General features: G+C 41.1%; 7 protein-coding genes, 1 long non-coding RNA gene and 4 other non-coding genes across 41 annotated transcripts in view; 9 read left to right on the forward strand and 3 right to left on the reverse strand.

Moving 5' to 3' along the window:
• Window positions 1-11,879: 11,879 nt before the first annotated feature.
• Window positions 11,880-18,512, reverse strand: LOC117400907 (probable E3 ubiquitin-protein ligase DTX3). The gene is made up of 3 exons (XM_034001263.3): window positions 17,672-18,512; window positions 13,801-14,018; window positions 11,880-12,926 (listed from the first exon to the last, which is right to left on the reverse strand). The coding sequence occupies exons 1-3, from the start codon at window positions 18,137-18,139 to the stop codon at window positions 12,821-12,823; spliced, it is 792 nt and encodes a 263-aa protein (XP_033857154.2). The 5' UTR covers window positions 18,140-18,512; the 3' UTR covers window positions 11,880-12,820.
• Window positions 18,513-19,413: 901 nt separating this feature from the next.
• LOC117401099 (probable E3 ubiquitin-protein ligase DTX3) lies at window positions 19,414-29,909 on the reverse strand. 3 transcript variants are annotated; one of them, XM_034001571.3, is made up of 5 exons: window positions 29,771-29,909; window positions 29,144-29,191; window positions 25,996-26,708; window positions 24,663-24,880; window positions 19,414-23,584 (listed from the first exon to the last, which is right to left on the reverse strand). In XM_034001571.3, the coding sequence occupies exons 2-5, from the start codon at window positions 29,154-29,156 to the stop codon at window positions 23,509-23,511; spliced, it is 1,020 nt and encodes a 339-aa protein (XP_033857462.2). In that variant the 5' UTR covers window positions 29,157-29,191; window positions 29,771-29,909; the 3' UTR covers window positions 19,414-23,508. The 3 variants fall into 3 exon arrangements, with proteins under 3 accessions (XP_033857462.2, XP_033857461.2, XP_033857460.2); XM_034001570.3 differs by having other exon boundaries at window positions 29,437-29,908; XM_034001569.3 differs by lacking the exons at window positions 29,144-29,191; window positions 29,771-29,909 and adding an exon at window positions 28,837-28,910.
• Window positions 29,910-32,826: 2,917 nt separating this feature from the next.
• Window positions 32,827-39,452, forward strand: LOC117401002 (DNA primase small subunit). The gene is made up of 13 exons (XM_034001385.3): window positions 32,827-33,106; window positions 33,381-33,538; window positions 34,381-34,487; window positions 34,604-34,677; window positions 34,808-34,944; window positions 35,343-35,401; window positions 35,503-35,612; window positions 36,163-36,254; window positions 36,338-36,470; window positions 37,043-37,112; window positions 37,587-37,684; window positions 37,878-37,976; window positions 38,764-39,452. The coding sequence occupies exons 1-13, from the start codon at window positions 33,001-33,003 to the stop codon at window positions 38,781-38,783; spliced, it is 1,263 nt and encodes a 420-aa protein (XP_033857276.3). The 5' UTR covers window positions 32,827-33,000; the 3' UTR covers window positions 38,784-39,452.
• A 1,329-nt stretch (window positions 39,453-40,781) lies between these two features.
• Window positions 40,782-54,380, forward strand: LOC117966910 (nascent polypeptide-associated complex subunit alpha). 17 transcript variants are annotated; one of them, XM_059011412.1, is made up of 12 exons: window positions 40,782-40,913; window positions 42,214-42,285; window positions 44,228-44,404; window positions 45,469-45,645; window positions 47,509-47,589; window positions 49,697-49,966; window positions 51,128-51,207; window positions 51,702-51,779; window positions 52,134-52,280; window positions 52,886-53,014; window positions 53,381-53,503; window positions 54,246-54,380. In XM_059011412.1, exons 2-12 carry the CDS (start codon window positions 42,216-42,218, stop codon window positions 54,258-54,260), a joined length of 1,347 nt encoding a protein of 448 aa, XP_058867395.1. In that variant the 5' UTR covers window positions 40,782-40,913; window positions 42,214-42,215; the 3' UTR covers window positions 54,261-54,380. The 17 variants fall into 17 exon arrangements, with proteins under 17 accessions (XP_058867395.1, XP_058867396.1, XP_058867402.1 ...); XM_059011413.1 differs by having other exon boundaries at window positions 49,727-49,966; XM_059011419.1 differs by lacking the exon at window positions 49,697-49,966.
• Window positions 51,887-51,962, forward strand: LOC117401161 (small nucleolar RNA SNORD59). The gene has a single exon (XR_004544315.1). It is a non-coding gene; the product is annotated as a small nucleolar RNA SNORD59 (small nucleolar RNA).
• Window positions 52,315-52,390, forward strand: LOC117401163 (small nucleolar RNA SNORD59). Its single transcript, XR_004544317.3, has one exon. It is a non-coding gene; the product is annotated as a small nucleolar RNA SNORD59 (small nucleolar RNA).
• Window positions 53,201-53,275, forward strand: LOC117401162 (small nucleolar RNA SNORD59). The gene has a single exon (XR_004544316.3). It is a non-coding gene; the product is annotated as a small nucleolar RNA SNORD59 (small nucleolar RNA).
• LOC117401164 (small nucleolar RNA SNORD59) lies at window positions 54,038-54,109 on the forward strand. Its single transcript, XR_004544318.2, has one exon. It is a non-coding gene; the product is annotated as a small nucleolar RNA SNORD59 (small nucleolar RNA).
• A 3,152-nt stretch (window positions 54,381-57,532) lies between the features above and the next one.
• Window positions 57,533-63,680, forward strand: LOC117401102 (prostaglandin E synthase 3-like). The gene is made up of 8 exons (XM_059011550.1): window positions 57,533-57,732; window positions 60,710-60,823; window positions 61,248-61,317; window positions 61,526-61,624; window positions 61,958-62,047; window positions 62,478-62,537; window positions 63,100-63,127; window positions 63,316-63,680. Coding segments are annotated over exons 1-8 (483 nt in total). The 5' UTR covers window positions 57,533-57,730; the 3' UTR covers window positions 63,336-63,680.
• Window positions 63,681-66,453: 2,773 nt separating this feature from the next.
• LOC117400990 (bromodomain adjacent to zinc finger domain protein 2A) lies at window positions 66,454-96,320 on the forward strand. Of its 8 annotated transcripts, XM_059011717.1 has the most exons (31): window positions 69,833-70,247; window positions 71,869-71,923; window positions 72,052-72,123; window positions 73,320-74,051; window positions 75,206-75,409; window positions 75,821-76,228; window positions 76,890-77,288; window positions 77,743-77,803; window positions 78,826-78,934; window positions 79,240-79,341; window positions 79,695-79,911; window positions 80,385-80,446; window positions 81,131-81,196; window positions 81,879-82,193; window positions 83,030-83,284; window positions 83,590-83,804; window positions 84,041-84,115; window positions 84,697-84,868; window positions 85,342-85,404; window positions 85,638-85,782; window positions 86,127-86,695; window positions 86,793-87,042; window positions 87,201-87,356; window positions 87,697-87,857; window positions 88,214-88,279; window positions 89,288-89,586; window positions 90,173-90,308; window positions 90,904-91,050; window positions 91,667-91,926; window positions 92,415-92,558; window positions 93,708-96,320. In XM_059011717.1, the coding sequence occupies exons 3-31, from the start codon at window positions 72,099-72,101 to the stop codon at window positions 93,862-93,864; spliced, it is 5,970 nt and encodes a 1,989-aa protein (XP_058867700.1). In that variant the 5' UTR covers window positions 69,833-70,247; window positions 71,869-71,923; window positions 72,052-72,098; the 3' UTR covers window positions 93,865-96,320. The 8 variants fall into 8 exon arrangements, with proteins under 8 accessions (XP_058867697.1, XP_058867700.1, XP_058867695.1 ...); XM_059011714.1 differs by lacking the exons at window positions 69,833-70,247; window positions 71,869-71,923 and adding an exon at window positions 66,454-66,600 and having other exon boundaries at window positions 71,992-72,123; XM_059011712.1 differs by lacking the exon at window positions 71,869-71,923 and having other exon boundaries at window positions 71,992-72,123.
• Window positions 96,321-97,498: 1,178 nt separating this feature from the next.
• Window positions 97,499-141,933, reverse strand: part of LOC117962588 (RNA-binding motif, single-stranded-interacting protein 2-like) — a 47,285-nt gene continuing 2,850 nt past the window's right edge. The window contains exons 1-14 of one of the 5 annotated variants that reach the window (XM_059011776.1): window positions 138,600-138,763; window positions 124,397-124,563; window positions 115,967-116,025; window positions 115,433-115,536; window positions 109,061-109,218; window positions 108,291-108,370; window positions 107,428-107,537; window positions 106,244-106,290; window positions 105,937-106,030; window positions 105,435-105,485; window positions 105,214-105,324; window positions 104,402-104,482; window positions 103,436-103,536; window positions 97,499-102,560 (exon numbers count right to left, since the gene is read on the reverse strand). In XM_059011776.1, the coding sequence (XP_058867759.1) occupies window positions 103,453-103,536; window positions 104,402-104,482; window positions 105,214-105,324; window positions 105,435-105,485; window positions 105,937-106,030; window positions 106,244-106,290; window positions 107,428-107,537; window positions 108,291-108,370; window positions 109,061-109,218; window positions 115,433-115,536; window positions 115,967-116,025; window positions 124,397-124,563; window positions 138,600-138,644 (1,191 nt within the window). In that variant the 5' untranslated portion in view covers window positions 138,645-138,763 and the 3' untranslated portion in view covers window positions 97,499-102,560; window positions 103,436-103,452. Of the gene's footprint in view, window positions 102,561-103,435; window positions 103,537-104,401; window positions 104,483-105,213; window positions 105,325-105,434; window positions 105,486-105,936; window positions 106,031-106,243; window positions 106,291-107,427; window positions 107,538-108,290; window positions 108,371-109,060; window positions 109,219-115,432; window positions 115,537-115,966; window positions 116,026-124,396; window positions 124,564-138,599; window positions 138,764-141,933 lie in introns of those variants that run through there. The other 4 variants (XM_059011777.1, XM_059011773.1, XM_059011772.1 and 1 more) reach the window with 4 other exon arrangements.
• Window positions 138,780-141,933, forward strand: part of LOC117401153 (uncharacterized) — a 9,897-nt gene continuing 6,743 nt past the window's right edge. Inside the window, exon 1 of the long non-coding RNA XR_009311483.1 lies at window positions 138,780-138,973. This is a non-coding gene — a long non-coding RNA (uncharacterized LOC117401153). The remainder of the gene's footprint in view (window positions 138,974-141,933) is intronic.

A 141,933-nucleotide genomic window follows, 5' to 3' on the forward strand; every position in this document is an offset into this window, starting at 1 on the left:
ATATGTATTCGATCTATTTCAGATCATGTGGGTACAGACTGCTATAGTCTTGTCATTTCTTTCTCTTTATCTGGGTTGGCACCTCACTGGTAATATGTTATGCAGTGGTGAAGTATTACTGGATTTCTCTGGGTTTCCAGTAAACGAATGGAATTTCTCTTGCTCAGACACCCAAACAGCCCTCTGCTGTACCGGAGATTTCAAGAGTTCCTGTTACAAGCTTAGCTCCTGTTACAGCAAGTTGAGTAGCTCACTCTGTATTACTGTTTGTGTTTGCACTGTGGAAACACAACTGTTGCTACCATTCTACCAATGGCAGGCTCGTACCATATTAGCTGCACTTGTGCTGCCACTGTCCCTTAATATGTAACTACTGAGCTGTGATTTGTTAGGGAAAACATATGGGGAGCAAGCTTATATAGCACAGGGGAGCAGGGTACAGCACAGGGGAGCAGGGTACAGCACAGGGGAGCAGGGTACAGTGTAGGGGAGCAGGGTGCAGCACAGGGGAGCAGGGTACAGCACGGGGGAACAGGGTGTACAAAGTTCCCAAGGTAAATTTTAAGAATGCTTTCTGCAGCTACCTGTCATGAGGTGACGAACCCCAGGCTAAAGAAATCAGCATGTGCCGCCTCCCTGAAACTCGAGCAAAAGATCCCGGGACACCTGCTCTCTCCCCAGGGTGTCTGCAGGAGCAGGAGCTGCAGTCTCCTGGACCTGGCTCCCCTGGACAGCGGTGTGATAGGAGGAGGGGCGAGGGTGTGAAAGCCTGTATGAAGTGTTAGTGAGAGGAGCAGATGGGAGGGTGAAGAAAGACCCTGAACATTAACCAACAGCTTGCGAATATCCTTCTTCACTGACTAGATCACAACAAGACTTTATACAACATCAACTCCAGTTAAAACTATGTATCTGAGTAGGACAGCATATAAGAAGATGCACATGTAAGATGCATGCACTGTGTAGATTGGGTGCCAGTCGAGTACAGTCATGCCCTGTCTTGGAAAAGTGGTTCCTGCCTCTTGCAATCTCCAATACATGTCTTTGTATTGCTCTCTTTCTTTAAAACATTTAATTGAGTCCTAGTCATATAAAAACTTTACTTTTGCCTTTTTTACTCACAGTCACTGCCACCAATGTATCTCTTAATATAATAAGAATTAAAATAAAAACAATTAATTTTACAAAACTGCAACCAACAATTTTGCTTCCGAAAGTGGTTTTCAGTTTTGATTAAACAGCCCCACATACCTTCCACAGAATTCTAAAAAGAGAACATTAAACAAACACGACAACATTTGGCTTCGATAAACCTGTCTAACCCTCAAACATAACAGCCAAGCAGCCTGAATTATGAGCTAGGCTACATATGTTTACTTCCAAAGTGGCTCCAAATGGCCCTCACTTTGGGTAAAGCCAGCGCTCCGAGGCCAGGTGTGAGGCCTGTTTGAGGTTGCGGTGTTGAGAGCCAGCTGGGAGAGTGGAGAGATCCCTGTACTTTAGAAAAACGTCTTCTGAATTTCCTCTGTGCTGAACCCAGCAGCCGCTGTAAACACGTGGGTGTCACTGACTAAACAAGCAGGCTGACAGCCACCTCGCAATATGTTTTCAGAAACTGTTACCTGAGCCAAATTAGCATTAGAGAAGCTGTGTGGCTTCTTAGGTAGGTGGGAAGATCTTATATAATCATCACCGGCTTCCCTTAGCATGTCTACTCTACACTCTTTCATAATGGCTCCACGCTGTCCTTAGCAACACTGGTAGGGTCATTGATAGAATAGTACCAGTGTAGTAATTTTGACAAATCAATATTATTTCTCCTAGAAGCTCATCTGGCTACTGCTGGGTCGTGACTGCGTGAACGCTCATGAGACTGTGTAATGAATTCATGCGCACAGCTCGCAAGGCAAGCCAAGTCAAGGGTTTTAATGCTGATTAGTCCCACTGACCTGTAAGCGAGCGGTTATCCCAGCAGGCATAACTCTTCAGCGCTCCCGTCACGTTGCTGCATGTCCTTTTGTGCAGAGATATACAGCAAATATAGCAAAGTCTGAGTAAAACAGAACAAGCCCATTCGGATACCTTGACGATATCAGTTCATTACCTTAAACAGGCATTAACAGCAATAAAAACACAATGGATTTAGAAGAGGTAGTGCACAAACAATGGTCATGATTCTGTAGGCACTATTGCAGTTAGTCCAACATCTACTATGCCATATCTATCTACAGATAGATAGCTAGATAGATAGATAGATAGATAGATAGATAGATAGATAGATAGATAGATATTGTTAATTTGTTTAAAGTAATATCTAATTATATCATAGAAATAGATTTATTTTATAGTAAATCTGTAATTAGAAATCTTATTTCTAATGACCTATTCTTGAATAAAGTAAAATAAAAATGTACACATGCCCTGTGAGCGAAGGTGCAGTATATCAGTCCTGGAGCAGTTAGCTACAATTCAGAAGCAATCAGTTACAACTAAAGTGACACATATAGTTTTTTTCCTAATAATAATAATAATAATATTAATAATAATAATAATAATAATAATAATAATAATAATAATAATAATAATTCAGTTTCCTTGCTTTGAATTATCAGTTATTTTATTGATGCAAAACAATGTGTTCCTATAATCATAGGAACTGATCCGATAACGGCATTCATTTTCATAAGAATCCATATAAAAAGAAAATAAGATTCATACCGAGATCAAACATTCAGCACACAGATTCCTGAATAATAACCCATATGTGTTCCTTTGTGTTCCTTTGTGTTCAATTACTTAACGAGACATCTTGCAGTAACCTTATACAACCCCACCACACACAAGCACGCACGCACGCACGCACACACACATACACTCAAGTCATTTGTCTCAGTCGTTATGTATTCTGTGTGTCTTCACAAGGCTGTCATTCCTGCTTTGACACTCTGCCTGTGTATATCAAACACTTAGCCAGAGTCGTTTCCTACATCACACGATCTGTTCAAGCTCAAAACGTGCCAATTATGTAACAGCTGCACCAGTCAATGATCTGGCTGGAGAAAAGAGAGCTCTCAAGAAGAAGGCTTGCCAGGAGATGCCACATAATCAATAGGGCGTCTGTGAGTGCCGGGAGGCAGACAGAGACATTGGCTCTCTCGCTGTCTTACTCCGGCAGGACCACTTTTTCATTTTTAAAGGAATCAGGGCTTTAGTGCTAATGAAACGAAGAAATGAACTGCAGTACAGTGAGAGAGAGAGAGAGAGAGAGAGAGAGAGAGAGAGAGAGAGAGAGAGAGAGAGAGAGAGAGAGAGAGAGAGAGAGAGAGAGAGCCTCAGTCCTGCTGTTCAGTTCCGGGACTTTCTGAAGCATTATCGTTTTTCGCAATGCAGTTTGTAGTTTTGTTGTTGTTGTTTATTTGGTGATGTCGTATACAGTACACTTAACTACTGATTTGACAGTCGAATAGTTGAGTCACAAATAGTCTACAGCCTTGGTATGGCAGCAGTAAAAATAACAGCGCCCCGGATGAGAGGAAAATAATCTTCCAGTCGGCTTTTAAAACATTCAGAGCAGAAGTTATAATTGCCATTGATTGACACTCAATTGTAAAGGTGAGGGAAGGACACCTTTTCTTGTTTTGAAATCAAACACATTAATGAATGGATTTATTGAATACCTGCTGATTAATACTAATTAAAACCAATTCTAAGTTTGAGTGCAGGTATCAGCACACCCCTATAACATCTGAAAAAATATGGTGACTGTAATTGTGATAATGAACACAAAAAAAGCTAGAATTCATCTCAATGCGCACAGACAGAGCTCTATAGAACTCCAGACTTATAACTGCAATTAAAATTATACCAGAAAAAAAAAAAAAACGCAGTGCCTCTGTCAGTGCCAGGGCTAGACCGCTGGGCAGTAGCCTGCTTTGGCTGTCATGCCCTATATACTGCAGCATAACGCACGCAGGTGCCTTCATTAGTGGGTTTGGCTAACTCTCCCCTCCCCGCGGGGCAGCGTGATTGTATCATGAGCCTACCCCCTTGAGTTTGAACAAAAAAAAAGTAACAAATACAGATGCAGTGCAGTATTTTCCATCATGCCTGTGCACGGTAACCACTCATTTTCCAGTTTCAAACCAAAATTAGGCACTTTTATGTTTTGCAGACTTGAGAATTGCATTTAAAAAATAAAAAATAAAAACTTTTATTGTCTGTGATTGGTGTTGCAATTTATAATTCAATATGGAGGGGAAAATATATATTCTCCTGATTGTGGAGCTGCCATATGAAAATGTGAGAATCACCATCAGTGTGTCCATCTGTCTGCGGTTATTACATAGATTATATTTTTATACAGTTCTACGGTTATGCCCCCAATACAGTGCTGTGAACACGGGTTATATTTTCTGCACTCTTAAGGATAGTTCATACACTACAGGATGGTCTGTCAGCCCTGTTGAGACTCACTCATATGTGTTTGTGGGTTGCTTTGATCTCCCTATGAGATATTCAGATACAAACAAGTCCAGCATAAAGCTAATTTGATACGAATCATATGCAAAGTTTGAAATATGTGAGCACACCGTACAAAACATCTTAGGGACCTGTTAATTGCAAGATGATATTGTCTTTTACTTTATTTTCAATGTACGCATTTTTTCAGTACCAATCAATAATGAGGAAGCGTCTTCGAATTGAATTAGATAACTTATCTGAACACTTTGTCTGCTTTTTTCTTTGATAATCATAGCTGGGCATGAGGCTTGTGAAACTGTGTATGCTTTTATTAAACTGTTGTTAATGATCATGGACCTGGATAAGGGCGTCTGCTAAGAAATAAATAATAATAATAATAATTAACATTCAAACATCCATGAGAACACAACATGATGCAATACGGATGACATCAGGCTTTTAAAATCATTTTGCAACCTAGTTCTTATTTTGCCAAGGCGTGGGGCATTTGGTATTGTACATTAGCAGGAAGCTGCTTGCGTGAAAGTCTCAGAGACCAGGTATGCTGTAATCGAGAAAGAAATGCATTAGCCGTCATAAAAGAACAAAATTAACCAAAAGCAAGCTTCTGTGCGCCTCTCTTCCTGTGTGTGTGTGTGGGCCCGTCCACTCGCATGCAGGTTTTGTAAAATGTCCCAAACAAACGGCGACCTCGTGGGGACGCACCAAGAGAACGAGGGTTGGTGTTATGGCATTTTATAAAAGCAGTATAACCAAATAGCACAGTTTTAGTGGCAATACATTTTTGTCCTAAACTGGAAACGGTATGAGGTTGCCATTAATCGATTTTGACATTATGGTATGGGCGCCGAGGTGCGAGGTGTGAACATAACCAATACACGCTGCTACTGGTAATTCAATTGCAGAACCAGGCACATAGGAGACAGTATGCTACTATATATATATATATATATATATATATATATATATATATATATATATATATATATATATATATATATATATATTTTCCAAAGTTCATAGCACAGGTAGTGAAGCGTTTTTATAATACTCCTGAACATGTCTGAATTACACACGAGTGCTTGTAGTACTTCAGTCATAATAAGCGCTGAACTGTTTCACCTAACAATACTGGTAAATATAGATAGCAAATGAACACAGCCCCTTGCTCCACATTCTTGTAAGAGAAAAAAATCTAAAAATATATTCATCAATTTCGAGGACTCGAGAGCTACTCCCGGCAGCTGCAGCACCGGAGCACCGCCAGCCCGTCGCCATAGCAATGTTTGTGTAGACTCGATTGTAATAATAATAATAATAATAATGTGGGTAAGTGATTGAAACACAGACATGAATGTAGCTTGCGGCGATGGCTGTTTTTACACACATGAATTCATTATCTGGGCTGCCTGCCGCTGATAAGCATAACACGTGTCGTGTTTATTTGCTGCGTGGCACTGAAGGTCAGTGCCGACTCCAGCAGCAAATACCTCGGCTGCCATTCCTGCCCGGCTACACCAGAACCCACTGCTGGCCAAATGATAACGCATAAGGGGAAATAAGCGTATGATTTATAGCATTACAAATACATAGAAAACATGCCATAATCAATGGTCGGCCTAAAGGGATGCCACTTGATAGCCTACAATATCTGCAACATGAAGTAAATGGGTGGTTTTGATATGTTTTAGTGGCCTTATACTGAACACATTGGGGGTGCCCCTATTTAAACTGTAAAAAATGCAGCAGCAGCAGCAGCAGCAGCAGAGGTTTTGAAAAGACTTAATAAACCATTTGAATATGATGATGATGAGTTAGCAAGTTACAAAACAGTGCGGTATCAGTTGTGAATCAGTCAGCGACGAATCGCTAGCGGTGCCAAAAAAGTGTTGTTTTAAGCGAAGTTCCTGTTCCTTTTACAACGCGACCATATATAAAAGCTGCATCTCCCAGGTGCGTGACAGACTAGCGGACCCCAGTGTGCTTCATTACAATACGATTGATTGCCCCCTTAATAAACCTTGATTCCCTGGCAATGCCTTGTCACCCGAGGAATAAGGACAGGGGTTTTTATCTGATCATTTATATGCAAAATAACGAGCGTTGCATAAATGAGGCAGGCCGAGGCGGACTTAACCCTTTGTGTACCCCCAGTCTGCATTGAACACTGCCTATGTTTTCTACTGTTGCTGCTTCAATTCCATGTATTATGCTACTATCATGTATTATGCACCTTTCACTGTATTTAATGCATTCCCTGTATTTTAATTTTCTTGTTGTTACTGCATCTAGTAAAGTGCTTTGTGATCGTGGTCCACTATGAAAGGCGCTATAAAAAATAAAGATGGATTGATAGATAAAGAGCAATTAGCTTCACATTGTATTTTAATGGCTTTTTATTGACCATGGTGTGCTGTTTGCAATCATTTGGAGTTGCTCCCATATCGAGCTATTAGCCTTTGGCTCTAAATCTGCCTTTGTCCAGAGAATCCAAAGTGCCAGGACTGAACAGCTTTCCTCATTCCCTTTAAATCATGTGACAATGTGACTTGTCACAGCGACTTACTCTACATGTATATAGACAGGGCTTTCTCTCAGCCCCAACTACTCTCTGCGGTTATGGTACAGAGGGTTATATCACGTATCATTTTACCCCATGGCCAGGTTACTGCTATAAAGGAGCATCAGTAATGTGCGTTTAATCCTCTCAGCCCTAGTTTTGATAAGATTTGATTTTCAGAATGGGTCACCTGCTGTACAGTCTTTTAAAAATGACGTAAATCCACAATAACACAAATTATATTTAGCATCGTAAATCTGTATCTTGGAAAGTCACCAAACAGGCAAGAAATAATCTAGCATATAATTTGGATAGAAAACAGCTGTTATATAAAAGCACATGAGATCCTGAGATTCCTGTTATAGTTTAATATGCAGACCATACTAATAATGTTCCATATACAAATAGGTGTGGGATCATATTGATATGTATAGGCATAATATAAGTGAGGTCTTAAAACTACACAGCACTGAAAAACCCCATTGACACCTAGCAGTTTATATAACCCTAGCTAGCAGAACCATTAGCGGATCATTAGCATTATCAACAATTGCAACACAATGGATATTGCACACACAGGCCAGCAATAATACTGTAGGTCTGTCCAGTAATGATATGGTACTGCAATCTTGTCATTGCACTGAAATCTTTAGTACAGCAACAGGCTGCCTGATCAATGGAAAACAGGAAAAAATCTTCTTTCTACCTCTCCTCCATTAAAATAACCTGCTGGACCTGGCTTGATTGCTCATGCCGTTCTTAAGTTGAGCCAACGCTGACAAAAAGTGCATGTCTCACTCATTACAATTACTCTGCTCTTTATCACCATGTGCAGCTCGTTAGAACACTGGGAATGCTTGAACTCAAGGACAGAGTACTAACAAGGGGAGAGTTTAATAGGTGCTTTCAACGCTCTGCAGCTAACTGATCATACCAGCACAGAACAATGCGTGCCTTTAATGTGATTAGTTTGCAGGTAGTGAGTTAACCCCTTTACCTCCGGTTCTGCACGCCGGTTTCTAAAACCACTGCAATGCTTACATTTATGTGTACTAGATATTAAAATCCAAATTAATCCACAATACTACAATTCAGCACAATTGGCACACCCCACATTTGCTGATAGGCTCAGGAAGAGGCTAAGATGAATATGGAGATTGAACTGCTCCCTCACCCCCTTAGAGAAAGAGCTGACCCTCCTAGGAAATAAAAGTGTATGGAAACGTATCATAACCAGTATTGTAGTAAATTGCATATACGGTAACGTAGTGCTTAAATCAAGCTGTTTATTGCAGAACACATAAAGCAAAGCAAGTACCATTCAGTGAACACCTCTTGAGAGCTCAGAGCTGTTAACAGCAGTAAATGTAATTCTTATTATCTCAAGGGCACTCGGGAAAGGGTAGGCAATGGTTTGTCCTCGCTTGAATGCAGTGGAGTGGATCAACTACAGAGCTGCCTGGAATAAGTTGCTCATTTTAATATTCGCATTTACATTTTTTTTTTATGTTTTAATTTGGTGCTTGAGAATGTAGTCTTCCACAAAAGGTTGGAGTTAATTGCAAAAGTCAGGGTTACTGGATTAAACGACACTGCACAGCACGCAATTTGTTTTTATTTATATTATAATTTCATTTTAAATAACAGACCTGCAATCTTATAACACAAATATCCCCTTCAGTCACTGCGTGCATGACTGTACCTCATTAAGTTTCCTAACTTTGTGTATATATTTTAGAATGCAAAGATGTTTTTTTTGTAGGGCAAATTCTCAAACTCCATAGAGTTCCTACAAACTGTTTTAAAATGTCTAAAAATGTAATGAAAAAACTGTGAGCGAAGGGGAGACTTTAACTTTCAAACATGTAAAAATCTCAACCCACAGCCCATAAAAATGGTAAAAGTCACTGTAGTAAGCCAACAGTAATATATATCATTATATTACTGTATAATTCATTATACTGTACATGTCTGTCCTAGACTCTGCTATACTATGTAACTCAAACCAAGCCCTCCTAAGGCTGCCCACTCAGTCACCAATTGGGCTTGCTATCCATACAACTAACTGTGAGAAAGCATTAAATTCAATTGCAATATTGTTTTTTTTTTTAGGCTAGAGGCAACTGTAATGAAGGTGCTTTCCATATTGCAGTTCCAGTTCTGAGATATTAAAAACCGCTATCGTGTTGCTTCACTGGTGACGTCAATCTGGGATGTTTTTATTAAAGGGTGGGAAAATTCTGTATCAAATAATCACTCCAGTATTCTGTAGATAATCAAACTGTCAGTGTTAATGCATTAAGAGTAACAAACAGGCTTGAGGCATGGAGACTGAACTGCTCCCTCACCTCCCTAAGAGAAAGGGTGCTCCCTCCAGTCCAGGGCAGGCTTGAGGCATGGAGACTGAACTGCTCCCTCACCCCCCTAAGAGAAAGGGTGCTCCCTCCAGTCCAGGGCAGGCTTGAGGCATGGAGACTGAACTGCTCCCTCACCCCCTAAGAGAAAGGGTGCTCCCTCCAGTCCAGGGCAGGCTTGAGGTATGGAGACTGAACTGCTCCCTCACCCCCTAAGAGAAAGGGTGCTCCCTCCAGTCCAGGGCAGGCTTGAGGTATGGAGACTGAACTGCTCCCTCACTCCCCTAAGAGAAAGAGCTGTCAGTGTTGATGCATGAAAAGTAACAAACAGCACAGGCTTTAACTGGTTATTGACATACAGTAACACTATTATTATTATTATTTATTTCTTAGCAGACGCCCTTATCCAGGGCGACTTACAATCGTAAGCAAAAACATTTCAAGCGTAGCAAAAACATACAGAAGGGAGTGACCCAGAATGGAAATGTTCAGATCCACCACCGGGGACATCATTCAAACAGAACCACAGCCTTGTGAGTCACAAACCAGACCAATCGGACGAGAAACAGCAGCTCAGAATCATTAGGACCTCTTTATTTTTCAGAAAGGAGATATAACACATGCAGTAAAGTTACCAGACCGAAGATCAACCATTGAAGAAATGTAATTGAGGTGTAGGATGTATTCTCAGTAAGGGGTGTGTTGTTTCTTATTCGTTTTAGGAATTGCGCTGGCGTTTTAACCATTTGGAAAAAAAACTTGGTTCTAAGATTTTCGAAGCTGCGCTTCTTGCAGCTTTCTCTCTCATTTTTTAATTTTATTTTAGGAATGGTTTGGGCCGTACTATACAAATAATCACAATAAAAACCAGTCAGATGGGGGTCCAGTGGTTTAAGAAAAGGGCTTCAGATTCCACCTCAGCCACTGACTCCCTGTGTGTGACCCTGAGCAAGTCACTTCACCTCCTTGTGCTCCGTCCTTCAGACGTAAAACAAACAAGGTCCTATTGCAAGTGACGCTGCAGCAGCAGCAGTTGTGATGCATAGTTCACCCCCTAGTCTCTGTAAGTCACTTTGGATAAAAGCGTCTGCTAAATAAATAATAATAATAATAATAATAATAATAATACTAATAATAATAATAATAATAATAATAAGCAGTCAGTATCGGGTTACATGATATTCCGCAGCATTCATACAATTTGTCGGAGACTGTGCTTCCAGTTTCAAGGTGTGGCTCTTTGTTGAACAGGGTCTCTTTCCCTGAATGCTTCCCCTGTCGCCAGACTCCCCTTTGTTGCTTTGAATGGGTTTTCATTTCTGCGTTCATCAGGCTGAATTGTGCTGTGCCCGTGGCATGCTGGAAAACAATACTGTGTGGAGCCAGAACAGCTGTGCAGTTGTTTAAAAGCGTATTATCGCTTGGAGAAAAAGCACCTTTCTGTTATATCTGTGCTAAAAAAATTCTTAAAAGGTGATAGGATTTGATTGGATTTTCAGAATGGAACACCTGATAGCTTCTGTACAGTTAGGTATGAGGTAGACTATTCTAGACTATAGTGTTTTAGAGTATACTGTATTAGACTATACTATTCTAGACTATACTGTATTAGACTATACTATTATAGACTGTACAGTTCTAGACTACACTGTTCTAGACTATACTATTCTAGACTATACTGTTCTAGACTATATCTATTATTCAACATTAAGTTGGTGAATTAGCTGTTGGAACTGCAGATGAACCAAAGACTGTGATGTTTCTCCACTGTGTTAAAACATGTGGGCTGCACTGATACCCAAGAGAATAACACTGACATCAACTGAAGGCAGGGATTTTATTAAATGTCACAGAATCTAATGGATTCCATGTAATGTAAAGAAAGACAACTGTTCCACTGAAAATTGTATTTTTAAACAGCTTTAATACGGAAAAAAAGTAAGACACCTTTGTACAAGACCAAGCATAATTTCAATAAACATCTTTTGCACTTTATATCAGTAACTTATTATTATTATTATTATTATTATTATTATTATTATTATTATTGTGCTTGTATTTCAGGAAGGTAAAGAAAATGCATCTTGGTTGAAAAATAAAACTGACCTGTATTATCGATGGTCCCTAGGAAGGTGAATTGGAAATTCAATCAATTTGAAAGGTGCAGGTCTTCAATATTAATACAATAGCAAGCCAAGGACAGTGATCAGAACATGAGCAGCATCTTTGGGAAATAATGACGCGTGTGTGTAGGGCGCCATCTGCTGGCTGACTGGAAGAAGTTCTCTTGCTTCTCCAAAACAAAAGCATAGCCTGTTAAAAAGGCTCCGAAGGAAAAACTTTACACGTCAAAAAAAACAACACAACTCGAGTTCTCTATAAATGTAGTGCTAACGAATATATATATATATATATATATATATATATATATATATATATATATATATATATATATATATATATATATATGCATTGGGGTGCGAATATATATATATATATATATGCATTGGGGTGCGTGTTGAAAAGCCTGAACTGTCCCATTCTGTCCTAGTGTACACAGAGTCACAGGGTCACCCTCAATGTGCAATACATAGGCACCTCAAAAACAACCCTTCCCGTTGCTTCCTTCACGTGTCGTAGTTCAAACTGACTAACAGTCTGCAATCCGACCTGCGGGAGCACCAGCGGTTCAATCTATAGCGCGGTACTGTGACTCTTAAAGTGACAAAGCAACTGAAGAACCAAAAGACATTAATACTGTTACTAAAGCACGTAAAGGCAATGGGGTTTAAAGCATTGGTTATCAATTATACATGAACTAGGATGAACACATCCACCTCCAGAGCTAGAGTTTAGTTCTGTAGACTGCAGACTGTCAAAGTGTGATACGAAAACAGAAGAGATTCAATAATGAAATGATTATTGATCAACATGAGCCTCAATAAAACATTGATCGATCAATCCTGTATATATATGAGAAAGATATGTACAATATATATGACATGATATGATATTACCAGCCTATATCTTTGAAGGTTCTCACAGTTTTTAATAGTAAAGTTTTCTTAATGCATATATTCAGGGATGGAAATTGCATAGCAGTTTGATCCTATCCTGGTTGTTTTGCTAGACTGGTTGTTTAATAAGACACACCAGAGCTTGTTACCTATACACTGGAGCTAATCCAGCTTCTAGTGAAACCTGGAATGGGTGAAACTGCTATTTATCATATATTGTATTACTATGTATAAGAATCTGCACATGCATTTTGCACAGGATTTGATGAACAGTTTTTTCTTTCTGGTTCTTGCTTGTGAATAATGTGTTGTCAATGCATGTGGTGATTGTCGTGATTGAGTTTGGTTGCTGATTACATGAAATAGCCCTTGGCTCTCTCCTCAGGCTCCATTCTCTGAGTCCAGACTCAGTGCACTCTCCCTGCAGGCTCACTCACACCCTCCTCAGTGATCCCCTTCACTCTGAGCTCCTCCTGCACTCGGAGCAGGTAGCCAGGGTCTGGATACCCGAAGCTAGAGGGAAGGGAGAGACGACAGTGAACAGCAAGCACAGCTGGTACAGCCCCCATTTCAGAGATCTTAATAGTTTAGAGATTCAACACATTGAACACAAAAAAGTGTGGCTGTGTTTAGAATTGAGTTCTGTGCACGGGATGACACCTGTACACTGGATCAGATGTGCTGAAATTCTGACAAGTCTGAAACAGTGATCGGTATACATACCTCTCTGTGCTTTACAATGCTTCCCTATGCTTTACCAGACCTCTTTGTGCTTTACAATGCTTCCCTATGCTTTACCAGACCTCTTTGTGCTTTATAATGCTTCCCTATGCTTTACCAGACCTCTCTGTGCTTTACAATGCTTCCCTATGCTTTACCATACCTCTCTGTGCTTTACAATGCTTCCCTATGCTTTACCATACCTCTCTGTGCTTTACAATGCTTCCCTATGCTTTACCATTCCTCTCTGTGCTTTATAATGCTTGCCTATGCTTTACCATACCTCTCTGTGCTTTACAATGCTTCCCTATGCTTTACAATGCTTCCCTAAGCTTTACCAGACCTCTCTGTGCTTTACAATGCTTCCCTATGCTTTACCAGACCTCTCTGTGCTTTACAATGCTTCCCTATGCTTTACCAGACCTCTATGTGCTTTACAATGCTTACCAATGCTTTACCAGACCTCTCTGTGCTTTACAATGCTTTACCATGATTACACTTTGCTATGGGACACTTTAATAAGGGAAGGTTTTACAGGTAAAAAAAAAAAACCTCAATAGAATGTAAAAGTCGTCCAATAGGATAATAGCAATCTTAAAGGAACACACTCTATTAAATGCAAGAGGATTTTAAAGGAGTCTGTTTGCATGACACAGGCCCGGGTTACCATTGCGAGCCGCCATGGCTGCTGGTCTTGTGGTGGATGTCGTTCCAGATGACCGTGTTGGATCTGCCCGTGGTGGCAGACGTGCCCACGGTGAAGACCAGCCTTTGCTGGAACGCTCTCTGCAGCAGACGCAGCACCTTGTTCCCCTCCGCGCTGTCGGGCAGGTACGCCTCTCGAAAGGTCCCTGTGTAGCTAACTCCAGGACTGGGATGCTCGGGCTGAAACATTCAGACCAACGACAAAATAACAGTACATTATATCATGGCCTAGAGTCGAGGCTGGTTCCCTTAAAAGGAAAGGACATAGGGGAAGGGCGAGGGTGTGGTTTCAACTGAGGGACTGCTGTGATTGGATAACATTTCAGATTTTGGAATCCTTGGCTTGTCGTTTAAAGCCCCAAGGTGGACCAGAGATAAAGTAAATGTCGTGTCGGAGTTGGTTATATTAAGTCTGGTATCACAGCAGTCCCTCGGTGGAAGCCACACCCTTTTCCCTAGGTCCTTTCCTCTTATGGGAACTAGCCTACACCTTTGCTATAGGCCTCAAATGTGCAGTTTCGAAAGAAACACATTACCAAAAAAAAAATGTTTTCAATTTTTTTTCAATTGCTTTATAAAACAAAATGCAACAGAAGAAAATAAAAACAAATAAATATATATATACAGTACTGTGCAAAAGTTCTAGGCAGGTGTGAAAAAATGCTGTAAAGTAAGAATGCTTTCAAAAATAGACATGTTAATAGATTATATTTATCAATTAACTAAATGCAAAGTGAGTGAACAGAAGAAAAATCTAAATCAAATCCCTTTGCCTTCAAAACAGCATCAATTCTTCTAGGTACACTTGCACAAAGTCAGGGATTTTGTAGGCATATAGTCAGGTGTATGATTAAACAATTATACCAAACAGGTGCTAATGATCATCAATTCAATATGTAGGTTGAAACACAATCATTAACTGAAACAGAAACAGCTTTGTAGGAGGAATAAAACTGGGTGAGGAACAGCCAAACTCAGCTAACAAGGTGAGGTTGCTGAAGACAGTTTACTGTCAAAAGTCATACACCATGGCAAGACTGAGCACAGCAACAAGACACAAGGTATTTATACTGCATCAGCAAGGTCTCTCCCAGGCAGAAATTTCAAGGCAGACAGGGGTTTCCAGATGTGCTGTCCAAGCTCTTTTGAAGAAGCACAAAGAAACGGGCAACGTTGAGGACCGCAGACGCAGTGGTCGGCCAAGGAAACTTACTGCAGCAGATGAAAGACACATCATGCTTACTTCCCTTCGCAATCGGAAGATGTCCAGCAGTGCCATCAGCTCAGAATTGGCAGAAAACAGTGGGACCCTGGTACATCCATCTACTGTCCGGAGAAGACTGGTCAGAAGTGGCCTTCATGGAAGACTTGCGGCCAAAAAGCCATACCTCCGACGTGGAAACAAGGCCAAGCGACTCAACTATGCACGAAAACACAGGAACTGGGGTGCAGAAAAATGGCAGCAGGTGCTCTGGACTGATGAGTCAAAATTTGAAATATTTGGCTGTAGCAGAAGGCAGTTTGTTCGCCGAAGGGCTGGAGAGCGGTACACGAATGAGTGTCTGCAGGCAACAGTGAAGCATGGTGGAGGTTCCTTGCAAGTTTGGGGCTGCATTTCTGCAAATGGAGTTGGGGATTTGGTCAGAATTAATGGTCTCCTCAATGCTGAGAAGTACAGGCAGATACTTATCCATCATGCAATACCATCAGGGAGGCATCTGATTGGCCCCAAATTTATTCTGCAGCATGACAACTACCCCAAACATACAGCGAAAGTCATTAAGAACTATCTTCAGCGTAAAGAAGAACAAGGAGTCCTGGAAGTGATGGTATGGCCCCCACAGAGCCCTGATCTCAACATCATCGAGTCTGTCTGGGATTACATGAAGAGAGAGAAGCAACTGAGGCTGCCTAAATCCACAGAAGAACTGTGGTTAGTTCTCCAAGATGTTTGGGCCAACCTACCTGCCGAGTTCCTTCAAAAACTGTGTGCAAGTGTACCTAGAAGAATTGATGCTGTTTTGAAGGCAAAGGGTGGTCACACCAAATATTGATTTGATGTAGATTTTTCTTCTGTTCACTCACTTTGCATTTTGTTAATTGATACATATAAACTATTAACATGTCTAAACTATTAGCATTCTTACTTTACAGCATTTTTTCACACCTGCCTAAAACTTTTGCACAGTACTGTAGTTTTAAAACATATGGTACTGCACTAGAAAGGGAGTTTCAGAAAGTATGGCACACTTCCTGGGTCATTTCGATTCAGAAGGATCTTCAAGGTCATAGTTTATTGCTGGTTCAATTGCGTGGCATTCAATGGAGGGAAGCAGCGGGCTGGTTAATGACAGGAAAGAAGGTGTTGAAGGGGTGGGGACAATTTCACTCTCCAGTTGAAATGACCACGAAAGTGCAAGACTGTCCGAAAACACAGTCTGCAAATAGAGATTTGTATATCCTAGTGTACATAAGAACATAAGAACATAAGAAAGTTTACAAACGAGAGGAGGCCATTCAGCCCATCTTGCTCGTTTGGTTGTTTGTATCTTATTAATCCCAGAATCTCATCAAGCAGCTTCTTGAAGGATTCTAGGGTGTCAGCTTCAACAACATTACTGGGGAGTTGGTTGCAGACCCTCACAATTCTCTGTGTAAAAAAGTGCCTCCTATTTTCTGCTCTGAATGCCCCTTTATCTAATCTCCATTTGTGACCCCTGGTCCTTGTTTCTTTTTTCAGGTCAAAAAAGTCCCCTGGGTCAACATTGTCTATACCTTTTAGGATTTTGAATGTTTGAATCAGATTGCCGTGTAGTCTTCTTTGTTCAAGACTGAATAGATTCAATTATTTTAGCCTGTCTGCATACGACATGCCTTTTAAACCCGGGATAATTCTGGTTGCTCTTCTTTGCACTCTTTCTAGAGCAGCAATGTCCTTTTTGTAACGAGGTGACCAGAACTGAACACAATATTCTAGGTGAGGTCTTACTAATGCACTGTAAAGTTTTAACATTACTTCCCCTGATTTAAATTCAACACTTCTCACAATATATCCGAGCATCTTGTTGGCCTTTTTTTATAGCTTCCCCACATTGTCTAGATGAAGACATTTCTGAGTCAACATAAACTCCTAGGTATTTTTCATAGATCCCTTCTTCAATTTCAGTATCTCCCATATGATATTTATAATGCACATTTTTATTGCCTGCGTGCAATACTTTACACTTTTCTCTATTAAATTTCATTTGCCATGTGTCTGCCCAGTTCTGAATGCTGTCTAGATCATTTTGAATGACCTTTGCTGCTTCAACAGTGTTTGCCACTCCAGTATCAGATATCATGTTTTAAAATGAAAATACATTTTTGCTAAAACGTGTTTTTCTTTCAAAACTGCGCGTGTCACCTTCACTTTGCACTGCAGTATGAATCCTTCTTGGTTACACTAGTTGACTGTCAGGTTTGTTTATATTATCCAAAGTTGCCTTGAGCTGTACAGGGTTTCCTGCGTCGATTCAAATAATATGTTCAGAAAATGAACCGCAGGTTTTAGCGGTGTGTGTGTGATTTTTTATTTTTGTAAAATCAAACAGTAATGCTATTTATAATCTACGGTAGTGATAAATCAGACTCTTAAGCAACATACAGGACGTTTCTAAATGTGGGTAATTTATGAACGTGGAATTTTTTGTGCATTTTACAACACCTGCACTGTCAACCACTTATTAAAAAAAATACAAAACACGTGTCTCAGCTTTACCAAAATAAACCCCAAATGGAAACTTTTTTTTGTGTGCACCTTATGCCACTCGTTAAAACCAAAAACTGTATCTCACCCCTTGTATGCCATCGGAAAAACTGTAGTTTATTATGATGGTCCCGTGGTCCTCGTAGCCCGGTAACCCGAACGGTTGCCTGGTCACTGTCATTTGTCCATTTCGGGGCTGACTGCCGGTCAGTTCCCCGTAAAACGTCATGCACACTGGACAGCAGCTCTTGACCTGGAACGCGCTGTCGATGCATTCCCGACAGAACGAATGCTGACATTTGTCCAGAGTTTTTTTCCAATGGATTTTGTCCATGCAAATGCAACAGTAGTCTTCCTGATCACATGGGTCCGGTCCAAAAACACCCGCTGACTCAGCACCAGAGCCACGGCCTTGCCCGTTTACAAAGGCATTTAACGGGGCAGAACTTTTGCCACCGCTCGCCCCGGTGGAAGTTAAGTTTCTGTAGTTCATCGTACGTGTTGATGTCGTTTCTGTTTCCCGTACCTGGCTTCTAAAATACACCGCTTTTGTCATTCGGGAGCATTTGCAAATTCGCTCCGGCGAGCTCTGAATCTGACTCCTCAGTTTAGCTCTCTCTCTCGTTTCCCGTCATTGTTTGTTTTGGTCGAAATAGGAAGTCGTTCCCACTTTGAAAAGATCTTTACAAAAAATATGAAAATACCCGACTGCTGAATAAAGCTGTCTCTTACAGTCAAGCCTAGGTTACAACGTACTGGTGAAAAGGGGGGAAAAAAATAAATAAAGATTATTTTGCCTTGTGGGTTACTTACTGTACTACTATGACGGCTAAAAATGCGACCTTATTAATTCCTGCTCACGACTAGTTTTGTTTTGTGGAGCATGCTCAATCCGTCATGACGAGGGTTGTCTCTTTCTGTTTCAGAGCTGCCTGCAGTCTCCCACAACCGTTGGCCTTTTTGCACTGCAGTATGAATCCTAGTTTATCACACTAGCTGTTGACTGTCCAGTTTGTTTATATTACCCGCGGTTCGTTTGAGCCATGCAAGGCTTCACACATCGATTAAAATAATATGTTCATAAAATTAAGCACAGGTTTGAGTGGTGTGTGTGTGATTTATTTTTATTTATTTATTTTTATCAACCTGGAATAGTATTTTTAATTTATGGTACTTATTAAATCAGGGAGTTAACCCCTTAAGGCACATAAGGAATTGAGCAGTAGTTCAAAACGTTTCCTCTTCAAATACATTCGAGAGAGAATCAAGTGTCGCGAGAAGGAAACTGACCATTTGGATGAGATCGAACCTGTCAGTACATTCTTTGTGCAAAAATAAGAACGTTAGCATCATTGTATTTGTGGGACACTCCTTTGTACCATAAAGGAAGGGTTTCATATAGGAAGTGTATAAATGAGGGAAACTAATGTAGGTTGTTTAGAGCATTTTACAGTACTGGGGAATCCAGCTGCAGTTCATCAACCGCTTAGGAGAACCATCAATTAATGCAGGGCTGCAAAATGCTCTTAAATGTCTTATTAAGATTCAATACAGATCAAAAGACTGTGGGAAGAGAGAAGTTAATTTCTGTGAACATTCCTTAAGGTCGTGCCATTAACCCATTAAGTACCAAATATGTTTTCTTTGAAAAAAAATTCAGAACACAAGCTGTATTGAAGTCATTTGATACATTTCGATGTAACTTTTGCGGTTAACAGAATTACAGAATAAGTTACCATAACAATATAGTTCCAGGGGAGGTTAAAATAACAGGTAGACGCCAGTTAAAAACAATTCAGTTACAAAGCAGAAGAAAAAAAACCCAACACATTTCAAAACAGAAATACTTTATTGTCAGTATCGACGGCGAGTACAACAAAGCAAAGTAGTATTTTCATTTATTTTTTTGTATAAAGAAGTTTGAAAATAGAAATTAACAAAACTATTTAAAAAAAGCAGGATTGCACCCAATTTAAGAGACAACAATGTGCAATTTGTTTGCTAGTGCATAGAAAGTAGAGAGCTGAAGGTGTAGCATTTGCTTTTTCTTTTTTTAAACACAGCCATTCAACGCACTATAATCTCTATAGTGAAGCTGGTCCCTGGACCTTAATGTTTTATGACTGTCATTGCATAGTCTGGTTTCAATGACAATGCTAGACAACCATCACATGGTTATCCACTGTTGAATGCATGATAGCTATCTAGGAGTAAATCTTGACTGTAAAAAAAGTGGTTTTAATTGGGGGGTGGGCTATAAAGCTAACCGGATATATTTAGCTCCATTAGAAACATCTCCTGTATACCCATACTGTGCAAACTGCATGGAGGGTTTGTGAAATTGACCACGGTGCCATTTGGTTTGCAAGCCTGATTCAAACCTTTCAGAGCAGTCTCGATGTTAAAACTCCAGCCGCCACTGTTCAGGATTGAATTCTGATAGGTAGGTTTTTTTTGTTTTCCAATTTGCAAGGCAAAAGCGATACTTCATCTTTCAAACTGCACAGAGCAAGTAAGGCACTGAACTATATAAACCCGTGTGTGGGGACCCACAAACACGACAGAAAACAACTCTAGTGTGCACACGAACTGACAGCAACAAGTACAGAAATAAAGATTACAATCTTATTCGAATGCATACGTACTGCATCTCAATTATTATTATGTTTTACTAAAACAAATATGCCTGCAAAACTTATTACTCCACATTGTTTCATGAGTTCAGTGGCATAGTGCAACATCACTGAAAGAAAGGACGATTTCAGCTGTATCCATAATAATAATTTTAACAATAAATTAAGATGAAGTGCTGCTGGAAGGTGCTGGATTAACGATGGAGACTGAAGCCTTTTTGGATTTCAAGATTAAATTAAAAGGTCACCGGTTTTATTTCCTCTTACTAGCTTTATTAGTGTTATTACTGTCCCCTTACTGCTCTGGGAATGAGTTGGCTCTGTGCTTGCTTTTATATGTAGATAAACTGCTGCATCCTGGTACCTGTGCTGTAGGTCACATCGATTACGACTAACATGTGAAGTGAAGCCAAGGGGTCAATTCCTGTTCTTTAGTTACTCCTTTGTAAATTCAGTTCCTAATTCCCATTCCCTTTTAATCAGTTCCATAATCAATTGCAAAATTGCAACTGGCAGCATTCTGTTAAAACGAGCTTCTCACAGTGGCAACAAATTACTTCAATTGACGTCACTGTCTGTTAGTCATTTAAATTGGCTTCAAATTCAGTTGAACAATTATGATGTCTCTAAAAACATCAATTCCTTTGAAGGAATCTAGAGCGTTGTCTTTGAAATCATATTCCGAAATCAAGCACAAAATCCATGAACCAAAAGATCTCCTAACAAAAGAGAATGGGGGGCCAGTGATAGTCTAGCTAGTTCTAGTAAGAGGTAAGAAACTCACAGCAGTTTAATCTCACAGTAAAACCAGGGATGTGCCGAAGTGCTCTGCAAAGGGAGTCTTCGTTTCACAACCCTTCTTTAAAAGGCGAGAGGGTAGCAGTCTCCGTTACCATGCAACCCAGGCCTTCCAGCAAATGAAAAGTGCCCGTTTGTGCTAGAATTGCAACAGATATAGTGGTTATTTATAAGCTAAAAGAGAATATATTGGGAGGGCTTACATTCTAAATCAAGAACCATACAAAAAAAAAAAAAAAGATTATACTTCCTGGTAGATTTATTTCAACCTTTCATATATAGCCACAAGTTTTGCATCACCTACAATTTTATGATTGAGACAATAAAAAACTATATGAACATTATTTAGATATTTTATTTAACATCATGTTGATATCGCAAATGTCTACCGGAAGCCATAATAGTAGTACAGTATTTTATCTTTAAGTATATGGAGAACTACAAAGTGGCATGTAATTCAATATGTTACATAAACATTATTCATCAGGTTTCACTCGACTGTGTGAAACAAAATTAGTTAATTCTATAGGGTGATACAAAACCTGTAGCCATAGCTGTAGGTAGCAGCCCATGATTGCTGCTTTTGATGGTCCTACAAAGCCAGCCATGAAGGCTAGGACAAAATATAACACATAGAAACTGGTAAGTACGTTCCCTTTTTTTATGACCTATTTACACAGCACAGTTTGTCTCAGTATTATTATTTTTAAAGACAGCATCTTTTAATCCGGAGAGGGCTGTGAAACGTAACCAGACCGAGTAGCTCAAACAAGCAAAACGATGAAGAAATGATTCACGGACGTGAAGGAGAGCGATCTACTGAAAAGCAGATTTGGGGATTTTTAGAAAATCGACTCTTTACCTTTGTATGAGGTTTGCAGCCCCTCCGAGGGGTTCTGACTCCAGTAAAGTGTGTCGGATTTTTCATTGTTAAGGTGCTTTGACATTCAAGAGCTGTTCTGTACTTCTAGTCTGCCATGGACATATTTAATTTAGGCTAGCCAGAGTGTCTTTATATTAGTGGTGGACTGCCTGCAAATCACGTTTTGAAAGTGTCAGATCCCTAGATGGCACTGACTTATACTTCTATAAAGACACTAGCCTGGATTAAATATATTTAAGACGCCAGAAGAGTAGAGCAGCTCTTAAACTAATCCTAACAGACAAAAAATAAGCATGCATTGCAATTAGAAACACTCACAATAACCACACAGGTCAACAGGTAAAGCAGGAATTACACAAAGAGATTGAAATATGAAGTTACCTAATCTTTAAGAATGAAAATGGGAGTTCAAAACCCCCACCTAGATTCTGTACAACTGTAGATAGGAATTGGAAGTGATGCACGCTTCGGATCAGAATGGAGTTTCTGAAAGCTGACCCTGTCTCTTATAATGTCCAGCGTTAGGGGCTCTGCTGAGCTTCAATCCGCTCTTGAACAGTGGTTTAGATCCGAGCTCTGGGATTGCATGCTGTCAGTCCCGTTGCGATTGTTTGAAGTATACTCAGCCTGGTTATTTTTTTTCTGTGCCCTCGTCTCCTTAATCTCCCTCTCAGAGAAAAAACACAGGTAGGCAGTTCTGAGCAGAAGAAGAACGTCTCTGCTTTGCTGCTAAAATGACCCGTTTGCAAACATACAGTACCGTCGTGTGTGTGTGTGGGGGGGGGGGGGCTGATTCACTTGCCCCGCAATCGGATCCATGCTAAATCTGAACTTGTGACATGCAATATCCTTTAAAATGTCCTAATATTGAATTTCTTACCTGTTAGTCTGCTCTGAATAATTCACACTTCGAGTGTCAAACAGGCTTCAGTGCACAAGGATTCACTTGTGGGCTACAGTGCACTGACCCACCTGAATAGAGCAGTCTTTTTAGAAGCATTTTTGACAATGATCTAAGAGAGTTATACGGAACACACACAATAGAAAATATTAAAGTAAGAAATTAAATATTAAGAAAACACTGATGATCCCTTTAAGGTCCAACAGTTAATCAATAAACCTCCTACAAACAGGGCAGAATGTTTACTGCTGGGATAATTCCTGCAATAACTGCAGTCAGATTTAGAAGAGTGCATTTTAAGAACAATACAACATACATATAAAAACACACACACATAAAAACACAAAACAGGATTGGGGTGCAGGGCAAGTGAACATCCCCACTCGTACAGGTTTTACAAAGATATTTTCCTGCACAAATAAAATACTCACCCCCTATCTAACAAAAAAAAAAAAAGAGATTACAATTTCAACAAATGTGCACACTCACAAGTGCAATGGGTTGGAGCTAGTGTGCGCCGAAACAAAACAGGTACATCTGCAAGACTGGACCCCGGCTCCACAGGAATGGGTCACACGGACCGAGGGTCCGGACCAGGGCCTCAAGAGAGGCTGGGGACTGTCGGGAGTCCCGTGCTGGTCACAGAAGCATCAGGAAGTGGAAGGGGCAGGCTAGGAGGGACAGGTTAGGAGGGGCAGCATCCCCTGCCCTCAATCGGCAGTGACTCCCTTCTCTCGAAGCTCCTCCATCACTCTCACGAGATAGGTAGGGTCCGGATAACCGAAGCTGAGTGGACAGAAGAAAGGAAGGCACACACACATCACCAGGTTTGAATATTCTGACTGCAGTTAAGCGAGGGCATGTTGGTGTTTTGGAAGTAGCTGCTGTATATACAGTAACATCCCTTAAAAAAGTTTACCCCCCATTAAATCTGCACTGTGCTTTTTCAATGATTATACCATGCATTTGCTATAGTTTACCATGTGGAGTAAACTATAGCAAACTATAGCAGTGTGGAGTAGTGGTTAGGGCTCTGGACTCTTGACCAGAGGGTCGTGGGTTCAATCCCCGGTGGAGACACTGCTGCTGTACCCTTGATCAAGGTACTTTATCTAGATTGCTCCAGTAAAAACCCAGCTGTATAAAATGGGTAATTATATGTAAAAATAATGTGATATCTGTATAATGTGAAATAATGTATAATGTGATATCTTGTAACAATTGTAAGTCGCCCTGGATAAGGGCGTCTGCTAAGAAATAAATAATAATAATAATAATAATAATAATAATAATGTTTTAAATAAGCTTTACCATATCACTATGGGCTTTACAATGCTTAACCATTTTTTGCTATGCTTTGTTATGCTTTTCACATTATTAATTAAGTCATTAAATCTAAAAATTATATTAATGTATTTAATCTGTTTACACAGAATTACCTTTGTCATTGACAAGAGATCCACAATCTCAGCAAAATGACAAAGTGTAGTAGCGACTAATACTAGAGCTGCACGATCATTTGATAACTGATTGAACTCTCCACAGATATCAGGTGCTGACAATCAGAGGCGGGGCATTCAACGTGAAACAAGTGAAGAAACAGCTGCTTGGATCTGTGATGATCGCTGCTTTTCTTAGACTGTGCAGAACAGCGATCCACACAAACCCAAGCAGCTGCTTATTCACGTGTTACACTCTGAATAGTACAACGAGCCCAGTTAGCACCAATGACCCTCACCTGACTGTCCGCACCTGCTTTCTGTGGAGAGCTCAATCTCTGAATAACCGTTTGTGGTTGGTGCTGCTCTAACGGATGTGTTCCAAAGAGTTATAAAGCAGCTTCCCGTGTAGGAGCCCCTCGTACCAGCGCGGGCCGCCCCAGATGCATGTCTTGTGGTGGATGTCATTCCAGGTGATGACGTTGTTCATGCCCGTGGTCATGGAGGTGCCGATGGTGAAGATAAGCCTCTGATCGAAGGCCTTCCTCAGCATGGCCAGGGCGCGGTTCCCCTCGGGGCTGTCCGGCAGGTACGCCACTCTGTCTGTGCCCGGGTAACACACCCCCGGATTGGGGTGCTCTTCCTAGAAAAGAGAGGGGACGAAATAAGAAATAGACTACATGAAAACATTTTTTATTGCGATATATTTGTAATTGATACATACAAGTATTATGGGTCCTAGCTAGAGCTGCAAGAGCCACATCGTTGGTGACCAGGGAGTTTGTAAAGAGCCGGAGGAAACAGAATAAGAAAAAAACACAAAGAAATGTTTCCATCAAACATGTGTAACTGCACCACCCCACCTCTTCAGTAGATTTTTGCGTCCGTTAGAACACGTACACAACATTTGCTGTTGCACTACGATTTCCTTTAAAAACGACTGGGAGTCCAGCCTTTCAGGGTTGGGGTCAATTCCTGCTTTTCAATTCCTGGGAGAAGCTTATTAACAGAATACAGCAATCAGTCGTGTATCTGCCCTGACCATTTCTCTGCCATGATCAATCTCTACAGCAACGCTAGTTTATTATTGAACACAGAAGATTAGTTCAGAGAGTGTCAATCCTACCAAAAGTTTTTATACACTGTGTTCTATGTGCTCCATGCACTGCCATTGCTGGTAGTGTCACGTGAGCTGTTCAGTGTGTTGATATGTAAATAAAGCCTTTTCGCCTGCAGGGGGCGTATCAACTTCAACCTCCGTCTCGATCTCCTGCCCGTCACTCAGCAGCGAATGCACGCACCCACACGGCAGACGGCTACCCTGTCACAAGCATTAATACCCTGTATCTTTCTAAACAAGGGATTTAGGGGAGCTCCCTTAAGCTGCCTCCCAATTGCGTGAATATAGTAATTGTTATAGCTGTGTATAATGGTATTTAGAACAAGATTCATTTATCTGCCTTTTTACATATCCGCCCTTACTCTGGTCCCACTGCAGTCGGATACGCGACAGGCTACTGTACTGCTAATTGCAACTTTGATCAAAAGTGTGTTGGAATTGATTAAAAGGGAATTGGAATTGATTTTAAAAAGGAATTTGAATTGAAAAACAGGAATTGCCCCCAACCCCGCAGCCTTTACCTCTAAATCAAGAAAGACACAATATGGGACGCAAGAGCCATACTTTGGGCAGCCCTGCAGGTCTGAGTTACAGGTGTGCTGATGCTCCAGGACGGTTTGTGCTGCACTCATGCTCACCCCTTGAATCCCGGGCAGGAAGCTGTAAATGATGCAGATGCAGCCGTAGCCCTCGTGTCCCGGCAGCTCCAAGTCGGGCTCCCTCTCCACAATCATCCTGCCGTTATGAGGCTGGTTCCCGACGAGCTGCCCGTAGACCAGCCGACACACCGGGCAGGCCCTCTTCACCTGGAAAGCCCGCTCCAGGCAGCTCTTGCAGAAGGAATGGCCGCACTTGTCCAGAGTCTTTTTCTCCACCATCTCGCCCATGCAAATGGAGCAGCTGGGCTCCTCCTCCCCTTCGATTTTCACGCTGGGGCTCTCCTGGCTCGGCGGCTGCTCCTCAAACTCTGTGGCTTGCTCCTTCCTCAGCTTCTGCCTCTGGGACCTGCGTGGGCCGTCCTCGTCCCTCCCGCTCACGCGCCTCAGGGCCTCCCGGAGAGAACGCTTTCTCTTGGGCGTCACTTGTTTGGTCATTTCCTTGTGGACGGCCCTGCACAGGGAAATAAAGGCCTTGCGGGTCGCCGTGGAGACGGGGCCCTCGCCCTCGCTGGGCCGCAGCCTGACTGTACAGCAGCCCGGGCTCTCGCTCTGCCTCACCACACACAGACCGTGCTTCGCCTGGAATTCCGCCACGTGCTGCTGGCCCGCGGTTAAATAGTCCCAGAGGGGCTGAGAAAGGACCACCTCGTCGCTGTTCCTCCCCGCTCGCGCACTCATCGTGGCTGAAGATACTGGGGGGGGGGGGAGCAAAGTTACATCAGCTTTTAATCTGTGAACTATGCAGATTCAATTAGTGGATTCGATCTGCACTGGCTTTTATTTTGCCTCGATTCTTTTTGCTTTCTAATACTAAACTTCAGTGTATATACACAGGATAATGAATGATCGTTTCTAATATGTGTTTTTAATTCGCCATAAGAAGATAAACCACAAACCCCGATAGGGACGAGAGGTTTATGCAAGGACATCCTCCTAAGGTGAATAAAAACTGTATACCATGAATGATCATTCAATATTCTGTTTAAAATAAATAGCAATACAATGCGTACTCTTTTATAATAAATCAATTAATTCAGGGATTATTTTACGCTAGATATACCCACGTTTGTTACAAATTATATTACTAATGTATAATAATATACACAAACATGCTTTCTGATGTATTTGAAGGCTATGGTGAAATCACCACATTTCTTTAGATTCTTGCTTTTGAATACTACAGTGTTCTCAATGTGTTGCGTGTCAATTGCTATCTGTCAGAGCTATATATATAAATAAATGTGTGTGTTTGATTGTTTGCCAAATGCATGTTCTTGGTGTCTGTTCACTTATTTCTATTGTTAGGCCAATAGAAAGCAGGCAGGTGTTTGTTATGGTCCAGTTTGTTTACATTCCCGAAAGACAAGCTTTAAACCAGAACCCCATGAAACAGGCACGTGCCTGCGATACAAAATGCAGCAGCAAGAGGTTATACTGCAAATCCAAGCTCGATTATAGATCATGAAGATTATCATTATAAACATGACAGTAGTACTAGACTATCAGGTTTTCCCCAGTGTGTGGTTGCTAGGTAACAGCTAGCCTAACAGCAGGTGGGGGGAAGGTAACACAATCCTCACACCTGTGCCTCAGGCACACAGGAATAAATGTTGCAATTATTTTTTTTGCAACAAATACCCCCCACAGTGGTAATTTATCTGAAAATCGCCAGCCACACAGCAATGCAGCGATGGAAATAAGACTCCTGTTGCATTGCAGCGTGATCCATTCCTGGTTTTACTAAGAGTTTAAAAAGACACACCTGAGCTCGTCACCAATCAGCTGGGGCTAATCAAGCTGGTAGTAAAACCTGGAACAGGTGAAGGTGCTATGCAGTAGGAGTCTTGTTTACCTGACTGCATGCGAGGCAGAGGGGTGTCACAGCCTCTACTATTGTAGGGTGTTTGTACTCGTTCCGAGTCGTTTTCTCCACTAATGTTTCTCTTGTCTGGTCACTGACCATCCTTCCTATTTCCAAACCATGTGACAATGTGACCTTTCAACTCTGCCTGCCAGTACTGTGCCCACGGTCACATATACCCTCCGACTGCTGTAAGTTGGGGGAGCATTCCCAGTTGTCTGTTTGAATGGGTAAACAGACTGGATGGGCTTCTTAATGATAAGCCAAAGGCCTTGGAAGATATGGAAAACTGCATTTTCATAATACTGTATCTTTTGTATCACAAGCCCACACAATACGGTTTCGTTCTTAACATTTGCAACAAAAAGGGAACTTGCACAACACTGAAAAGGATGGTACAAGTCGGTTCTTTTTAGATTAAACTAAAAAGTATATTATTATTATACCCAGCTCCCTATTTATTATAGCACAAATACCAGGTGTAAAAAAAAACGTGTATTATTATTATTATTCATTTTCACCAGCTAAAGTGCATCATGCATAAGAGATATTATATATATATATATACACACACCTCGCCGCTGAAAACGCTCAATAACCTACACGATGAACATTCTGACGGCATTATTTCTCAAATATAATACATCACATTTACCTGTATGACATGCACGTTGTGTATATCGATATTAGCAAGTTAATGGTCATTTGAAATCAATCATTTATCGTTACCAGTTCAGCCCCATGTATAGCTACAGCAGCCGGCTAGTGTGTACAGTCGTGTCTGGCCTCTGGCTCTATACGGAACTAAGCCATGCGATCGAACTCGTTGTAATTCTTGGTAACTCTCAAAATAGGAAAAATACAATTATAATGTGCATTAGCACATAACAACCCTGTAATAAATATATAATCCACGGGTTGTTTTTTTTTAATCAAATGATAGATTAAGAGGGTCTTACTTGTATGGAGTCGGAGATCCATGAGTCTTCAGACTACGCCATACCATTTAAATAAAGCACAGCCAAATGCCAACACGTTATCACACATAACGTAACGCGTACGGTACAGACGCACACAATGTGTCAACAATGAAAACGGTACAACTACTGCAGCCATTGCATGTTTACATTTAAAACACTTATGTATGTTAGGGTTTAAAAAAAAAAAAATTCTAATATCACTTCAAAAGGGTAGATAGGTAGGGCACTTAAAAGGTCATAAAAATGTTAAACTAAAAATATTCAACATAATATTTTAATGACCTACCTTGCGATCCCATATGATCCTGGCCTTGCGGCGGTGTATAAGCTTTTTCTGTGTAAGAAAATGGGAAAGTTAGATCGAGCTACTTTTGTTGTTGTTGTTAAAACTGAATAGTTTGGAAAACAAAGACATGGTAGTACACATCTGCAAGAGAAGTCTATAAAATGTAAATTTACAGATTTCCTTTTTGGAATAAAACGTGTATAACTGGTGCAACAATCCATCTATATTAAAGTTTGTTTTTAAGTGTAAACAAACTGTAAGAAATATAAATAATAATAATTAAGAAAACGTACCAACTGTACCGGAAGAGAAGTGAGCTTCTAAAATAAACTTAGAACGTCGACCACGCTCCTTGCTCCAATATCAGCATTTCAATCATTTAAGAAAACTTAATTATAATCGAAGAGTTTTGAAATTTAATGCATGGGCTGCCTTTAAAAAAAAAAGCATTAGCAGCTCTCTTCCTGGAAGAGTGTTGCTAAAACGTTTAGATCAAATTCAAACAAGAAGACCGCTAGTTTTCAACATGTTGACAAGCGCTGTGTCTTTTTTTTTTTTTTTTTTTTTTTTTTCGTGCTTCTCGCTCTATAAAATGCTAATTACTGGAAGGAAGTTCGTCACACATACTTTCCAGGCTTTTGCCAGCTGTGTTATTAAATTCTGCTCTTGCTTAATGATCAGTCTTTCAGATCCCTTTTCCCAGGACCCATGGCTGCACAATCGCTTACGTCATTTGCCACAACAATCGCATTGGAGAATTTAAAGGTACAGCCCATTCTGCTGTCGCACTTGAGTCCTAATGTTGTGATGTGAAAATGTGGATATTTAACAACCCCAAAGTCCAATTTACAACATTATTTAAAATACATAAATACATTCATTCAATTCTACATTTAAATTCAAGTTACACATTTTAAATAAATCAATTAAAAGCTAAGCATTTTCCATTTATCTACAGAAAAGGTTGTAGCATGTCCATAAATAACTGGAGTGATAAACTAGCAAGAAAACTAAGTTAAAAGTTTTGTAACTTTTTTTTTTTTTTGGAGAAAAGACCATATAGGCCCTGGATAAATGCTTCGTCCCATTAGACGTTTTTTTTTTTCTCCGTTGACAAATAAATAGTTACAAATATAAAGTGCAAGTCACTTCAATGACAATTTAATTGTTTACATTTTTTACTAGATAAGGTCCCAGACATCACGACGTAGCAGTTACATAAATACAGTACAACATTTTGCCAAGTTAATATATTTTATTTTCCCTTATTTTTTAAAACTATGTTATCACAACATTTGAACTAGTGTGATAAAATAACCCCAAAAGTTGTTCAAATCTTTTAACGAACACATTAAATGTACTGGTTTTAAAATCTGCTAACTAAGGGGAAAAAAAAGAACAAAAAGGTGTCACGGACGCTGATGTGGGTGAAGTCAGACCAGGAAGTAAACACACAAGAGAACTATAATTACATAATTAACCCAAACTCCCAACTTACCTGAACAATTAAACACACGCACGTTGATTTTCATTCACTGTGCATTCTTACAGGCTTTATCAATGAGTTCCGTCCGTCATACCCAACAATAACAATAGGAATATACACTATACATCACAAATAACAATCACACCCATCACCATAACAACAACACATGTTTATACTAATAAGCAACCGTATTTACACCCAATAGTCTACCATAATAATACACCCAAAATACAGCAATAATAATAATAATAATAATAATAATAATAATAATAATAATAATAATAATAATAATAATAATAATAAAGGTTTATTGGAAAGTTGTTCTGACAATTCCTTAGTTTTTCAGCGTTCATCAGAATGGAGGGACAATAATATCTCACAATGACAATGATAACTTCAGACTGTCAAAACTGACCTTGACCACAAATTACTACTTCCGATTTGGCACCGGCGAATCAACAACCGAGAGTAATACAAAAAGGTGGTTTATTGTAATGTGTACATTATTATTATTATTATTATTATTATTATTATTATTATTATTATTATTATTATTATTATTATTATAAACAAATAACACTTTGTTACATGATAGGAGCATTAATGTGTTTTATTCTTATTGTAACCTACTTCATATACTGAATAACAACTTACCGCACAATAAATAGAGGATGTTTCCTGTATGGAGAAAAGGATGCAGATTCTTAAAACCGTAATTTAAGAAATGTTCATGAAATTAAAATCGTTGACAGATATTGTGAGGAAAATAACTGACGGATTGTTTAAGGTTACCGCAAATGCCAATAAAAAAAGTCTGTGAAAAAGACGTTAATCTTGAGAAAGTCTCCTGAGGGAGAGGGCTCGTGAAGTGTTTGAATGTCGGTTTGGTCTATGGTTTCTCCAAAACAAACAGCATTTTTAAATAGCCTCGTTATATATGCGTTATGATTTGATTTTATTGTGTTAGAATATGTGTTCTTTCTTCAAACACATGTACACATAAGTTCAGTTGTAAAGGTTGAAAAACCAAATGTGTCATCTCAATTGAAGATGTGCATATAAGATAGGTTGGTTGTCTCAGGTTTGGTCAAACACATTTCATCGACCGTGACTAATGGCCAAACAAGCCAAATTTATGCCAACGTTGGCCCAACGTCATTGTGCTGCCTGGGGTGGGGCTGGCAGAGTTGAAAGTTTTCAATTTGTAACATGATTTGACTAGAATGAGGAAGATTGTTCAGTCCTGGTGTACCGTCACATTATGCCTCCCCATCAGAATTTGCTACCGGTAGCAAAATGTGGCAGCTAGAGAAGAAATTGCTACCCGTGTTTTGTTTTTTTTGTTTTTTTTTTAACAATGGGTGAATGGTAATAAATTATGAAGGGCCGTATAGTGGGGTCAAAAATGCCATCAACACATTACTTTACGATTATGAATACTGTTTGCCCATGTTTTAGAAACAGGGTCATACTACATATTTTAATTTAAGTTAATCTTAGGAAGGTAGCGCTACCCATATTGGAAAAATAGTCAGCAGTAATAATTGTATCAATTTCTACTTAATACCAAGCAATTAAAACGATATAAGTCGGGAGATTTTTCTGACGCAGTAAGTGGAACAGAAGTAAAACAGTGGCGAGCATGCGCAGTGCAAAAAAGAAGCAAAAACTGATGAGAAGCAAAAAATGACGGAACACTGGCACTCTTATTCTCCAGACAAGCTCGAGCAGCTCAAAGCTAGGTAAAGTCAGATACAGAGAAAAACGATAACGCAATATCGGATGAATACCTAAAATAGTAATTACAATTAATACACAATGGTCAAACCAAACCAAATTTAAAAACACCACCGAGAAACACTTGTTTTTTAAAAACGAATTAAGTCACAGGACTAAAGTGGACAGAGGCACAAATAAACTAAACAATAGCTTTTTCAATTTAAACTAATCGATAGCTTTTCAATTTTTACTGTATAAATATGAAATGTAAACTTGCTTTCATTCGAGATATTCTTTGCTGTCATGGGTGAAACAAAAACTACACTTCCCACAATCCCCGTTATTCTAACTCTGACTTGTCGAACTACTTTTCGGGAGTCGTAGTTCCTTAACCGATTAGAATGTGGCGGCCGTAATGACATACCGGTCTATACAAACGACCAAAAGACTACAACTCCCACAAACCCGCGTGTTGTTGTCCATCCGGCTTGCTGTCTTCTTTCCCGCGCAGTTCGTATTGGCGCTGCTATCAGGAGGTTACTTGTGTAACTTGTCAGCCGCATTTCATTTTCAGGTTTCTTGTCCAAGCCGGAAAATACATAATTATACAAGCTCTGTTTCATACGGAGTGTAAGCGCGTCGGAGATAGAAGATGTCTTACGAGTATGACCAGGCTAGTTTACCCGATCTGCTCCCACTGTACTATCGCCGTCTTTTCCCGTTTTCCCAGTACTTTCGCTGGCTTAATTATGGAGGTGGTGAGTAAAGGGTACGGGAATGGGGTTCAATCCTTACATCTTGCTGCTTTTAAACATTTTGTAGGTAGAAAAACATGCTATGGAGGCCTGGGTTTAAATCAATTTTAACTCACAATATAAATAACATTGTCAGAACGCTGGTGTTGCTATGGTAATGATTCAGGACCTCAGCATAGCACCACGTGACTGAAACATTAACAGTATAATTTTTACAGTAAACATAAACAGCCATCATGTATAACGCTAAAACGCTTTTTTCCCCCCCCATGCCTAGTAACAAAGAATTATTTCCAGAACCGCGAGTTTTCCTTCACCCTGAAAGACGACATCTACGTGCGGTACCAGTGCTTCAACAATCAGAGCGAACTGGAGAAAGAGATGCAGAAAATGAACCCCTACAAGATCGACATCGGCGCCGTGTACTCGCACAGGGTTCGTTCACGTTGTTTCACAGCACTCCTGATCCATTCCACGTTTTAATAGGAGCCCAGAAAGACACACCTTACAGGGATGGAAATAAGACTCCTGTTGCATAGCAGTTTCACCCATTCCAGGTTTTACTAAGAGCTTGATTAGCCCCACTTTATAGGTAACAAGCTCAGGTGTGTCTTATTAAACTCCTAGTAAAACCAGGAGTGAATCAAACTGCTATGCAATAGGAGTCTTATTTCCATCGCTGTTATATAGATTTTAATTTATTAAACTCTGTCTCTTTTGACACCAGAAAAAGTGCCCTACTATGTTACCAGCCTGGCGTGCCATGAAATTTAAAGTCAAGATTTAGACAGCAAATCCTTGCTATGGATGTGTGTTTAGTAAATACAGCACACTCTTTCTTATCCAAACCCCATGCTACTACAATGGCATTGCAGGCTGGTAACAGCTGTAGAAACCACACTTTAGCATTGTAGTTCTGTATGTAAAACATTTTCAGATGTCTCTGTAGTTTAGATTTAAATGGCTAGTACTTATTTTTAATGTACTGCGTCTTATTTCAACAGGGGCCGACCTGAGTGGTTGGGATTAGTCTACTGCATAGCCGGTCATGTCATATTTGTAATGCAGGAGTATTTAACCCTTTCATGAGTGAAATATTGAAAATAGCTGAACTAAAAGTAGTTTGGACACATAATAAATAAACTGTTCATTGAAAAAATGTGCAGTTTTTTTCCATTGCTTTATATATGGGGGGGGTGGGATCCTCGTATGTCATTCTGCATTCGTGTGCAGCTTGGGAATTTGAGTCAAAAAAATATATATGCGTTGTTTTACAGCCGAGTCAACACAACACAGTGAAATCCGGGACCTTCCAGGCACTGGAGAAAGAGCTGGTCTTTGATATCGACATGACGGATTACGACGACGTTAGAAACTGCTGCAGGTAAAGCTGTTTTTTTTTTTTTTTGCCCAGTTTGAGAGTCAGCATTTCGATGCATGCTAGAGACCTGACCCGGCTGGGGTAACCATTCCGTCATGTTAAAATCTTACCGTTTGTAGCGCTGCCGAGATCTGTTCCAAATGCTGGACGCTGATGACCATAGCCATTCGTATTCTGGACAGAGCGCTGAAAGGTAGGGCTTTTAAAGCACAACACCTGTAGATTTTCATCTTGCAACTTGCTGTTTAACGCGAGCCTTTGCTTTTCAAGTCCTCGTTGTCTAGCGAGATGCAAATCAAACTCTCTCTTTTTTTTTTTATCAGAGGATTTTGGCTTCAAGCACCGTCTGTGGGTTTACTCGGGCAGGCGAGGTGTCCATTGCTGGGTCTGTGACGAAGCAGCCAGAAAACTCACCCAGTCTGCCCGCGCTGCCGTGGCAGAGTATCTCAGCGCCGTGAAGGTAGGTCTGTTCCATCAGAATGCCCTCGTGGGCTACGTCATTGATGCAACGCTACCGTAATAAAAAACAGAGAGGCTTGCACAAAGAGACCACTGTTTAGATGAATTGTGAGGCCCTCGCTGTCCTAATGTTAATTTTGGATCAGGTCTGTGAAAGCAGAGGTAAGAAAGTCAAGCACAGTAAGTTTTGTGTCTGATTCAGGGCATTCAGTTCAGTCGCTTGTCAGTCTACTTGACGTCTGGCTGATTTCACAGACCCTGCTTAGCACACATTTTTCACTACCTCACCTTTAATAAGATAGTCCAAGATAAGTGCTCTGTGTTCTGTGAAACCTGCCATTAATTTCTTATATTAACTCAGACTGTAAATATAACATTCTTTTTTTTTGTTAAACACAGGGTGGTGAAGAAGCCATTAAAAAGGTGCAGCTGTCAGACCCCATACATCCCTTTATCAAGTCAGTACTGCACCACGTGTCTTTACGATATAACATCCTGATTCAACCGTGAAGCGCTGGAGAGCTCGTTTTATAAATGCGGATTGTTTTACTCCCTGCAGGGAATCATTGAAGGTGTTGCAGCTTTACTTTGAGGACTATGCCTTGGTCAACCAGGACATCCTCGGAAGCAAAGAATCAATTGACAAGGTCCTGGCTCTACTGCCTGAAGATATCCTTTTTAAGGGAAGTCCACTGTCCATGCAGTTTGAAGAAGAATGGGAGAGAGTACAACAGCAAAAGTACATTTATACAGCGCCTTTGAAGAAATGAAGCCTTCCAAAATCGCTTAACACAAATGCCTTTAAACATATGGGAGAACATTAATGTGAACCAAACAGTGGCGCGGATCTAAACCCCACCACTCACATCATTATGATATGCAAGTTCATGGGAGTCTGTTGGTATTTAATAGTGCTGTGTGAACAGATTTATTCGGATCAAGCTCTTCATAGGTGTGGATCATTGGTGTTGATCGGGCTAGTTTACCAATGCAACTGAAGAAACAGCAGTTTGGGATTTATGTAGATTGCTGTTTTCCAGTCTAAGAAAAGCAGCTATCACCACAAATCCAAGCAGCTGTTTCTTCCCTTGTTTAACCAAGTTAGTGACAGTTTAGCGAGGTATCCGTGTTCGTTGCTTAGTGGCATGTTTGATGCAGTGTGTGTTCAGTGGGAATCGGTACTGTTGTGGGTATGTGCATCTCCTTGACAGCTGATAACAGGTCAGAGACTTGCTGCAGAATGATTTCCTGAAAGTCAAAACTGCGGCCCAGCGCTGGGAATGTTTGAAGAAAAGGGTGCTCCAAATGCAGGTAGGAATCTGGTCTAAAGCTGGCATTCACACCCACACCCCCCCAGCCTTGAACTCTAATTTGTATCATTTGTGTTTATCTAGGGAGCTCTAAAGAAAGGGGTTTATGGAGACTGGGACATCATGTTTCAGTATTGCTACCCTCGTCTGGATACTAACGTCAGCAAAGGCGTTAACCACCTGCTGAAGAGCCCTTTTAGTGTGCACCCCAAAACAGGTAACCGTGATCACATGATGTTAAATAAAAGATCTAAATTTATGTTCATATAGTTATTTTAAATGATGTCTCAATCCTAAAATTCTAGGTGATGCAAAACTTTGGGCCATATCTATAGCGATCCAATACGTTTTGAATCAAAGCATAATTTTCTAAGACAAGCAGGTAGTTTCTTTCTAGTTTGTATACCTTTTGAATGGATTTGGTCTCTGCTTTTTTCACTTGATGCAAACTAGTGCTGCAACGATCTTTTTATCGCTGCAGTGATTGATCCTTTTGTACTAATCCAGTTTTTGATTGCTTTATATGGTGTATATCTTTTGTAATTTGTTGTGTTGCTTTTGACAAATTAAAAGCAGCTCTGTACAATGTAATCACACTCAATATAAACCAGATGCACTGCAGTGAAGCAGACACATGGCATTGCTTCCGCTGCATCGTCAGCCACGCTGTTTGAGTGCGGTTCTAGTCTTTGCTGCAGACTTGGTTTGAAGGAAATGTAAAAGTCGCTGCTTGTGTGTGTGTAATGGCTGTTCTGCTTCCCCCTCCCCATGCCCCTGTCTTGTAACCAGGACGTGTTTCTGTGCCAATTGATCTGAATCTGCTGGACCAGTTCGATCCCTTTGCAGTGCCCACGATCAGGTATGCTTCACAAGTGTTGGGGTTCGTGAGAAACTCATCAGACCAAGGGATGCTCTTCATCAAGCAAGATATCAGCAGTGCATTTAATTACAATGTGATTCGTAGAAATATTTGTATTTTTACACTATAATATATTCTATTTAATCATGGTACAAAAATATTGTGCACGATAAAAAAAAGATTATTATTTAAAGATTATTACATCAACAGCCTTAACAGGAGATTGTTGCAACATACTGGTGTTTCTGTGTTTTTTTAATTGTAAATCTGAAACACAAAGCCACTTTTTCAGTAACAGTGGCTTGAAACCTGGTTCCAGGACACCTAGTTTGAGGCAACTTTGCTGTATGAAACCCCAAGTCTCCCCTGGTGTGCCGTGCAGTGCCCTGAAACCTAGTCTCCTGAAACCAAGTTCCACACCACAGTGGCTTTGTGTTCCAGCTTTACTGTAATAACGGTTGTGAATGTGTGTAGCTTGATCTGCCAGGAGCTGGACAAGGCCTTGGAAGGGGATGAAGAAGCGAATGACAAAGAGAACGAGGGAGAGCCGGAGCAGAAACGACGCGTCCGAGGTGAGGACTGGGCAGACTGGGCAAAGTGGAGCACATTCCCCCTGTAGGAATCACTGCAACAAAATGAGTTACTCCAATTGCAAATAAGAACTACAATTTATATAATTTTCATCAACAACAAAGAACTGTCTTAACAAAATGAGAAATGATCTGGATTTCCGTTCACGAATAATGCTGCTTTTTTTTTTTGCAGACTACAAGAAGACAAGCCTGGCAAAGTACGTGAAGGTTTTCGAGCAGTTTGTGGAGAATATGGAGCAGTCTTGGAAAGGAGAGCTTCTGAAAAAAAGTGGTAAGACAGCTGACCTGAATCCTACTGTTAAACTGGTGTTAGCCTTAACCCCCATTGCATAGCAGTTTGATCCATTCCTGGTATTACTAGGAGTTCAATAAGACCCACCTGTGCTTGTTACCTGTACACTGGCTAATCAGGCTTGTATTAAAACCTGGAATGGGTGAAACTGCTATGCAACAGGAGTCTTATTCCCATCCCTCAGCTGCTACATTCCAACCCTCAGGAGTCTGGTTGAGATGTAAAAAAACTGCAGGGGTTTGGTAGATGTTTAACACTGTGACCTGAATGTCTAGACAAACAGAAATGTGAAACTGGAAAAACTAGAAACCTAACAAAGGATGATATTCACAAACCATTTACTCTGGTAAAAAAAGTGTGTGCCTCTAAATGAAAACGCACACACAGGATGAACAGATACGAATCTGAGGATGAGTGGAAGAGAACAGTTTCTTGTCATAAAACTGCATTTTAAGGTAAATCTATTAAATAACAAAAGTCCAGTGATTCGTGTGTGCAGAGGAAGGCGCTGGCCGAAACGCTGGTCTACTTGATTTGGTTTCTTACAGTTTTGCATTAGAATTCTGATTGTAATGATTTGAAGTTCTAGATAAAACTGTAATTTCTTTCAGTGTGTGTGTATTTCTTTTATTGTACATTTATTGAAAATGAAATGTTCCAAAGCTAACAAGAAACTATTTAGTTGAAGTTATTTTTAGTTTTTAGTACTCTATCAAAGGCTTATATAATCTAGCCTATTGTGTAACTTTTTTTTTTTGTCTTCCAGATCAGCAAAAGGACTTCTAAATACACAAATTCAAGGAAACAGAAAGCTGTAAAAGATGCACTATATCAGAAGAATTCATTATGCAGTGGCTTTGTCTTCTACAGCAGTGTTGTGCTGCTGTAGCCAGGAATCAGAGTTCTAGTACAGAGGTGGTTTCCACCCTGAAGGTTGAGTGTATCTGAAACTAGTTACACCAGGATGCCTTGTGTATTGTGTTTCATTTAGATCGCCAAAAAGTGGTTTGTAAAGAACGTTTTCTTAACCACAGAATAATAAGATATTATTATTAGTTTATTTAGCAGACGCCTTTATCCAAGGCGACTTACAGAGACTAGGGTGTGTGAACTATGCATCAGCTGCAGAGTCACTTACAACAACGTCTCACCCGAAAGACTGAGCACAAGGAGGTTAAGTGACTTGCTCAGGGTCACACAATGAGTCAGTGGCTGAGGTGGGATTTGAACCGGGGACCTCATGGTTGCAAGCCCTTTTCTTTAACCACTGGACCACACAGCCTCCTATTGCAGATTCTAGTGTTTCCCATCTGTGCCAGGTGCTTTGTACAAATTGATTTAATGCAGGGACCCTGTGTTTCATTTTTAAATACAAGTTTGTACTCTGTCGCTGGAAAATAAGTTGTGCACTGCTATAATTAAAAGTGTAATAAAATTAATTTTATATGACAATAATATCTCATTGTTTCATTAACACACTGTACATTTAGGGGCAAGTGGTTTGTTGTGTTTTTAAACTTTTGCAGTGTTGCATTTGCGAACAGCGACGTCTCTGAATGCAAAGAGAATGGCTTGCTCAAGCAGCAGTAATGTGGACTTCCCTGCAGTGTCCCTTCAGCCTCCCGTCAAGCTGGGACACACGTCTCCATACTGTGTATCTATTTCTATAATGGCCACATTTGTGCTGAAATGTGGGATTTTTTTTTTAAATGTGGATTACACTACTGTTTACTGAAGGCTGCTTATTGAGAAACAGATTTTATTTTTAAACCCTGGTCTCAGGGCTGACTGACAGGCTTGTGTTTTTAAAGTTTTATATTTGTGTTATCCGTATGAGGACATAGCTGCCAGTGACCAATAGGTGGCACTGTTCAGTAGACATGGTTCTTTCCATCTTCTGAAAAGCATTGACAGAAGTAGCGGTATGTTCAGTTTACAATACAGTAAGCCTCCCTCCAAATTTATGAAGCATGTTTTAAGATAAAAATGTTACTCAACTGGCTATATAGTTGCCAGTGCATGCAACTGAATGACTGAATAATGTGTGGTACTTATTAGTTTGTAATCTGTTATTTATATTGCTTTTAAAGCTGCAATGGTTTACTTTTATACTAAAATGTATTCTAGTATAAAAGTCTACTTTTCTACATGCTTCCATAGTTTAGCTATTCTGTGTGCTCAGAAAGCAGCACTTATTCACCAGCCAGTTTATACATTTAGCTTTATGGGATTGGAAAAACTACTTCTTACTCTGAGGGTATAAATTAAATCTCTAACAAAACAGAAATATAGAAGGGTATTAAACAAATGCTGTATGTATAATACTAGTAGAATATGTCAACTTTGGTTTAGAAGAACAACGTTCCAAAACCTTTTTTTTTTCAGAATAAAACTTTATTAATTTCGTAGTGTGCATAAATACAATAGGAATAAAACAACGTTCATAGCAAGTACAATTTATCTAATTATTTCATCAACAAAAATACTGTATATGTATATATCAAAACACCATATTACAAATAAATAACTCGCCAGTTCCGAAACAGATAATAACATTTTGTTTTTTGATATCTAATAAATCTTACAGACAAAAGGTGGTGTCTATGATGTTTATATCAAACGGTTTAAGGCTTTGCTACAAAACATAATGAATAACAAAACCTTCTTTAATGCGTTATTTAAAAAAATGATGTTACATTGGTGTGGGGGGGGGGGAAACTGTAAAGATTAAAACTATCTCCTGGGCTGAATTCTACCCCCAAATAAGGATTCAGACACAAACTCAACACTTCGTCGCTCCTCTTTTATTTTAGGTTCACAGACCCGGAAGCAGAACGCTTTGGGAGGTCCGACATCCCCACGAGCCGGAGGTCAGCGTCTCTCTTTCAGCCATCTTGGATCCGAGCTCCTGACACAGTGAGTGTTTCTGTCACAAAATCTACTCGCATCTTCTATCACAGACTTCTCAAAATCACCTCAAAATCGGCTTTTTAGAAACCGCAGGGTCCCGGCTACAAAGTCATACCGATATTTCAGTGGTTTGGGAGTCCGTTTGGTAATAAACGACCCCCTTTTAGAAGATAGTGCTGGGACAAAATGGGGGGTCGGTCTTTGAAACGACAAACTGCTTCAAAAAAAGGCTGCTTCGGTGTGAACAGCACAAGCGAGAGCGTCTGGAAAATGAAGGGAGAAACACTGTGTGGAAAACTGAAAATAAAAATGTAGTTAACTACCAAAAAAAAAGATTGCCGGTTATAACAATGTGTTGCTTGCAGTTCGCCTGGTTTCTGGAGTTCAAATACTGTCAAAACTCGGGCGCTCGGATAACTCCGAAAATATAAACCGAGTTGTGTTATCGAAACTGTGTGTCCTCGGGTCTCTGTGGCACACACCGGGTTGGTGTATTTTGGTTTTGTTCCACGCTTCACGGGTGTCGCCACTGTCTCAGACATGTGATTTGAATTGAAGCGTGGGACTGTATCGTGTGTGGAAATGCCAGGACGAGTTGTATTGTGCAAGAAGTCGGAGGCCTCCATTTGAAGTGCATTTATAGCCACCTTGTTTATCAACGGATAAATTCGTCATCTTACTGGTTTGAATTTTAGTTTTTGCTTCACCTAGACATGGATTAATATGAATGTGTCAAGCCGACGTATTTTACATTGAATAAAGACTATTACCGTAAAGTAGTCGCGGCTGGTTCTGTTCTGAAGTGTACAATGAAAATGTTCAAATGTAAAGATTATGCGGGTTTTGTCAATGTGTGCACTGTGGTGTAGTATCCGAACTGCCAAAAGAAAACTATAACTAACCTACATTGTAACGTCGAAATAATTAACTCAGTGGTGTCAAACATGCGGCTTTTTTACAGCGTGCTTTAAATACAGCTATTGTGGCGATCTTACTTTCGCATTGCCTTAGTAGATGTAGGCTTTTTTCTACAGCACTTTGGGGTTACCAGTTCTGGCTCCTAATATGAATAGTTCCCAAAAACATACAAAAAGTAGTGAGTTATTCTACAGTGAAGCTGTAACTGTTATTTGATACAGTGCCAGTACAAACCATGTTGGTTGCCTCAAAGATAAAATTAAACAGGAGTTGTGTAACTTTAGTAGGGGTCAGCATTTCTAGGGGAATGGCTCGTATTTATATTTGATTGTGTTGCTGTTGTGTGTTTTTTTTAATTTATTTTAAATGTTATTATTTGTTTCCACAGCAATGCCTGGTGAAGCCACAGAAACCGTTCCAGCAACGGAACAAGAGATGCATCAGCCTCAGGCTGAGACAGGTTTGTATAGCTCTCCTCACACACACACGCACGCACGCACACTGGCAGGGAGGGGTCCTGGAATCAGCCCTTTGGATCAGTAGCTCTCAACTCTGGTCCGCAGAGAGAATCGACTATTAGCATTTCAGATCTGCATTGCTTTTAAATGTATTGCCGTGAACGCATCCACTCCTGAGATGTTCTGTAACCCGTGGTGGTTCTTTGGTAGACCTGACTGATAATGCTGATATTAAGAAAGGCTTTGGTGGAACAAAGTTGAGAGCCACTGAACACGCCAAAAAACTCGTAGGCACACGTTGATCTGTTATTCAAGGTGAATCTCATTTCTTTATTTTAAAAGCCCTTTCTCAATCAATTTGACATCTAGCTCCCCCATTAGAAACAGCCGTATCTAAATTGAATCCACAGCTGCTAAAAAGTTTGCTGGCTGTTTTGGTCAGCTGTTGGCAGTCATGTCTATAGTTGCCAGGGCAGATGATTTGTGTATTGTAATGGCTTGATGCAAGAATAGGTCAAATTTGAATTGCGTCCATATGTCCCCCCCCACTGAAAAACCTGTATTTTTCCTTGTACTAAATACAGACGGCATGATATTTTTTTGTTTTGGTGCCCCGCCACAAAGCTAATGTCATGCTACACAGGAAGCCAAGGATAGTGAGGTTTTCTTTTTTGTTTAGAGTTCACCTATTCTTCAATGGGATTTCTGCCTTGGTAAAGTTAGTGCTTCATATGCCCTCTGTCATAACCAAACGATTAATTTATTTAATTGTTATGGGAATTTCAGGACCCCCTCCACACACACTGACATGCACTGTTGAATGACCACTGGGTTGTAAGGTACACCGGTACTAACAAATGCACCAACTTTAATAAGTGGTAACCTTATTGCATGCGCCTTTGACATGGAGCACACTTGGATGGTTTTCACTTTTTTTGCATGGTGATTGAAATGGGTCAACCTAGGCTGTGCTTAGAAGCACGCTAACTGAGGTTTTGCGTCGCCTTATTCGGAACCATACTAAGGAGTTCACTCAAGGGGCCAGTCTTAAGAATGTGTATTACATTTTATCTTTGGGTATTGTAGTAAGTTAAGGGATATGATGTACGAAGTACAATTTCTTATACACCTGTTTTTTTTTTTTTTTACACAAAGCAATTAAAGCATCATTCAGTATTAAAAGATATTTGGGAATCCTATTTTATTACGTTTTTCTGAAGCAGTTTCAACTTCCCCAGTAAGAGGACCAGTTATTATACCAGTATGCATGTCATGTATTCACTGTTGCGCTCTAGCCAGTGTGACACATGTGTGTTGCAGACATACACAGAAGATGTGAGGTATGTGTAGCTGTGACCGCCAAGTGTAGAAAACTAATAGCAATGTGTTGTACGTAGTGGTGGTGGAGCATACTGTGTTAAGCTTCAATACTGACAAAGGGGACACGGCTTTGCTGAAAGTGGCACCTAATACCAGTGGCTCTGGGCACTGCATGATCATTTTAGGGGAAGCAAGGATTGATAGGTGGGAAGCAGTTAATTGCAGGCTTTGGTAATACACCTGTTTTAAAACGGTACACTTGTTTCATGCAGCATGCTGTAGTCACTCGAGCACTCCAGGAACTACTTGAGAAACGTGTGTGTCAAAAGAACACCTGTTGTAGAAGACCGCCTCTATTACAGCATCCTGTGAAAAAATGTGGTCATGAATTTAAACCTCTTGCAGGCAGCCTCCTGTGTTAGACCAGTCTGGACAAAGGGTGTTTGTTTGACAGCTTTGCCTGCTGAAAAGGGATGCCACACACACACACCTTCCTGTCGGTGTTTGGCATGGTGAAGGCTTACACAGCGCTGGGTGAGCGGGTAGTTTGGGTTATTCTAGGAGGTGGACTGAGAGTTCAGCAGCTGATGGTAATGATAATATAATTGCTGTGACTCCTCCCAGCCTCGGGGGAAGTGAGCAGCTCCCCTGCCCCAGTGACGGAAGCAACAGAAACAACTAAAGAGGCCTCCACAGAGAGCCCTCCTGAGGTGGAGAGCCCTGAGGTGGCGAGCGAGGCTCCCCAGACTGAGGCCGATTCAGGCCCTGCTGCCCCGGCTCTGACTGCCCAGGAGCCTTCAGGTGGGTTGGGTACTAGTTAGTAGAAGCGTGCCCGCCTCTGTCCCCTGCCTTCTGAATGTGCTTTGTGTCTGAGTTGAGCGTCGCTGACACCGGAATTCTGTCTCCTTTCACGCGAGTCGATTTCAGTCCAACCGCCAACAGTTCAGGTTTCTGTTTTAAGCCATGAAAAACATTTGGGACAATCCTGATGTCTTTTATTTGACCAAGACATTATAGATCCTTTCTAAAGGTGAAAGCTGGTTTAAACCTTCAGACTTTAAAATGCAAAACCCTAGTTCCCTAGACTAAGAACTACAAATATCTTGTGTATGCAAGGCAAAGTGCATATAAATTCTGGTTCAAATAAAAACTGGGCTGTTGACTAGTTAGCAGAAGTGTACCCGTCTCCCTCTCCTTTCTTTCTTTCTTTCTCTCTCTCTCTCTCTCTCTCCTGCCTTCTAAATGTGTTTTGTGTCTCAGTTGAGCGTCACTGACCACGAATTGTAGTCCACTGGCTGTGGGCACTGCATGATCATTTTAGGGGAAGCGAGGATTGATAGGTGGGAAGCAGTTAATCGCAGGCTTTGGTAATACACCTGTTTTAAAATGGTACACTTGTTTCATGCAGCACGCTTTAGTCACTTGAGCACTCCAGGAACTACTTACAGTGGGTGTGTGGTATTGAGCTTAAGAATTCCATCTGCCCTTATTGGTATAAACCTAAAAAAATGTGTTTATCTGTTTTTTTAAATGTGCTCTAGTGGGGAAAACAAGGCTTAAGGTTTGACTTAAGTAATTTAAAAAAATCGCAGGTTAAACTTGTGTGTGTCAAAAGACCACTTGTTGTAGAAGACTGCCTTGTCTTATAAAACCCTCGGTTGTTTGACAGCTTTGTCTGTAGCTGAAAAGGGCCGCTGCACACCCACACTGTCCTGTCAGTGTTAAACGCGGTGTCATGCCCCACATGGTGATGGCGTACACAGAGCGGGGAATGCAGAGTGAGTGGGTAGCACGGGTTCTTGTGGGAGGCGGACCGAGAGTATAACAGCTGATAATTATGATGTCATTGCCGTGACTCCTCCCAGCCTCGGGGGAAGTGAGCAGCTCCCCTGCCCCAGTGACGGAAGCAACAGAAACGATTAAAGAGGCCGCCACAGAGAGCCCTCCTGAGGGGGCCAACCCTGAGGTGGCGAGCGAGGCTTCCCAGACTGAGGCCGATTCAGGCCCTGCTGCCCCGGCTCTGACTGCCCAGGAACCTTCAGGTGGGTTGGGTACTAGTTAGTAGAAGCGTGCCCGCCTCTGTCCCCTGCCTTCTGAATGTGCTTTGTGTCTGAGTTGAGCGTCGCTGACACCGGAATTCTGTCTCCTTTCACGCGAGTCGATTTCAGTCCAACCGCCAACATTTCAGGTTTCTGTTTTAAGCCATGAAAAACATTTGGGACAATCCTGATGTCTTTTATTTGACCAAGACATTATAGATCCTTTCTAAAGATGAAAGCTGGTTTAAACCTTCAGACTTTAAAATGCAAAACCCTAATTCTGCATGCAGACTAAGAACTACATATATCTTGTGTATGCAAGGCAAAGCGCATATAAATTGTTTGTGCTGGTTCAAATAGAAACTGCACCGTTGACAGCCGTTGAAGCACAGATTTTAGATTTTGCAGTGCAGTTTTATTTCTGTTCAATGTGGAGCAGACTAGGCACTCGTGCACACAACCGTTACCTACATCCTCAAAGATTAAAACCAAATCCTAAAATATACCAGTACTGTACAAAAGTGCTTGTAAACTGACCTGTGCAGCCTAAAAACACATTGTGCACCAATGAGGTGCTGACCAAAACTTTCAAGACTGGACAGGCAGTGTCACTAGCTGGTGTTTAATGGGTTTACATTGAACAGAAACCCAGCTGTGGACTTGTGGAGATTTAGAGACTCTTGTTGTACGAATGTGTTTTGCTTCTTGTTTAATTGTTTCCAGTAGTTTAGTGTGTTTATGCTCGTTCGGTAGCAAGTTTACACACTTGGCAGATGAACCTCCTCGTTTTCTTCTGTTTCAAACAGCTGTCCAGAATATAAAGCTATTTGTAAGAGTGGACTCTTTTTTTTCTGCAAAGCTATTTTTCTAAAACTGAAATAATAAAAATCCGTTTTCAAGTTGAAAAGCTCACATCGGCACCACCCCTCCACTCCGACACGTTTTTCATTGATGTTTTAAGCACGGTATAAGTACTTAAAAAAAAAAAAAAAAAATCGTTACATGTTTATACAGCTTTGCTTTATCAATGACTGAGAGGCTTCCGTTGTTCTGCTATTGTTCAGTATAAGTCAGTCTGAGCACACAGCCCAAAGTCAGTTGTGTAAATGTGCGTTCTAGCTGAGCTTGCGGTTTTCTTTGGTGTTGATCAGGCATTGATGCACTCAGTAACTGGGGTGTTGGCGTCCTATGATTCACTATGAGCTATAACAGGGCTTTAACAGTGTCGGGAGGGGTGGGGGTGTTGCTGGCTTCCAATAAGTGATTCAGGTAGCAACTGTTTCCGTTTGGAGCTGGCTTTGGGACCTGGTTCAATTTGTTTGGATCACTGTGGTTCAGAATGACTTGCCCTATGCTTCTGCAATCCCTGATCATTCAGAGGATATTGCAAACATATGGTCAGTGCCTGTCAAAGGAAGACTTGAGATTAGCACTGTTCGTGATCAAAGGTGCCTTAATTACGTAAATACAAAAAGTAAAAATAACAAGCTTCAGCTTTTGGACATACCAGTAGCAGTTACCTGAAAGTCATTCAACACAAAACCCAATAGGATTGGATCCAGAACACATCCCTGAGTGATTCTTTCCAAATGGAAAAGTAGTAAATGGTGTTTCTCAGCTAACGTTTGCAGTGGTAGCTAGAATCTAGACACTTAACCTCTCACCATTCAGAATCTTCAGTGCTTTTTTTTTTTTTTTTTTTTTTTTTTTGGCTTGGTGGTTAATTTTTGTGTTGCACAACATGCGATTTTAAAAGTTCAATTCGCTGTGTACCAAGCAAACTTTGGTGTGGATACATACATGTCTTGGAAGCATCCTAGTAAAATGGGATATTGTAATACTGTTACTCTGATTTACTGTATTCAGCTCCGGCTCAGCCTGCAGCGCCCCCTGCTGCTGCTGATGCTGCAGCACCTATGGTCACTGATGATGCAGAGACGGAGCCAGGTAGATTGAAATGACCCCCTAACTCACTAACAGTCTGTGGTGTGCAGTGCCCTATTAACCTATATACAACACTGTGTTAACCTGAAGTAGAATGAACATTTTAGGCTTTCATTTAGACTCTTCAGGTCTTTATGAAGAACCTTAGTTTATCTATTAGTTGCCAGTGCCAGGTTCCAGTATGATTGTGTGTTAATCTTTTGGTTTGTTCGGGTAACTTTCCCATTCAGTAATTTTGAATTTCAAAAAGTGTACAACTAAAATACTGTACAGTAATAAATTATTTTAGAAACAACTCCAACTCATATGAGCTGAACTAACTGAAGGTTCTAGTAGATTTCTAACTGATTTCTGCATCGATTATGTGTTCTAAACATGCATGGGTTCAAGCTTGGGTTTGTCTTTCCTCCCCCGCTATTTCATCTGTATTTTTAGTGTTTCTCTCAAGTCAAACTTTCACACCCTTTATTTTCTTTAGCCGCTCCTCCCTCTGGTTCCTCTGCTGCTTCCAAGAAAGTCTCTGCCACTCCTCCTCGCTCTGTAGCTGCTAGCACTTCTGCCGGCCCAAAAGCTAAAAAAGCAAAAGGAAATAAGTCTACTCCTTCTCCTCTGCCTTCTTCCAAGCCTGTGCCTGTCGCCAAACCGAACTCTCCGTCCCTGTCTGCTTCTGCCTCGTCTCCATCCTCCCCGAAATCTGCCTCCCTCCCTCGCTCTACGCCCCCCTGCTCCCCCCTGACCTCTGCAAGCCCCCAGTCTGCAGTCCCTACCCCAGACCAGGGAGACAAACCTGGTCCTCCCCCCAAAGTGGTCCATGCGGGCAAACAAGGCAAATCCAAGAAAGGTGGGGCAAAGGCAGCCCAGCAGCAAGCCTCAAAAGCTGCCAAAGCCAAGCCAGAAGAGGCGGTGGATCCAGCCACCCCAGAGAAGGAGGTAATTCATCTCCCTGCTGCCCAGGAAGTAGCTCTACCAAAATGTCCAGCTAAAGCCAAGGCTGATATGCCTACCCCTGCCCCGTCCAAGGCTGATACGCCTGTCCCCTCTGAGGCTGATACACCTGCCCCTGCCCCGTCCAAGGCTGATGCACCTACCCCTGCCCCGTCCAAGGCTGATGCACCTACCCCTACCCCTGCCCCGTCCAAGGCTGATGCACCTACCCCTGCCCCGTCCAAGGCTGATGCACCTACCCCTGCCCCGTCCAAGGCTGATGCACCTACCCCTGCCCCGTCCAAGGCTGATGCACCTACCCCTGCCCCGTCCAAGGCTGATGCACCTACCCCTGCCCCGTCCAAGGCTGATGCACCTACCCCTGCCCCGTCCAAGGCTGATGCACCTACCCCTGCCCCGTCCAAGGCTGATGCACCTACCTCTGCCCCGTCCAAGGCTGATGCACCTACCCCTGCCCGGTCCAAGGCTGATGCACCTACCCCTGCCCCGTCCAAGGCTGATGCACCTACCCCTGCCCCGTCCAAGGCTGATATACCTGCCCCTATCCTGTCCAAGGTTGCTCCAGCACCCACCCAATTTAAGCTTACTACCCAGTCTGCTGCACCTCCTCCAATTTCCTTTGCTGCAGCTGTTGCCTCTGGTCTTCCCAAAACCGCCCCTGCCACCCCCAGCTCAAATGTAGCCCCAACTGAATCTAAGCCTTCTGCGGCTGCTACGCCCCAGCAACAAGCATCTGAGCTGGCACCTGCTGCTGTAGCTGCGCCTGCTGATCCCAAGCCTGCCTCCAAACCCGAAGGTAAAACCACTCCTCCGAAAGCCAGCCCTGTAACCCCTGAGCTAGCTGCCGCCTCCCATCCCGAACCCCCGAAGGTGGTTCCAAAAGAGACCAAAGTTAAGGAGGTCAAGTTTGCGCCAACTCCCCCGCCTGCTAAGGAGGCTAGCCCTGCACCCAAGGAGAAGCCTGCCTCCAAAAAGGCAGTGGCTGTGGCCCAGCCTTGCACTGCTGCTCCTGCTGTTGTTGCCCCTGCTCCTGTCTTCCCTGCTGCTCCTCCTCCTCTTTCCTCCTCTGCCCCTGTCCTGCCTCAACCTCCTGTGGCGGCTGCAGTGCCTGCCGCCCCCTCCTCTTCCCAGAGTCCTAAGCCATCTTCATCTCCATCTGCTGCAGAAAAAGCTCCGTCTTCTGCCCCCCCTCCAGCCCCCAAACCTGCCCCAGCTCCTACATCTACTCTTCCTCCTCCTCCTGCTGCTGTTGCTGCTGTCGTGGATGACGATGAAGACCTGCCACCCCTTATTCCCCCCGAAGAGCCAACCCCCGAGATTGACTTCCAGCCCCCCATCCTGGTAGAGATGCCCAAAGCTGCTGCTCCTGCCACCCCCAAACCAGCCCCGGTTAAAGCTCCCGCCAAGCAGGAGCCTGTGATCAAGAATGACAAGGGTATAATTCTGTCTCGTTTCTAAATGCGCATGGCATCTTCCCTCCATGCTGTGTGTTTATTTTTTTATTTATTTTTATTCTCAACACTAACCCGTTACTTGCTGTAACCTGTTCCAATAAATGGCAGACAACTCCAGTCCCTCCTGATAAAACCCGGATAGTCCTCTCTCATTCTCCATATGTAGTGATCAGGGATCAGCACATTACCCTGTGACGAGCATGTCTCATACCTGCACTCCATGCCCATCTAATGCTTGGTGGTCAGTTCAGATTGGTGTGGTGTTTTTTGTGCAAGTAGAGCCGTCTGCAGCAGTAAGACTGGAGTTGCCTGGCCCTGATCTAGCCCTACAATCACGGCATTTTGCTGATGGCAAAAAGTGCACTAAATGGTGTGAATTAGATCCTGTGTATTGCACTTGAACTGTTTTGCATGTTAACAATGTAGAGGTTTTTATACAAAGATGTATAGCAAATGCACTTTTTTTTGGTAAGGGATTGTATTCTAATCACATTAATAATGTAGGATTTCTTGTTTGCTGAATGGTGTAATAGCTTGGTTTATTTGACACCGTGCTTTGTATGTGTTTTAATTGTTCTGTAGTTTTATCCGTGCCTGTTTCTGTGTTGCCACCATTGTTACTAAAGTGTGGGTCTGTGCTTTTTAAAAAGGGTGTTCTGTGTAACAGCAGAAATGTGTGTGCCGGGTTTGAGGTAAAAAGGGGATCTCAAGGTATGCTTTTTATCTTTTCATTTTTATTGACTCCTTTCCTTGTGAGGTGACACGAACGCAGGTTAAAAATGTCAGGTCACATTTTAATGTTCTGTGCAGAAAAGTTGAAAACCTAATAAACATGGATGTCTCCTTCCTAGTGTGTTAATAATGGTTTAATCAGTCTTTAAATCAAATGCTACAAGAATATTGCTGGTTCCCTGGTAGTTCAGCTTGTGTTTTGTTAGGATCCCAAGTAGAAGTATGATCCTGTCTGCTTGGGGTTCATTGTAATTGGTTAAACAAAAACCCATTGAAATGCTTCTCCTACAATTTGATGCGTTTTGTTGACCCCCGGTGGACCTCATTGATCATGGGTTATGTTTCTGTTGGGACCCTAACGTGTAGAAACAAAGTGTATTAAAATGCATTTCCTTTTTGTTGAATTGCAGGCTCTGGCACGGAGTCCGACAGTGACGAATCAGTGCCTGATCTTGAGGAACAGGACTCCGCACACACGCAGCAGGCACAGGTAAGGGAATGACGGAAGATTCTTGGCTCAGTTTTACTGCGTTTGGACACATCAAATGCATTTTTTGAGTCCACTGCGGATTATGATAGCTGTGTGATCTTAGTTTAGATCGTTCTGTTATTTGCATTTGTCTAACCAATTTTTTTTTTTTGTTAGTACCAAGGTAAAACTTACTTGTCTTGTCATCCTACTTGGAAAAAGACCTGTTGGTTGCACACATTTTTAATAAGTTGTTAACTGCAAAAGTTAAGTCTAAATGTATCATGACAAATGCAGATTGCGTTCTGTTTTTTTTTTTTTTTCAAAGAAATACTTAATTTGCAGCAGACATTTGTTGTATGGTATGCTATTTTTACATGCAAGGCAAACCAGTATAGATGGTTTGAGTTGCCACCAGTTAAAAAGATACTTGCACAATTAAAATACATTGTATATACCTCGCATGTCTTTGGTGACTTTTTTTTTTTCATCCTAATGAATGACTGTTTTCTCAGCTTGCTGCAGCTGCCGAAATTGACGAAGAACCAGTCAGCAAAGCAAAACAGAGCCGAAGTGAAAAGAAAGCACGGAAGGTAAGATTTTGCACGAGCGCTGGCTTCGTGGGCAAGTTGTAGACTAACCTTTTTGTGAAGGCATTTTTTTGTAAAGCGTTTTTGAATTACGAAAGATGTCTCCTTTTCCTTCAGTGATGAGTTCAACAGTATGACTTTCGTTCTTCTGAGTCTGATGAAGCCAAACCATCTGTCCTGAGAAGGGAAAGTGAGATTATAGAAAAGACAGAAAATCACCTTGATGGTTAACATTGCGGTCGTTCAAGATTAAGATCCTTGCTCGTGACGGAAGACGTGCCACCTGTCTTTTGCACAAAGTTGAATATAAATGAAAGCTGTAGATGAGGTTTAGACTTTTTGTTTCTGTTTCTCCAGGCCATGTCCAAACTGGGGCTTCGCCAAGTCACAGGGGTAACCAGGGTCACTATCAGGAAATCAAAGAACATCTTGTTTGTCATCACGAAACCAGACGTCTACAAGAGTCCCGCGTCGGACACCTACATCGTGTTCGGAGAGGCCAAGGTAAGCCCTCTGCATTTTAAAGAGCTCCGCTTTTCCTTCGATGATGATTTAAACAGTATGACTTTCGTTCTTCTGAGTCTACTGAAGACAAACTATCTGTCCTGAGAAGGGAAAGTGGGGAACATTGTCTTCGGTCAAGAAATTTGACAGCTGATTCATTAATTATTTACACAGTTTTAGTACCGTGTATGTTCTGTTTGCACAAAGAAATACAATCAAGGGATCATCTCGCGCATTGAGAGGTTTTGCATTCAGAAATTGTGACTTCTAATCTACATTGTTAAAACCCTGGTACAGACAGTATGAAGTGCACATAAACGAGTACACTTAAACATGTCTGAGACTTGCATTAGTTATGTGAACAACCTACCAAAACGTGAAAATATTTGAACTAGTTCACATTTACGTTGCCCTAATTTGTTACTATTGAATGTGTGTGATTTGAAACTGTTTATGTGGTACTGTTGTGTATGAGTGTCCTCTTCTGAGCTCTTTCGATGGTTATGAAGCAGTGTCCAGACAGAGGGACGTGCTTGTCTGTAATTTAACTTCTTTCACCTTGTGTTGGAAATTCTCGCCATGCTTTTTTTTTGTTTCCTTCCCAGATTGAAGATCTCTCCCAGCAGGCACAGCTGGCAGCCGCAGAGAAATTCAAGGTCCAGGGAGAAGCAGTTTCAAACATCCAAGAAAACACACAGACTCCTACCGTACAGGAGGAGAGCGAAGAGGAAGAGGTAAGCAGGCTGCCTGCTGCTCCCAGCCGTTTAACACGCGTGCAGAGTTTGGTGTAGCAAACACGCCATCGCGTAGTTTTCACTCATGAACATGTTGCAGATGCATGTAAAGCCATCTGTGCATTGCGACAAACTCTCTAGCTAAACTTATTAAAATGGTGCATCAGTCTGAGCTTTTCGATGTATTCTTCTGTGATGATTAAACAGTATGACTTTCGTTCTTCTGAGTCTACTGAAGACAAACTATCTGTCCTGAGAAGAGAGGGGGTGGCGGGCACAGTCTGATACAGCACGCTATGCTGGAAGTGACTTTGCTTCATTTATTTGTAATTAATTAACAATGTAACCCTCTAATTTCCTCTTCAGATTGATGAGACCGGTGTTGAGATCAAGGACATCGAGCTGGTAATGTCGCAGGCGAACGTGTCTCGAGCGAAGGCTGTCCGGGCACTAAAGAACAACAACAACGATATTGTTAATGCTATTATGGTAAGAGTAATTGGGGCGTCTGTTAGTCCAGTTACTAGGTGCTGCTGGTCTTGGTACTATTTTACCAATCCTGGCATGCACAGTTTCCGTCAATAGCTCAAACACCATTGGTTTTATTAACTCACAATGACAGAGATCTATACTAAAGGCACACTTGAGTATCAGAAGCTGGGGATGGATGGGAATTGATGACAGCCCTGGTGGGCAGGGTGTGTTTTAATTGATTTGTAGTCGAGTGAAATTATCCAGATGTAATCTGTACATGATTCAAATGTGTTCAGTCTTTTGAAACAATGAAATGTTTTGAGCACGTGTCTACTGTAGTTTCTCTGACGAATCCACAGTCCTCATTGAATTGGATAGATCATGTGGAAAATCAAAGTGTGGCGTGGTAGATTTGAAAATGTCCTGAACCGCAGTGGATAGCACTACCGCAGCAGTGCTAATTGACAAAGGGAAGACTGAGACAGCTTGAGATTAAGTAATGAAATTCTTTGAAAGATCCCTCCTCAATAATAGCTATATTCCTCTTTTCCTTCGATGATGATTTTAACATACTTTCGTTCTTCTGAGTTTCATGAAGCCAAACTATCTGTCCTGAGAAGGAAAATTGAGAATATGCAATATTGAAAAAGCTTTTCACTTGAAGAGCTGTAAAGTGTTGCAGAAAACGTTTTTGGATTTTGTACAGCATTCCTCTGAATGTATCCTGTAAAAAATGTTTCTCTGTTTTCTCTTGCAGGAGTTGACGATGTAAACATCTGAGAAGGAGAGAGAGCTGTGGGTTATTTGAGGTCTTGCTGTTGTAGCTACAAATAACATTTGTACAATTTATACTGAGGCGATTTAAATAAAGTTGTGGAATGATGAGATGGAACCATCCTGGTCTGTGTTTCTTTGTGTTCCCATCACATTGTAATGATCCTTTTTAAGGATTTGTATGCTTTTTTTAAGGTGCGTCATTAGCTCTGATACTGCGTGATGACGTCGCTGGCTAATGCGCATTTGCACAGCTAGCGAGAGTAGGAAAGAAGCGCAGAGAGCTTTGAACAGTGTGGATGCGCCTCTGGGGATTATCCAGAATAACATGGGTTTGTAGCCATTACAGAATGGGTATTTGCCTCCTAAAGACCTGAATAAATATATATCAAAGCTGCTAGCATAGCCTGTAACCCAGCCCCCGAAGACAAATGGACTGCACACACAGACCTCGTTGCCATTTTTCCTTTCAAGAACTGACAGGAGGAGCCTATCTCATAAGTACTTGTCACTATTTTACTGTATAATTTTCATGTATTATATTTTGCATAATTTATTTTCTAATTTATTTACACCAATTCATTTATTACACGTATATTGTGTACTACAGCCTGTTTGTTACATCCCGCTGTGGCCTTGTGCACTCTTGAGGCCTTCATTTGAGTCCATGCATTCAGCCAAGCTGAAATATCGGTCTAGCGACTGTTTGCTATCGCCTCTACAAAGCGGGTGAGTGAGATGCAGGCGTTCTCCATAGCGAGAGCCTGCTTGATTTTTACAGAGGCCAGGACAAAGGTTACGCTCTGTACCAATCCTGCCTTTAGCCGAAGACAATCTCGGCATTCCATGTCAACCAGTCTGTGGAACTGGAGGCTTCCTTCCAGTCTAACGGGGAGCTGCAGCTCCATACGCTCCGCCCAGTGCGTGCCCTGGCGTAGTACTTTGACAGGACGAAAAGTTGGAGGCAGTCTGAGTAATGTTTTGTCTGCTCTGGGACGTCCCTGTTGTCGTCAAGCCCTGTCTAAGCAGAGGCTGTCCAACTGGATAGCAGACGCAGTCAGGACTGCCTATGAGCTGGCCAGCTTGCCTCCTCCAGAAAGCTCACTGTCCATTCCTTCAGGGGCATGGCTGCTTCGTGGGCTTTATTCCAGGGTGCATCTGAGATCTGTGTGTGCAGTCCGTTTATGTCCTCGGGGTCGGGACAAGAGTGCGTCACAGGCTATGCTAGCAGCTTTGATGTATTTTATTCAGGCGTTGGGTCTTTAGGAGGTAAATACCCATTCGGTAATGGTTACATTTCTATTTCAGGGATCCATGGTTATGATAATAACCTGACGCTACTGGTAAAGCGTCTGACCCTGTAATATGTATGTTATGGGAAAGGAGCCCGTGGGACCTGGCTATGTGTGGCCTGAATCCTACAACTGCCGAATAAATGTGCTGTTGGCACCCGGATCCAGTGACCTGGATTCCCTTTACTTCCCTCCACCTAAAAGTTACAACACGCTTGGATCTTGATGCTTTTATTTTTGGTTATTGTTCCCTCCCTTTCCCAAACACATGCAAAAGAAGAATAGTTTGGTGTCATTTTCTGGTCATACAAGAAACCATATACATGTTCGAAAGGACCCTTTTAATTTAATACATGTTTTAATTTAAAATGCCTCCATTCTGAAATCAGATTCATAAGGAGGTTGGGTTCTGAAGGAAATTATGCTTGAAGAATACTTTGACATAACTGTTTTGAGAATAATTTAAGCAGGCTGTAATAACCTATGATATTTATATAATGCAGTTTTTTTTATAGAGGAGAGATGCCTCCTTTAGCTGGATTGTGCATTAAAGTGAAAAAATAAATAAACTTTACAGCTTCTGAGTTTGAGGCTTGTTTAATTCTGAGTACCTTAAAGCCAGACTCTAGCAACGACCTAAATAGAAAATGACATGGCTATAAGTGTTGCTTTATCACAGTTTGTAGTTCACAGTGACCAGAGCTGGTACTAATGCAAAATGAAAAAAAGGATTCAATTATAATTGGACACTAAATTAAAAAAAAAAAGACTGAGAAGGTAGTTTTGCATGTTTAAAATAAATAATACACTAGCATTTGTATCACACATATAAGCCTGTCTGGGTCTGAATGAATATCAGGTGGAGTGAAATAAGTTTATCTGAACATAGCCCCCCACTTCACAAAACCACAGCACACGATTTGGCACAATCACATTAATAGTGCAGCAGATGGGTCGTGGGTTCAATCCCAGGTGGGGGACACTGCTGCTGTACCCTAGAGCAAGGCTTTAGATATTAACAATGATCGAAAGAGACAGCGTCTACATGCGTTGATGACTCGACAGCTCCAGGCACGATCACAGACTTGAGGTTTCAAACGATTAGGTGTTTTATTCGCACAGACAGATTCCAGTTATTATTTCGATGCCTGTCACAGTAAAAACGTATTTTATTTGTATTTACGTGATTAGCAATAGTAGCTGATCTACAGAATAAAAGTGTGTATGCAGCACAGAACGGTACAAAAGCCTCCATAATGTAATGACTGCGTGGATTTCAGCAGAGAGAGTGAGGGCGTTTAAATACGAGAATCCCTTTTTTAAGGAAGTTGCCATTCACTGCGGACCTTTGCAAGTCACACTTTGAGAGACATGTTAGCAATCTCACGTGAAAGACAAGAATTCACATTGCATTTAAATATACTTTGTTTTTAAATGTCTATTGCTTCGTTGATATAGTACGGCGTGTACAGCGCATGTTTTGCACTGAAGCACCTCAGAGTCTGTGCGTGACAGGGCAAGATACAGCGGCTGTGTGATATACAGTGCAGCCACATCAAACAAAGCTGCTCAGTTTAGTCTCTACCTGCAAGTGCATAGATCCAGCTCGTCGTTACAGAAAAGTTAGACCAGTCTAGAGACAGATGAACAGCTAATAGCTTTTAACTGGTCGTGCTGGTTCGATAAACAGTGACGCTGGCTGAATAGCGCGGCTACATTGGTTAAAGAATACCAATGATACCAGCTGAAGTGAAAGAAACAGAAAGAAAACTACAGCTCCTGTAAATAAGGTTATTGAAGCGACGCCATTGTGGCTCCGACACAGGGCGGCATTGTGTCGTAAACTATAGAGATCGTGGAGCCAACATGGCGAAGACAGCGCGTCAGTTTCATGAGCACCTCTGCGCTCTTAACCGTACCCTCGTAACCATGGCACCCAGCACGAGGGGAGGAGGGGGAGAGGGCGCGCGTCGAACCGCCTTTGCTTTCGGTATGAGAGATTCTCGAGCGCTCTAGAAGCGTCGAACGAGCTGCGTCACTGGGCGAGAAGCGAGGACAGAGACACGCGAGGAGAAGTGCTCGTGCTCGGCTTTTCTCTTCATTCAAATAAACAACCGGGGCGACGCCGACTTCACTGCAGAACCGTTCACAAAACAATCCCAAAATAGTAACCGAGATGTAAGTGGGGTCGGACATTCATTTTTAAACCCGCCTTTTTATGTGTGTGTGTGTTTTTTCTTCTTTAGAAAGTGCAGGCTTAAGCTATGAAAGAGATTGTCGGTCACACGTTAGTGAGGCGGATTTCAGAGGGAGAAACAGCGCGATAGGCCGCACTTTTTTTTTTTTTTTGTTCACGAATAAGTGTTGCTAAATAGATAATATTGTGGAGGCTTCGAGGTCGATTTATGTGCTGAGAATTATATACGCAGCAGTTTTTCCGTATGAGGACTGTACATTGGTTTTTGGTAGCCATGTCGATACCTCGGTACCGGTTTCTTAAATTCCGACAGAGATCCGCACAGGCTTTCATATATCATTTTGTTTTTACAGTGAATCAGATGTTTAAGAAATTGGATAAACACAATCTTATAGTTTTTTAAAAAAAATATGTGCAACATAGTTATGAAAATGTAAGAGTGGTGTTACTCGTGTGTGTCTGTAATGACGGCCGCACATTTTGCATTCGTAATCAAATTGATTGCAAGCGATTGTTTAATTTCTGAAGGGTTCTTAATCTGCATAACAGAAGTGTACATATTTTATTAAGCCCTTCACAGTTAAGTGATTGTTTTGGATTTTGTGAAGGGCGATAAACTTCAACATGAAACGTGATGGGCATGGTTTAAAAATAATAATAAATTATATATATATATATATATATATATATATATATATATATATAAATAAATAAACGTGAGTTACTTTAGATTAGTTAGCATATTAAAAATCGCTATTTTAGATCAATTATGAGACTACCTGTTTCTTGCTGACTGTCACACGTACAGGTGCTCATTGGCCAAAACCACGGCCCGTCCTCATTGCGTTTGATTTGTGTACGTGGATGTAGTTAAAATGATTTAAAATACACCGTTTAACACTTAAACTTAGACGATAGATAGTACATAATCAAATTGATTGCCTGCGATTGTTTAATTTCTGAAGGGCTCTTAATAATCTACATAACAGAAGTGTGCATTTGGCTTTTGTTAGTGGTTGATATCCACAGTATTTAGCTTTTAATATGCTATACCTTGGTACCTTGAATTGATAAATAATACGTGATGTATTTCTAGACAGAACTGAACTCTTAATAACCCATAAACAGAGGTCAGTCCTGCTTTAAAACATCATAGAATAAACCTTTGGAAGTGTAAGGGCTAAAACATGAAATAAACCTTGCAGCATAGTTAATGAAATTGATATTCACAAATTGGAGTTATGTTTAATATTTTTCCCTTCAAGGTGACCTCATTCATATTGTATGAATCCAATAATAGGAGTGAAAATATAGGTGATAGTTAATTATTCTGATCTCAGTCATGGATATCACCTGAGTTTAGAATTCTTTGGTGTGAGACCATCAGTGTGCCATATGTTGCAAGCACAGGCAACCTAATAGTGTTAAACCTGCTGAACACACATTTAAAATAAATAAATAAAAACCCACCCAGGTGGACTGTGTGTTTTAATAGCTGCCAGATCCATTGAACTTATTTGTTACACTAGTCTGTGGTTTCCATCTTGAGTTTTGAGATACTACTTTTTTGTTTGTAAAAAAATAAATTATATATATATATAGATCATGTTTTTCCTGTTGTCATATTGTTCAAAAAGCTTTACAATAATCACGGCACAGTGCAGCCGAATTATTTTATTAGCTGCGCAAGAAGTAACAGCATATTTTCTTGGACTGTGCTGCCAGTAGATGAATGCAATTACATGTGCAGGTGATGCATTTCACAGTGCAGTAATGGGGAACTTGGGTAGTCATTAAACGTCCTCGAGAGGGGGAGCTTGTATGTTTTTCTGTGTACCTACTGCTAATATTTCGTAAACCATATCCGCTGCCAGATTCTGATTTTCAGTAAACTCATTGCGAAAATCTAACAGTACCCTAAGATGGCTGCCATATTGGGGGTCATGTGACTTTTTGGTTTCTGGATAAGACGCAACGCTTTGAGTTATTTGCTTTATACTTGGTAGATATTGTACAAGATAAATCCTTTTATGCCACAAAGGTGACGCCACCACCACAGTGTCAGCACCTAATATCTCGGACGTAATTTGCAATAGTTACCGAATATTTACATTATATCCCTGCATGCTGGTGAGCTGGCCTTCCATATTGCAGTCATTTGATTACATTTCTTGAATATAGAAACCGCACACTTTTAGTTAGTTTCTAATATTAGATCGATTTCAAATGTACAAACCATGTTGCCATTACATTTTGTCCCAGTGGATGCTTTGTTTTTGTTCAGTCTCCCGTTTCTAGTTGCTTTTAGCCATGTGTAACAATTTAAAACGGGTTCAACTCTTTTTGCATTCGAGTGGCAGTTGGATTTCACACGAGTATACCAGTATAACCAAATGGGCTTCTCGGCATCCCTATTGCTATGTGCCTGTGGCACTGCAAGCAAAACGAATATGCATGCATCACATTTTTCAGCTTTTCTCTTCTGTTCTATTGCTTGGCATGCAAGGTGCTGTAGACTTGTGCCCCAGTCACCACATGAAGTATGACAGGTCCTAGAAGCAGAAGGTTTGGTTCGCATACTTCACCTTGAAAGTTCAACATTTTATTATTGGCCTCCATTTTAGATCATGTTGTTCTGTGTATATATTAATGTGGTTGAATATTCATTCGTGTGAGTAATACCTTCTTCCTCAGGTTGGGAGTTCAAAATGATGCCTGGAAAATTGCAACTGAAGTCTTGCGCTTTTAAACTATGTTCTCTACGCAAGTACACTTGACTAACATTAATGCTGAACTTACTCCAGTCACCCTGGAATGTGTCCTAAGCAGTCAGTGTGATTCCTCTGCAAACACAGTGGAGCTCAATCCAAGCCTCTTTTGCATTGAAAGTCTCTCATAACACCTTGTATATAAAATGTATGTTTCTATTTTATTTTGACTTGTGCTTTTGATTTCTAGGCAGCCAGCTACTGGAAAGTGGTATGACAGAAGGGACTCAGTCTTTATTGAGTTTTGTGTTGAAGACAGTAAAGATGTCAAAGTTAATTTTGAAAACTCAAAGCTTAGTTTCAGGTAAGCTCATTCCTTTCTTGTTTCATCAGTTATATAAATTACACGCGCGCACACACACACATACAACGTACAGTAAACGTCTTGCATTCTGTACTCGGTACTTTACCTAGATTGCTCCAGTAAAAACCCAACTGTATAAATGGGTAATAGTATGTAAATATAAGGTGAGATCTGTATAATGTGAAATAATGTATAATGTGATATCTTGTAACAATTGTAAGTCGCCCTGGATAAGGGCGTCTGCTAAGAAATAAATAATAATAATAATAATAATAAAGAAGGCTTCTGATACCTGATTGACATGTGCCAAGTTATATTTGTTTTTTACTGGTGCAGTTTTCACTTCCCTTGTAAGGTATAACACATTTATGGTTTCCTATACAGTGTACAATGCAGTAACATGTCCTTTCGTTTTTCTTTGCAGTTGTCTTGGAGGAGTAGATAATGTTAAATATCTAAATGAAGTTGACCTTTTTGATGCAGTTGATCCAAATGTAAGTATACTGGGTGATGCACCATTTCCTGCAACACATTCACATTGTGTACCTGGTTCTTTTTATTTAGAGAAACATACTTCAGACAATGAGTGCTGTTGGATGAATTATTGTCACTCTTTACAGCATTTTAATTGATTGTAAACTTAAAACGGGAGCATGTCTTCTGAGCTGTTTTGATCTCGTTTTGTTTTTTATTTTTCTTCAGGTATCCAAACACAAGCGTACTGACAGATCTGTTTTGTGTTGTTTACGGAAAGCAGAAGCCGGCAAGTCGTGGCCTCGAGTCACAAAAGACAAGGCAAAGGTTGGTTGTACAGAGAATAGTAGAAAGTAAAAGCAAGCAACCAGTTGAATTCTGTACTAGTGTAGGGACCATTAGTCTTCACAGCATAGTAAGCAGTTAGAGGAGGTGAATGTTGAATATTACTTACAATACATGATCATTTATAGTAACGATTACCTGAGTATTGCTAGTGTTGAGTTGTCCATTACATAACTGTTTGCACATATACAAGTGCAGCCACTGTGACGAGTTTTGTGTATTTAACTCCTGACCCTAATGGTTTTCAGTTCTCATATGTAGAGCTGTATTTTGTCCTAAATATTGGATGCACCTTTTTTTGTTATGTATCCACAGCTGAACTGGCTCAGTGTTGATTTCAATAACTGGAAAGACTGGGAAGATGATTCAGATGAAGAAGCGTCCAGCTTTGATCGCTTCTCAGATGTAAGAAATGCTGGCTGGAGGATTAGAATGGATCATTTTAAATGTTTTGTGTTCTGATCGGATTACATTTGCAAGTGCTGAGCAGGGTTGGGCCCGTGGAGAAACTGCCGAGGAACAGCTAGACTATTAAAAGTAGTGGTGCTCACTCAGTCATGTGGTCAAGTATTCAGCTAGTACCACAGCTGGGAGGTCCTATTTATTGGATGGGAGGGTAAAACTAGGGTGTTCTGCTTTATGTGGGAAATATTAGGCATGAAGATATCAGATACGATATAGAGAACTGATGAGCTTGTCTGATTTTTAGAATAAGATGCATGCTGTGATAAGTAATGTTGATGTATTTTTTCATGGTACAGACGCCTATAGTATGGCGTGTAGATCCTTGGTGGGAGTGTTACTTGCATGCAACTCAATGTAATCTTTTTGACAGATGATGAACAATATGGGAGGTGGTGAAGATGATTTGCCAGACGTTGATGGAGCAGAGGATGTAAGCAACAGTTTATTTTTTTAGATCCTGTAACGATGTGTAAATGGCAAAATACTTAATGATTTTGGAAACGTAAAAAAGACTGCAGGTGGTGCTGTATTTTCTTGTAACTCGTAGGACTACTTGAATAGTTTCATGTATGCTGATTTAAATTAATATCTGACACCAACAGTCATTATCTAGATCATCAGCTGCAGCAACAGTTAACTACAGGTAGTAACTGCTGATGAGAATGTGAATGCTTTTATGAACTGGAAAAATTGTCAGTGTATGAGTAGTTGTTGCTTACATTTTATTTTGCGCTTTAGACTGCTTGACATTTTAAGTCTGTTTAAGTTTCAAGATTCCCATGAGCTATAGAGGGCATGTACTGTAGGATAAAGACGGCTCTATTCAGAACTATTCATGAGATCCTGTGCATTTTTTTAAAACGTGCCTACCCAATCTTGTTTTAACCAGTGTAGGTTTGTTGCAAAATTCAGTTTTCCATTTAGGTTTCATTTAATGTTAAATGTTTTTATTTTTATCTCCCCCCCCCCCCCCCCCCCCCCCCCAACTTCAGGAGGAATCGGCTGATAGTGACGATGAAAGTAAGCTGAAATATTTATTCTGGTTTCATGTCTAAAAGCTTCTAAATACAGATTGCGTCTAATTTATGTGATCCTTGTTTCATTCTGGGTTGTATTATAACTGCATGCCTATAATAGTGTTTTTCCATTTTATCAATTATTTTCCTTCTCCATTAACTCTTTCTTGTTTTTTTTTTTTGTTTTTTTAGAAATGCCAGATCTGGAGTAAAGAAAAACAGGAATACTTATACAGCTGGAAAGAAGAATTATCACAACTGTAAAGAAAAAAAAAAAATAGATTTGAGTTGGTAGCTGTACAAGACTGTTTGTTTTTTGCATCTTTCAAAGCCATTCTCACCCAGTATAAAAGGCTTCACTGAGGGTTGATGCGTACCATTGTACTGGCCTGTCTTAACTCCATGGACAGTGCTGTACTTACATGTTTTGTTTATGCATGAAATATTACCAGACTTTTCATAATGTATAGTTATTTGTTTAAAAACAACACAAGCAATGGCTATGGTGAAAGGTGTGTTAAAAGGTTTGACATGAAGTGTACAAAAAAAAAAATAAACCAATTGTTCTTTTTACTATTCACTATCACTTGGGTAATATATTTAAATTGTCTGGGGTTGTTCTGACATCTGATTTATCAAAAACAAAAAAGAAATGAACTAAAGGATTTCACAAATTTATAGAATCAATTCAATGGTTTGACGTTCCAGTAGCATTCGTTCATGGTGTTGTCTGAAATTTTTCACATCCTTTCGTCATACAAGACAAAGGTCTTGGGTTGTTCAGGCACAGGCAGTCTTTTCTTAAGTGTTGTGATAAAATTGCAAATAAAGGGAGTGACTTCCTTTTCCACATTCTCTTAGTAAATATTTTAGTATATAGGATTTAGGCATTTTAAATCCTGCTCTAGTAGGCTTTTTTGTAGTGGTGCCTGCTTTCATATCCATCGCAAATTGATGGGGTTTTTTTCCAGTTAATTGGTTTTAAATGCAACATTAAGCAGATATATAAATAAATTCATAAAACATGTTTAAATATTACATCAGCTACTATTGTACTAACCCCAACTACTGTAAGTAGTTACCATGTATTAAATTGTGTTTTATATCAGTGTAAAAGGATGCAGTTAGTTTGAGAGAAATTGACAATGCACATTTCTTGCTTCCAACAAAAAAAAAAAAAACATTTTGAAGCTCAATAATGAAGCCTGTACATTTGGTATTTGTTTGACCCTCGGACCTACACAACTGTTTAGAGGAGTAACTACAGCTGTGTATGTGTTGCTTCTGTCTCTTGAAAAAGTGAACTATATATACATTTAGATGACCAAATTGTATTTGCACTGTCAGAATACGAATACAAGTGTGATTAAAAAAAAAAAAAAAAAAAAATACTATTCTTAGTATGTATGTCAACCTGTCGGTTGAAGAACTTCAGTTTATGTTGAATGCAGTGGGTATTTTTTTTTTGATGTCTACATCTTTCTAATAAACTGTCTGAGACTCGCATATTCTCTTTTGTATTCCTACTTACAATTTTTACAATTGCTGTTGCAGTAGACATTCATGGTTGGTTTCACGTGCCCCGATTAGCACTAGTCTTAGATTACCTAATGTAACAGTTTTTTTACAGCATCATTGTTAGGCAAGGGGTGTGGCTTGCATAATCATAAACCATTTCTTTAAAAAAAAAACAAAAGTTTTGAACCTAATACTCAATTAGTCTGTTCTGTGCTTATTTGGGGAGAAAATCATCAATCAAGACACTTCTTTTTTAAATATATAGGATTTTATCAAATATGTTTTATGAACACTACAAAAAGGCAGTAAAAGTAGTGTTTGAACTCCACTCCAACATACATGCTTCTATTTTTGCGACCTGTCTGTTTTGGGGTCAAAACAAGTTATTTATAAAAGGGGTCCATGAAGATTTTGATGGCGCTGGCACTGGAGCACAATAACACAATGCGTGTGCATGTGTAAGTTACAGTTATCTGTCTGTCTGCTCATGTACTGACATCTACTGGTAAACAGGACTCGAGAGGGAGATGTCAGCTGTCCACAGATCCAACACAAGCAGCAGAGGTCCTTGCTAGGGGCTAATGGAGCAGCTCAATTTCCATCTAATTTTTGAGTCTCCCTGTAAAGTGGATTCCTGTATCAGCTGAGGGGTATGTTCAGACCACCAAATTCACATGAATTCAAACTCAGACCCTGTAAGTCGCCCTGGATAAGGGTGCTAAGAAATAATAATAATAATAATAATCTCTTTTTCAATCATTCAATCATTTTTTTTGGTTTGTTTTTATATAAAACAAATTTACAAAATATGACTGGTTCTCAGAATAAGCTGTGTTTGTTACTGCAAACCATTTTCTAGCTATGCCGTTCAGAGTAAAACTAACAACCTAGCAACTAGCCGTCTTGCCCATCCTGACTGAAACTGATACAAGGACATGCAGCTACAGAAAACACTAGGGATTAATATGCAAGCCATATTCATCAGGGAAGTCAGCTACACAAAATGAATTGTCTTGGGTTTGTTTCTGTATCATGTACGAGAATTCAAGAGTGTTATTTGTTTAAAATATGTATTGCTTTTAAAGAAAAGTATTAGAAATGTTATAACTATGCATTCTCAAAAAAAAAAGTCTAATTAATAAGTAATTTCGGTTGCAGTAATTCAATAGCAATGGTGCCACAGCATTTGCAAAGCTGGTTTAGTGATTATTATAGGCTGTGGTAAAATTCTTTAATAGCAAAAAGACCGAGCAATATTGGTGACAATAAGCATAGTTGAGTTTATCAGGGTTCACCAACCAGGTTAAATGAGCATTACAACACATATGGAACTTGACATAATACAAACAAAAGCGTTCAATAAAACATGTTTTTTAAATGAGTGTGCAACTTTCTTTACAGTATGTGTCAGAACATTCCAGCAATTTGTAACATTTATAATCGCATGCATCTGTTTCACAGCGTGACAGTAAATCGGGAGCAAATCAGTTGTTTGATACATGCGATTGATATTAACCGGAATGACATAATAACCGAATTGACTCCCTGCGTTATATTCTGGCTGGAACAATGTGGCGATAACAAAAAAGATTATAATGATATTAAGAAGCGCGTTTAATTGTGTAAAACAGTAAGTGTTTTACGAAATGACAAGTCCTTGTGTGTATAGTATTCATATTTTGGAACCTAACTAGTAAAAATTGCTTTAGAATTTGAGTCTTCAACGCGTGACGTCACAGAAAGACGGCGCCACCAGCCACCTGCTTTCCAAAGGGAAGAAAGAAAAAAAACAGGAACTCGCTGTCCTACCCCAACACAAACGGGACGAAAAGAAAATGGATTAATGTTTGTTTCTCTCATCTCACTTCTTATCTGAAACACGCGTCTGCTTAAATCAAGAATAAAAAAATAACCGACTGTAAACTGCATTGGATTACAGCCCAAGCTTCCTTAATATCGGTATGTGTTTATATTTATTTTTTTTAAAAGCCTGTTCGTTAGCTAATTTCTCAACGGGCATCTATTAATTGAAATCCATTTTGTTTCGTTCCACGCCTCCTGTTTGTATCCATCTTTCTCGCAGACCGTGTGCTTTATCACTTCCTGCACGGCGCGTCGGTGTCTCCAGTGTCCTAAAGGTAACCAATTTGGCGTCTCTCTTTCTTTTCAATGTGATGTCCCTTCTGTCCAATACAAGGGTTTGGAATAAGCAGTCCTTGTCCTCTTGAGAGGACCATCAGAAACCAGGCGTGCATGACAGACCCAGCTTCCTCAGCTGAACTTTTTATATTTCAGTTTGAAAACTACTTTAGACACGATACAGAATTGAAGCTTGGGGTTGTGTGATGTTGACCATGACATCACAGCAAGGAAAAAAAAATGACTATAGAATACATTCCTTTCTTTCTTTCTGTACATTTTAAAGCAACATGTGGTGTCAGGCATACTTAGCCTAACCTTGTACCATTTACATCTAACAGAGAACCCAATCACCCCACTTTAGTATCTGGGATGCAGAGTGCAGTTAGGCACTGTGTCCACCAGGGGGCTCAGTTGCAGCAGACACGGTGAGCAGTGCGTGTGGTTTTGTTCAACCTATCCAGGGTTAGGTGCTGAATTTAAACCACAGAGGAAATTGCTTCCTGTGGTCTGGTTCTCATTCTAGTGTTGGGATCAAGAGGAAAGATAACAGGGAGGAAAGGAAGGAGCCGCTGTTGTTTATAGAATTTGTCTTCCCTGCTGGGAGACACACCCCAGTGACAGCGTTATTCAACTTATTACCCTGTTGTGATGAAACTTTCCTATTTAAATATATGGAATAATTCTAGCGTGAGAAATATTTCAATATATTGATTAAATGGCAAACGTACCGTAGTAAAGGGAGGGGTTGGACAGTTGTTTCAGAATGTATTTTCAGAAGACATGTCATAGAATTGCATGACAAAGAAATCAGGCCAATATTCACACCAGTGTCCAATCCCTTATTCATCTTTGCTCCTGTGATCTGTCACTGCTTGCAAAGAGCTACTGCTCATGTCATTGGGGTGTGGCAGTCTTCGCTAATCCGTAGTCCATTAGGCTGTCCCGTTCTTGGATTAAAGGTTGTGCAATTTTGGTTCATCTTGGAAAGCGTTCAGTAAAACTCTCTTCTGACTAATTTGCTATGAACTGCTTTCAAATGCCCCTCCCCCTCCACACATTTAGAACAGATTGCTTTAGCTGCCCAGGATTCATAAAGAAACACACAAAATGAAAATCTGTGACAAATGCTTTTGACGCTGTCCCAAACAGACGATTAGCTACACTGTAGTACAGCTTGGGAATCCTGGTTCACAAAGCTGCTGTAGACACACGGTTTACTTTTTAACCTCTTAACATCCAACACTTGCTCCCGCAGTTTCTGTCTGCATTTAAACAAGCAATCGAAATCTGTAAACGCCATCTCTTCTACATTTCCTGGTCTTAGATTAAATGAAATACACATTTTTGATTGAATTCGGGTGCTAGTTATGTACAGATTAAAGAGATGTCATTTTAATGTCATTTCTGTGCATTCTTCTTAACATCTGCAGCCATTCTCTGAGTGCTTGTGGTTTGGCTAGGTCAGTATTGATTTGTAAATATAACTTGCTTTGGCATTGAGCTAGGACCAAACAGCCTTCCTCAATCTGTTCAAAGCATGTCAGATGTATCCTTTGTATCTTCAAGCTCCACCTACTCTGTCTATATAGATGTACAGTATGGGGTCGCTTGCGTAGTTGAAAGGTCATAGTGTCACGTGATTTGAATGGAATAAGGAAAACTGCTCAGTCCCGGGATTTAGGATTCTCAGGACAAGCTCAAAGCCAGGTAAAGACAGATTTAGGGATAGTAATTCAGTATTAGAGCATCAGAACCAATCACCAACCAGAAAGATGAAAGGATTTGTCAATGATAGATAAGTCAGTCCGATCCAGTCAGGGACAGACCATTTTCACACATGTGTGTTACATTCATGTCCAGTCCCTGTATATAAAATAACAGGCAGTGAATTCTGTGGGGACTGGATAAGCAAGTTTGAACGCAGAATAAGACTTGACACCTAGATCCTTGTTTTATTAACACTCCTGACATTTCTTCCTTTACATGAGGATTGGGTATATAAAGGTGATATCTCAGAGCCGGCAACACTGTGGGCTGGTTTCACAGACCCGGAGTAGCACTAATTCTGGACTATCTTACCTAAGGTTACATTAGGTTGTCCAGGGTTAGTGCTAATCATGGTTTGTGGAACCAGCCTGTCAAATCCACAGCAGTGATTTTCATATTTATCAGGGATCCTCTAGCAGAATGAAGTGTAAATTAATATAATACAGAGAACTAGATTGAAAAAAAAAAAGATTTTCACCTCCCTATTAATACTCAGCCTGCTTAGTCTCAGTAAACCACACATTATATTTATATACTATGTCTACCTACATTAATATGTATATGTAATATACAATAATAATAACAGAAATAAGAAGCAATTCATCTGTACTTATCTATGTGAATAATTACTATTTATTTCTTAGCAGATGCCCTTATCCAGGGCGACTTACAATTGTTACAAGATATCACATTATTTTTACATACAATTACATTATTGTTTACCCATTATTTTTACATTACAATTACCCATTTATACAGTTGGGTTTTTACTGGAGCAATCTAGGTAAAGTACCTTGCTCAAGGGTACAGCAGCAGTGTCCCCCACCTGGGATTGAACCCACGACCCTCCAGTCAAGAGCCCAGAGCCCTAACCACTACTCCACACTGCTGAGGTTAAACACAATCACACTTAATACATTTTTAAAAAAATATTATTTAAAAAAAATAAACAAATATGGGACTACAGTTGTGGAAAAAAAAACATCTATATGAAAATATTTGAACTAAATCAGTAAATAGATTCGTGAAGGTCTGTATGCTGATAGTTTGACAGTGTATCTCACTCATAAAGGGTTTAAATATGATTGCTATATTGAGATGACTATAGATTCACTGTATTATTATACAGTAGGTGAGATTGCAATATGATTTTAGATGTTGCTTTCATGAGAGGGTCTTTAATAAATCAATTAGTATAACCAATGCTGCTCGAGGGCTTTAACGTAGATGCGAATGAAATATATCAGGCTTTATGACCTGGGGGGGACACGTATCTCCCGGTGTGTGTAAAGCCCCATTCACTTCCTCTCGGCTCAATTTCTTTCTTTTTCTATAATCATGGCTTCACTGAAATGCACCAGCCATGTTTGCTAATTTCAAACCTAAAGGTTAGCGGCTCCCTGTCCATTATTTACATCAACGATACCCCTTTCAACTGTATATTCCTTCAACTGAAAGCTTAAAGGTGCTGTTATTTTTCACCGGGGGTAACTTTTGGGATCGGATTTATTTTTAATTAAATTTTTGGGGGACAAACTTTTGGTGTGTGTGTGGTTGCTAGTGCTGCTGTTTCAAAATTTCTTCAGTGCAGGAGGAAAACAATGTGAGTTTATTAAACAAAAGAGAAGCATCCAACTTGCTCATCGAAAAAGCAGAATTTAAGGCCCGATTTGAAGACGACTTATGAATTTATGACGGTAAAACGATTTACAAAAATTCTTATTTACTGAAAAAGTTTTTTTGAAGGGACTCTCTGTTTTGTTTTGATGCATTTTATTAAGTTTCATAATTATTTAAATAACCTTGATGTGGATGTGTCGTTGAGCTAATAAGCGAAGGCCTCGGTGTACACAAATCGGCCTTATTTTAGAAATAAATAATTAGATTTGTATTTTTTTCTTTGAAGAACACACGGGGTTTAACTTTCGACTTTCATTTTTATTAAATGTTTTCCTGTATAATAAATTTAAGTACGGTTTCAGGGTGGCCATCGTTTCTGTTATTCGTGAAAAGGCCCAATCATGTTTAGTCATTTTGATGTTTTTAAAAAATACGTCATTTTAAAGTTTTTTTTAATGGAAGTTCCGTAATTTTTTAATATCGGTTTCCACTCAAAAAGAACAACATTACGCGTCTTGGGCCACGTTTTCATCCCACATTGTTTCATTCGTTTGTACGATAACGAAGTTTTAATGCTGTACATATATAAAAAATAATCTAATTTACAGGATAACATTTAAAGATAAGCTGGGTGAAATGTATTTTATGAAAACATTGGCACTTAAAACGTACGATTTATGTTTAGAATCCCATGCTCGTGTGCATTTGCCTGGTACCCTAAAAGTTGTAATAATTTACATTAAAACGTTTATTTTTTCCTTAGACATTGTGACTCTTTATAATATTTAATGCCAGTTTTATCAACAAAAGCCAGCGTAGTGGGTGTTGGATACATAACAAAAACAACGTATTTTATGTTTAAAGGTCTTTCTGCGGTTTTAAAACAGTTTATCTTATTTGTAAAAACGAAATATATTTGATCTGTATAGTACAATTCTGTTGACCCTATGGTAACTGCTGTCGTAGCGTACATAATCCCAGGCTTGCATATCGGAATAGACCCCTTATGACAAAGATTACAGTTTGTTGTTAACGGGGATTGGTTGACTAAATTAGGGGTACCCAGTAAATGAGGGATGTTCCCTGAGTTACTGCGACATGAGCGCTGGGTTGTATTATGTTTGGGAGGTGGTATTGCGTGAAGCTGTTATGTCAGTTAATATGACACGGCCTTAATGACAACGCCTGCACGCGGTGCTGTCTGTACGAGCCAGCGCTTGGTGGTGTGTTGTGATGCGTGCAATCAATAATGCAAACGCAGGGTTCGTCAGTATTGTCTTCAAGATAAGTTACTGTATTATTTGAAAGGAGTAACTTGTGTGTGTTTATTTATTTGAGCCTGACTGCCTGGGCCAACATAAACAGAATGTTTACAGGAATTGCAAATGTATATTTTCCCCAGATTCTATACATGCTTATTATAGAAAATGAAACCTGTTTTTTTGAGTTGAGCTATGCTTCATGTTGCGCTGAAGGTGTAACCTTTAGCCTTGCATGTTTACTGATGAGTCAAATGACTACTTTTGGTGCTGCGATTGCATTGCATTTGAACTGCGTTTGCATATGCTTATAACAAGCACTTTTGAAAGTCTGCTTATGTAAATAGTCTGCATAGCAGGAAATGACCAAGCTGTGGCGATTACCTTTGTGTACTGGACTTTATTTTAAAAATTGAGATGAATTGTCCACTGCTTTTAGGTGGATTACACTACCGTCTAAGCCGAGACCCCCAAAATGGCTTAATTTGGGACTTGTAAGTAGTTTTATTCTTATCATTCTCGCAAGACTTGTGTATGAGCTGAAGTTTCCTTCTCTTTGCAGATATGGAAGCAAATAACCATTATAACTATTCTGGGCACTCTTCTATGTCTGCATCCTCAGGACTGAAGCGTTCCTCGGGGGAGACTCTTTATACAAACGGATCCACCATGAGCTTCCCTCAGCAGGGGAAAAGTGAGTACCCTTTCCAGAAAAATACAGTGCATAGCAGTGCGAGCCATTCCAGGTTTTAGTGCGTGCTGATTGAGCTCAAAATGCAATGCATCTGTGAAACAAAGGGTTTTATTTCTGACTGTGGAAACTTAGAAGTCGCCGTTATTTTCAGCTAGTGCCTTCATCAATGTAATGTAGCGGATGAAGAGAAACAAGGTTAGGCTTGGTTTAAATGGGCTAACAGGCCAAGTAATGCTTAACAAATTCATTCATGGTCTTGGGTTACTTCAAATGCAATGCATCCCTGAGCAGAATGGCTTATATCTGATTGCGGTGTTCTCTGCTTCACATCCATCACTTCAAAAACACTTATAGTCTAAGGTAAAGTTATCAGGAGACAAAATGTTCCGCTAGTGCATTCATCAGTGAAATGTAGCGGTACAATGCTTAAGGTGAATATGAGATGTGCCGGATGCAAGAGAAACAAGGTTAGGCTGATCCCCATGCTGAAATCTGGTAAGTTAATGGGCTAGCAGGCAATGCTTGTAAAATAGCTCCATTCATGGATGGAAGGGATTGTCCTTGTCAGTAATTTCCATTCTATTAAAAACTGTACCTGTTAACCTTCTAGACTTTATCAGCGAGTAAATGTAACCTAGTTATGAACAGACAAGACTGTGTTGACCTACATATGTGTTGGCACAGTGTGGGATAAATGTATAGAAATCTGAAGCTTGCAATTTCCCCCAAATTGCTGCGGGGTACTATCAGTGGGTCCCCCCCCCCACCCCTTTTTTTCACTCTGGTGAGCAGTGTGCTGCAGGAGACTCTAATCCATGCAACGTGCTGCACGCTGGTGACGTTCTGCATTGGTCGTGCATGCAACCGTGACAAACCAGAACAGCGGGGACCCAAACTGCAAGTCCCATGTGTATGCACAGGTTAAAACTGTAAGAATAAAGTCAGCAGAAAGCACAAGGTAGACTCTTTTATTGTCAAGTACAGCTGGGGGGGTCTGTGCTTGGCAACGCGGCAGACGGCACGTTTCAGACATTTCCTTTAACATAAATAAGATAAACAATCTTTGTCCTGCCGGTTTTACTTGTCAGTTTGAGAACAATTATGTCTGTAGTTCCCTGTCCTTATCCAATGTACCTTGAAGACAATACCAGCAAGCAAAATAACACACAAATCTACCGCTTCGTATCCTCCTGCAGATCTGAACGGCGAGATGAATGTCAATGGCATCACTACTGCAATTGGTACCAGTGGGTCCGGATCTCTGCCCTCGACAGCCTACTCCTTAATGGGCAACCATCACCAGCCCAACCTGGGCTACGACTATCTGTGGGACTTGGCTCAGTACCCCTCGGCAATGGGTGGCGGGACGCACCATAAGGACAGCCCCGCGGGGGTGGCGACTCAGCAACACTTCCAAGGGCACGGACAGTACCAACTCAACGGAGGCGTGGGGATGCGTCAGCCCCCGAACACAGCAGCCATCCCCGGCAGAGTTGGGCAGCAGTTCTGGGGCGGCAACGCCACAAACAGCCAGCAGCAGAACTCCTCCCCCTCCTCTCTGATGAATTTCAACTCCCACGGCATGTACGCTGCTTACCAGAGCCAGCCCCATGCACCCACACCCCAGCAGCATCAGCACTATGGCATGGTGCCCAATGGACTTCCATACTACACTGTCTCCCAGCCCCAGCCCCAGCCCCAGATGATGCCTGCTGCTGTGCAGACCTTCGCCTCCTCACAGCATAGTCCTCAGCAGCAGCAGCAGCAGCGTGTTAACATTAATAACATTAACAGCATCAGTAACTCATTACCTTCACAGGCACCACCTGCTGTGGCAGTCAGTCCCCCAGTGACTGGAACCCCTGAAAACAGAGCCGTGTCAATCGGTGACTCCACTGTCGGTGCCAGCCAGCCACTGGTGGGACCAGGTAACTTTTTTGAATGCACACTTTTAAAGGATGTATTCCTAGTAATGGTAATCTATTCAAAAACGCAATATATAAAGATCTACGAAAGTGCCCAAGCTATGTACAGAAAAAAATGTTGGATGTGCAAGAAGTTATTTCAAAATAGAAAGGAGCAACCCCTGTGACTGATCACCGGGATTCGATTCTGGTCTTGATAAATGTAATCTAATAGGTAGCTGATCAATAAAGCAATTGATTCCACATTACTTTCGGCAATTAATCAGGGAGGCACCTGAGCTTGGGTTCACCGGCAGGCTGCTCACAATCAATGTAGGGAGAAAACTTAAAGTGGCACTGTGCAAAATTAGAAGCAACTTACTCCCTGAGCAACAATTCCATGTCCGCTTTATTTTGCAATCCCGAAAATAAAGAACCAGACTGTCCTATAAATGACATCGCAACCTCAGATTTCCATGTGGTGCCAGTTTAGCGAGTGTGTAGGGCACAGGGCGCCAGTAGAGGGGGTGGGCAGGGGGGTTTAACTGTGGCTCTGGCTCTCGCTGGGTGCCAGTATTCTTATCTGCATCTGCCCTAGCTTCCTCTTGTAGGTGGCTGGTGGATGCTTCCTGCAGTAAAGCACGGAATCTGTCAAAAGTGACGACTGGTTGAGTTTGAGTACGGTTAAAGCATGTCTGCTTTGTGAATAATTTATTTGTTGGAAGGCTTGGGAAGTTAAACATAAATGCACATCATACTGCTCTTTATTCTACTGTTTTCATTCCATCTGGATCCGAAAAAGGTGCTGTAAAGTTGTTTTATTACATCAGCTGGCCTGAAAAAAAACAATTCATCACAATCTTAATGTTATCTGTTGTCACCGTTCAAACCCCAAATGGGGTCAATAAGGTTAGCACAACTTGTAAGACGACAGGATGCACATGGGAGTTTGGTAAAAGATATTGTCGTGTTTAACAGCGCAACACCTGATTGTAACGCTTGGGTAAAGTGGTTGACAGTCCCTTGCCTGTAGAGGGCAGTCATCACATCGTTGAGTGCTGTGGATCCTACAATGTCTTGGTAGTAAAGCCCCAGTTGGCAGCACTGTGCAGTTTATTGTGCGTTCCATCAGCAGTAAGACTGGGATCACTTTCTTCTGCTGTCTCTCGTCTCCGCAGAGCACTTGAATGATGTGTATGAGGAGGCCAACAGTTATAACGGGATGGAAAAGAAAGCAGCTGCAGCCAGCCCCTGTGCAGAACCGGAAGCGTTTTTACCTGAGCCAGCCCTGGAGAAGCCTTTGAATGACTCCTCTGTGATCGATGATTCCCTCAACTCCACCAGCGATAACATGGCGTCTGTACACTCTTCATCTGAAAAGGGTAAACCCTGCACTCCCCCTCATCCTCAACCTGGTGGTGACGCGATCCCGTACAGTGTAAACTTTAACACCGAAGTAGCTAACTCCGGGTTTATTTAAAATAATAATGGACTTGAACTTTTAAGTCCATTATTATTTTAAATAAGGTCCAATATAAGGTAGACTCCATGTTCTCCTATAAGGTCTGTTTGGAACCAACTGTAACCTTGCTCAGATGGCCTGAAACGTAACTTTAAAATGCTTACTGGTGTTTGCTAACAGCAGCTTGTCTTTCTTAATCTATATTGTTATACGTTTTAAACGGAGCAGGTGATCTATGACATCATTTACAAATACTGCTCCGTTTCCCATAATTAACATTCGTTCAACAAAAATCCTAGAATTGAATTGTGTTTTTTTTTTTTCTCGACAGACCCAGATTCGGACAGCGAATACGAGCAGGATGCGTCTGCTGTGGACACCTCTCCACAGAAAGACTCTTCCTGTGTCCACGGGATGGAGGATAGCGATGACCCCTCTCTCATTCACAGCCCTTCCCTGGACGATTCCAACTCCTTCAACGGCACTGCAGACTCCGCCTCTTTCAATGCAATGGCTGACTCCGCCTCCTTCAATGCCAATGCAGATTCCGCCTCCTTCAATGCAATGGCTGACTCCGCCTCCTTCAATGCCAATGCAGACTCCGCCTCCTTCAATGTGATGGCTGACTCCGTCTCCTTCAACGACACTGCAGACTCCGCCTCCTTCAACGCGATGGCTGACGACTCCAGCATGCACTCCACGTCCATCTTCAACACCACCACTTCATCTCCGGTTAATAGTAAGTCTGATCAGATTTTGCTTGTGTATGCAGGGATGGAAGAACCCTATTGTGTGGCAGTTTCACCCATTCCAGGTTTTACTACAAACTTGATGAGCCACAGTGTTTAGGTAACAAGCTCAGGTGCATCTCATTAGACTCGTAGCAAAACCAGGAGTGGATCAAACTGCTATGCAATGGGAGTCTTTTTTCCTTCACTATGTAGGCCATGTATATGAAAATGCTGGCTTTTTAGGCTGGATAATAAGCACAGATGGGTGACAGTTTATTTATCATGTGGATCATTACAGCTTAAGTGAGTTGCTTGACAAAAATCTATGCATTTGTGGGGATAAGACACAGAACACCTACCCCGAAACCTTTTTTTCTCTGTTGTGTGGTTTTATGTATTAACAACAAATGGGTGAGACGCTTCCACAGAATTCGGTCCACGGAAGCAGCAGTGATCCAGCAATGGGTATAACGGTTTTAGTAAAGTGTAATTTTCTTTTAAAATGATTTTTCCATGAATGTCATGGTGTAGAGAGATCGGGATCAATGAAAACACTAAGAGAAAAGGAGGAGGGTGGAAACTGTTTTTACTGTTTTATAGTGACTTTCCCAGTATGTGAGATCAATGTCTTTTTTGTGTAAGCGAAAAATAACCATGTCTGTGTTGCAGATTCCCAGTATGAGTCTGATGGCGATTCCGAAGGGGAAGAGGAGACCGGAGAGATGGAGGGGGAGGAGAATGACTGCGAGGAGACTGGCGAGATGGAGGGGCAGGAGAATGACTGCGAGGAGACTGGCGAGATGGAGGGGCAGGAGAATGACTGCGAGGAGACTGGAGAGATGGAAGAGGACTGTGATGAAACAGCAGAGACAGAGGAGGACTGCGACGAGGCAGCTGAGGAAGAGGAGGAGCGGGAGGATTGTGACGAGACGGCAGACTCTCCCCTTGAGCCCACACCTGAGATCAACGTGTCTGAGAAAGAGCCTGTCCAGCCCAGCCCCTCCCCTGCCCCCTCCCCTCTGCACATCAAAGAGGAAGAGGAGGGGGAAGGGGAGGACACACCCAATGGTAAGTGCTCCGTATTTGCAAAAGGCTTCTCTCGAGCTGTGCTGAATCCTGCTACAATATTATTGCAGCAGTGCTTTTATTAATATGCAAATGTCTCCTTGCTTATCTTATTTACATAACTGCTCAGTCTTTTTAACCAGCCCTTTGTCGTGAATGGTATTGGTCATCAAACACTGACGTATAACAGTTTGCATTCAGTTCTGTCCAAAGAGATTCTGTGTGATCCCAAAGTCTTCATTTCATCTGGAAACAAATATGCTTCATAAGTTTATCTTGGTTGTGATGGAAATTAAAACAATGTGGGAAAAGGTCTAGAAAGTGGTGCCAAAGTCTTGTCTTGTCCTGTCTTGCAGATATCCCCAAGGTGATAGGAGTGCTTTTCTGAGTACTGTATTAATCTTATACCACGCTTTTTGTGCTTAAATGTCTGATGTTGTGCTTGATATTTCCTCAGGAAGGGGTGCTAGGAGGAGAATAGCATCGGAGCAGGAAGTGCGGATCCCTCTTCTATATGGGTAATGCTTTTTATTTTTTGTCGTTTTTAAGGTGCATTCAGTGCTCGTTTCTACAGTTGGGAATTAAAATGTAAGACAGCTTCTAAACTAATTAATTTACCTGGGGGGGGGGGGGGGGGGGGTAGACCTACAAATGCATTGATGGTGTCAGTCCTTGGGATTTTAAGATATTGTGTTGAAATAGCTACCTGATGATTTCTGTAACAAACATCAGATTACACTAAATAATACTACGTTCTCACCAATTAAATGTGATTGTGAATGGCAGTCATGCGGTTTCAAACAGTGTGTTGATCGTGCATCAGTGTGGCTAGGAAGCGGTTCTTAAGCGGACATGGAGCCTTTTAACCCTTTGCAGTCCATTTATTAAGTGCGCGTCTTAATTTGCGCAGTTAATTTTAGACGCGCTGTTTAAAAGTATTTTTTTTCACAGTCAAACGGGTTTAAATGGCCCTGCATATCAACAAAGCACTCGCAAGGCATCTCCAGCCCAGCCCCGCCCCACCCTTTCGTTCACTATAGCTTTCACGTATGCTAATAAATAAATAATAATAATAATAATAATAATAGTCGTACATACCGATCAATCATCTCCTGATCACTCGTTTTATCACCAAACCTCTCAATAATGCAATCCAAGACATTATTTTATTACTATAACATCTCAAAAAAGCTCTGCAAACGTCCGTGATAGTCTCTGTGCACTGATGCAGTATCAGACAGCTTGTTTCCTTATGACCACCCATATGGGATGCCAGGGGCAGGTATGACTATTCATGAGATACGCCCTTTTTTTTTTTGTTTCGGCTTGTCTCGGCTCCTGTTGCTCCCACTTGGCCATTGAATGGTTTTCTCGGCTTTTTCCGGAGAAAAAACGACTAGAAACCCGTTTTTTGCGTTTTTTTGATGATGTCGGACAGGGTCCGACAATGGACCGGATAGGAATAATTGCAATGTCGGACCAGGTCCGACAATGGACCGCAAAGGGTTAAATGTAATAGTCTAATGAATCTGTCCTGCAGGTGGAGAAGAGAGATCCGGATTAAGAAAAGTGCGACTCGATTGAAAGGAGAGACTTGGTACTACGCTCCCTGTGGAAAGAGAATGAAGCAGTTTCCTGAAGTCATTAAGGTAATGCCATTTCCAACCACGTGACGACCCTGCTTTCTGATTGCACGTGTGCCCCATAGCAGACGTTAGGATAACACGTTTTATTCTCTGTGCAGAATCTGGAAAACTACATTCTCCTACCATGCTGCGTTTGGCATTCATCGCTAGATTACATTGTAACAACATTGTAAAAGCTGCAAGAGTAAACTTTTAACCTGACTTGGTTATGTTACATTGCAGTTTGGTCCAGGCACTCTATTTTAGGTGTGTGTGTGTGAGAAATGGGTACTAATAGCAATGTGAATCTCTTTCCGTATTTGTTTCAGTACCTCAACAGACATCAGACCCAGGCTGTGACCAGGGATCACTTCAGCTTCAGTCCCCGAATGCCAGTGGGAGACTACTTTGAGGAGCGAGAAACTCCAGAGGTTGGTACACTTATCAAAGTATAGTATTTAAATGCCCATTTATCTCTGTTAAAGCACAGTGAACTTTAAATGTCAGTGCTTTTACTATGCCCAGTTAACCTTCAGACACGGAGAACGCTTGGCAGGCAGGTGTACCAAAATCCAGTGACTACTTCAATAAGTTTTTTTTACTATCTCAATGTAATATAGTAACTTCATGAACCTTCAATGTAGCTGTTTTCAATCCCAGATTTATATATATATTTTTTCTTTAGATTCCTTGTTTTAAGCAAGTTGTTTAACTACTGATGTTGATTGTGGGGGGGGGGGGTTCCCCACAATGTTAATGTAGATTTTTTTTTTACTTTGTCCAGGGTCTGGAGTGGTTCCAGTTAACTAACGAAGAGATCCCATCCATGATCCAGGCGATCACTGGCAAGCGTGGCCGACCCCGCAACCTGGACAAGGAGAAGCCCAAATCCAGGGCCAAACCCAGGCAGCGCAAGAGCAGAGGCAGGCCGGCCAAAACCAACATGGTGGATCTGCTTAGCAAAGTGGACGCCAGGCTGCTCAAGAAGCTGGAGGCACAGGGTGAGGCTGAGGGGTCCACTCCTCCAAACCTCAGGCTTTTAAATCACTTACCCATACGCTACACTTAAGCAAAACTCAAACTGTCCGCTCTAGGATACAACAGGTTCATTCTATTTATCTTAAAGGTTCAGATTGGGTACCCAAGTGCTAACCAGTCTATTTTGAGAGTATTTTGAAATCAACATTTTTTGGAGTTGTGACATGGGGGTTTGTTCACTTTGGCATGCGTTTCTAATCCCCTAAACCAGTCTATGCAAGGATGAGTTCATTTTTTCTTGGAGAATACGTTTCAAAATGCTAAACATTGCTATTGCCTTCAGGGCATTGAGAGACTTTAGTCGAAATGTTTCATTTAAATTAGTTTCTTTTAAGTATTTATAAAACTTACTACTGCTTTTAATGTTTTATAGAGTTAACTGAAAAATGCATTTGCATCTGTAAACATTAGCTGACTTTCTTTTTCCTTGCAATAGAAACCCTGAGCGACGAAGACAAAGTGAAACTCGGCAAGATCAAAAAGAAAATGAAAAGAAAGGTAGAGGCATTTTCTGTAGTGAATTTGTGTGTGCTGTCTTTTTGCGTCAATGAAAACTGTATACTGCAGGTACTGGCAAATGATTTGTGAAGTTCTTTTGTAGAACAGCACTTACTGTTTGTTATTTGATGGTTAACTACATCTCTAAAAACAAATGTAAGCAATATATGTTGTTATAGATGGTCAGAAAATGTCTGTACTGTTGGTGCTTTTAAATTGTACCTTGTGATGTAAATAAGGAATGTTCACACCCAGACCAGTTGTCTGGTGATGTCACTGATTTAGCAAATTCTGTGGCTTTGTAATTCACACACGGTGCGTAATGCTTGTAAAGGGAAAGGCGTCCTTTACAGTGGAGGGCAGGGACAATTCCTGTGTTTTAATCCCAATTCATTTGTAAAATCAATTGCCTATTTTAGAGACAGTTGTGATTTGTTTAACTGCTGTCATTTGATGCCAATTTTAATTGATTGACTAACAGCGACTTCAATTGGAGTCATTTGTTGCCACTGTGAGAAGCTCACTTGAATACTGCTAACTGCAATTTTGATCAGTGATGTGTTGGAATTGATTGAAAGGGAATGGGGAATTGATTTTTAAAGGAATTTGAGTTGACCCCAGTCCTGGTTGGGGGGATGTATCGCCGTTCCTGTGGTAAATATCTGATTTGAATTGTGTTCTTAGGCCAGGGACAAAAGAAAACAAGATGCCAAAACTGCTAAGTTAAAGCAAGAACAGAAAAAGGAAAAGGTAAAAGCTTGTGTTTTTTTTTTAACCTCTGGATCCAGTATAGTAAAAATAATTGGAACATGCATATCCCTACCAAAACAACCAGTAACACAGCAACGTAATGAAAGCACAACATAAATATAGCTTGTGTATCCTATGTAGGCACACATGTTCAATTTTGCTAATTTTTAAGATTATTTTTCTTACTTTGCATCCATTTTTAAATGTTAAATGCAGATCATACTTAAACAACTTCAGTATGCATTATGAAATCTGAGATATTGATTCTTTAAAACTGCTGTTCATATAAAAAAGTGAGTAAATACTGTAGGATCTATGTGAGGGGTGGAATAGACAAGTTAATTTTGTGAAACAATTTTCATAGTAAATTAATATTTGGCTCACTTGTTGCCAAAATTCCCGTCCGATAGACCAGTGGTACCCAGTTCTGGCCCTCGATCCAGTACAGTCCAACCCAGGTTGTTACACTAAGCAGGTTCTGAAATAGTTAATTGAACCTGCTGAGATTAATCCTGCTAAGAGGTGATTCGTCAATTCAGGACCTGGTTGGAATAGACCAGGAATGGATCTTGGGACAGAATTGAGTACCACTACACTAGACCTTTGTCCTTTTCTAATGTGCTGTATTTCCCGTCTAACTTAACCTGGTGTCTTTTTTTTCTTTCTTTCCCCACCTCTGTAGCAGGAAAAAGCAAAAGAAAAAAAGGAGAAGGCGGCAGCGGAGAAAGCTGCAGCGCTGGAGTCGGGGAGCGAGCCCCCTGTGAAGAAGAGGAGGCAGCGCAAACGCAAAGCAGACAAGATCAAAGAGGAGGAGGAGGCGGCGGCGGCAGCCAAGGAGAAAGAGAAAGACAAAGGAAAGGCCAAGGTGAAGGCTGCCCGCAAGGTGGTGGACAAGAAGGTGCTGGCTCAGAGGAGACAGGAAGAGCGCAAGAGACAGCAGCTCATCCTGGAGGAACTGAAGAAACCCACAGAGGACATGTGCATCACAGACCACCAGGTCAGTACTGACTGGGGCTGTGGCCAGGGTTAGAAACTGAAAGGGTCGGTACAAAATCACAACTTGAAATAACCAAGGCTAGTTTCCCCCATAGATTTCTGATTTTTGTAATATGTAATTCCCCATGAGAATTCCCAGTTTTTGAAAGAATAGTGGAAATAGACTTTTTAAATAGTTTGTGTCGCTTAAATAAATACAGCAAACGTTTGCCTTATTGACGCACTGCCTGTTACACTGCGTTTAGGAACCTGGCAGTCGGTTTAGTTTGCTTCTAGAAAATGATAGAGCTGCACGATTTCTTCGAAAGACAACAGCTGCATCAGATCAGAAATATTTGTGCTAAAGATCGCTCTGTCCAGTACAAGGGGACAGTTCACATGTTGTTTATACATGTATTTGGCTTGGTATTCATGTCTGGTTCTACTCTACACTGTATACTGTTTACATTACAAGCTGCTGTGTAATCAAGCCTTATTGCAGATGAAAAAGGCCGTTCAGCAGGTTTTATCTGAAGCTCAATAGGTTATTAAAGTACAATTCCAAATGCCTATTTGCTAATGCTAAGCTCTTAACTGGTTTGTCTCTTGCAGTTGTCTTCTGTGATGAAAAATATAAATTGACTGCATTTAAAAAAATAATAATAAATTGCTAGACCTCCTACTTTGCTAAGATTTTTAGTGCTAGGGTACATCATCTTTAGATTGTAACTTCTGGTTTCACAGACCATGATTAGCAGTAAATGACATCAGGTAGCCCTAGATTAGTGCGATTTTGGGAGTTTAAAATTAACGATGACTTAAGTATTTATTTTGCCGTTGTCTCCTCTTCCTCTCCAGCCTCTGCCAGAGTTTTCCCGGATCCCAGGCCTGGTCATGTCGGGCCGTGCCTTCTCCGACTGCCTGATGATCGTGGAGTTCCTGCACAGCTACGGGAAGGTGCTGGGCTTTGACGTAGCCCGGGACATCCCCACCCTCAGCACCCTGCAGGAAGGGCTCCTCAACGTGGGAGACAGCCTGGGCGAGGTCCAGGATCTGCTGGTGAAGCTTGTGCAGGCTGCACTGCACGACCCTGGCCTACCTCAGTATTACCAGGTGAGTGCTGTGGAAATATCCTTTTGATTCAAATAAACAAGAGATGCACAGAACGGTAATTGGTCACCTTAAGGCTTACTTGCTTGCACAGATTAACTTGTTAACTATGTGGCTATTCATAGCACAGTGAAACCTACAAAATGCTCAAACCTGAGTGCAACAGGTGCGTTTCCATTCCTAGAATTTCCTAGTGGGTGTGGGGGAAAAACACAAATCTGATTTTCCTGAAAGCTCCTTATTGCAGTTTCTTAAAAATCCTTTACCTATGATCGTTTCCTTTTCTCCCCTCCCCTCCACCTATCCAGTCTGTGAAAATCCTTGGGGAGAAGCTGTCGGAGATCCAGCTGAACCGGAGCAGCGTCTCTGAAGGGCTGCGCATCTTCTTGGAGGGGTGCGGGTTTGAGCCGGAAATCTGCGACAGCCTGCAGAGCAAACCCTTCCAGGTGCATCCTCCGGAGAAGAAGGCAGCCATCCTGGCCTTCCTGGTGAACGAGTTGAACGGCAGCAACACCGTGATCAGGTAGGAGCAGCAGCAGGGCTAGTGAACCCACAGCTGAAGCACAACTGCACGGACATGGATGGATGCAAACCATTGTGTTTGAGTGTCGATTCCATTCCAACACCATACCCACAACTACCAAAATGAAACGCGATCAACGATGAGCGAAACCATTTGATTGTTAAGGCTGTAATGTAACCCATTGCTGTAGAATGTGTAGTAACCTCCTTTCTGAACCTCTCCCCCTCTCACTGCAGTGAAATAGACAAGACACTGGAGAACATGTCTGCTTACCGGAAGAACAAGTGGATCATTGAAGGCAAACTGCGCAGGTATTTCAGTCTAGTTCCAGTATATTACCAGCATGTGTCAATGGACAAATTCCTCCCATTAAATACAATGAATGCAGGATTTCCCCTGAGCCATTCCGGGGGTCTTGCAATGTGGTCTTACCTGTTGCACCTTCAGTTTGTGACGGATGATTTCATTATATTGTGCTAATTGGGGGACTCATTCAAAACGTAGTCTCTTATGCACTGAATCAAACACTCCTTGCCTCCTATATACCTTTCAAAGTTGTATTTGAGTGCAGTCTGATTTTAAAACCTTGCTTGCTTGTTTGTTTTTATACAAATGTACACGTTTTCTGTTCTCTAAGAGCTACTGCTTGGTAGATCTGTTTCACCTGCTAAGGTGAACCAGTTAGAGTTGTGGTCAATTCCTTTTTTTATTGCTGATTGCAATTTTGTGTTGGAGTTGATTAAAAGGGAAAGGGGAATTGGAATTCGGAATTGATTTTAAAAAGGAATTGGGGAAATGGAATAGAAATTGGAAAAAAAAGGAATTGACCCCAACCCTGGAACCTATAAATCGTGCCTTTTCTCTGATATTAAAAGTGTGTATTTTAATGCAGGCTGAAAATGGCACTGGCGAAGAAGACGGGGCGCTCGGAGCTGGAGCTCAGCCTGGAGGAGCGGCGGCGCAGTGCCCGTGTTGCCGAGGAGGAGACCCTGGACATGGAGGAGGGAGTCCTGCAGGAGAGGGGGGCCCGCAGAGCGCACAAGGAGGAGGCCAAGCTCAGCGAGGTACTGCCTGTGCAGAGCACCACTTCTCTAGGCTGCAATGAGCCACACTGTGCCAGATTCCAGTTAAATATTCATACACCATTTGGTGCATTCCCATCGATTTAACCATAAGTCAGTGTGCTTGGAGCATAAGTTTGTTCTCCAATGATACACGTCGAGGGAAAGAATAGTAATGGAGTGCAGGATGCGCCCAATAGCCTGGAGATCGCTGGTTCGTCCAGGTTATGCCATCGCCGATCGTGACCGGGAGTTCCCAGGGGGAGGCGCACAATTGGCCGAGCGCCGCCCGGGTGGGGAGGGTTCAGGTCGGCAGGGTAATCCTCGGTTCACCACGCACCAGCGACTTCTGTGGCCGATAAGGCGCTTGTGGGTCTGCTGTAAAAGGTGGCTTTCCTGTAGACATGCAGCATGAAAAAACACAGCTTGGCAGGACACTATTTCAAGTTATTTACTATCTCTGCTTCTTTCAACAGGGTGACAGCCCATCCACAGCCAGTGTCCCTGAACTGGAGAGACAGATAGATAAGCTAACAAAGGTAAACCATTTGTATGCTGTGCAGCGAAACACTAAATGTATGTTGAGGATCTTGATACAAGAATAATGGTTTGTTTCACAGACCCTGGTAGGCATTAATCTTGAACTTGGGAATACTTTAGGTAAGGTAGTCCTAAGAGCAGTGCTAATCAGGGTTTGTGAAACCAGCTGGTTGTCGTTATAAGTTTGCACCTCTCCATCCTAATTTGTTCGTTCTCTCTCTCCGCGCTGCAGCGGCAGGTTTTCTTCCGGAAGAAGCTGTTGCACTCCTCCCAGTCCCTGCGCGCCTTGTCCCTGGGCCAGGACCGGTATCGCAGGCGCTACTGGGTCCTCCCACACATAGGGGGCGTGCTAGTGGAGGGGCCTGAGGAAATTCAAGGTTGGGGCAAATATCAGTTATTGGATTAGTTCAGTCTTTTTGATGGGGGTAGTTGTGTGCATGTATCTATTTTATTTTATATAGCTAAATGGTGAACCAGTTTGAGTTGTCATTCTGCAAGTTATTGCCTATTGTGCTGTAGTGTTAAGCATATGAATTTTATAGTAGTGCTGGGACAAACATGAGTTTTTTTAATGTTCACTCTTTCAAATACATACTAAAAAAAATCTTGTAATAAAAATAAACCCATCAGATTACTTACTAAACAAAGAAACACAGAATTCCTTTTGCATAATTTATCATTATAAATTAATACATAAATGCATTTTTCAATGGTCTTCCAGCTTCTGAGGAACCTTTCATGAAAGAAGAGTCTCTCCGAATCACAGTCCCAGTGATGTCCCCTGTGAAGAAAGAGCCCAAACCGGAGGTCAGCCCCCCTCCCCCTCCCCCTCCTCCTCTTCTCATCGACACTCCTGATCTGGAAGCCCCCTCGCTAATGAACAGCCCCAGGGCTCGGGGGCGCCCCCGGAAGATCAAACCCGAGGTGGAGCTGCACCTCAAGAGTGCCCGGCGGCGAAGGCGGAGCAGCAAAGCCACGCTGACCAATGGCCTTCCAGAAGAGTCTCTGGACTTGCCCAATCACAGCCAACAAGACCTCAACCAATCGGCATTCCTGTCCTGGCTCAGCCAGACCCAGGGCTCTCTGCAGAACGGGACGGATCGGAACTCCTCTGAGCTCGACAGCTCCGCTCACACAGACAGTGTTAAAGAGGCTGCCGAGAAGCAGGGACAGTGGTTCAACCTGCTGCCCAAGACTCCCTGCGAGGTTTCCAGCTCTGACCCGCACACACCTTCCAAAGACATGCTTCCACGCTCCCCCCTGACCAAGCAGACCCGTCCTCGCGCACAGGTATGATACACCGTGGCACAGCGGGACAGTCAAATACTGAAAATTAAAATCCACTACTTTGCTATTGCTATGTAACAATCTCCCTTTACCTCCCCAGTCGACGGGTGCTCTCACGGGCGTAAAGCCCGCAGCCCTGCTCACTTCCCCTCAAGTCTCTTCCACGCCGGCCCAGCGGCCCCAGAGGAGGAGGAGGTCCAGTCCTGGCTGTGCTGCCCTCCCCCTCGAAGGACCCCTGGGCTTCTCCCTGCCAGGCCTGCAGAAACGGAGAGGACGGCCGCCCACCAAGTTCCTCAAACAGGTGGAGCAGAAATACTTCACCCAGCTCATAGCCCAGCCCATCCCATATGGTAAGTCTGACCCTCTCCTTCAAAGACTTGTCTGTAGGCTTGTAGTCAATAAATCCGCCTGCTGATTGATCACAATATAACACACCCCAGGCTCAGCCAGCATAACTATAGAGTGTCCCAACCGGTGTGTCTGAGCCATGCGTTTTGTCCCCTTGCAGAGATGACGAGGGGCTGGTGGTGGATCAAGGACCCAGAAGAGTTGAAGGCCCTCCTTCAGGTGCTTCACCCCCGAGGGATCCGGGAGAAAGCCCTGCACAAGCACCTCTCCAAACACCTGGAATACCTCTCCGAAGTTTGCACCCGGCCGAAGAATGGTACGTCTTGGCAGCTACACTCAGCAGGCTTCCCACACCGTTCCACGGGTGGAAATAAATCTTGTAGGGGTTTGGGAAAGTTGGGCAAATGTAGCTTGAATTCTGTTCTCAAACATTAAAGGCTTGCTAATCTTTCTTTTAAATGAGAAGAAATGCCTTTTGTCAAAGATATTACAATTACTGACTCATGAAACTTTAGTCCTGTGCTTTGCAGTTAAGATTTTGATCCTTTTAAAGTGCTTTAATTAATTTTCTTTAGCACCCGAGCCTCTTTGCTGTTTTATTTGTGCATGGATATCCCTGATGCAGCCATTGATATAAAACGTGTGGTTTCTTTCAGACCCGATTTTCCAGTTCATTCCAGATGAGGCCAGCCCAGTATCTCAGGAGACCTTACAGAAATGGTCTATAACCCAGAGGGCACTTGAAACTGACCTGAGTGTCCTGCAGTGGGTTGAGGACCTGGAGCAAAGGGTCTTGGCGGCTGACCTGCAGCTCAAGGTAAGGCACCAAATGGGATTCTGGGAAATGTAGTTTAGCAGTGGCAGCTAAGGCTGCTTCTGGGGCCCTCTAACCCCTGCATGATGGGGTAGAGATGTCATACCAGGGAAGGTGCGTTTTGCCCTGCGATCCAGAAAATACTTTTAAACTGCCTTGTCCTCTTTCAGATCTGCTCTCTTACTTTTATCTAGCATTCATCAAATAATGGTACACGCATTTTGGGCAGGGGTAAAGCACATTTGAAGTCAGCAGTTATGAGGGAAATTTACATTTTCCATTCAAAATGGACATAGAGACCTAAAGACACAGGTTTAGGCCCACGGCAGTCATCACATGTTCACAATTTATATTTCAAGATGGTACCCAACTGCAGAGGGATCGACAATGAAAATTGTGCGGAAAATGCTGTCTCTGGAACTAAGGTACAACACTGGGTGCACACTGGGGATCTGGGTGTTTTGGTTGACCTATTAAACACTGTAATTAGATGCTGTGTGGTTTTGTAGCTTTATTTTTTTTAACAAGATTAAATCACAGTAAGTGACTAGCCTTTTATCATACGCAAGCTATAGAAGGTTTAACAATTTAAACACCTTTTATATAAATTGTATACAATGAGCTTTCCGTTTGCTAACTACAGTATTTAGTCTTGTTTGAACACGAACCATACAGTTTGGCAGTTTCAGTCATGCCATGTAACAGAGGGTGAAGTATTTCCTGTATGAACTAAAACACATTCTGTCAAGATTAAGCTTGCGTTGGCTCGCTACTGGCGGCTGCAGTGAAAAAAGCCAAAATGCTGCAGATGAAATAGTGTGTCTGCTGATGCAATGTAACACGCATTGTATTTGATACTTCGTATGAAATGCACTGAAATAGATCGCCGTTGTACCTTTGCCAATGCTTGCCCCTCTACTTCTACAGCAGAGCCAGTGATTTGATACTAGTTCGTTTTAATCAACTAGCCTTTGATTGTGAATCTTTCCCCCTCCCTTCCACAGTGAATTATAAACAAAACCAAACCTTTTTTTTCAACCCTTTCAGTCCTGCCTCATCTAAGCGGCGTATGCTAACCTATTCTGTTGGGACCTCACAGGACTCTTAGGTCCCAGTCCGAGGTAGGGTACAAATATATGTAAAGTGTCCTGTTCTCGTGTAAACTCAATAAAGGAGTTTATTTTTCAGATCGACAAAAATAATTCAGGACTGAAAGGGTTTAAGTTATTCGAGGTGCTGGAAGACCTATTCCCATGCAGTCTGGCTCCATTCAGAGTAACCTTGCACTGCTAATGCGGATGTAAAATAAGGAATCGAGGCTCACAGTAATGCAGTCCTGGAGTGGTGAGCTATTGGAGATCTCTGTTCAAACTGGGCTCTTACTGGCACAATAGTAAACATTCAAATAACTAGACCCCTTTTAATCTTTGCAGGGTTGGACCTGTCCGGACCCAGACTCTACCCGGGAGGATCTGGTGTACTTTGAGCACCCGGTGGACCCTCTCGATGACTGGATCATCAAGACCAAGAAGGAGCTGTGCGAGTGCCTGCGTGTGCCCACCCACCCCCTCGACCTGGCAGTGCAGCGGCTAGCCAACCTGGAACACAACATCGAGCGGCGCTACCTGAAAGAGCCGCTGTGGAACCTCAACGAGGTCATCGCCGACAAGGGGACCCCGCCTCCTCCGCCCAGCGTGGAGGACGGGACAGACAGCGCCTCGGGAACACAGGGGTACAGAGAGTCGCTGCTTGTGTTTTTTGGAATTGTGATTTTCAATTATGAAATTGTGGTCCTTCAAAGTCTTGCATGGATAAGACACTACCATTATGCTGGTTTTAGCCACATCACGCTGTTGGTTACAGCTGTGGCCAAAAGTTTTGCATCCCCCTGTAAAACTAATTTTGCTTCAAAGTCGAATGAAACCTGCTGAACAATGTTATGTTAACCATATTGAATTACGTACCGCTTTGTAGTTTTCCATATACTTAATGAAAAAGTGACAAATGTAAAAAATGTGACGTCTCAATCTAACATGAAATACTCACGCTCAAGCTTATTTTTTTGGAGGACCGACACGAGCGGTTTTGAAAAAACTGCAGCAATATTTTAGTAGAACCTTTTTTTTTTTTTTAACCTGACTCCTATTACAATAAAGACTCTCTTTCCATTTCCAAAAATGATTAAATTGTATTTGTAGATTAATTTATGCCGAGTGTCTTTTAGAAAGACTCAAACAAAGACCTCAAGCCATTTTGGAATCACTCTTGGTACTAATAAAGCACTCTTAATAACGTGGTTCTGCTTGTGTTCTCTGCAGTGTTGAGAGTGAGATCACCCCTCGTCTGCGGCTGTGGCGCCAGGCTCTGGATAGGTGTCGGAGTGGAGCCCAGGTCTCCCTCTGCATCCAACAGCTGGAGAGAGCCATCGCCTGGGAACGCTCCATTGTCAAAGTGGTAGGCATGCTGTCTGCCCATCGCACTTCCTTCCCTGCTGCAGGGGATTTCAGCTAGGCATCTCAAACACATTGAATACAATATTAAATATGTTAAACCAAATTAAGCCAAGAGTATGCTTTTGGAATTTATTTTTTGCTAAACATTGTTGCTTTTTTTTTTTTTTTTTTTTTTTTTTTTGACTACCTCATATACCGAAGGTCGGGTTGGGGTCAGTTCTTGTTTTTCAATTCCAATTCCTTTTTAAAATCAATTTCTGATTCCCATTCCCTTTTAATCAATTCCAACACATCATTGATCAAAATTGCAATTAGCAGTATTCTGTTAAAACCACATTACTTCAATTAAAGTCGCTTTTTGTTCAAGTGCTTTAATTTGAAGCCAATTGAATTGACTAACCATCACAACAAATTATGTCTCCTAAAATATCAATTCTAATTCTTGATTTTAAAAAGGGGTTGAAAAACAGGAATTCACCTCAGTCCTGCCCAAGGCAACATTGTAATTATTTTTACACTTTACAAGGCCTGTGTTGGGCAGCCTTGCACTAATCTGATATTGATAGAATATCATGGGCGCTCTCCCTGTGTTGCAGACGTGTCTGGTGTGCAGGAAAGGGGACAATGACGAATACCTCCTGCTGTGCGACGGCTGTGACCGCGGCTGCCACATGTACTGCTTGCGCCCCAAAATCACAGACATCCCCGAGGGAGACTGGTTCTGTCCTGTCTGCGTCTCCAAGGTGAGAGAGGGGTTCGGGGTACGCTTTCGCGCTACGTCTGATCACCTGATACTGCATGATGAATCTGGCCAGTGTGAGGAGTTGTTCCTTTTTCTGATTACTCTGTGGTGTGCCATTTTTGTCTCGGCCAGTTTTTGATCTACCACTCCTGCTATGTACTGTGTTCGCCTGACCTCAGCACCACGTTACTAGATATAACCTGTTGTAATCCGTATAATTTGCACTTACTGTAAACTGTACTGTATTGAATGATTGACCTTGCATTGTAACCCTGTACTACCTTCTAAGTAGCCTTGACTAATAAATAATAATAATGAAAATAGTTGTAATCGCTGTAGCTTAACACTGGAAGTCATACAGCATGTGCTGTCTTGTGTGCACTGGAAATGACCAGGGTTGAAAATCACATGCTTGGACATTTCCGCTTGTGTGATTATCTGAAGAACAGGAAGCTGCTGTTTTGTAGTGCTGGATTTTCAATCAATCAGTACAATTTTATGTCATATTGACTGTTTAGCCAATACAATTGAGCATGCTTGAGTACGTTGATGCATCTTGTGGGCTTGCTCCTATCTTGGCACTAACCCCCTCTATCTCTGTCTCTATCGCTGTGCAGGTGAACGGTGGGACCCCTCGTAAGAAGCGCTCCCCGAAGCAGTCCCAGCGCGGGCGGAAGAGACGGGGGTACAGCGGGAGGTACGAGTCGTCGGACAGCTCCGAGGAAGAGGATGAGAGCCCCAGGGGGAGGGGCATGCAGACTCGGAGGAGGGACCCCCCCACGCTCGCACACTCCCGATTCTCAGGGGACAACGGCCTCTCTCCAGCCAAGCGCCGGAGGATGACCACCCGCAACCAGCCCGACCTGGCCTTCTGCGAGTGAGTGTGCCCGTCGATACGCACCAGTGCCTGCCACGTGGATCTTGTGACTGGCTAAACACACTAGCTCTATGTACAGCTAAGTCTGGAATCCTGTTTATTTTTAACAGTCTGCACAAATCAAAACGATCTGATTTTCATTCCTCTTTGTTTAGCCATTCACCCCAATTTTAATAAGTATACCTATACCGCCTTAACTATAAGACACCCAGTATCTAATGTGCCACTTGACTGTCCCAAAATTGCTTGTTCTTGTAGTGCAGTATACAGTCTTTGAGCATAACTGTAATCCCTTATATCAAAAATGCATCCATTGTCTTGTGTGTCTTAGAGCTGTAGGGTGAACATGTGCTTTAGTGCCCCTTACAGCACCAACTAGACTCAGTTGAAGGTCTTCTCTCGATTCTCCCAATGGTGTAGGTTTGGTGTTGCAGTGAGTGTTATTGCAGTGTTCTGTGTTTCTAACTCCACTGTCCCCCTGTCTGCAGGATCATTCTGATGGAGATGGAGTCTCATGATGACGCCTGGCCCTTCCTGGAGCCGGTGAACCCCAGACTGGTCCCGGGGTACCGCAAGATCATCAAGAACCCCATGGACTTCCTTAGCATGCGGGAGAAGCTGCTCCACGGAGGGTAAGGGTCTTGCATTGAACCACAGGACACCACGTCTACAGCTATGGCCCTATAGAATTGACTTATTTTGCTTCATAAAGTCGAATGAAACCTGCTGAATAATGTTACGCTAACATATTGAATTGCGTACCGCTTTGCAGTTTTCCATATACTTAATGAAAAACTGACCTTTTAAAAATGTGACGTTTTGAAATCTAACATGAAATACTGTACTACTATTATGGCTTCCGGTAGACTTTTGCATCATTTTGTAGTTTCTTTGATTACATAAGATCTAAATTGTGTTCATATAGTGTTTAACCCTTTGCGGTCCTATGTTGGACCTGGTCCGACATTGCAATTTTCCCTTTCCGGTCCAATGTTGGACCCTGTCCGACATCATCAAAAAGACGCAAAAAACAGGTCTCTAGTTGTTTTTTCTGTGGAAAAAGCAGATAAAACCATTCAATGGCCGAGTGAGATCGATAGGAGCCGAGAGAAGCCGAAAAAAAAGGGGGGCGTATCTCATGAATACAGATAGCCCCAGCAGGCATCACATAGATAACACGGACATAAACAAACAAGATAGCTGCTTCCGTATCCAGCGCTCAAAGAAAATCAGACATTTGCAGAACTTTTTTTAGATGTTATAGTAATAAAATAATGACTTGGATCGCATTATTGAGGTGTTTGGTGATAAAACGAGTGATCAAGAGATGATTTATCGGTATGCACTACTATCAAGAGGTATGTGAAAAAAACAGCGAACGAGGGGTGGGGCGGGGCTGGAGATGCAGTACTGAGTGTCCTGTTGATATGCAGTGCCTTTTTAAACCTGTTTTACTGTGAAAAAAAAATACTTTTAAACAGCGTGTCTAAAATAAACTGCGTGTGTGAAAATAAATTGGACCTGACGCGCCTGAGACGCACTGAATAAATGGACCGCAAAGGGTTAAGGGACTTTAAGGGTGAGGAAGGCTGTAAAGCTAATGAGAGCTACAGCTATAAAATAAACCCGTCAAGTTCCATTAGCCACAGCTGTACAGTCGTACAGAAAATATAAATTGATAGATTTTACACTGTGGTCCAGATAGCAAAATTCCCAAACCCTTCTTCGCTGATCGGCTGCAATACATCAGACCTTAACCTGTCTCTCCCTGTCGCTCCTAGATACTGCAGCTGTGAGGAATTCTCAGAGGACGCCCAGCTGGTGTTTGATAACTGCCAGCTCTTCAACGAAGACACTTCCGAGGTAGGCATGGCCGGACACTCCATGAGGAAATTCTTTGAAAACCGCTGGGACGAGTTTTATCAGGCAAAGAAGTAAGACTGGGTGAAGAAGAGGCATGAAAGAGGTCAGAGGCAACGCTCCCTCCCCTCCCTCCTGAAGAGATCCTCTCCAGGGAGGACGCAGGCGTTGAAGGTTGCCTCTGTACTACGACGACTACTATTACTACTGCTAAGACTACTGCTGGAGGCCGCAGCTGGTTTTCAGACCGTGTATAAAAAGGAAAGTTCTCAGTTTTGGTTTTTACATTTTTCCCTGCTGTGGGTCAACTCTGATGTAGCCCATGGCAGTTTTGAAAAAATCTGGGAACTACAAACCAAAAAATAAAGTAGATTTTTGTTTTGATATATATATTATAAATAAGAAGAAAAAAAAATAGCTGCGAATATTTAATAGCAATAGATGATAGTGAATGTGTACAGACCACATATTAGTCATGTCTCCTAGAAAATGCATTAAATGGCCAGTAAAACTAACTTTTTTTTTTTTTTGTTTGTTTGTTTTGTTTCACAAAACCATGCTGCTTTCCTTGTAATTCACGGATGGTGCCGAGATGGCAAAGATCCTCCCTGTTGTTTTGGAAAACAAACCAGGCCTGTGCCTGACAGAAGCGTGTGTTCGGCTCAGACTTCTGTGTTCAGTGCAACACTGTTTTATCATTCTATTTCAAGGGGGTGAAATGCAAAACCGATATTTTCAAAGGCATTTGCAGAGACTGACACTGATGTGTGTGTGTAGGTCTGTCTCTGGGAGTGAGAAAATAAACTCTGCTCTGAGGGTGCTCTGTTGTAGCTTTTTTAGAATTAAAATGTTTGGATGTTTCATATGTTGAGATTTTGTAACAAGCCTACAGCTTCAGTGGAGATTTCTTTGGGCTGATCAGCCCATGTGTTCATTAAGTCATTGTAAGCAGTTCAAAGGCATCTTACCTTTTAAACTTGAACTTGTGTGTGTTGCTGTCTGATTATGACCAATATTACACATACAGAACCCCTCCCAGTATATCTAGTACTGTTTGAGATCTCAAGGCTGGGGTTTGCTACCTCAACATAAAAATACAATTTTAAGATGGCTACAAAAAAAACCCTTGTGCAGATTCTTGAAGAAAATGTTGAGTTTGTTTTGAGGTGTTGTGTAACACTATCGCTACAGAAATACAGCTTGTGATTTCAATATGAAATTGATATTTTGCCCGGTTTTAAAGTTCAACACCCCTTATCCACAAAATATTAACTAACAATACTTGCTTAAGAAACAGTAGCCCCTTAAATTAACTTCTGATGTAATTAATGTAGCAGCCTGCCAAGAAGGATGAGACAACTTTTAAATGATATTCTGTTTTATATATAGGTCAAGTGTCATTACTAGAGGGGTTTAAACGTGCTAGAGGCTGGCTGTTTAACTCTTTACCCCTCCGAAAAGCCAACTATCAACTGGTCAATATTTTAACTCAAGTTACACACGGTGCATAATCTAGAACATGGCACTGTTAACCAGCATGCTGTGGGGACAAAATACTGGAACAAAACTAGAGTGGAGCCGAAACCCACCTTGTCCTGCCTGTGAGGTGGTGTTTAAAATAACCACATGCCTGTAGGAATGGTTTTAATATTCTGCCCAGGGACTGATCCAGCTCTGGTTATCACGCCTGTGGAAATCTGCTCATGGCCAGATGGAACCTGCCACCACATAGCAGTTTCATTGACCCATCGATTAGACCCGGGGTGTCTAAATGTAATCTTCCAGACCTCTCGAATCTTGACTATTCAGCTGCCAACTCAGTTTAGCCATTCCAGACAGCGATGGTGAGGGTGGGGTCCATTTCCATTTCCACAGCTCACACAGGAGAGTTGGTTCTGACTGGGAACAGCAGTCATTCGAGTAGGATTTTAACTGGGGCTGGTTTAAGACCACCACAGTTACAAGCAGCTGTGCTGTAATCTTGTGCCGTTTCTTCCAGGTTGAGTTGAGGGCATTGTAACCTTAACATGTTGCTATGGCACTTTTTCAGTTGGCCGATTTTACAGATATAAAGGTCTGTCTCTCCTTCTCTGAAGTTTTAGTGATGGATCAGATGTAGACTTAAGGTTTTCTTTTTTTTTTTCTCCCAATAAACTGGTACAAGTGTGATGACGCACTGCAACTACATGATTTAAACTCCATTTTGAAGTTGTAATGTGATCTTAAAGTCAGTGAGAACAAGATCTACAAAGAAAGGGATGGGAAACGAAAGAAATGCAATGTTCCTTTTGACACGAAACGGGACGAATACTTTTCTACAACCAAAATGTGGTGTTTTAGTGAATAATTTGTAATAATGTACAGGTTTTTTTTGTGACTTTAAATTTATTCCTTTCTATATTTTTTAGGACCAATATATCATTTTTAAAAGGAGGTGTTAAATAAGTCTCTGAAACATGTTGTACTGATGTGATGTAACACTTGTGCATCTCTGTAGAATGTACTGTGAGTTGAATAAACCACATCTAGTTGAGTGTCTGGAGTCTGTGTTTTTTATTTATCCATTTTGAGGTTCACGTGTGTCCCGTGAATAAAATGGTGCTACTTATTTTTGCAATGCACAAACGGAGTTTAAAATTTACTGAGGTTGGATCGGGTCATGCAAATTGTCAGTTTCCTCCTCGTGATGCTTGAGTCACTGTCAAATGTGTTTCAAGAAGAAGGTTTGAACAACCGCTCAATTCCATGTCTACCTGACAAGGCCTGGGGTAATGCTTTCTACACAGGAGCTGTGCCAGAGCCATGGAAGCAGTCCAGGTGTCACAGCTCAGTGTTCCTCCCACCTGTATCCAAGATGGAAAGGATTATACTGTCTCTAGTGGAAACCTTTATTTATTTATTTATTTTAATAGATGACATTTAGAAGGCTTTTGTTTTAATTCAAACACACCCTAGCTTCTGTCTCTATATACAGCTATGGCCAAAAGTTTTGCATCACCTAGAATTTTTGTATTTCGACATCATTTAAAATAACTATATGAACATAAATTTAGATATTTGAATTAACATGTACTCAAAGAAACTACAAAATGCAAAAGTCTACTATGAGCCATAATAGTAGTACAGTACAGTGTTTCATGTTAGATTCATGTCGCATTTTCCAGTTTGTCAATTTTTTGTTAAGACAAACTTCAAAGTGGTATGCAATTCAATATGTTTAAATCAACTTTATAAAGCAAAATTAGTTTACTCTGTGGGGCGATGCCACGTCTTTGGTCATAGCTGTTTGTAGAGTAGGTCGACTCTGAGGTGTATTGCTTGCTGATAACGGCACTACCAGGGGGAAGGAAGCAAGGGTAAAGGTACACTGAGTTTTCAATCCTGAAGGATGAGCATTTTAAAACTTAGCAAAATGCAACACAAAATCTTTTCACAAAACAAAACAAAAAGAAAACGGACGACTTTTTTTTTTTTTTTTAATCCAAAAAAAATTCAAATTGACAAAATTAAATTCAAGAGTCAAACCAAAAAAAAAAAAAATAACAAAATAAAGAAAGCTCAGTGAATTCTGAAAACAAATCAAACAAAAACGATCGTAACTAAGAACCAGCAAGTTTATGGCACAGAAGAAACAATACAAAACTAAAAATCTAAACTTTTTCTTAATTTTGTACAAAAATGATTTTGTTTTATAAATAAAATGTTTTTTAAAAAAAAAAAAAAATGCATTAACAGACAGCTGTACTGTGAGAGATGGGCCATTTTTTGTTATTGAATATGGATTGCAGAAACCTGAAGGCTTGTCTTTACCAGGTTTAAAAAAAAAAAAAAAAAAAAAAAGTCCAGTTGTGTTTCCACGTACCGAAGGGTCTTGCTAGCTGGATCCAGGCTGAAGCCAGACTGCTGATGGCCAGGGTAAGCGGAAGCTCTAAAGGCACTTAAATCTGTGACTTGGGGCCAATGTTACTTTTCTATTATATCCGCAGATAAGCGTTGACTGCGAGACAACACATGCATCTAGTTTCACAGACCCCTGATTTTACACTAGTGTAAATTAACATTAGGTCGTCCAGAATTGGTGCTGGATTATCAGAGTCTGTGAAGCAAATCTAATCTAAAATTCTAGCACTTAACCATATCAATGAGTGGAATACAGTTTAACTCTTAATTAAAAACTACAGATATGCTACAGACGTAAAATCCCAAACATATCTTGCATGGAAAATAATGAACACATAACTTGAGCGTTGAATTTTTTTTTTTTTTTTTTGCAGCCTCCAGGTTTCTCCCAAATAAACCTTTTATAGAAACATCCAGCATGCTCCCCACAATTTACAGACTAGACTTTCACACCATTAGCAGCAGCAAACGTTTTGAAACTATGAAAATAACCTTGAAAGCGGACTCGATTTCATTTGTAATGTGTTTTTGTAATGCTAAGGTGCCAACATTTGAAACACCAAGACTGATGAATTTGCCTCATTGTTCTTCTTTAGTTCACAACAATGGGTGGCATTTTTGAGCATTGCTGTGCAACGAGAACGATTTACAAACCATTCTCGTCAGAGACCTGAATGAAGCTGCTGTGTCGAGGGAGGGGAGGGTGATCGCTGGAACAGCCCCCTACCAGGTAAATAAGCGTTCTACAACTGTAATTTCATAGTTTCAAAACCGTTTAATATATTTTATGTCATACTTAACGTAGTGGCTGATACAAACTTTGATCAAGAAACAAACACTCTGTCCTTCATGGGTGCATCACTGAGAACCTGTAAAGGTAATATGTATATCTGTACAAAAACAAGACAAATCACAAAAGTGTCTAATGAAAGGATGGTCCAGCTATTATCAACGTTGACGATAAAGCTTTCTGACTGGTGAATGGCTTCTGAGTCTTTGGTAACACACAAACGAAAAATAGGTTTTCTAAACGGGCTGTATCTGCGTTTGCGGTCAGTATTGCACTGTACATAGCAGTAGTTTTCAAACATGACTTGTTTGAAAACAACCAATCTATAGAGGAGTAATAGGAAACAAAATATGGATTTTTTCTTTTTGCATGTGCAATTTCTAGACCCCACGCAGATTCAGCCCCGCTATAAAGCGATTATATGTAGTCCTAACATCAAACAAAAAAAAAAAAAGTCTGACACATCGAAAATGCTGGACGGAAAAATAATGAAGAAAAAAAAAAAGGAAACTCTCTAATTGGAAGTAGATTTGAACACCTTCTGAAACAGAAGGCTAGAGAAAGAATTAAGGCCTGGATGCAATCAAGCACTTAGCACCTGCTATAAAACTACAGACACATGATAATTAACACAGGCTGGGGCTAGAATTATGATTTTGGAAATAGCCCTTCCACTTAATCATTTTCTTTTTAAATTTGCATGTTTCTGCATCATTTCCCGTATCTGTATACAGTATGCACATAGCGTATGGATGTGATAGCATTTCATGACTTTTCAAGTAATATATTACATTTTAAACAGCATCTCAAAAGCCTGTTCAGCACTTGCAAACTCTGTCTATCGCTTTGTGTTCGGGCCACGGACTGAGAATTCATTTGCAACGTGTGGGTTTTTAGATTTATTTTTTTAGGTGCAAAATTCTAGAGCACAAAAGCTCTAACAAATAACTCATTTCTGCTTTATTTCAAAGAGCTTGCACATGCCGGTGATGTGAAAACATGGGGCTAGTTTCACAAAGCCGTTCTAAACTTTCATTCTATCTTAAAATATTGTTTGTTGAAACTGCCTGCTCAGTGCTGGCAGTACTTTGTGAAGCTGGCCCCTGGTCTTCACGTGGTGCTGCTGAGCTTGATGCATGTGAATACAATTATGAGCAGGACAATTTATTAATAATCATAATAATATTAGTAAAAAAATAAAATCCTGATTTATTTATTTATTTATTTAATTATTTTTTGGTTTCTCAAGAATAACAGCCAAACGTACAAAACGTCAATTCTAAGAAGGTTAATTGATAAATATTTATATTAGGGCTGTCAATCGAAAAAATGAATCTCGATTAATCTTGAGATTTAAAAAATTAATCTCAGTTAATCTTGGTTTTAATCGCATATTTAATTGATACAATTACTGCATCCATCTCATTTAAATTTGTTTTTATTACTGATGCTATTATTATTATTATTATTATTATTATTATTATTATTATTATTATTATTATTATTATTATTATTATCCAAAAAACAACCCAGCATAAAACCCTATTTTCCTATTTCTGGATTCTCTATAGTTTTATATTTATTTGCAATCCAGCATTTGATATTAAATTGTTTGAATCAACTGTAAAATCACAAGAGAGTTACTTTATTACTTCCCTTACTGCATTTACAATGATCGGTTTCCTTTACTCATAAAACGGATGTTTTTCATTGCCATTTAAATAATAATAATAATAATAATAATAATAATAATAATAATTTTAAATTCTTTTTTATTAATAACTTGAAATTGCCTAAATAAAACTAAACATTTACTGAGCAACGGTTATATCCTCCATAACTGTAAATTATACTGTTTAAAAAAAACAATGTAGTTACTGAAATGAAACAAAGCTGCAATGTTACAGTATCGTACTGAGCTTGATTCATGGGTTTGCAGCGATCTTGAATTTCCGAAAAAGTTACTCTGTCGAAACTGACGGGTTTCATTTGCTGTTGTATTGTTGTCTGTAGCAGACCTAAAACTACAAGAGTGTATTTAGAGAAGCGGATGCATGTTTAGCACGCAGGTGGTACAGCAGATGCACTTCTGTGATACTGGAACTCACTTTGACAGTAGATACGAGTAACCCTCTTTCTAGCCAATGAACCGTCAGAAAGTTAAGAAAACTTCCCATTCACAAGTCCTTCAGTTTGAGTGCTTTACTACATAATGCGGTTCTGTGACTAACTTTATATTCAGACAATGACTACACTCATTCAGTCCTGGCATGCACAAAAATGGTGCATCAGGAAATTAATTACGGTGTGCTAAGAGGGACAAGACGGGAGTGGGCTTAACGTGCGTATCTCCCAAAAAATGTACGCGTTAATTACAGAAGTTAACTGCGATTAATTGACAGCCCTAATATATATATTGCAGAATGTAGATGGTTTTCAAATTTGTTTTTACAGCTGACATTGCAAATAATCCCTCAACATTGGTGGCCTTTTTTTAACAATATGATTTTAACAATGAATATCAACATTAATAAAAAATTTAAAAAAAGCAAAACACGTTTGTCAGTACAAAACAGAAATACAGAACTTCACCCGACTGCTTGCATTCGCTGCGCACAAACTCAACAGACTTAAAGTCCTAGAAATCGAAAAAGTAAAAGATCCTAAAACATTTTACGTGTGTTCCTACAAAATACCTAAAAACTACTTTTTAAAAGAAACTGTATCTTGAAGAAATTCCTCTTTTCGAAAACAAAAACGACAATCTAAAAAAAAAAGGTTCAAGTGAATTAAAAGCCAAAGTCAAAGAAAATTTCTTAATTCTCTCTTTAAAAAAAAAACAGAAACAGGAAAAAATCAGCAGCATTGTGAAGCAAAATCTATAAACGACCCCCCCTGCCCCCTTCCTCACTTTTACTCCCCTAACCTCAAATAAAAAAGCGTTGATGGACCCTGATCTAGCCAGTCCAAGTGTTTACTTATTTATTGATTCTTAGCAATTCTACTTTCCTGTACGGAACTACTCGCTAGACTAAGACAATTCTATTTAACCAAGCAAATTCACATTAGCGTTTTGACGTCTACTTACACAGCTTCAAATCACCTTTTCAAATCTGTTCCCATTGCAAAGCGGTGGTATTTAGACTCAGTTTAGATCATTAAAATAGACCTTAAGGCCGTAAATTAATCTTCATCAGAAATATCGCGGAAATTAAACAGTTGAATGCATTTTATTTAATCATGTTCAATGCTTTTCCGTTGAAATATTCAGTAACAGCTGCTTTCTAGAATTGATTTGTGGCTGTTATGTTTTCCACAAACACCCATATATTTAAATACTTTGATTGTCTTTTGCTTTTTTACGTTCTGAATATCTTTTGAGTGGGAGAAATTGCAAAAATGTGGCCAGTCAAATTAAAATGCCTTAAAATATTTGTATTACAGTCACTTTTTAATTTGATCCAGCCCTACTATTGCCTGCATTGTATTCTCATTTTAATGGGAACAGATTATAAAGAAGTTACTTTACACTGCGTTTTTTTTGTTAGTATTTTTTTTCTCTATTTTAAAAGAACTATAAAAAATGCTGAAATCTACAACATCGCACAATTTGACAAATGCATTGATCACACGGTTTGAATCTGTACAAAATTGTCTAACTGCAGCTAATAAATGTCAAAAAAAAAAAAAAAAACAGATTGCATATTTTACACAAAAAACTTTTTTCTTTTTAGAAAAACCAAACCAAAAAAAAAGACACGTTTCTGCAACTCTCCAAAACGTTTTAAAAAATAAGAATTTTGTTATATTACGTGCACAAAAATAACATTTTTTGTTTTTCTATTTTTTTTTTTAACCTTTTTATTTGTTTTCTGTTATCAAAATAGATATCTCCTTCACAGAAATCTCCCAACTTTGGTTGTTCGACTTAAGAAAAGTCTGTGACGATATAAGTGTTTTCTTTTCAAAAGAAAATAACTGTTGCTCTCAAGTTCTGTCCTGAAGAGACTTTTTTTTTTTCCCCCAGAGCTGGCAGTCTGTATTCCTTTTTGTGTTTCTGTTTGAATTTGTTTGCTGAACAAATCTGAAATAAAAATGGAAGAATCTGGTTAATTACAGATGGGATAGATTTCCTGTAATCTACTTCACACTGAGAAACAGTTTCCCTTATATAGAGAATAACAGATTCTGCAGTGAATTATAAGGTTATAATTACATCGAGGGGTTCTGGTGACACCATAAACCAGGAGGAGCAGTGATCTCCAGAACCCTGAGCTGCAATTAAAACCGAAAGTAATTAACTTCAGCCCCATTCGTTATTCCATGATTTGATAAAGATTTTAAAGACGGGAAGGAAAACACAGGAAGTGCAAGACTAACTAAAAGCAAGGCCTGCAAACAGAGATTTCTTAAACTAGTGTAGTACCAGATACCGTGTTTTAAAATGAACACACATGTTCTCTAAAACAGATTTCTTTCCAAACAACACATTTGAGATCTAGATACTGAATAGACCTGCATAGGAGGCTGTGTGGTCTGGTGGTTAAAGAAAAGGGCTTGTAACCAGGAGATCCCTGGTTCAAATCCCAGCTCAATCACTGACCCACTGTGTGACTCTGAGCAAGTCACTTAACCTCCTTGTGCTCCGTCTTTTGGGTGAGACGTATTTGTAAGTGACTCTGCAGCTGATGCATAGTTCACACACCCTAGTCTCTGTAAGTCGCCTTGGATAAAGGCGTCTGCTAAATAATAAAATGTATGCAATTATGATGTCAGCTGCAATTAAATTAACATGAGGAGGTCCAGCGTTCGCGCTGATCTGTGAAGCCAGCCCATTTAAAAGCTCCAGGATTCAGTCAGTGGCTAGCATCAGACAGATCTCAAGTCCAGAGCTCCACTACAAGCCCTTGGTAAAAAGCAGACTCTAATGATCCTGTTAAAGACGCACACGCTCCTCACCTGTCCTCTGCTTGGGTTCACTTGCTGTGCTGGTAGGAATAGGTAGTGTGTTCAGACGGCGTCTCTATGGCAACCTGCGACTGTTGCTGATTGCTGCTTTCCTGTCGTTTTAAATCAGGTAAGTGAATTATTACACTGGGAAAGGATTGAAATCAATTAATCTGCTTCCCTATACTTCACAACAGAGACAAAGCATCCAGGAGTTACCGTTTCGCAATTATTTGAATAAAAAAAACACTCAATCATGGGTAAGACAAAAAATGTTTCTACTATTCAAATTGACCTACAGCCAGCTAAGCCACAGTTATACCATACCAGAGAATCTACCTGGATTGCATTTACCGCTTGAAAATAATAGGAACACTTTAATCCAACAGCATTCTTCGTTTGCATATGTTACGATGCATGGTGATCAAATCTAGTATTTGAATTGAGCTCTCCACAGAAATCAGGTGTGGGTCACTGGTGTTGATTGGGCTAATTTAAAATTCAAACTGAAACAACTGAAGATCTGTGGCGATCGCTGCTTTTCTTAAGACTCTTCGGAGAACAGCGATCCACACAAACCCAAGCAGCTGTTTCTTCACTCGGTTCACTCTGAATGGTAAATCAGCCCGATCCACACCAGCGACCCTTGCCTGGGCAGAGCCTGATCCGAATAATCGAATAGCGAGGTTCTGATCCAGGGCTGGCCAGCCCTGCTTCTGGAGAACAGCAGGGTTCCACCTCAGTTCTCAATAACTCCATTGAATCAATGAATTCCTGGTCAACACAAACGTTTTTCCCCAGGTCTTTAGTCATTGATCATTTAAAGATATCAAGAAATACCTGCAGGACTGTGGCTCTCCAGGATCAGAGTTGGCCACTCCTGCTCTAATCAAACCCAGCCCGTAGTCTCTTGTTCCCCCCCCCCCCCCCCCCATGTACAGTAAAGCCTTGTAGCGAGATGCTGGTATGAGACCCTACCTCGACTGCGACGCTGGAAGGAGGCACTGCTGTGTACTGTTGGATGTAGGTTCCTTGCATAGTCGTGGTGGCCGGCATATACTGGAGAGGAGAACAAAGATGAAGATCTGATAGTGAGGATTACCATGGACCGGATTCTGGGTCAGCAATCGCGACAATGAATCAGACGCTCATTACTTTCAATTTATAATTCGATGTGTGCATTTACATAAAGAAATATTGAATGGCACATTAAGACATTTATATTTACACATTTATCACTGTAAAGTTTCTTTTAGTATTTCTAAATTGATCTGTGATTTATAGTCACAGATGATAAATTGAATACCAGAAAGAGATGAGTAAAGATGTTTAAAATAACAGTCAAAGGCGGCATGCGTCCCCTCCCCTTTTTGCCTGTTTTAGCCAATCACAGGACGTGCGTCATCCACATGGATGACCTCAGATGCTAACACTGACGAGAGTGAAAGGAGAGAGGCGCCGGTTTCAACGAAGGACATAGTACTAGCGAATACAAATACAGTAATTTGACTCATTTGATTTTTAATAAATGTTTTTAATTATTATTAATTTCTAAAAAAGTCAGCCAGAATAGAATAGTAAGATTATTCTACTGCTGGTGGCTTAAGGGGACCCCAAGACCTCTGCTTTTTTTATTTCCTCCCCATTTGTTTTGACCATCAGCCACCACTGGTGTGAATCTTTATGCGCTGGCCGCTGTCCCACTCTACACAGTGATGGCCCTGAGGTGGCCAGCTGACCCCTGCAGTATGACGAGGAGGGGGTGGGCGGGGGGCAGTCATGTGACTCACGGTGCCAGTGCTGCCCATCGAGAGGTGGCTGAGCTGCTGAGCCAGGGGTCCCATCATGGAGGTGGGCTGGATGGACATGGTGTGGTCCATGGTGGGAGTCAGTACTGTGCCCTGGAGAAGAGAACCAGCCGTGAGCAGGAGCATTATCAAAGGGGACCCCTGCATAGCAATCAATACACCAGCAAGGACAATCTTATTATTAGAATATCAGTGAGACTTACAGCAGGCTGCATGAGGTATGATTGGTGATGCATCCAGGAGGGGCTGTGGACCTGCGAGGGAGACCAAATTAAAAGTTACATAAAGGAATACTGAAAAGTTTGGCTAGAGCTTTTACTGTGCATTCTGCAGGGGGAGCAAATTGCAAATATATATTTTGCATTTTAATTTGTTTATCATCAATTTAAGTAATAATATAATAGTAAAAAAAAAAATAGTATTTTAATATCGTGCAAGCGTAGTTTTTAAAGCCTGGGTTAAATAAATCTCTGTTTGCAAGCCATGATTTCACAGAGTGTTGCACTTCCTTGCTCATACAACCAATCCATACATTAATATAATGTCCTTCATGTGCAAGCATTCCAGGATGCCTTACAAAAAAATAATAAAAAAATAAACAGCAAACCAAAGGAGCTTCCAACTCAAAGGGGTGCGTTTTGATCTTAGATTTAAAACTTCAAACACCAGCCCGTTGTAAAGTGAAACAGATCCTAATGCTCTGACCTGGTAGGAAGAGACAGGTGAGTGGAGGTAGGGGGAGATGGAGGTCTGTGCGATCATCCTGTTCGGGCCAATACTGTAGGGAGAGGAATAGAACCTGCAGGATGGAGAGATGGAAAGAATCATCACCAGTCAGCATTGCACCCAACTAAACACCCGCCATAACAGCGTCAATCAGTCATGCAAGCGACATCCCGTTTAAAGAAAAGAGTGTGCTGCATGGGGCAGGTTTTTCTATTGCATTCTGTTTTTATGCAGATGGACGGAAGCATTTGGAATTAGCCCAGCGTGTGTGTTTTCCAAGTCTTACCCATTCGGTAAGGCTGTAGTTGGGTCGTACGTTAGCGTCATTCCTCCCTGCAAAGAGAATAGCAGTGATTAGCTACTGACGCAGCCAGTAAAAGTACTGCATACGTGTTAATGCTGTGTATACAGGTAATAAAGTAATACATTAGTAATATGATCAGCTGTAGATAAGATCACAAAGGTTGTTCAAGTGAGAAGTGAAAACTGAGAAAGATCTCTTCGATCTCTGCTTATGACTCGTTGCTACTGACTAAGAGAGAAGCATTCTTATTTCAGCGTGGCTCATTTTATAAGGGAGTTCAATTTTATATCATTATTATTTTATTATTATTTATTTCTTAGCAGACGCCCTTATCCAGGGTGACTTACAATCGTAAGCAAATACATTTCAAGTATCACAGTACAAGTAATAAAGAGCAAGATAAATACAATGACTTTGGTCATCAATCCCTGCTTGAACTGCAACCGCTTTCCCAATGGAATATCGGATCCATAATAACCGACACTAACCAATGCACTGAACGCTACTATATATAGAAGCAAAAAAAATAAATGGTATAGCCTCTTCATAAAAGTCTTGAAATACAACTGGAAACAGGCATTGGAACATTATTATATATGGTAATATATGCAATATATATGCAACTTTATTACTAGTGAAAGTCTTCCTATGCTTACAACTGAAAACATGCATGTACTAATAATATAATATAATATAATGTAATATAATACAGCACTCTGCCTTTAATGCACTTTAACCTGCACTTATCTGCTCCCTATTTTACTGTATTTAATCCTGCACTGAACCTAATCTGTAGTATCTTGTATTTCACTTGCACTCGTATCTAACACTGATGTATCTATCAACACTGTTATCTGCTCTTGAACTGCCCCGATATCAAATCGTACTGTGTTTTGTATTTGCTCTTATTAGGACTGAAGTCATTGTATTTTGTATCTTGCTCTTAATTATACTGTAATTCTTGATATGTATTTTATTTTGTATACAACTGTAAGTTGCCCTGGGTAAGGGCGTCTGCTAAGAAATTAATAATAATAATAATAATAATAATAATAATAATAATAATGCCCAAGGCTCCACACAGGAATTGACTGGTGACTGAATGTTTCATTGAGGATCACAAATGAATTAATGGGTTGTGCGTCTCTAAACACCGCTGGTCTTACCGTCTCCCCATCCCTGGTCCAGGCTCTCCCGTTCTGGATGTACTTTCCTTGATTCTGTCGCTTCTTCTGCCCTCCGTCCGCAAACTTACACAACAAGGGTTCCGAGGGAACTAAGGAGGGGGGGGGGGGGGGGGGGGGGAACAGAGTGAAGCGTCACGGATAGGCAGTGTAGGAAAGCCTGAGGCTGCAGGCCCTCTGTTTGTCTGCGTTCTCTGAGACGCAATCTGAGAGCAATGCAAGTACTCAGACAAGACCTACACTGCTGTTGTGGGACAGAGGCGTTAGTTTAGGATTAATGAAGTATTAAACATGTTTAACCCTTTAAAGGTACGCGGGACACATGTGTCCTACAATTAAACGATGCTAACTTTCTTATTTTTGCAACGAGGAGCACGAAACAGGGATTCCAATTTACTGACGGGTTGGATCTAAATGGTCAGTTTCCTCCTCGTGATACTCGAGTCCCCCTCAAATGTATTTTAAGAAGAAACCGTTTGAACCACAAGCGCTTAATTCCTTGTGTACCTTCAGGGGTTAAACGTTTAACATATTGGGAGCGCTTGTAACCAAACACAAAAGCCATCAGAAGAAACCCATTATCGTTATAAAGTACTGCAACACGCATTTAATGAAGCATGGTAAAGAATGCAAACTGAATAGGAAACAAACTGGACTACACTGTGCACTGGCTGCTAAGGCTAACACCTATATTGGCCTGCATATTAGACAAAACAATTAACACTTGTGCTTCTCTATATACAAAAAGACTGCGTAATTTCTACAATCTCCACATTATGCTTCCCACTGAGCAGAATGAGGGATCGTTTGCATTTCTGCGCAGCAAGGAGTCGTTTTTGACTTGCCTGGTACCCCCGGTGGGGTCTTTATGTATTTGCCGTTAAAATGCTGGATGATGGCTTCGCACTTCTCTGTCGACTCCATCCTGAAATAAAACAAAAGGTATTTAAAACGACAATAGCAGCCTTTGGTCTGTGGTAGTGTGGTGGTGTAATACCATATCTAGTCACAAGATGGCGCTGTTGCATTCCGTTAGTGGTGCCTCCTCGTTCATAATGGAGACAGGCACAGTTCAATTTCAGTTATGAAAGCAGTTATAGAAGTGTATTTACGGATTGCTCTTTGAAGAGGTTTGCCCTGCAGCGTCTGTACTTCCCAGGAAGACTCATAGGAAAAGCAGTGATGGGATTCTGAGAAGTTGCGTCTATAAGAGTTTTCAATGAAATCCCTGAAGCCTTCTCAGGCTTTGGAACTTGTAGGGTTGGATACATATTGTTTTAATTTGGACAGGAATAAGGGAGTGGCCAAAAGATTGAATCAATGAGATATGACCTTACATTACTGTAAGAAGGCAGTTGTATTAAATGCACACCAATGCAAATGATTATAGGATTGTTGTATAATAATGAACTGATGAATTTGATTTCAGTTTTGTCTCCTTCAAAAATTAGGAGTTAATTAAAGACTGGAGTCTGGTGTGATGTGATGTTTTTGTTTGACACTTTCTAAAGATTTTAATGACAAAAACGCTTGATATATCAAATTAAGTACTTAACCCATAAATGGTTTTATACCGTGGGGAGCCTGCTGTGGTCCCAGGCAGCGCCCTCCTTACCTGGCGAAACCCACTCCGCGGCTGGTCCCGTTGGCATCGCGCAGGATGCGGGTGGAGATGACCTGTCCGAAGGGCTTCAGCATGCCCTCCAGCTCCTGCTCGTCCATCGACACAGGCAGGTTAGAGATGTACAGGTTAGTGGGGTCCTGCTCCTGTTGCTGAGGGGACGAGAGACACAGCACAGTGAGAAACACGGGTTCAACTGTGTAGAGCTACAGCAGTGTGCACATGTATCAGAACACCCCACTGCTTCTGTATCAGAACACCCCATTGCTTCTGTATCAGAACACCCCATTGCTTCTGTATCAGAACACCCCATTGCTTCTGTATTACAACACCCCATTGCTTCTGTATCAGAACACCCCATTGCTTCTGTATCAGAACACCCCATTGCTTCTGTATCAGAACACCCCATTGCTTCTGTATTAGAACACCCCATTGCTTCTGTATCAGAACACCCCATTGCTTCTGTAGTTTTTGTGTATATGAAATCAAACCACTGGAACTGAAAATCTGGGAATATACAGGCAAATGAGTGATTGTCTGACTTAACTGATGACTTTAATAGGCCACACATGCAATTAGAATAGTAAGATAAAAGGAACACAGCCACAAATGGTAAAATGATTTTTTTAGAAGCTGTTTAAGATGCCTAATTAAAACAGGGCTACATTTTCAAAGCGTTTACTCCAGTCTTTAATTAAAAAAAAAGCTGCAGGTTTTATAAAACTACAGCCAAACAACCCAAGTTCTGCAATTCATAGACTTTTATACAAATTGAAGCGGTCTGCTTATCAGGTTTACATCATCATGTACACAGAATTGACTCCTTTAAAGAAATAAAAGAGTTAATTAAAGCCTGGAGTAAACACTTTGAAAATATGGCTCAAAGCGGTCTAACATTTGGCCTATTGTTTCTATATCACTGATTACTGTGCAAGAATGTTAATTCTCTCCCCCACAGGTTTTCATGCAGGTAGGTGCATGAAGGATTTAAATGACCTGAGGTGCTGCGATACATTTGCACAGTGCTGTATATCAGACCCACAATCTAACAAGGACAATGGTTTCTTTATATGTCCTTTTACACTTGAAGAGCAGAGGTCAGGACTATTTGTATATCGTAACCGATCTAATAGCCAGGATCAACTGCAATCTAAAAAGCAGCAATCAGGATGGGTTGCTTTGTTGTTCTGGTCACAGAGAAGTAAAACTAATTACAAGTATAGCCTATGAAAGTCATCCATTAAATTAGACTTTTGATAATTTTACATGATTTTCAGTTACAGTGGTGTGATTTCATATGCACAACAAATCTAAACTACAGAAGCAATGGGACTATTCTGATATATTTGCACACGGCTGTATACACACAGCCCAGTTGTGTCCCACACCAGATCTAAAGAGCTGCATTTATCAGCAGGGCAAGCAGAGGTCACCGGAGCCCAGAGAGAGTGGCCTGAACCTGGGGCTACCAGGGCCGGACAGGGAGGCTCCACGGAGCTCTTCTGCTTTAAAGGATCATTAATGCAATGATGTGATGCACTTCTAGGTGTCGGATACACGATCAGACTGTTTACGGCTCATCGTGTGCCAGGCAGAGCGGACCGGTTTCTTTGTGGCAATAAGACAACACGATCGCCACTAAACAGCAAGGCATTTGTCAACTTTGTCTAGTTAGGACTTTACAGTGATCTGTCGCAGCCCCGCTATTAAAGTATCTGTTTACTAATTAATGATCCTTTATCTCAGTATTGCATTGATTAAACAGGAAGTATACGAGCAATAAAGCAAAAAGACATACTGTAGTATTCGTAATTCAAAATACAATGCAATGCAAGCGTTATACATAGGGGGTCTACGCCACTGTTAAGATCATAATGCTGATATTTTCGCCCTGCATTCACAAGAGTGCAGCATGGTTCTATTTCGTGTGCTCTGTATGGAGCATTCTGGGGGGACTAGGTATTAGGATGCTGGATTAATAGTTTATAGCATTTGGATCCACCGCAGTGTCGATCATTTAAACAGACCTGTCTGTGTTACATCCAAAACTTCAGATATGAAGAGCAAAAACAGACCCTTAAAACTAGAATGTGTCTGTGTAAGAAAACTCGCATGGCTATTCAGTGTAATGTATAATGAACCTCACAGTGTGTGGGATGAGCTTGGTCTAGATCTCTTCTGCATTAGACAAAACTACGCAGTGTCGTTGGTGAAAACAGGAAGGTAATTCGTAGAATCGTAGGTGTGTTGACTAGATGAAAATAGAAACAGTTTCATAAACAGCTCTGACAAATATCCATCGCTGGTAAACAGGGCTGTGCATTTATATGAAACCCATACAATACCAATGCAGTGATACCATGCAGTATAGTATAGTGTTTTCTTTATAAGGTCATTTGATAGGATTTTTTTACTGCTTCGATTCATTTTTTTAAAAATATGATTTATGGGATGAATCATACTTTTGTTATCCAGCAAATTCAAAATGAAAAGAATTTTAAAATATAAAAAAATGAAACTATATTCAAATAACCCATATATGTTTTTGGGGGTCTATACAAAGGGTTTAAATGATTAAAAAAATAATTTAAAAAACCTTCAATTTCATTTTGTAATTAAAAAGGCAGCTGAAATAAATGTAAAACTTTTCATTTATATACAGTATAGTAGACTTCACTAATCAATAACCCTGGTAGTCCAAACTGACCTACAGTATAACGTAAACCATGCCATTGTGATGACATTCCTGCAGTAAGCAGCTGTAGAAACCAAGCTTCACAATTCTGGGATTCATCTGTCAAACATTCACAACTGTCTCTGTGTTTCGATTCAAAACGGCTGTTCCTCATCTCTGTTGAAATATAGAAGTATGAAAAACAGACCAACTAGACAAAGCATTTTTACTGCCCGCAACTCGCTGTCACTATCAGCACTCGGAACAGACCACTGATCTGAATCCGGTCCACTGTATATAAAACAAACAAACTGCTAGTGCTGGATTCTACCACTGCGACACGAATCATTGTGCAATTTCCAAGAAGCAGGGCAGGAAACCGGGGGAGGAATTAGCAACTAATCACGGCGAGGGAGGGAGAGAGAGAGGGAGAGAGAGAGAGGGAGAGGGTATTGGCTGTACTTGGCTTGACCCTGTTCCCTATGGACCCTGTTTCCTCACTTTCATTTCTCAACTTCTAAAAAGTCAAGCAAAGAAAGGCATGTGTGTGCGCATGTGTCTGTGCGTGTCTCTCTTTGTGCATGTGTGTCTCTGTGTGTGTGTGTGCGTCTGTGCACGTGTGTCTGTGCGTCTCTCTGTGCGTGTGTGCACGTGTCTCAGTGTGTGTCTCTGTGCGTCTCTCTGTGTGTGTGCGTGTCTGTGTATGTGTGTCTCTCTCTGTGCATGTGTCTGCCTCTGTGTGTGTCTCTCTCTCTCTCTCTCTCTCTCTCTCTCTCTTTCTCTCTCTCTCTGTGCATGTGTGTCCGGGTCATGTGTTAAGCAAACACTTGTGAAAGCAGGGAAGTGCACCCCAGCTGTGTCTTAATCTGAACCCTGCCCTCTGTACTACAACATAAAAGCAGCTCAACAGAAAAGTGCTCTTCTGGCAGGACGCACACACAGCCTAGAGCTTGTGTCCCTAGTAAGCATTTCTATAGGATAATATGTCCAGCTGACCCCGTCTCACCCAGGGTGAGTGATTAGAATGGTTCAATACCAGCCGCTAACCCCAACCGTCCAGGGCTTTGTTTCAAACAGGCTCTAAATATTTGTTTTTTAGTCAGCATTGTTTTCCAGTGCACGTGTTAACAGACAACCCCATCTTTAAAAGTCTGCAGCTACAGTGAATTAGCTATAGCAGGGCTGTCCATGTGTGGCTCTTCTGAGGTATCCCATTTAAGGACATTTAAAAAAAAAAACTGCAAGAACAGTCTAGTCTTGGGTAGAAACAAGTACAATATGAATGAGCAGAAAACTACTGAACCGTTTCTGTGTAGTTGCCAGTAATAATTAGTTATTTGAATGACTTGTCTTCTTCATTAAGTGTTTGTAGTGATTGACGAGTATCTTGTTGGATCCTGATTCTCCTTGGATAGAGAGCAGATTGCTTCTCTCTCTCTCTCTCTCTCTCTCTCTCTCTCTCTCTCTCTCTCTCTCTCTCTCATGATGTATTTTATAAGAAATACAGTCCTTCCTTTAAAAACTAGTATGTGCCATACTTATTGTAAGGTGTGTAACTACAGCCATTAACAATAATGTGATCTTTGTTATTTATAAGTGTTGGCACACCAGTCTGCATGCAGACACATGCACACACACTAGCACTCACACATACTCCAGGCAAACAATTAGAGAAGTCTCGCTCGGAAACAATGCAAACCTGACAAAAAAAAAACATAACCTTGGGAGACTTTGTAAATGAATAAGGGGGTGAATGAATAGATGTTTTGGATGATATTAGATGACAGAATGCACCAGTCAGGCATTCTGCAATGTTTGTAAACGGAGAGCACTGCATTGGTGTGATGGATTGCTCATTGTCTTCTTTAGCGGATATCTGAAGAGGGGGCAATTATCTATTCAGGGAGGTGAGTGCACGGAAATGCAAACAGTTCATTAATCTGTTCCAAAGCAAGCTGTACAGTAAAACCTGTCTAATCCAGCATCGACAGGGACCAGAGAATTGTGCCGGATTATACAGTGTGCTGGATTTCAGAGGTAATGTAAAATCTAATACTATACCTCAACATATCAATAAGAAACTATTTGAATGCTTTGAAAAACTTATTCTAGAACATACAGCAGAAGTGCTGTCCAGGTATACTCTGTAATTCAAGGATTTTAATGAACGTTTTCCATGCAATTTATTTAATTATACATTTAGAAAGAAAAACCACATTTATAATGTTAAATGTCACTGCCTGCCCTGCAAACACCGCATGAACAAACGTTCCTTTGCATGTGCAGGTTTAGTTTAAAAGACCTGTTTTAACATTATTCAGCATTGGGACTATCACAAAACCTGGAATGGGTGAAACTGCTATGCAACCTGAGTTTTATTTCTGTCCCTGGTATCAGATTGTGGGGGTAAATACAGATGTCGTTCCGTCTGCACAACCGTCCCTCTGTATGTCACAATTTTACATGCGCAACAGATACAGTTATTCCACACACTGTAACATTTTGAAACACACTTTACCATGACACTATAATGACATCTTAAATACCACTTTCATTAAACTATTTTTGCCATGCCATTGTATAGACAGAACAGAAAAAAAGGCAGTCAGGCAGGCACTGAAGGGGTAAAACCCACTAGCAAACGAACCTAAAGTTCCAGCATTGTCCTGTGAATGGTGTGAAGGAATGGTTACACAAGCGAGCAGACTGGAGTGTTGCAATGGGTCAGGAAGAGGAGGGGTTCTGAGACTGTATCTCACAGACACTAAATGAGTTCCCAGTGTTGGGACACAGTGTCACGTATTGTCCTGGGCTCTTTTACAGCAGGCAGTGTAGCACGCTCCCAGGGCTGCCTCAATGGGGCTGGCTGAATGGGATCAGAGGATCGCTTTAATAGGACTACAAGAATCCCTTTCACGGGGGCGAGAGACACCCACACAAAGGCGCTGGCCAGTTAACAGGGTGATGGAGAGAGTCAGGCTGTCTGCTCTCTGTGTCTTCATCGCGCCACAATAAACAAGACCTGTAAGCTGGCTATAAAGCCACTGCTGCAATGAAACAGCAGGAACCTCCATCAACCCTGTGGGCAGTGTGTGACTATAACAGAAGTGTGATTGCATTAAGGGGTACCTATCGCCTTGCATTCTGCACTTCAGTGTGGCACTAAGCAAGGTTTTAAAATCCATTTTAATTCACTCACCCACTTTCTTTTTTTTTTCTCTTTGCTTGTATTTTATACTTCAGATTGGAATATGCAGGCATCAGTTCAGATTTACCAGGAGCTAGAATTTCAAACTCCTGGCACTGGTCTTTTCAATAACGGAAGTTCTGAAGCCCTGGATTGGGTGCAGGGTTAGGCCAAGTTTCAAGCCTTGCAGTGCTAATGCTGCTAACGCTACTAGGAGGTAAGCAAATAGAACTTAAAAAGCTGGTTAGCACTCCTTTAACAGAGGTATTTTCACAGGGTCTTGCGTCACCACTTGGTGGATCAGGTAAAAAAAAAATACAGGTTTTCCAACCATGCACAACCACAGTATTGTTCTTGTAGCAAATTTTAATATCTGGCAACGATATAACCTTCATCAGCTCCACCAATTTAAGACTAGTTCAAAGCTGACTTCAAATCGGATAGCTGTTAGAATCTGCGTTGGTGAAAGCATGTTTTTATATACATGTAAAAACAGGAATACAACCTTAAAGATTACCTTGGCCATCTGAGCCTGAACGCCGCTGGATTTCAGAGCAGTGACAGCCTTCTGGGCAGCTGCAGGGTTGTCGAAATCCACAAACCCATAACCTGCGAGGGTACAAGGCATTCGCAGTGAGAGACGACAGAAACGGGGCATTCTGTTAGCCATCCGATTCAAATTGAAGGATACGGTCCTGGAGGGCTAATCCACTCCAGGTTTTACGCAACTTAATGAAACTACTTCAGGGTCTGGATGGGAGTTTAATTGGTCCAACAAGGTTGGAACAAAGACCAGGACTGGAAGAGCCAACTTTGGATACCGCTGATATAAATGAATTGATTCCCCTAGCCTAGGGAACTCCTAGGCCTAGGAGTCATTGGGAAACCATTATTACCTTTCCTTCCTTTCCTGTGGAAGCAGATTTTTATTATTATTATTTTTTTTTTATCAAAGAACTATCCAAAACGTTTGTCTACTAGACTTAGTTTATTTATTTATGTATTTATTTTTTAATGCCTTTAAGGAGCCGGAACTCACCTTTGCATTTGTTGGTAGTCTTATCCAGGATGGCCTTTGTAGAAACGATTTTTCCATACCTGCCAAACAGAGATAGAGAGAGATGCTTAAGCTAATGGTTTCAAATGGACAGCTATGGCTAGAGCCCCGTGAAATTCTTTTTATCTTTTATTAGTTTTCGTTTTATTTTTCACAAATTTCGTTTTATTTCGTTTCATCACAGATACACATTAATAAAACAACTCAAATAGATGTATAACAAGAATAGCATAGTATACATCATGTTTTAACTACATACATATTTTTTATTAAACGTTATCAGATTTTTTTTTTTTACATTTAGTTACCAGAATTTCTCATTAGCGGCAGTAATGGTAACGTACAGTCGCCCACTCTTTAATTAACTGCCTATTTATAGTAAATACTGCCATCTATAAAAATACATTATATATATATTTACACTGCCCTACTATTGCGGCTGTCATAATAATTGCACGTACAGCAATCTACCCAATAAAAAAATCAGATTGGAATTGTATTTCAATCCCATTCCACTGAAGCAGGGCTCCAGTATACAAAACAAGCTTGGGGTTTCTCAGTATTTAAACACCAAGCAAAGCAGATTCATTCATTCGAAACCAAAACAGCATTTGCTCCACTGCAAAGTTTGCACCACTTGAAATAAAACAAAGAATTAGCATACTACTACAAAATACAAGCAAACAAGCCATATTTCCATAAAAGGAATACACAGCTAATGCTTAACGACGGTATCTTTTGACTCCCGTTCCAGCTGACATTTGCAAAGTCTGCACATCATTATTTTGTCATCGTCAGCTGCACACATCCCCTCTGCAGCGTTGTTGAATTGTTATGCGTGGTTTAGAAACACACATCTCTTCTCTTCCATCATGATTTGAATTCCCAAACGACTCGCTTCAAATTATACATCTAGAGCTTCCGTTTCCCTTCAGACCGTGCCCATGGTAATGGCTGAGCCTTGACAACTACGATTGAAAGTATGTATTTAAAATATTTTTTGTATAAACCTCCCAATTTAAAAATGCCATTCTAAGTTTGCTTTATAATGAATTTTCGTTTTATTTCATTTTACATTTGCATGTCGTTTTATTTTGTTTTATACTTGCATGTTGTTTTATTTCGTTTTATATTTGCATTTCGTTTTATTTAGTGCTATTTCGTATTTGCAAAAAACACAGGGCTCTAGCTATGGCCAAACGTTTTACATCACAAAACTATATGAACATAATTTAGAACTTTTTTTTAACATCATGTAATCAAAGAAACTACAAAATGATATCACAAAAGTCGACCAGAAGCCATAATAGTAGTACAGCATTTCGAAATGTCACATTTTTCAAGCAGCAAAATTAGCTCATTCTATAGGGTGACGCAAAACGATGCAAACTATGACCCGATTTTCCACGTAAGACTGACAGTGGCACGGACAGACCGGTGGTTATCCTAATACCAGTGGGCTTTATGGTGTGTTGGCAGGAAAAATGGGCAAGTGAAAATAACATAAAACACCTAGAGGAAAAAATGACAAGGGTAGGAAAGCTGTTTATCGCTCACATTAAAAGACTAGAAGACCTTGATTTAGGGAGCAGTGGTGAATAACTATAAAACAATCCCTGCTTCGGTGATAAAAAATACAATGGTACGTTCCAGCAGAGTTATTCATTTTAGAGCAGCAATCCTGAGGCCCAGCCCTGTGTGATTCTCAAATTCCCAGTTGTCATCACGTGCCGTGAAACCCAATAATCCTCTGCAGTCCTGTGCAGGCCGGCATGGCACAGCTCCCTATTATAAGTGAAGGGGGGAGGACAGCCTGGCTCTGTGTCAATGGCACACTCACTCGCACAAACACATGCCTTATTATTATCAATACAGCCCAGCTGCAGGCAATAGGCCCTTGCTTACTCCTTTCAGTGCTGCAGACATACCTCCACGGTGCTGCATAGGGAGGCTGTGTGGTCCAGTGGTTAAAGAAAAGGGCTTGTAACCAGGAGGTCTCCGGTTCAAATCCCACCTCAGCCACTGACTCATTGTGTGACCCTGAGCAAGTCACTTGACCTCCTTGTGCTCCGTCTTTCGGGTAAGACGTAATTGTAAGTGACTCTGCAGCTGATGCATAGTTCACACACCCTAGTCTGTAAGTCGCCTTGGATAAAGGCGTCTGCTAAATAAACAAATAATAAATACATAAATAAATACCTGGCCAGGTATGCTAGCACCTTCACTGGTGTATGTTTCCTTTTTATATGCATTTGAAAGTATAAGGCATCGGTATTGTTTCACCTGCTGTAAGTTTCCTTTCGAACTTCAAGGTCAGAACTATCAGGAAAGTTGATTTTTTGTTTTCTCTTTTTCCTGAATTGGTTAAAGGTATTTGTTTGCTTGGTTCCATGCCTTGAGGAAGGATACCAGTTTTTCCCTTTGCATAAATCTATCTATTTCCCTGCTCTGAAACAGGATGGAGGCTGGACGCAACCCGGCGACCCTGCGCACCGCAAGAGAGCGTCTTAACCACAATGCAAAAAAGCCGAGCTCGTCTGCATTCGTGATGTCACAGCTTCTGACCTCATCTCATCTGTAACAGCAGCGTACCACACAGCACTGCCTGTTACATCTACAGCAGGTAGGGTCTATCCTGTATCAGGATCTTGTTTTCTTCTCTGTGGGACTGATTTTATTGAACTGTTTTGAGATCAAAGATTGTGTTGCTCTGGCTTCGACTATTTTTAATTTATACAGATTCAAGCTTTCTTTTCTGTTTGCTGTAACTATTAGAGTTCATATCTAACCATGTTCTAACATCTTCAGGTTTGAACAACACCAGTGGCGGGCCGACTAATCTGATGAACAGGAGCGGCGACAGCCTTGTTAAGAGTGCTACGTATTTATTAATGTTTTGCGGTTGTACAAATGTACTTTGATTAACTCTAAGGATGTTTAAAAGATCCACTTCAAGGTTTGATTCTCTGGCCTCTCTGGTTTCCCCAAAACCCATGGAACACCCCCCCCCCCCCCCCTCCCCTTGGCTCGAGCGTCACAGCCTGTCAAACATCATTCCAGACAGTACGAGAGCAGGGAGCATGGCAAGCTGATGACTTGATATGCAGGCTCTCGACCTGGCTGCTAACAATGGCCCGTTTGTTCAGTGGGGTCTTGATCAAAGATGTGCTGTACTGCACACATGAGGGAAGGGCCAAGAGCACTCGCTTTACTCTGAGAGCAATTGGCTTTGATTTACAGTGTTTGTACATTCCTTATTTTCAGTTGATAATACCTTTTTTGTTCCTGCAGGATCTTCTCATAGTTGTCCAGGGTTTAAATGTGTAAAACAAATGTTGGTAGCATTAAATCAAGTTTGCAGAACTCTTTCTCAACTGTTTTAGAGCAGGTTTATACTAATGTCTTAAAGCACTACCTTGCAAGTGTATTACAAACACTTAGACATGACCTAAGACAGAAAACAATCCTTAAAGTTTTGTGATTGAAGCCCGGGCTTTTTGATAAACAGGAAGTGTGGACTAGGGAGGAATGCAGTAAGCAGTAAACACACAACAAGCAAATTATGTGTGAGCAGGACAGGGAATTTATAGCAAACCCGCAGTGAATTAAACTGATTCCAAAAGTAACTGTAATAAACAACTTTCTCAATCGCGTGTGTGTGTTTGAGAGAAAGGGAGGCTGTATGCAATACAGTGAATGAGGCCAACAGGGAAAGAGCCTTGCTAATTCTCTGTTCTCATGTTTGTGTGCGAGCACTTCCTGTGGAAAAGGGATAAAGCCCTTTGTTGGTAAAGAGAGAGAGAGAGACAGCTTCGTCCAGGCAGCGACAGGAGAACTATTTCGGTGTCAAGGAGTCGGGAAGGATCTTGTAAAGCTCTGGAGCTGGAATGCGGAAATGCTGGGACCTTTGACCTGGTTCTCGCTGCAGATTCCACTAGGTGATTTGGGGGGGGGGGGGGGTAGACTTGGGCATGGACTTTTATACTTTGACCTACTTGAGTCCCTGCCCTCCCCCCCTTCCTAAGTTTAATTCCGGTCCTTCCCAGCTGATAGTGCCCCGGTCTCTCTCGCCTTTATGGATTTCCTGTCAGGACTGGGTGGTCCCTCTGGGGCACTCAAAGCCAGATGTGAACTGGTTTTGTAGCCTGACTCTGACTGCAGGGTTTCATACACCAAGCTCCACCGCTAGAGCTTTCCTCCCCTCTCTCTCTCTCCCTCCTCAGACAGACAACGCACAGACAAAAACATTTTTTTGTTTTTACTATAAAGAATGCGGCTATTATGTAATCCTATTGTCACGGAATCAAGGGCTCTTCAGAAGAATACTTAAAGGGGTAGTAACAACTTTCTGCCAAGTACATTTTTCTGTTTCGTCTTTACTGTAAATCATGGTGAAGCCCATTTATCCAGACACCCCCCCACTGTAGATTCACACTCCCTGTGCAGCAGGTAGTATATTAGTGGGATTCTAATACCTTCCACAGGCAGTGAATCTAGAGTATGGTGGTGTCGATATCCTAAAGAAGTCTTGAATCTACCTAAGGAGGAATGAGAAGGGACTTGTTTGCTATTGTCTTAATCAGTGCGCTATCTGAAACATCTGTCTGCTTGGCTTTATTTATTTTTACCTTCAGCTTGTGATTGAGTGTTTTGGAGTAAGAGGTGACCATGTTATATTTAGATCACAGATTTTTTTAAATGTACAGTAACATTTTAAAAGTCGTTGTAAAGTCTTATTGTCACGTATAGCCTTGTCCCTCGTTTATGCTGATCCAATTAGTTTTGCATTAGACACGCACTAAATCTCGCCCCAAACGTTTCATGTGGTCAAACAAGGAAAGAACAAAAAAAAATCCAGCTGGGCCTATCAGGGTATAGTTTGATCAAAGTATAGCAACGTTTCAGCTAGTGCCTTTGTCAGTGTCACAGCTGGCTTTGCAAAGGAAAACCAATAGAACTTCCCTTTTTTTCCCCAGACAGAAGTATTTAGAAAGGAAAACAGAGTTTCTGTTTCCAGCGCATGTCAGAGATTACCATTTCAAACGAGGTTCATCCCAGCAAAAGAGAAGCTTGTGAAAAAGGATAATGTTTTAAGAAAAATGTACTGAAACGAAAGTGGCAGGGAGAGAGAGGGAGTGCACTGCTAGTGTGTGTGTGTGTGTGTGCGTGTGTGTGTGTGTGTGTGTGCGTGCGTGCGTGCGTGTGTGTGTGTGCGTGTGCGTGAGTGTGTGTTAGGGGCTGGTTAAACACATTTCCATCACTGGCCGGGGAGGCTGGCTCTGGTTCTGGCTTGTGATGTTTTCTTTGCTTTCAGCCTCGACTTCTCGGAAAGTCTGAGTCGCCTTTCCGAAAGTGAAACTGTTGTTTTTTCCACCAGAGTTGTCAGTCATGGACCTGGGGCCTTTGATCAAACTATTTCTATGGATTTTTCTTTTTTTCTTATAGGGGTGCTGACAAACCTTCCAGAGGCTGTATGTACATCCACCCCTCACCCGCCCTCTAGGCATTCCCTGGCTTTGAGCTCTGAGCCATTTTAAACATGCGAAGGTCAAATAAGGATAAGAAGCCACAAGCCCCCCCTGTACACCCCTCTGTTTGCTGTAGCTATGGAAACGTACTAAGAATCTATAGCAGAGTTAAAAGACAACACCGCCCAGCCCAGAATACAGGCAAAAACCTGGAAATTAATGAAGGATTTTTATTGTATTGTAAAGACAGCTCGCAAAGGGATTTACTATAGCTGCCGCTTTCCTGCTATCCTGTCTGCTTGTGGTTTTAACAGTGACATAAGCACCGTGACGTGTGCTACCTAACGTTTGCATCTGGAAGCTCACTGTATTGTATACAGCATATGCAACCAACACCCGAGAAGTGATGCTATCCCAGAACAACACACAACCTGGAGTGCATTATTCCTATTATACAATGGCTCACACTGTAAAAAATAGCAAATCATGGGGGCTCCCGAGTGGCGCATCCAGTAAAAGCACTCGCTAGAGTGCAGGATGCGCTCTATAGCCTGGACGTCGCCGGTTCGAGTCCAGGCTATTCCACAGCCGACCGTGGACGGGAGCTCCCAGGGGGCGACGCTCGGCCAATTGAGGGGGGAGGGAGGGTTAGGTCGGCCAGGGTGTCCTCGGCTCACCGCGCACCAGCGACCCCTGTAGTCTGGCCGGGCGCCTGCGGGCTTGCCTGTAAGCTGCCCAGAGCTGCGTTGTCCTCCGACGCTGTAGCTCTGAGGCGGCTGCACGGTGATTCTGCAGAGTGTAAAGAAGCGGGCGGCTGACGGCACACGCTTCGGAGGACAGCGTGTGTTCATCTTCGCCCCTCCCGAGTCAGCGCAGGGGTGGTAGCGGTGAGCTGAGCCTAAAAATAATTGGGCATTTCAAATTGGGGAGAAAATAATAAAAAAAAATAATAATAAAAAAAAAAAAATAGCAAATCATAAGACTCATTTCATATGTTTAAAAGTGATTACAACTGTAGTAAAGTATTAACTGTGATGTTCTAATAGTATATCAATGCTACGGCTCAGGGGCGGTTCATTTAAGCGTCTGTTTAAGCCCGCTCTGAGCCCTACGTAACTGCTTATGCCATACGGCTCTCCGGAGGCATAACACTGTCGTAGAACTGTATTAAGGTGTTCTATCGTGACAGTTTTCAAGTCTATATTTGTGTCATTTATTCTTATTGACAGTTGTGGCGTATTGATATGTCTCTTTTGGTTTTCAGTGAGGAGGTTGCCGGTACTAGAACCGTGATGTTATGCTGGGATAAAATCTGGGGCCTAGTGCAAGGCTGACCAATCAGAGCTCAGGAATTTTTCTGGCCACTGTATAATAGGTTTTAACCGATAAACACTGATAAAACCAGTACTTTTTATCCCATGAACACCGAAAGAGACATATTTTGTGTTCACTCCCCCCGATCCACGGTGCTTTGCAGACTGTATGATAACCTAAAATTATTTCTTCTTTTAGTATTTCTAAATAGGCTTAATGTACAGAACAATGTTTATGTAATATATTTTGTGAAGCCTTTCTAGGGTAACAGTATGCCTGCAACTATAGAAGTAACACCAAGTTGAAACTATGAAGCCTCACTGCAACAGTCCTACCGTATTGTACAGCATTCAAGGCCACTGCTGTAAACCAGGGACACACATCCTTGGCACTCCCAATACATTCCATTGCAGGACTTTGTTCCAACCAGATGCTTCATTATTTAAGTGACCTCCAAGGTTGGAACAAAGTCCTGCAATGGAATGGATCGGGAGGGCCAAGGTTGCCGACCCCTGCTGTAGACTATATATCCAAAGTGTAGACAAAGTGACTTAAAGACTTGGGGGTGAACTATGCATCACAACTGCTGCTGCAGAGTCACTTCCAATAGGACCTCGTTTGTTTTACGTCTCATCCGAAGGACGGAGCACAAGGAGGTTAAGTGACTTGCTCAGGGTCACACACAGTGAGTCAGTGGCTGAGCTGGGATTGAAACTGGGACCTGGTAACCAGAACCTTTCTTTAACCACTGGACCACCAAGCCTCCATAGATCTCAGCTTTATTGTATTGTATATGACATTTTCATTAGCTAGCACAAATATTTCACAGACCCACAATAGACCTATTTATAGCCCTTAGCTCACATGTTGGAAACATTTGTGCCGGTGCCTCAGGGAAACTCTAAATATACCGTAAAGCTCCTAATAAAAGAGCAAGCTAATAATAATAGTCAGCTAATGTATGCCTGGGGTGTTGAAGGCCTTTCCTATACAGTATAATAATAGTGCAAAGTCAACATGCATTGAGCCGTTTTACTCAGACAGGATCAGAGTTCAAAAGAAGTAAAAAAAAAATAACAACAGTCCTTCCTGTCTATGTCACTGTCTAAAACTGGGAGGGGTGAATGAAGTTCAGGTCGTTTTTAGCAAAGAGGTGTTGGCACAACGAAAAACGCTTTGACTGGCTTTCTCAGCGTCTTCAATGCAAATTCAGAGATAAAACATTTTGACTAGAAGTCTTTCTCGGTGTCTTGAAATGAGTTTTGATTCATATTCTTACATCCAAGGAGTTTGTGCGCTCTCCACCCCAAATAATACATACAGATGGTCTTCATTGTCGCGGGACAATTCAGCTTAACTTCCGAAACATTTAAAGACGTTTAAACATTTTAACACATCGGAAACGTTTGTAACCAATCACAACAGCCATTACAAGAAGCCTTCATCACTTTGTATAATGGAAAGAACGGTGAAGAAATATTTTTATAATCTGTCCCCATATGAGTTCAGCATGCTTGAAAGGGTTCTATGCCATAGCTGGCCTACTGTTGACAACAGTGTCGGCGAAATCTAAAACGATTAACGGACTATTGACACCCCTAGCTGGGGAGGCGCTGGCGTGGGCACTCACGGCTGGCACAGCTTCACCAGGTCCTGGTCGGTGGTGCCCGGGTGCAGCCCACGGATGTACAGGTTGGTTTTGCTCAGCTGCTCCCCTCCTCCGCTGCTGCTGTTACTGCTGCTGTTCGTGCTGGGACTGGGTGGCGCCATCTGCTGGGAGGAGGACACATAGATCTGCTGGAAACACACAGAGAGAGAATATAGGGGGTGTGACTGTGTGACGCTCATTCAATCTCGAGTCCCATTAACTTGTTAGAAATCCCCAAAACTGAACCAGAAACTGCTATTAAAACGCAGTGCTCAGGATCAGCACACAGGATAAGACATACAGGAATTGAACAAACTCCATAACAGTGGCTGATTTATGTGTAATTTACTGTATAATAGAAGTTACTTACGACAACTGTGGTTCTGTTGTGGTTTTTAATTTGCCACGCCAGCATTGCACTGTGTACAAGACAGCTAGGCTCTACAGCAGCTGTACATATTCAGTTTATATAAATCAGGTGCACAGTCAACCAATATGTCTATAGAGATCGGAACAGTTTGGAACATGTATATACAATTTCAGTAAATGATGTCATTCAGTTCTAAGCATTAAAAACAACAGCAAAAAAAAAATGATAATGAAATTTGATGAGCGCTGCCGAAATTATTTCCATACACTGAAATATTGCTGCTAACAGTGTGATCTGCACAGTACAGTACAGCACAGTCCATCGCTTGAAAGTCATTTTGAGACAGCCTGATCAAAGCTACAAAACTATTTTAGACGTTTTGTGTACGTGCGGGATTATAGCCCAATCAAACCGCTGAAAATCGGAAATAACAAATCTGGTAAAAAAAAAACCCCAAAAAAACACAAGCTATTCACAGCCACAGCTTCGTATTACCCCGTGTGTATGCTCTGCAACGATGGAGCCAAAAAACATGCAACAAACATTGCCTGAGTAATTCAGTCTAAATTCTTTCCCATATCTCATTCCTGGTTTCTGAAAGATCAGGCACAGGATTCCTGGATTTCTCCTTTCTTCTCTAGCAGGGGGGGTGGTTGCTGGCTGGCAGCGGGCTGTGTGGGGGTGAGAAAGAATGTGAGCAATGCTGTGTGAGGGCTAACCAGGTGTTGGAGGCACACACTGTCCAGAGCGGAGCTTCCAATTAGAGATGGTGAGGCGAGAGGGGAGTTAGATAGCTTCACAAAGAACAAAAAACAGTTCACCGCCGCTGAAGACAATGTTAACAAGATACATCGCCTACATTTATTTCATATACCTGTTTAATACAATATTATGTTCTGTATGATTCTCCATTATTGTTTAGGCTCTGTTTATTTGCCATGCTTACTAACTGTTTATTCTTAAAAGAGGAGTGTGTAAAAGTGAGGTGGGAAGCATATTGCGGTTGCACTAAGGCCCACAGCTGAAGCATCTGTGCGACACTAATATGCTTCCCTGCAATCTTGGAAATCTTTACAGAAGCGTGTTTTGCTGGAATAGCTAGTAAGCATGGCAAACAATGATCTAGACCAGGGGTTTCCAACCCTGGTCTTGGAGAGCTACTGTGGCTGCTGGTTTTCGTTTCAACCAATCTCTCAGTTACTTAATTGACCCAATTATTGGCTTAATTAGTCAAGATTAACAGGTGTTCCACTTTAGCCATTGATGATGTAAAGACATCTAGGGCAGCAGTGTGTAGTGGTTAGGGCTCTGGACTCTTGACCGGAGGGTCGTGGGTTCAATCCCAGGTGGGGGACATTGCTGCTGTACCCTTGAGCAAGGTATTTTACCTAGATTGCTCCAGTAAAAACCCAACTGTATAAATGGGTAATTGTATGTGAAAAATAATGTGATATCTGTATAATGTGAAATAGTGTATAATGTGATATCTTGTAACAATTGTAAGTTGCCCTGGATAAGGGCGTCTGCTAAGAAATAAATAATAATATAAGACCTGCTGGATAGTGGCTCTCCAGGACCAGGGTTGGAGACCCCTGATCTAGACAGAACAGTAGGTTCTAATAAACCTGAATCTCATTCCATTTGTATAGTATGTAGGAATGTTAAACAAGTAGATTATTACTGAGTTAAAGATCGCCACTGTTTAGATCATTAAAAAGGCCTTCTGTTGGTAGCATTATCCAAAACGCTTGCCTGCTTGATTTTACTTCTGTAGTTTTACCTCTGAGTTAGCTTTCAAATAATCCACAGAGTCTTTAGAAATCCAACTGTATCACGTCCCTAAAATCTGAATGTATAGCAGCATAGATGTAATTTCCTGTCAACTGAGACCTGAACTCAACTGAGTTCAGCCAAACCAGACACGCTGTGAGCAAAGCCAGCTGTGTGGCGTTATCCAGCTGTGATTGGCGGAACAGGAGGAACAGTACAAAACATTCTCTTCTGAGTCACAGCACAGATGATAAACACTCCCGTGTGTGTCTGTTCAAGGGGCCCACGAGAAGATTACATGGGAAACGTATTGCTTTTGCATCCTTTCTCCTGAAAAGACACCAAAACTCAATGCTGCTACGTTACACACCAGCCCGATTTGCATTACAACACATGTGATGGTCCCAATGGGGTACATGTATGTTGCATACCAGGATCAAATGATAATTTAATGTTAAAAGGCATGAACCGATTGAATAGATGTGAATTCTGTTGCTTCTGTTGTTTGGTTCTAGTTGTGTAAAGGCGTTCAGGAAGAAAACTGTCTGGGTTGAAATGATGGGTTATTGTGAAACATTTTAATACTTGGCTGTTGCACCATTAAATTCAAAGTTAACTGGACCTGCTCCCCAGCTTCTCCGTGGGCTCAGGGAGCAGGGGGCAGCGCTGTGGTTTTCTTTTCCAATTTATTTCAAGGGTTCACAGGACTACAAAATATTACATTTTCTCCTGGATCGACCCAGCCAGGGACAATAGGAAGATTTGTTCTGTGTGACAAGGTTAGTGAAGACCTTGCTCTCGATATACAACCCTCGGTCTAGCTCAGCTACCTCAGCAGGGGGTAAAAGACCACACTGGGGCAGCTGCTTACAATAACACAAGCTGGTATTTCAGTAACATGCTGCCCTGCTTACCCACAAAGGATTTAAATAACACGTTACAGGTGACAGCGACAAAAGAATTAAAGCAAGTTAACATAACACTGAAGTTAGAGAAAATTACAATGACAGGTAGATGCCAGATAAACATTTTTTTACAAAGTAGCCTGTCCTCATAGGAGAAGAATGGCAGTTAACTGGTAAAGAAAAGGAATTCCTTAGGCAAGCTCTGCTTCTTCCTGTAGTTATAGTGGATAGTCACATCCCAGGCGCTGCACAGTCTAATCTGTTGACTGTCTCACACTGCAGGCAGTCTGCCCTACCCTCCCCCCCTCCAGTTCCCATTCTAATTGCCACTGTGTAATCCTTCTCACGTGATTCGTGACTCACAAGGATCAGGTCATTACCACTGCACTGATGAACACAGGAACACTGAAGAACACAGGTTTCCCCTCAACGAGGGAGTAGCTTCCAAAAGACAAGTCTAGAGACAAGGGGGGGGGGGGGGGGGTAATTTGCAGGGTTTATTTGTTTTTTCATGCCTCCTATATAGACCCATTATTTGTCCTACTTTGAACCGATCTTTGAATGGGAGCACTGTCATTAAACAATCTCTTCTTTATATATGTATTTCATCTCATAATGCTGCAGATACAAGCTGCATTCTTCAATCTCTTTACTCCGTGTAATTGTTTAAGGAAAAAACACACCCAATAAAGTTTATTGGTTTATTGGTTTTTAACTAGTAATTCGTGAGGAAAAAACGGAGTACAAAGATTGCTGATATGCCGAATGAAATTTAGAAACGTCTGCTTCCTGTTGTAGGTCAGATTCACTTTATACTTGTTGTTTGTGTTCAGGAGCAGCTATTCAGTTCTATGCCTCATTTCCACTGCGGGACCTGGCCAACAAAAATACATTTCAGTGCGTTTTCCAAATGTGGCCAACCTCGGAATGTCTTGCCTTGCATCAAAAGGTCACTGGGGGGGGGGGGGGGTTGTGGGATAGTATTGTGCTGTGTTTTTAAAGAAACCCATAGCAGTACTACAAAAAACAACTGCCGAGCAATGGATGCTGCAACTGAAAGAACGGTCGTCTTTTTATTTTCGCTCTACACACGATTTTAGACAGCCTTCTCAAGATCCAATTGTCCAGAGCCTCCTAAAAGAATTCGGATTGAAAGTCAATCTGGTTGTTCTGCATCGGAAGACAGTGATGATTATCAACGGTTTCTGGATGACAGAGTCAGCCCAGAATTTTCGTTTCTTCGTTCTCCCACATCTCCCACAATTATCTTTTTTGGTCAAACTTCTCGACAGCCATTGCAGTGGTGAAAAAATCTTACAATGTGTTGCTCTGTTCTCCTGTCGGCTTCTTATTCAGCACATGCCTTCCTGCTAAGTAATGATGGAGTTCCTATCAGGTACGCTACAGAAAACCAGGCCAGCAGTGGAACACCCTTTTTAGGACCAACAGTGGAACAGGATACTAGTTACCTACCACAGCTAAGCGAGCCAAAGTACCTTCATAGAATTAATTAGCAGCAATGGGCTTATTCAATTCAGGAATATTGAAATAATTCCACTGCTTACCCTCTCAGCTCTACAAGCAGGACAGCAAACTCAATCCTGACCTGAGCACCCCTTGCCATTCAGCTGTGGGCCTCTCTTAGTCAGAGACTGCCAACTGTGCCAGAGGCCCGACAGAAGAGCGTTCTGAATGGTGTTGCTCATAAATTTCACAGACTTCAGAACACATTGTGCAGTTTGAACTATCAGTGTATCTTCTGGCTGCAAGGCACAGACAGGAGTAACGAATTGCCAATTCCCAGTTTGAATAAAAAAAAAGTAACAGGCTTCACTTTGCCAACTGCACACTTAACAGTTTAAAATGAATATGCATTTGCATATACACCATTTGGATCATATAATAAAATTGCGTCAGCTTTGGAACATAAGCAATATCTGAGTAAATGTAACTCTGTAATAGAATCACGTACATGTAATTATGTAAACATTTGAAAATTGTGTATAGAAGTTTCGTTATATTGGATTAGCTGTATCTGAAAAGGTCTAAAGGCAGTGGTCGTGTTCATTATTATTATTATTATTTATTTCTTAGCAGACGCCCTTATCCAGGGCGACTTACAATTGTTACAAGATATCACATTATTTTTACATACAATTACATTATTTTTTACACATTATTTTTACATACAATTGCCCATTTATACAGTTGGGTTTTTACTGGAGCAATCTAGGTAAAGTACCTTGCTCAAGGGTACAGCAGCAGTGTCCCCACCGGGGACTGAACCCACGACCCTCCGGTCAAGAGCCCAGAGCCCTAACCACTAATCCACACTGCTGCCCATCATGACAGACAGACAGACAGACAGACTGTCTGTGCATAAAGCTGAACGGGGACCCTAAAACCTAGAAGCTGAAATATTTCAGTTAGTTTTCTGATTACTGCTAATGGCACCATCAGAACATCACAGATGTTAACTTTAAGTGCAAAACAAAATCGGTACAAACTCAATTGTAAAGCCTATACAGCAGCTATAGCAAATATAGAAAGCGGTAATATCTTTGGCTGCCCAATGATAAAAACATTAAGCGCCATCAATACCAGAGCATCACACCTGCGTTTGGTGATCAAAGCTGAGCGTTTAAGTATTCAACTATTATTTGTCCTGCTCCTACCCCAAACAGTAATTAGCAGGTACTGGAGTGCTGTCAGTGTTCCATTGTGCATTCTTCTCTTTACTGTGCAAACGGTATGAAAATGACCCCTCCCCTCCCACCTCTACTTCCCAGGGGTTCCTGCCTCGATATTCTGCCAGTGCTGTAAAATTAGCAAGGGCTGGAGTTAGCAGTGAACAGTGTTTGTAACTTCTCAGAATTTCAATGCATTAGAATTCTTGCCAAGCTTCTTTTTCGGTTGTGAATTTGTGTTGAGGTAAATCACAATCTATGAAGAAGTGCCAGGCAGGACCCTGCTGCTGCTGCTTATCTTTGAGTCCGGAGAAGACCTTTGATTCTATATTGGTATACCTGTTTATTCATTACCATGTATTATCTAGTAACACAAAATGAGTCAAATCTGCTAACGTGTTAGTAAACTAGTAGTTGACCCAAAAAGGTGCCCTAAAAAATAAAGATTACAATCCAAAAAGGTATTGCTAACCACTAGGAAGGGGTGACTGATCAAGGGAGGGGTGTATGAAGACTAAGATTTCCTAAGAGAAGTCTTTCCACCCAAATACATATTTTAACAGTTTTTTTTTTCAATCATTCACTCTCCGTTTGCTATCTTAATCTGTAGCCCCTCTAACTATTGTGACAGTATGGTCAACGAGACCTGCTTGTCGTCAACAGTACCTGAAAGGTTCAGATTATATATATAAAATCAGGATTATAGTCCAATGCAATCCGGAACGTCTGTAGTTTGATGAAGATTGGTGCACAAATCAAACCAGCTTTCAGGTTTATTAGTTGCAGAGTTTTCAAACCATACAGAATAAAAAACACAGTAAATTTGGCCCTTGTTTGCGTGGTGCTGTGACACATTCGTTCCTCAACGCCAGAGGAGAAATGCCTGAGCTCTCATTCAAGAAATGCAGTTCCTGTGAAGCCCACACATCCTGTCTGCAATTTTTATTTCCAGGCACAAGTGTAATATGAGACTTGGCTGCCGAGGGACGTCTTACTAACTGTAAACACGATGGGGAAAGAGGCTAGTCTGAAACGGAGCGAGCAAGCTCAAAAGGAACAAAAAACACAGTTGCTCCATTAAAAGAAAGCAAGGTTCCTACTTAGGAGGCTTACTAATTATTCTTCACAGTTTAATTAGCATTCTTCCCCTAGTTCTTCACTGGTCATAATATTGCTTTGGAAAGGAAGTAGCAATGTGCTATCATGCAGATTTATTTAATTTAACACTGTAAAAAGTATAAGATTATAGGATCACTCGGCACCCATATACTATTGAAATGATCAGAAGCCAGGAGTTTGATGTTCAATAAATAGCTTTTTTTTAGCTGCATGGACTACTATTAGTAAACCTACAGGCTCTGTTGTGATTTATTCATGCTGCTGTAACGAATATCCTCCTAGCGGCTGATGAGTTAATAATACTGCCATCATTAGACACCTGCTTGCCTCTTGAGCTTGCTCTTTAGTTGAATGGCGAGACGTTAGTCTTTGAGCCTTATAGTTTGCGGTTCGCCTTGCCTTTCCTTTCAGTTCATTGGGCTGAGACGCCATTACACTGTGATCAGTTCAGATTCACCAGGGCCCTGATTGTTCACACTCCTGTGAAGTTCTGAAGCCCAGGATTGGGTGCAGGGCTAGGCAGAGTTCCATAGCCATGCTGCTCAGTCTGTTTGAAAAAGCTACACGTCAATTTAAAGATCTCTTTATTGCAGGGCTGTTTAACTGATTGCATTCCTCCCACATTCCTCATGTACTGCCAATCTAAGGAGCTGTCTCTTACTGATGATATCAATCTAAAAAATGCATTTCAATAACGCAACACTGCTGTTGCTTCAGAGCACGGGTGTTAACCCTCTCGGAAATATGCATGTGAAAACGATAAGCTGGCCTTAAGTGTTTAAACAGTACTAACAGTACCGTGTAAAGGTATTTATTCATAGTCTAAATACGTTGGTACACATGTAGTCTCGTGCACGCTAACACTGTAGTAATTGATTTTAAACTAATGGGAGTGTTTCTTTTTATGGGTTATCAAATATGTTTAAGTGTTAAGTTATTTATATGTTAAACTGTAAACCTAAATCTGATAAATGTAACGTTTCTGTGTGAATCTATTCAGTCTTGAGCAAAGAAGACTACGCGGTGATCTGATTCAAGCATTCAAAATTCTAAAAGGTATTGACAATGTCGACTTTTTTGACCTGAAAAAAGAAACAAGGACTAGGGGTCACAAATGGAGATTAGATAAAGGAGCATTCAGAACAGAAAATAGGAGGCACTTCTTTACACAGAGAATTGTGAGGGTCTGGAACCAACTCCCCAGTAATGCTGTTGAAGCTGACACCCTGCTAACAACCAAACGAGCAAGATGGGCTGAATGACCTCCTCTCATTTGTAAACTTCATGTTCTTATGTTCTAAATGACTTCGGTCGCTGTTTGTTAGTCAATTAAATCAGCTTCAAATGAAAGCAGTGGAACAATTCTCTTAAAAAGAACCCCTTCCCCCAAATCATGTTCAATTCTACACTACAGCAGTACTCCCTGGGGTCCATCTGCTGCACTCTTCAATGCTAGTTTACCCTGTGCACTTTATCGGAATGTATATAAGCAGACCCCAGCTCTCTTCCTCCCCAACCTGGGTCTGGAACTTGTAAGCTTTAGAAAGCATTGTTGGTGTTTATTTTTAATTTTCCTAAAATATTGTTTTTGAACTAGGAATGCCAGCGTTACCCCCTTACAATGCCATGACTAGCGGTTCACCGAGTAGCAATGAATCCTGATGCTTTCTTTACATGACCCATCGTATTGTAATCTTGCTTGTATCGTGATGCAAAACCAAAAGCACAGTATTGTGGGGGGGGGGGGGGGGGCCTAGTGTTTGCAAATGTGCTTGTGGTATGCGCTCACTAAACACATGGCTAATTTAAATAGCATACACTGTGTAGGGGGTGCTGGTATTACTAGTGTATTATTATATGCCATGCTTACTAACTATTCCACCAGATATTGCTTCTGAAAAGAGCTGTTGAAAGGCTCCCTGTGGAATCCCCAGCGATGATCCCCGACTCTGCACAGCCAGGACTCAAACCTCTGCTCTTCAGTCTCTTTGTTCCAGGGTTGGGGGTCAATTCCTGTTTTTCAATTTTAATTGGCATGTTGGAGACATAATTGCTGTGATTGTTCCACTGCTTTCATTTGAAGCCAATTTAATGGACTAACAAACAGTGACTTCAATGTAAGTCACTTGTTGCCACAGTGAGAGGCTCATTTTAACAGAATACTGCTAATTGCAATTTTGATCAATGGTGTGTTGAAATGCATTTAAAGGGAATGGGAATTGGGAATTGATTTTTAAAAAGGAATTGGAAAACAAGAATTGACCCCTCACCCTGCCCTGTACCCCACGTGGTCGTGCCTTTACCAGTTGAGCCGCTTTGGGGGGTACCCCAAGACAAGCAGTTTTATTGCACAGTTCACAGTATCCTGCTGATTAAATTTGCGCAGATTAATAGCATGCTGAGAAGTTTACAGTATCTGAACCCAAGAAAAAAAACAATCTGCAGCTGGGGAGGGACAGTAAAGGGTGAATGAATGGATTGTAAGCCCGCTCTTTGCAACGGCGGATGGGAAAGCACAATCCTTCCTTTATTGAACTGTCTCCACTTTATTCAAAGCCATTCTCACAACAAGCACATTCTTTCAGGGTTATGCTGGCATGTAGACCCAAGCTCAGGCTTGTCCCTGACTCTCTGCAGTCCTGATTTACTGGATGAAACGCTGCTGTCACACTAGACCCGAACAAGCTGCCGAGCAGCCAATTTGTACAGCGTGACCTGCTTTTCCTCTCTCTCTCCCTCCCCCTTCAACTGCTGGGAAGAACGAGGGGTTTTCCTAAATGCTAGTACTGGAACAAAGTTCGATAAGTGGAACAAATGCCTCTTAATGCATTAGGTGGTGTGACAGGGTAGCGTCACGGCCCAAGTTGTTACCGGCTGGAAGAGAGACTCAGAAACCAGAAGCTGCAGATTAAGCGTTAGTGTGCAAGTTTATTAACAAAAACTAGACTAACAAACACTAACAAACAAAACAAACAGGCACAGCGGCCAAAATAAAAGGTTTAAACAAACAACACGAACATAACTCTAAAGCCCCTTTCACACTGGCACGCTCTACCCGGGTCAGGACCTGGTATCATGCGGGTTGGCTCTGCTTTTGATAAAGCAGGGTTGACCTGGGTGACAGACGCAAGTGCACAACGCGCGTATCAATGTCCCAGAAGCAGATTGTTACGGACGCTTACATCCAAGCTTCTCTGGATCGAACCGTCGGCCCACATGTTGATTAGAGCAAATGTTTCTTCATCCCTGCTGCAATCTGGCTCATGCTGTGTCTCAATCAACAAAAATACGGCTAACCAGAATAAACAGAAATGCTCCTTGCGGAAGTGAAACCTTCACGCAGACGCGGCTGTTTGTTATTGGGTCGGCTCACGAATGGATGTCATGCCTTTTTATCTCGCTCAACCCGGGTCAAAGTGTGTCGACCCACATGCGCTTAGACTAGTAAAGCACACTGTGTGGCGGATGATCAGTTAACAAGTCCTGTGTTTGATATGATAACAGCGGCCGCAGGTGCAGTGTGACAGGAATGCTCCCTCCCCCTCCCAGTTACAGGCAGTTATACATTAAGACAGGAAGCAGCCTTGACTCTCACAAGAGTCGATGACACAAGCTCTCCGCTCCGGGGAACTCGCTGTGCATTCAGCTGTTTTGGAGGAGTTTGCGCAGGGGGGAATTTAAAGCTGCAGACCCCCCTAATCGGGATCAACTTGACCCTATAATTCAATCCCTGGTGGTCAGTTTAGGGCGCTCATTCAAAATGTGGACCCTTCTGCACTGATCCTGTCTGTCTGTCTCTATCACACCCAACATGGTGAACCACCTTGAATCTTCTCCAGACTTCTACCACAACATAAGCTTCTCCCTTACAACCTTCTGGTCATCTCTATATAGCCTCTAGAGTGGTGAGCACGATAACTGCATTGAATTTACTCCAAATGTTTTTCATAGCCCCCTATGCCATTCAGGGTTGCATAAATTTTATATAAATACCTATTTAATCTCGCTTGGATAAAGGCATCTGCCAAATAAATACAATAAATGATAATAATCTATAGCTTAGTCTGAGGTTATGATAACCCTTTGTACAGTACACATCTTCACTGGGTTTCTAGATGAATTCACCCATGTTGTAAAGCCTTTTGGGCACTTTTGTAAAGAATATTGGTTGACAGTCCAGTTTGTTTGTGTTCCCCAACAGTTTAATCCCATGAAGAGTTTGCCGTGATGGTCTGCAAAACAAACAGGCATGTTCTTGCAGCAATAGTGTAGGTGGTTATAAAACACCAGGATAAGATACAGCAGCAGTAATACTAGATCATTCTGCTAACAGTCTGCCTACTTCTTCTAGTAAATCGTGTTACTGGTTTTGGAGTTGATTTCTGGAAAGCCTTGGGGCTCACCTAGTACCCTATAGCCTGTTTTGTTGGACAAATGCCAGTCAATGGCACTGGCATGACATACGGTTTTGATTTCGCCCTGGCACTGAGGGTCTGGTATCCCATGCCAGTTGGCTGGCTGCACCCAGTGAGTCATTTTTTGGGACTCCGAATATATGGGCGCCTATTGCCATCTGTTCTGCACTAAAATATCACCTAAGGGAGCTATTCCATAAAACTTTGGGAGACTTGGGAAGAAGTCATCAATTTTAAAATAGGCAAGCCCAAGACTTGGGTGATTACCACTAAATCCTGGCATTACCAACAGTACATATGATAATATACAGAATAGTAGTACAGCTACTAAATGGCTTTAAAATCAAAGAAAATACAAAATGATATCGCAAAAGTCCACCAGAAGCAATAATAGTAGTTCAGTTTTGATAGATGAAATGGTAGCCGTGTCAGTCCAGAGATGATAGACAAAGAGAAGGAGATGTGATCCCTTTTTATTGGACTAACTAAACAATAATTAATCACACGCTTTCAAGACCTCAAATGTAATCAATCTCTCTTTCCTACTTTCACCTGAAGACGAGATCTTTGAGGTCTTGAAAGCTTGTGATTAGTTATTGTTTAGTTAGTCCAATAAAAGGGATCACTTCTCCTTCTCTTTGTCTAGTATGTTAAATTTTGAAATGTCCAATTTTTTGTTAAGTATATGGAAAACTATGAAGCGGTGTCTAATCAATATGTTAACATTATTTAGCGGGTTTCATTCGAATTTAGTTAATTATAGGTATTGCAAAAAATACATGTGTGTGTGTGCGCCCGACCCTGATTTTGATGTGATTCACCCATCTGAAATTTCTTGTATCAGATAGTTTGTACCAGATGGCTTGTATCAGATATTTTGCATCTGGTTACATGTTAAAAACTGCGCAGTGTAATCAATCTTGTCTAACTATGCATCATAAAAAATACAATACAGATTACTGTAAAATACCGCTGACTCAAGGTCAAAGTGACCAGAAAGCGCAGTCATTGGGTGGCTATTAGCTAGTATTGTGCATCTCCCTATACTGTATAAACTACATCATGAAAACTGCTATAGAAAGGCAAGGAGGCACGTCCTTAAATGTCCCGCCAGCAGCTCAAATTCTAACTTAGCTTTAAACGAATTACTGGGAAATGCTGATAAGCTACTATTAAAGAGAGGGCGAAAAACAATTAAGCAGCAAGGGCTGATTAGAGGCAGCGCAAAATCTGGACAGAGATGAGAGCAGTTCAGCGAAGCAGTCAAGAGAAAATGGGATGGCAGACAGATCGGATTGATTGGGGAAGCACGGGCAATGCAAATTAACACTACATAGCTTTTAAACAGAGCTAGTACTTAAAGATAGTAAGAGAGACTGACTGGCGCCTTTGTGAAATCACGATCCTCTGCAACCGCCATCTTCCCTCCATCAGTCACCAGTCGTTTCTGATCTTGCATATTTAGAAGATGATCCTTGGTTTTTTCAGTCTGAGATTCAGAGGATCCGTTTAGATATACAGCTATGACCAAAGGTTTTGCGTCTCCCAGTAGAATTAACAAATTTTGCTTCATGAAGTCGAATGAAACCTGCTGAATAATGTTACTTTAATAATGGTATGGCTTCCGGTAAACTTTTGCAATATAATTTTGCAGTTTCTTTGATTACTTGATGTAAAATAAAAGATCTAAATTATGTCATCATGTTTTTTCTTTTTAATTGTTTCAGTTCTAAAATTCTAGGTGATGTACCCATTTTACAGCCAACAATCTAACTGCAGTTGGCCTTATATATACTAGACAGTCACCATCATGTAGATCAAGTCTCTTTATTTCTTAATTCCAGAGATTGACAATGCGGTTACAGTTATAACCTCCCGTTGCTGCAAGTGGTAGCAGTAGCATACCTGTTTGTCTCACAGAGTAATGGTATATATTCCAGATTGATATGAACTTCAAATACAACCAGCTTCAAACACTGACAACTGCCCTCTTTGATGAGTTTCACAACAAATACACTTAGGCTGCATGAAATGTTAAAAAACATCAGTGAAAAGAGATGCGAGGAACTGGTTGAAATGACCACAGTGCAGACTATGTCTCCCTTAGCTTAGCAACCTCTCTGTTGTAAAGATGCTGTTTCCCATATGTTTTTTTTATAATTATCGCCCTGAACACACCTGTTTAGTTCAGTGGCTAGGAAGCTTCAGATTGAGAGGCAGCTGAAACTACCCAAGATAATGTAAACAAACTGGCAAGTCAATAATGTCCGGTTTCTCAGGAAACAGTTATTAGGAATGTTTTTGCAATTCCTGCACCCTCTGCAATTCTGTATTGCTGTTTCCCACAGTTGCAGAGTGAGCAGAAATGACTGTTTCACACCCACTGTGGATAAAACACTTCAGTAGATATTTTAGGTTGGAAAAACAACATTTTTACTGAAGTAGTAAGCATGGTAAATAATGCTGAAACAATAGAGAATGCCAGAGAACTCGCATACATTGATAGGCGATCAGACAGACAATATTGTGAAAATGCAGATTGTATAACGTATACCTTTAACTGCTAAAATTACAATGTAGCAGCATCTTTCTACGTTCGTAATTGAGATTCACCAGATCACAGATGTCTTGTTTAAATCAAATGGCCATTCATAAGCTTCTTTAACATGTCATGGGAGGCACTTAAAAAGAATTGTAAGGCAGTAACAACATTAGTCAAGATTTTACCTTAAAATTACAATTCAGCGTTTTTAAAGTTCTGTATAGTTACAAAGCCTAAGAGCCCAGGGAGTTGCCTGTCTGTCAGCTATCAGGGCGAATTCAGTACAAACATCAAAATAAGCTCCCAAGATATAGCCATGGCTATATATAGCTAAGGTGTCAGTTCTGGGAACGAATGAAAATGTGCACCTACAGTACCTGTTTTGCAGGTGGTATTCTGAACGGAGATTTGGAATAAATCATGTTGAGAAAGGTCCCAAGGTTTTCTTGCCAGAGTGCCAGAAAAAATATATTAAAAAAACACCAACGCTGATGTGAGCCAATTCAGCTGTTAAAACTGACTGGCTGCTTTAAAAAAAAAAAAAAAACAGTGTGTATTCCCTCCCACTATTTCTCCCCCTTCTCTTCTCTTAAAAATAACTGGCAAGCGGTTTGGGAAAACAAACCTCGTACTGGTGCTCAGGGGGTTGGTAGAAAAAGAGAAAGGAAAAATGTTTCAGTACGTTTTTAAAAGCTGGTCCTAGCTCAAAAGCTCCTCCCAGTCGAACTGAACCACTGACGACGCTAAAAAGGTGAGTTTTGTAGACAAAAAAAAGGGGGCGTGTGAGGGGGGGGGATTTTATTTGAAAGTATAGAAAGATCCCGGCAAAAGATCAATGAAGGACAGGTCAAAGGTGACTGTTTCACCTGAGGTTTACAAGCGTCGCTTGTGCTTTTAAAGGTCGCTGCCTCTTCTATAGAGAAAGTTTTGCTGTGGGTTGCAAAGCCAACACCCCTGCTGTAATGCAACCATTGTTTAAAGCCAAAATGCTCTGAATTCCAGGACATTAATCTGTGCAATCTGAGCTCCTGCCAGCAACACAGAGCAGAAAAAAAGAGCACAGTTGGTTACTAAAACAATCTTAAACAAAGTGACACTGCCGGCAACACACTACAGTACACAGCTTTGTGTTCTCTTTTGTATAGAAGGCTGGGGTGCAAAAAAAAAGCACAGGGAACTGTCAACGTGTACATTACACCCCTGACTTCGAAGGTCTTATTTTGGGCTATTTTAAAGCTTTTTAAAAATAGAAGACAAGTATTCGAACGTTCAAACAAACGCTGCTTGAAAAAAAAAAAAATGACCATGTTTGTGTTGGTTTATATAACGGCTTATAAATATGCAGATGAACCCAATGCATGAATGACCAAATAAATCACCCATTCTACTGTATAGAAAAGTGTTTGGTAGGTAATTTGATGGGGGACCTGTAGGTGTTTTTCTTTACTGGAATATGGTACTGAATTTACACTTTTGTTTTCCAGTTTGTATAAAATTAAAGAATCATATTTTAAAGAATATTCAAACCTGAAAATGTTATGCTGGTCCCAGGACCAACTGTTAGGTATCACTTTTATAATACCTATGCAGTATCGATGAAGGAATCTGCCAAGTTAATATAATCTTTGACACTGGTGAAATGGGGTTCAACCCTAAAATTAAAAATTACATTCTGGACAAGACCATACAATGAATACACAATCAGAAATCACAAACTACATTGTTAAATGGTACAGTTTATACCTATGTTCCCTTTTAGCAATGTACAGCCCAGCTTTGCTAAACTTTTGAACCTATTCATTCATGATCAAGACTTTTAACAGGAACAAAAGTGTCATGAAAAGATTTTTACATTCATTTGAATAGGATTTTTTTGTATTCTTAAAACATGGTCATTTTAATTTAGCGAGTTCAGGCACAATTTTATTACCATTTTTCAAAAGTTAGTTTTACAGTCTGTTAACCAAATTAGTATGTAAAATGTATACTGTAAAATAATTTCAACTTTTGACAACTAGTTTTTTTTTAATTTAAAAATACTAAATTAAACTTCAATTGAATGCCAAATGTTTCAACTAGAAGTGTATTTTCAAACGTAGAAAAATATTCTGTTGCATACACTCTGCATTGAAAAAGACTTCCAGTCAAAAGATAAGACATTGAATTTAAGTTTATTAGTATTTCTAAATTCTATTGAGAGTTAACTAGTTGGATGGCAGTTTTCTATAAAAATCGATTTGATTTCTAATAATAAGTTAATATTTACCAGTATGCTGTAAGACCACGCAAAGTATTCAAGATCAACAAATTATATAAAAAAAAAAAAAAAAACAGTACGAAATGCAGGACAAACGGACGGCAACAGTTACAGTAAATCTGGTTCAGAGTTAAATTAGCAGACTGCCAAACATTTGGAAAGATTGTGGTGATGGCTGGTGAGAAAGTGGGCGTGATTTGGGCACAAACCAGATTTGTCACCGCTTCAAGCAGAGGCACGAACCCTCGCATCAGCCACGATGACGTCTCGCATGAGGTCACTCTGTTGGCAGCCGCTGAGAATAACTCATACTTGATGTTGTTTCAAAGTTTATTCACTGTTTCTTCAGCGCGGTGTAGTAATAGTGGCAGAACGTTCTTCTGCTTCAGCTTGCAACCCTTTTCGTGTCTTTTTTTTCAAGTTTTTTACTTTGTGATGCAAACGGAAACGTGGACAGGCCCTTAGAGTGGACCAGGGTTGAAGGTGCAGTATTTCAGATATTGAAATTATTTTCCTGACCCTTACCTTTGCAATGCCCCCCTTATCAACTGTTTAACTCAACTGTTCTAAAACTAAAAATCAGAAACGGCAGTGTTACTGCCTTCTATTATTCAAAAGCAACAAACAAGAAAATGTGGACAGTCTTCACAACAGCCTTCAAATACAACTGAAAGCATGCATGTGCTGATAATGTAATATAGAGGGTGAGGTTCCAAACAGCCCAGCGGAGTGATGACCCGAAGGGATAAATTCATGTTTCATTGAGGCTCTGTGCATTGAACAGATGACTGTTTCATCTCAACTACAGACCGTTCCCCTGTGGTGATCAATGTAAACCGACGAAGACGTTACTAGAAAAGTTTCTCATAAGACTTCTTGAAGTGTTGAACTTTTCAAAGCAAAATGTATTACAAGTGAACAATGGCAGCGGTAGAAGTTTTGTAGTAAAGAAGTGGAAAACCTTTTTTTTTTTTTTTTAACTTTTCCATTTTTTTGAGCTTGGGCAATCACTTGAGAATTTATTTCATATGCCATTTTATAGCAGCAATCATGGGAGTCACGTGACAATCACGTAGGAGACACAGCGGTTGCATTCTGCTTGCAATGGCTGCTGGGAGATTCATTTTCGCTTCACCAGTCGCTTCAATTCTGTACCCACCATTGTTACAATGACCAGATAACCACGGAAAAGATGGAAAACAAATTAAACCAATCAAAATGAGGCACAGCCGTGGCACAAAACCACTTGGTAGGGATTTCCTGCTCAATCTCCTTTTTATCACAGCGACAAAGTAATATTAGCATGTATTTCAATAATGTTGGTTTGGGTTCAGCATGTCAGAAGTGTGTCTCGTGGGCTAGGATTTTAAAATGAAAGCAACCCAAAATGAATGCATTTTGTCGTTTCAACCTTTACGAAGCCAATGTTCGCACAGACTTTGCAGCAACAGAAA

Source organism: Acipenser ruthenus, chromosome 42, assembly GCF_902713425.1.
Source record: "Acipenser ruthenus chromosome 42, fAciRut3.2 maternal haplotype, whole genome shotgun sequence".
NCBI lineage: Eukaryota > Metazoa > Chordata > Actinopteri > Acipenseriformes > Acipenseridae > Acipenser > Acipenser ruthenus.

Coding starts and splice junctions, on each gene's coding strand:
- LOC117400907 (XM_034001263.3), bottom strand. CDS start 18,139: ATGACAAAAGCGGTGTATTTTAGAAGCCAGGTACGGGAAACAGAAACG. Junction 14,019..17,671: donor TTTCCGATGGCATACAAGGG/GTGAGATACAGT, acceptor TGAATGTTTCAG/CCCGAGCATCCCAGTCCTGG. Junction 12,927..13,800: donor AGCCATGGCGGCTCGCAATG/GTAACCCGGGCC, acceptor CCTTCCCTCTAG/CTTCGGGTATCCAGACCCTG.
- LOC117401099 (XM_034001569.3), bottom strand. CDS start 28,858: ATGGATCTCCGACTCCATACAA. Junction 24,881..25,995: donor TCCTGCCCGGGATTCAAGGG/GTGAGCATGAGT, acceptor TCTCTTTTCTAG/GAAGAGCACCCCAATCCGGG. Junction 23,585..24,662: donor ATCTGGGGCGGCCCGCGCTG/GTACGAGGGGCT, acceptor CTGTCCACTCAG/CTTCGGTTATCCGGACCCTA.
- LOC117401002 (XM_034001385.3), top strand. CDS start 33,001: ATGTCTTACGAGTATGACCAGGCTAGTTTACCCGATCTGCTCCCACTG. Junction 34,488..34,603: donor GACGTTAGAAACTGCTGCAG/GTAAAGCTGTTT, acceptor TACCGTTTGTAG/CGCTGCCGAGATCTGTTCCA. Junction 34,678..34,807: donor TCTGGACAGAGCGCTGAAAG/GTAGGGCTTTTA, acceptor TTTTTTTATCAG/AGGATTTTGGCTTCAAGCAC.
- LOC117966910 (XM_059011412.1), top strand. CDS start 42,216: ATGCCTGGTGAAGCCACAGAAACCGTTCCAGCAACGGAACAAGAGATG. Junction 42,286..44,227: donor TCAGCCTCAGGCTGAGACAG/GTTTGTATAGCT, acceptor GACTCCTCCCAG/CCTCGGGGGAAGTGAGCAGC. Junction 52,281..52,885: donor TCGTGTTCGGAGAGGCCAAG/GTAAGCCCTCTG, acceptor TTTCCTTCCCAG/ATTGAAGATCTCTCCCAGCA.
- LOC117401102 (XM_059011550.1), top strand. Junction 60,824..61,247: donor AACTCAAAGCTTAGTTTCAG/GTAAGCTCATTC, acceptor TTTTCTTTGCAG/TTGTCTTGGAGGAGTAGATA. Junction 62,048..62,477: donor GCTTTGATCGCTTCTCAGAT/GTAAGAAATGCT, acceptor TCTTTTTGACAG/ATGATGAACAATATGGGAGG.
- LOC117400990 (XM_059011711.1), top strand. CDS start 69,914: ATGTTTGCTAATTTCAAACCTAAAG. Junction 84,116..84,696: donor ATTGAAGGCAAACTGCGCAG/GTATTTCAGTCT, acceptor ATTTTAATGCAG/GCTGAAAATGGCACTGGCGA. Junction 87,357..87,696: donor TTGCACCCGGCCGAAGAATG/GTACGTCTTGGC, acceptor GGTTTCTTTCAG/ACCCGATTTTCCAGTTCATT.